We start from the raw sequence: 144,179 nt of genomic DNA on the forward strand, positions 1-144,179 counted from the left end.
ACTTGAAGGTCAAGAAGAAGACGAGTCCCGCCGGCAGAAGCAACGCTCCGAAGGTGTTTGTAGTTCATGCGCCTGTCCCCAAGCCACTGGGTGGTAACTTGAGCCAACTGCTCGGCAGCATCGCGAATCCTGGGGTCTCGTACTCGCAAGCCGTGCAGGGCCAACCCGAGTCGTCAAACTTATTTACCGTTGAAGAGTTCATGAGCCTAGCCAGTGAACTCTTCACTAGGCTTTCGAATTGCCAGACGAAAGCCATGCAATTCCTCGCCCTCAGCGAGCTCATCATCAAATTTGTTTATAATGGCTAACCTTAGCTCGAAACTTCGACCCGGGCAATCGAGTCCGTTGGGTCACGATCAATGTGGATCCCGCACCAGTGAACATCGTTGCTGTTTACTACCCTGGCTCGACCCGCAGGGCAACGCTTTGTCAGTTCCGACGTGAAATACGGCAGCTCAGCAGCATCGATGGGTCAATCGTCCTGGTGGGTGATTTGAACGCGCGGCATAGGATGTGGAACTGCACCAGGGCCAACAAGGCAGGACAAATACTGCACCAAGTACGTACCAAGTACCAGAGTACGAGTCCAAGGACATCTACATACACGCTCCGGATACTCCCACCCGCTGCCCCGCTGGACGAGGGAGGCCTTCCACGTTGGATCAGGTCATCTCAAACAACCTGGAGCAGATGTCGAAGCCAATAACGCACGTCGAACTGTCGTCGGACCATCTGCCGGTCACCTATACGATCGACGCTGACGTTCCAGTCGCCCCGGCTGGAAGACTCATCCGATGCTTCGACAGAGCGAATTGGAGCACATTTGCTCGCTCGATCGAGCGGGAGGTCGACCTTAACGCAAGCTGGATCAACGATCTGGATCGCTCGGAGAAAATCGACGACGCCATCGACAAGTTCACCGCCATCCTCAAAGCAGCTGAGGAAGCCGCTGTCCCTTCGCGTAGGATCCTACCTCAGAAGAAGGACATTCCCGACGAGCTGAAGCTGCTAATCCGGCTGAGGAACGTGCGGCGTAGACAGTTCATCCGAAGACGGGACCCGCTCATCGGAGCGGTGGTGACCCACCTGAACAACGTCATCAGCACCAAAAGCGCCGAACACCGCTCCAAAAATTCGGCTCCTTGCTAAGGACGCTGGACAATGGCAGCAACAAGTTCTGGAAGCTTACCCGCAACCTCCGGAACACGGTCAAGTACAGCCCCCCGCTGAACGTCAACGGAGACCTCGTAGCGAGCCCTTCAGCGAAAGCCGAAGCGCTCGCGAGTGCATTCGCCGCTGCCCACAACAACGAGCAACCAGGTGATCCCGAAACATCGGCCGCTGTGGAGAACGCGCTTGGCCACATCCGAGCGACAACTCCTCCCGAGCCTCCGGCCGCCCTTGTCAAGCCGAAAGAGGTCAAGGCGATCATCCGCACGCTCAAAAACCGGAAGTCTCCTGGGCAAGACGGAATCCGGAATACGTGCCTCAAGCAGCTGCCAAGAAAAGGGTTGGTCGTCCTGGCCAAAATCTTCAACGCTTGCCTGGCCTTGGGCTACTTTCCGGCCGGCTGGAAACACGCGAACGTGATCGCCATCCCAAAGGTGAACAAGGACATAACCAATCCAGGTAACTACCGCCCGATCAGCCTTTTGAGCAGCCTGAGCAAACTCCTGGAACGGGTGATCCTCGCCCGGATAAACCATCACCTGGAGATGGAGAAACTCATCCCACACGAGCAGTTCGGCTTCAAGCCGGGGCACTCAACGGTGCACCAACTCGCCCGTATCTCGGAGATGGTGAAGCGCGGTTTCCTGACGGGGAAGTCGACTGGCATGATCCTTCTCGACGTCGAAAAGGCCTACGACTCCGTGTGGCAGGACGCCGTGGTCTACAAGCTCTTCCGCTCGAACCTCCAGCCGTTCCTGGTCTAGATCGTCGAGTCGTTCCTGACAAAGCGGTCTTTTACGGTGACGGTGAATGGCGAGCGTTCCTCCGTCCACAACATCCCCTTCGGCGTGCCCCAAGGATTAGTGCTGAGCCCGACTCTCTACAACATCCTTACCTCCGACGTGCCGATGATCGATGGAGTGTCGTACGCATTCTTTGCGGATGACACTGCATACTTGGCATCGGATAAGGACCCAAAGATCGTCGTCACCCACCTACAAGCGGCACAGAACAACCTCGAGGAGTTTCAGCGGAAGTGGCGCATCAAGCTGAATGCTGGGAAAACCCAGTCCATCTTCTTCACCAGGAGGCGTGCTGCTCGGCACCTTCCCCGCAGATCGAACAGCGTCAACGGCCAGCCTGCAACTTGGGACGACGAAGTCACGTACCTGGGAGTGGTGCATGACAAGAAGCTAAAGTACGACAAGCACGTGAACTATATCATCGGGAAGGTGGATCGGTCCACTAAAGCGCTCTACTCCCTGCTGAATCGGCGGTCGAAGCTGATAATCAAGAACAAGTCGCTCGTGATCAAGTGCATCATCCGTCCAATGCTGACCTACGCTGCTGCGGTCTGGGGCAACTGCGCCAAATCGCACCGTAAGCGGCTCCAGGTAAAGCAGAATAAGCTGCTCAAGATGGTGCACAACCTGGACCCGTGGTACCCGACCGACGATCTACACAAGCTGGCCGGCGTCGACACCATCGACGCAAGCATCGAAAGGGCAACGAGAACCTTCAGGCACAGAGAACAGATACACATCTTGGTTCTAACTAGTGTGTAAACCGTGTAAACTAAAAAAATGCGTTGCATACAATCTTGTATCAAAGAAATTAGAGTGTGCAGGATACGCTTGGCGGCGCCACCGTCGCGGCTGAGAATACTTGACTTAACAATTAAAAAGGCTCAATAATTTCGAAAGAAAATAAATGTTAATCTCGTTTAAATATAAAATTCACTTCTGTATAATTCCAGTTGACTAAAAATAATGCAAAAATGCAATAACATTAACGAAAACATAGCAGAAAATTCATTCAAAAATGATTTTTCTAGCGACAACTTAAAATAGTCCCTTTACACATGTTATGTCCGATTTAGTTTTGTTTACCTTCTTGGGCGCGTAAAATTACAACCCTCTGATGAAGGGCAGTCAGACATTGGTCTGATGTCGTTCGTACGGAATGTTTTATGCAGTGATTAGGTGGTCCAACGTTCTGCTACTGTAGGCCATCATGATTTTGGAAGTGGCGCTATCTAGGCGGATGGTGCACACCTAGCTCTTTTCAACGTATTTTGGTTTGAATTTTTACACACGTTTTTCAATGCTGTTTGTTCAATGATATACATTTGTTCTCTGTGCTTTAGGACTTCGTGTGGGATGTCAACGAATCCGCTCATCGAAGCCCTCCTCCGTCAACAACTGTGATATAAGTTTTAAGCCAAACATAGATCTAAGGTTTTTTCTCAAAATTTATTTTCCCTACAATTGAATTTGAATAGAGAATTTGCAGCAAAGCTAAAAGACACGTGTCGCCACCTATAAACAAATAGCGTAAACCTATGATTTTTTGAAAAAATGTGTTTTTTCCTTCATAATCAACATTTTTATACAACTTATGCCGGATTCGGATGAGAAAAATTATTTCCAACAATTTGGTGTATAACTTTCCAATATTTGTTTGATTTTTCTATGAGAAAACTGGAAATTTAGAAAAAGATAGTAATTTGGACTATTTGGCTAGAAAGTCTGTCAAAAATCAATAAAAAATGTTGAACATACGTTAACACATCTGTTATCAACTATACAACTGTTTATTTCCTTGATATATACAGGGAAACTCATTTTTTCGTGTTCCAAAACATGTTTTTTTAAAAAAAAGGTCACACATTTTTGCGCGCTCAAAAGTTGATGTTCATTATTTTAAAGCAAAAAAATTTTCTCGTCTTTTGCAACCAGTTTCATTAAGATTGATGCAGGGAATCATGAGAAATAAGCGATTTTGTTCTTCAATCCAGCAGAAAGGAATACGATTTTTGGCAAGTAACCTCATTTTGGCGCCACCTACATTTGAAACACAGTCGCGCTGCAAAACCTCAATATATAACCTCAAAGGGCAAAAATTACGCCATTTGTTTTGCTGGCTGGTACAAAATTTAACCTCAATATTTTTCGTGTACGTACACGCAATGCATGCGCACGTAGATTACTCTATTGCGATGTGTAAAAACCACACATCGATTTCGAAACAACCCGGTTCACACATTCAATGTGTCGAATCGACACTTTTTGGGCGTGATTTTTATCTTCAGTTCAGTGCACACTTTTTTGAGTTCGTTTGAGCGAACTGTGAAAAGTGCGATTTCTGAACTCCCAAAAGTGCGATTTTCAGTAACCGTGTGGATTGCATTTTTAGTTGAACGGGGAGGTTAGCTTGTAGGTTATTATTAATTTTTACGAAATGATTAAAATACTGATTAGCTTTAGTTTGCTAGTTTGTTTGTCAAATGCACTTAAGAAAGGAGACTGCGAAGGTACAGTTATTTAATGTACTGCCGCTCTAATCGAGTCCGTCCCATATGTAAAAACAGTAAGCCTAGAAAAACGTATGTCAATGTTGTCCCGCCCATAAGACTACGTGTTAAAATTGCACAAAAATGGATTTCCTACGGTTTTCCAGAACAAAGTACTAAATTTTGTCGGTTTTTCGGATAGTTCACATGATTTTGAACCAAACTGCATCATTAGCTCAAAATTGACGAAATTAATATGAGACGGACTAGCTTCGAGCGGCAGTGTAGACATTTGTTACCGTTCAGCGGTTTGACCATCTAGTTTTTTTTAGTTTGCATTAAAACAATTCAAAATTTTGCATCCCAGCTAAGTGAAACGTCCAAGAAAAGTACGACAGAAATCGAGAATGATTTCAAAACTTTCTGTAAACGAGTTGCAATCGGAAAAGAGCAAAGATTTTGCTATTACATGGGCGGTGATGAGTCTTCAGCGACAGGAATACTGTCTGAATTATCGAAACCTCTAAGTTGGTCCATGCCTGTAGAGAAAATTTGTGAAAAATTGAAAAAGAAGGATTCTCAAATTTGTGATCTTCGATACGGTAAGAAAACTTATCGTGCATTTATGTTCAATTCCTTTATTTTATGTGATTGATCAATCAACTGTTGAGTTTACGTTCACGTTAATAAAACAATAGAAGTTCAAATTTGTCAAAATCGGCAAAACCTGTGTGCGTGTCAGAGTTGCCTTATTTTCGACGTATCAACGTGGTACTTAATAGGCAATGGCGTCATAACTCGGTGACGTGTACACAACAATCTATTGAAAAAGCGAGAAGTAGGAAATCATTTTCTTCAACAAAACGGTTGCGCCGCGTGGTCCCTGGGCCTTGTAAAGTCAAGGGGCATGATTTGATCCTAGTGCATTTGTTAAAATTTGGGTATACATTATTTTTTATAAGCACTATGGATACCACTTCATGCTACGAGAACTCGCTTTGTCGCAGACCCAGGGCTTAAGCGTTGACCGGTTAGCTGTTATCGTGAACTAGGTAGTTCTCCGATAGTGAAAATCGACCATTGTTGCGAATCGAGGATCTACTGGACTGGAGGTTTGACGATCAAATGGAGCCTAAAATTTCAAAGGGACACATGGGTTTTTTTTTAAACAGAAGTGTATCTCTTCCACTAGAATAACAGTTTACATAAGGTATGATAGGGATACGCTCCTATTTGCAAAGCTTGTGTGTCACAATAAAATGGAAGGCACGAAATAGTCGTCACGACGAGTGTTCAACTTGTAAAATATGAACAGTTAATTTAAGGTTATTGGTTTTGAGGCGACAAGACAGGTTTAAAAACTAGGTATAGGAATGTTTGGCTTTTTTTGAGATTCAAGTTACTTTTAGGCAGTTTGTTGATCCAAGTTAGCAGGTTGTTGATTCAAGTTAGTTAGTTTTCCATAAATTAATAATTCTCGGGTTAGTTTTCAAAAGGTCGTAAGCGCCAGTTGTCCAAAATTGAGTTTTTGGCACGGTTGCACTCTTCAAACGCTTTACTAACGATCTAGCAGAATTTCTAAAATTAATAATTTTAAACAAAAATATAGCCCTCATATAAAAGGTCGAATGTGCATTTCATACGGAGGAGTCACATACGTCCTTGATGATGCAAGGTCGTAAGTACTGATAATTTGAAAAATGCACTTACGCTCATAGAAAAAGGACGTAAGTTCAGTTATAATTGCTTTTTTATTATGCACACATGAGTTTTAACGCAAAATGATGAAAATTTTTTACCCAGTAAAATCACAGCGCTGGTTAAATGACTTAAAAGATGCACAATGAATATTTTCCTATTGCCCAGCCAACAAAACGAAGTTTCAGCCATTCATTCCGGCAGAAACGGCTAGCTTCCCCAAAAATCATCATATTGTGTGGCAGCCTGAATCAACACAAAATCAAGAGGAACAGGAACGAGCGATAATGACCGCATCCATCTTATCACGCATAAACGCCCTCTGAAAACTCCAGGAACACCGAGTTCTTCAAGGTCCTATGGACCACTGAAAAAAAGATAAACAAATCAGTGGTAATTCCACAGAGAACAGATGTATATCATTGAACAAACAGCATTGAAAAACGTGTGTAAAAATTCAAACCAAAATACGTTGAAAAGAGCTAGGGTGTGCACCATCCGCCTAGATAGCGCCACTTCCAAAATCATGATGGCCTACAGTAGCAGAACGTTCGACCATCTAATCACTGCATAAAACATTCCGTACGAACGACATCAGACCAATGTCTGACTGCCCTTCATCAGAGGGTTGCAATTTTACGCGCCAAAGAAGGTAAACAAAACGAAATCGGACATAACTTGTGTAAAGGGACTATTTTAAGTTGTCGCTTGAAAAATCATTTTTGAATGATTTTTTTGTTATGTTTTTGTTAATGTTATTGCATTTTTGCATTATTTTTAGTCAACTGGAATTATACAGAAGTGAATTTTATATTTAAACAAGGTTAACATTTATTTTCTTTCGAAATTATTGAGCCTTTTTCATTGTTAGGTCAAGTATTCTCAGCCGCGACGGTGGCGCCGCCAAGCGTATCCTGCACACTCTAATTTCTTTGATGCAAGATTGTATGCAACGCATTTTTTTAGTTTACACGGTTTACACACAAGTTAGAACCAAGATGTACATCTGTTCTCTGTGGTAATTCGTCCTTTTGTTCGTGCTTTCAGCTAGCGTATGAGCCAACGCGAGAGAGAGAGAGAGAGAGAGAGAGAGAGAGAGAGAGAGAGAGAGAGAATAAAATCTGTCCTTTATCCTCTGCGATGTTTTCTCCCAATCTCCTCCAAAAACACAAAACATCGACTGCTAAATTTTTGGGGGGTGTTGAAACGATGTTCAAAATAAAAATGTTTGATTCAAATGTGTTTTAGTAGCAAAAAGAAAATTACTAATGGTCGTATTGTCATTCTTACTAAAAAAAAGTCCCAAGTACAGGGACGTAAGGAACAATTTGCTCATGTAAAAGGTCGAATCAACCTTGTGTGATAAAACAAGGCTAAAACACACGTTGAATGTTAACAAATTTAATTCACTTGATATGGCTTCTATAGCTTATAGTCAAAGCAATGATTTTGACTAAAAATATGCCCTTGAAACCGAGGGGCATGACACTCCCGAGATGAACTCGCGATTCAACTGCGATAACCTTCGATGAACGCGATCTGCCACGATTGCCAAGAATGAGCGCGATCTGGCACGATTTCATCGCGATCCCCGGTTTTCCATGCTATTCCTTCTTTCTTTCCAGGTTATGGTGTTCGCATAAGCTTCCATGTCCCAGACCAGTACCAGCGGCCAACAATATGGTTCCTACGTCATCACATCGGTGCCGGCGAAAGTCATCAAGACTACGAACAACCTAATCAGTTAGCTGGACGCACAATCGCTCGATCTGGCCGGTTGAATCGGTGGTTTTGCATCCACACCGGCGACCACGGCAATCAGTACGGCCACGAGCAGGGTGCCAGAGCAGAAGTTTTCCGATGAAAGTAGCAGCTTGGCCAGAAGCAGCTCGAGCTCGATTGACGGAAGTGGCAGCAATACCACGACAACGACCAGTAGCAGCAACAGAACTGATCTGGCTGTACCGCTTGGAGCAGCTGTAACAGTGGCCACGGCTGATAGAAAAAACAGCAGCATCAGTTCTGACCACGAGAACCTGCTCAACCAGCTGGCCCTGAACATTCTTTGCAACCAAAATGACCTGCAGCGGATCGCGCAAAGGTCCATGGGAACCCCAGGTCTACGGCGGATACGCCACCGCTCAGCTGCTCGGCCACCAGTCCGGACCGTCGTTAACATCACTCAGTGGTTAAGGACTGCCCAACATTGAGGACTCACGCGTGCCCTGTCGCTGCGAGCCCGGTGCCACTTGGCTGTCGTAATTAAAATTCTCGCTCTTCTTCTTGTTTGCACACTTTTCAGACGCCGAACTGATCAATGTGTCGCGAATCTTTTGAGAGGTCATGCACGACTTCCTGTCGGATATACTGCCCACGCCCACGCGAGTTTGTCTAGGTGCACCAGCACGTGTCCAATATCATTCAGCACAAGACTGGAGCGCACGACACGAAGGACGACTCGGAGAACGAAACCTTGTTGGAGTGCTTCGACGAAATCTAACCTATCTGAACAGATTTGAACTAGTCGCTCGAGACGTTCAACCCCGAGGGCAGTTTGGTGGATGCGGCGGACGGCTCGCGGGTAACCATCTACAACTCCGAGTAGATCGATTGCATCAACGCTCTCAACGGCTGCACCGACATCCCGAGTGTAAGCAAGTCGACACTGTAATAATCTTACTAAATCCCAAAACGAATCTTAAAAAATCACCAGGAATTGACGCGTAATCAAAATTAATCGGCGTGAACTCGTTTCGCAAGACGCGAAGGGCCGGCAACCAGAACCAGCTGGTGATGTCAGGGACGTTGTTGCCGATCGGAGACGGACTGGCCGACGCTAATTTTCAGCAAGCAGCGGCCGCCGCTGGCCATCTGGTTACATTCGACTCGAACCGTCAGATCTCGGACATGCTTCACCTGCGACCTGCAAAGTCACTCGAGAGGATGGTTCAGCGGAGGCGGTGGACGGCTCACGGAAACCATCTACAACTACGAGAGGATTGAGTGAGTCGTTGAGGTAATCCACGCGAGCTTGCACAAGTGATCGGCAAAGATTTGCCGATGCCGAGCCAGTGGAATCGGATACACTGCTGATACAATCAGAAACGCCATGTTACCAGCTCAGAAAGACACCAGCTCGGAGCAGCAGCCGCGCATTCAGTGATAACTTGAAGCAGCATTTGAAAGTGTAATTGTAGTCGTGTTCAGGTTCAGGCTTCGCTTAAAATTACCAAATCTAAAATAAAATTTATTTAATTAAATAAGTGTTTTATACATTTTAGAAACAGTTAAGCGGTGCTAAACCCAAAACTACTTCCAGCAGTACGCCGGAGAAAACCGCGAAACGTTCGCCGTTGACCAACTTGAAGATTTGGACAACAAATTCCTGATGGTCACGTAGAGTGTCAACACCGTGTACACGGAACCGCCTTTCAGAGCTTCTCCTGCGACCTTCTCTACTACCTCAAAGACATCCGCGTTGTGCTGGTCCGCCCTTTCCAAATCCACCTTCGTAAAACTACTCGCGCAAGCGTTGCTCGACATCGCGTTGGTTCGGACCTGCAATGGGCACTTCCGGTATCGCGACGAGCAGAGCAGCAACACCGGCTGCGTCCTGGAAGGCACTGGTGCTGTAAGTGGTTTGTGATAAGTGCGGTACGGACCGACGGTCTTGCGCCATCGGACACTTTGTGCTTGCGAGGACGAATACTAAAGGCAACTAAGCTAAGGGTGGTACACTCGTGCCTGGGTCGTAAACGGCCTGCTGTTGATCCGCTCGGTACACGCGTCGTAGCAAATTTTGTTGTTCCCGGCCATCAACTCAATCGCGATGAACGCGTTCGGACAGGACTGGATTGAATACCTCGTTGTCTGCACTGGTATCCGTTGACGCCGTGCCTTGCTTTGGTTTTCGCTTCCTGCAGCTCGATGCTCATCTTTCCATCATGTTGGCCACACTCTCGGCACTCAGACACAACTCGCACACCACATTCGACTCGCCTCCTTTGTTCACATTCTCCGGCACATATTCACGCTTATCCGGACCGCCCTCGTTTGGTCAACGATCTTTTTCGTCTGCAAATCGTCGTTCAAACTGTCCTCGACGTCCGCGTCTGACATGCCGACGTCGTCCTTGTCCGATTCGTTGGTGCCTTTGACGTCACCTTCCAGTTTGCCACCTGCTGCGGCAAAAGTTGATTTGTTGGATTTTTTTTCTGCTTTCCTTGGTTTCCACATTTCCGCATTCGCATTCTTGATGCGGCGTCATTTACGGCTGCTTAGTGGTTTTGGGGTGGATCCGCCGGAAGTTGACATGGTCGTAGTCCGGTTAGGGGCTGCATTTTCTTCGGATCGGGGGTGACAAATTCAAGAGTCGATCTGGAGTGACAAATTCATGAAGGACTCGTAGTCTGCGATCAGCAGAGAAGCGAGTCAGACGTGCGTCCCTTACAAACCAAAAAGTGCTTAAAAGTGCAAAAATGCCTCACGGCAAGAAAAGAGGCGGTCCTCACCTGCAGGATCGGCAGATTTGAAGAAGCTGAAGAATGCCGAAGCGCTACCTGCAAAGCCAGGCAGTTTGAGCAAGGACGCTCAAAATTCGTCTGGAAACCAGTTCGCTACCCTCCCTGTGGACGTGAGCGAGAAGGAAGAATTTGAACGACGGGAAAAGTTGCCACCCATTTTTGTGAAAACATCGTCATCGGATTCGGTGCGAAAGTGGCTGACCGGGTTTATCAAATCTGGTGCTTTACGAGCTTCCATTCGCTTGTGTGCTGATGGACTCAAAATTCTGCTACCTACCAGAAAGGATTACAACTACGTTCGGGATTTCCTGAACAACACCAAGATTGAATACTACAGCCATGACGATCCAGGTAAACGGCCCATGAAACAGGTCCTCCGAGGCCTGTACGACATGGATGTGAGTGTGCTGAAAGAAGAGCTCAAAACTCTTAAGTTGAACGTGATTGAAGTCTTCAAGATGACGAGACACAACAAGGACATCAAGTATCGTGATCAACTGTACCTGGTTCATCTCGAGAAAGGATCGACAACGCCGTCTGAGCTGAAAGCAGTTCGGGCAATTTTCAACATCATCGTGACTTGGGAACGTTATCGTCCAGTGCACCGTGACGTGACGCAATGTTCGAACTGCTTGCAGTTTGGACATGGTGGAAGGAACTGTTTCATCAAGAGTCGTTGTGCAACCTGCGGAGGTGAGCACAAAACTCAAGCTTGCGAAACAATCAACGAGAACATCGAAGCGAAATGCTTCAATTGCGGCGGCGACCATTCTACCAAGAATCGGAGCTGCCCAAAACGAGCTGAGTTTGTAAAAATTCGGCAGCAAGCGACGACGAGGCACCAACCAAATCGTCGCAAAACACCACCAGCATACACGGACGTGGATTTTCCTGCTTTGGCGTCACCTGGAGCGGGATCTGTTCGAGTGGTTCCAAATCTGCAGCCATTGCCGTTGAATCAGCGGCAAAAAGTTGCAGAGAATACAACACCTCCTGGCTTCAGTCAGCAACCGAGGGAAAACCAACCAGCATCAACGGATGAAGGCAGTAGTGACCTGTTTTCACCACAAGAACTTCTAAACATTTTCATCGAGATGACAACAACACTGCGTGGTTGCAAAACTCGTGCGGAACAAGTAAGAACGCTTGGAGGATTTATCTTAAAATACAGTTCGTAGTTTACTCGTTCTAATGATTTTGAATATTTCAATGAATTTACTTTTTTAGTTTTAAGTTAGGATTAGTTGTTAAAGCGATTTTTTTCTTTTTTACCCAAATGTATTCGATTCAATGCAAAAATGTAAAACAATTTGAAGTAAATAAATGAATGTGAACAGTTAATAAGAAAACGAAAAATATAAAAAAGATGAAGAGCATGTAGCCATACCACTTAGAATGTAAATGAAATGTAATTATTATAAGAAAGTTCAATAAAGACATATTTAATTTCAAAAAAAATGAAGGACTCGTGCCATGTTAGTTATACCTCGCAGCCACAGCAAACTGTCTATGATGGACTAGCTGCTCGTCGCAATGGCCGGCAACTTCCGTCCGGTTCCGCCTCCAACCTAATTTCACGCTAAATCGGCGCCGCGGCCGTCGATGTACCATCTACGTCCCCACCATCGCACTATGGGGTTTCAGGCGGCCATAAATCGAAAAACCGACATACTCTAATTATTTTTTTGGTATTTTTTTTCGAAAATAAACATTCTAACTAAGAAAAATCCGGAGTTTGAAAGTTGTAGGTTCAAAATTCACTGAATTGCAGACCTTCAAAGGCGAAAATGGTTAGAAAAAACATGTTTTTTGACTAAAAAATGATTATTTTTCATAGTTGTACTGTGTAGCTATTTATGTATTTTTCCTGCATCATTATATATATATATTCAGAAAGGTAATTGATTCAACTTTTCAATAACATTTTACAAAACACACTTTTACAGGCTAAAAAAAATAATAAAAATCAAAAAATATGAATTTTTATTCAAAATTTAGTTTTTTTCAACTTTGTTAATGGAGTACTTTTTTTGTGTGCATTTGTGCGATCTGAATTTTTCAGCTTAAAATTTGAACCATGTCCTAACTTGTCTCCAAATTTCAAAGTGCACTTTTGTGCACTTTTTGAGTTATGCCATTTTGAACATTTTGATTCATGCAAGAAAATTAAAGATTTCGCGTATACGTTTGGTTAAAATCACATTATTTACCTGCGGAGGCAGAAATGACGTACCTGCTATGTATGTTTTGAAATTGATTTGATATTCATGACTTTGTTGGTAGAAATTCCTATTCAAAAAGAGGTGGATTTTAACTCAAGAAAAAGGGGAGGGAGGCTGAACGTAAATCAGAAACTTTAACATAGCATAAACCGCCATTCCATCACACAAAAAAATATTACGGTAATGACAAAAGTAACTTACTTTCGAATTAAAAAGTTGTTAAAATTTGCTACATTAAAAGTTTTTTTCTTGTTTTGAAAATGAAAACTTTTACTGCTACAGTTTTTGAAAATCTCATTGCTCACTGATTTAAAAGTTTTTCCTTTTAATTCGACTGTAAAATTTTGCGTTGAAGAAGATAAACATCCGGGTTTTGGACAAGTACGAGACAGGTGATTTTCACGGTGAGGAGAAGGAGCCGACGAAAAGGAGGACGACGAGAAGCGGGATAATCGGAGGTGGCCAGAGCGGATGTTGCACTCGGTGCCGGCGGTTTACAACACCGGTGAGTAATGATAATGTGTGCAGTGGATTGCCAACTTCACTAACTTCCATCTCTTTTAGCAAATAACCGTTCACAAATGCTCATCTCGCGACGGCGCAGCTCCAGCCGAATGAACCTGGACAGCGTGCCGAAAAAATCTGTGTCATTCTCGAAGGAGGATGAAGTGCTCGAAATCGAATTCCGTTCCGAGGGCCTCATCAACCCAATTCCGGATGCGCTTCCAGAATCTGGAACTCCTCGTTCAGGCACTTCACTTTTCAGCCGGGAAACGTCGATCACCCTTGCCGAATCTACAGTCAACTTCTCCAACCCTGTCCTGATGAAGGCCGGCAACGTGACCATCCTGTTCTCTACTTTGCTGTCGCGCGTCGAAACGTCCATCCGGAACTGTCCAGCTTGGGGTCTTCAAAAGTGACCGGTGGCGTACCATAAGAATCGGTACAGCTTGGACTCGGATTTTGGCCAGAAGCGTTAAATACAATAACAAAATGTTTTTTTTTTAACATACTGTTTAAAACATTAAAAAATAAACATAAAATCAAGCCTAGAATCAAGCCCATTTTTCTGAAACTATCACTGTAGTATTAAATGTTGTTTATTCTTGCTATAAAAGGTTTCTTTTCAAATTAAAAGCAAAACACTTTTAGCGATACAACGATTTTGTTCCATAAATGCATTGTAGTATCAAAAACTTTCCAACTTTTAAATTGAAAAGTTTGAACTTTCTACGAATATTCACCAACGCGAACTTTTAATCCAACGAACGATCTTTTTAAATTTAGAGTATTTTTTCTTTGTGTGATGCATCAAATAGACAGAGCAAGAATATTAAAATTCACCACTTTAATGCATGTGGCCTCAAATATATGAAATAATCGAAAATTAAACTTTTTTTTTGGAAAAATATGAAAATTCATTTGTTTTCATTATACTAAGTACAAACAACACAAAAAAGTCACAAAAAAGCAAAAAAATATTTTTGGCCGCTCGCTTATATGGAAATACCCCATAGTGCATCGCCCCCTGCTGAAGTACGTCTCGCCAAACTAAAGGAAACAGAGCAATTCTCTACCAAAACCGGAAATGGATTTTATTTGTATTTTTATTTGGCTCAAACTTTGTAGGGCCTTCCTATGACCAAAGAAGCCATTTTGCATCATTAGTTTGTCCATATAAATTTCCATACAAATTTGGCAGCTGTTCATACAAAAATGGTACGTAAATATTCGAAAATCTGTAACTTTTGAAGGAATTTTTCGATCAATTTGGTGTCTTCGGCAAAGTTGTAGGTATTGTTAAGGACTATTTAGAAAAAAATAGGTACGCGGAAAAAAATTTCCCGATTTTTTATTAACTTTTTCACAAAACTCAAATTCCCAAAATACGTATTTTTGATTTTCGAGATTTTTGATATGTTTTAGGGACAAAATCCGCAACTTTTGAGGTATAGAGAAACATGGTCAAAAAATCTGCCGCCGAGTTATGATTTTTTGAAAAACTGGTGATTTTTGGAAAAATTCGAAATTTCATACATAAAATTTTTTTGACCTCATTTTTTTATGTAAAATTGAATTTGCAATCGAAAATTACTTTACAGATTTTTTTATAAAGGGCCCCGTTTTCAAGATATAGCCACCGAAAGTTTGATTTCAGCGAAATATTTGCAGTTTTTCGATTTTTTAAAATAGTGACCATGAGTGACCATTTCTAAAAATATTTTTTTTGAAAAGTTCAGAAAATTTGCTATAAAATTGTCTAAGAGACATAAAACCAAGACTAACATTTCAAATGGGCGTAATATTGAATGTTTGGCCCGTTTGAAATATTAGTCTTGGTTTTAAATTTTTGAAAATATTTTTTTCGAAAAGATCGGAAAATTTCACGAATGTTTCATGTATTAACATTGAAAATTGAACCATTAGTTGCTGAGATATCGTCATTAGAAAATCGTGGGCTGTTTGGGTGAGACTTAGAAAACTTCAATTTTCGTGTTTCTTTTTCTTTAAGCCGCTGTATCTCAACAACCAGAGGTCCAATCTTCGGTGTCTCTTAGACAATTTTATAGCAAATTTTCTGAACTTTAAAAAAAAAAAATTTTTAGAAATGGTCACTCATGGTCACTATTTTAAAAAATCGAAAAACTGCAAATATTTCGCTGAAATCAAACTTTCGGTGGCTATATCTTGAAAACGGGGCCCTTTATCAAAAAATCTGTAAAGTAATTTTCGATTGCAAATTCAATTTTGCATAAAAAAATGAGGTCAAAAAAATTTTATGTATGAAATTTCGATTTTTTCCAAAAATCACCAGTTTTTCAAAAAATCATAACTCGGCGGCAGATTTTTTGACCATGTTTCTCTATAGCTCAAAAGTTGCGGATTTTTGTCCCCTAAAACATATCAAAAAATCTCGAAAATCAAAAAATACGTATTTTGGGAATTTGAGTTTTTGTGAAAAAAAAGTTAATAAAAAAATCGGGAAATTTTTTTTCCGTGTACCTATTTTTTTCTAAATAGTCCTTAATAATACCTACAACTTTGCCGAAGACACCAAATTGATTAAAAAATTCCTTCAAAAGTTACAGATTTTCGAATATTTACGTACCATTTTTGTATGAACAGCTGCCAAATTTGTATGGAAATTTATATGGACAAACTAATGATGCAAAATGGCTTCTTTGGTCATAGGGAAGGCCCCTACAAAGTTTGAGCCAAATCAAAAAATACAAAAAATAAAAATGGTCGAAATCGGCCGGTTTTGTAGAGAATTGCTCAACAATTAAAAAATCAATAAAAATCGAAGCATTTCCTGCGTTACCCTGGGCAGGCGAAATAGTTCCGGCCTGGTTCCGGCGCTTTTACGATTCCGTTCCACGCAACTGCCGCAATCCGTCCTGAAAAAACTAGAAATTCAGTTTATTTACATCAGGCTGCTCGAATCAACAAAAGTAAACATTGAAGCAGTGCGCCCAATTTCATGGGAAACTGCTAGAACAAATATTTTCTGGCAACTCTGACTGCATGAACGAAAATTTTCATTCGAGCACGATCTGAGCACGATCCGGCGCGATTTGGCACGATGAGCCAAAAACGACCGCGATGAAGGTACGATGAGCAAAGATGAAGGAATTTGGTGCGATTTGACACGATTTGAATGAAATCGCGGAGTGTCATCCCCCTCGCTTGAAACCCACTTACATGTTAAAACGAATTAAAATAAAGGTCGAAAACTTGTTCATCGTTTTTCTCCGCTTGAGGGTTTGGTTCTTAGGACATTTTGGAAACTAACCCGGGAATTGGATCTAAATGATGATCTCGTCATGTCAGCCTTGTGAGCGTGGACGAACCTTGCTTTCGGAGAGCAGTTAGACGGGAAAGTGAACAAGAAGTGAGAAGTGAGATCGGCAAAACGTAAACATTGGCAGTGAAAGAAGATGCAGTTCGGTCGTCGCTGCATTAGTTCGGTCGGTTCGTGAAGGAGGAACAATTTTTCGTGAAACTGCAACCGTGCAGTTCGATACGACCGTCAGGAAACGTTTCGGCCCGTGTGTGGTGCTTGGCTGAAGAAAGCCACAGGGAAAGTGTTTTGAGGTGCGATCCGCACCATCCGTCGATTGTGGAGCGACCAGTTTGAAGAACGGTGCATTTGGTGCGTTGCGCGGTCGCAAAGATCCTGTCCAGAAGAATGTTCTGTCCGTACCGAGTTTAAAGAGGGCCGTACGAAGTGCAGTGTCCGCGAAAACGGCCAGAAGGAAGCTGGTCGCATAGAAGTCCATGTGTGATCATCAGTGCACACACAATCACACGCACACCCAGCTGCAGTTTTGCGAGCAGCAGAAAGTGCCAGTGGCGTCGTAGGGGCTCTTTCCGTGTGCGCATTCGTTGCGAACGAATGCAGTTCGGATGCAGCTGAAGATTGGTGGCGTGTTGCAGTGTGTTGTGGACAGAACCAGTGCGCGGAGTGCCCCCACTTTCCGTACGTCGCTGGCTCACAAGTGGCTGCCAGTCTGCCACCATGTGACGCAGGACAGCGCGTCAATATTTATTCTAGCTGTCAAGATTATTGTTTGTGCCCTTCACTCTATTTCCGGATCTTAACAAGAATACACGCGTTTTACATTTTATTATATTTACCGTGTTTTATTTGCGTATCGTGCGCTGATTCCGTGGCATTCCGTAGGCTCCCACGCGACATCACGTCCCGCGCACCGGATACGACAGTGGCGACGAGTATTTGTCGAATTCGTCGGAGTTGTCGCGGTTTTTCTAAGATGGGCGCCACCTAACCTGCAATTCCGGCACCCACGTGCAATCAAAGGAGGAGCCCCCAGCGGCATGAGCGATTCGCTTGCCCGGCTCCTTTACCTGGGGCAGCTTCATCTACGTCAGGAGCAGTTCCAGCAAGAATCACTCCGCCAAGGCCCACTCTCTCATCAGCAGCTACTGCCGAATCCTGACCTGATGATCCAGATGCTGGCGATGTTCGAGCAGTTGGTCGGCACGGTGCAGCAGACTGCCCAGCAGCAAATGGAGTTCATGGAGCGGTTATCAACAGACGCAGCCCAGCCGCCTCCAAACCCGGCGCAGAACGTCGACACGCTCCCCGGGAACACGAAGGCTTTCCAGACGGACTCGGTCCGCAGCCTCGCGGTGGTGATCAACGAGCACTCGGTGCAGCAATGGCGGAGATGGGCGTTGCTCGATTTCGGTGGGACGCCGCATCCGGCGGCCCAAAGTTATCATCACCCTCTGTTCGCGTAAACACGGCTTCTGGAACGGAATTGTCACTCGACGACGAGTTCCGATGTGACATCTCCATCGCCGGAAGCACCCGCAACGAGCCGACTATCGTTACCGAGCTCCATGTATCCAGCTTCCCCGACCCGTCGCCGGCGCTCGAGTCAGTCCTCCACAAGGTGTTCAACGAGGAACTCGGCAAAGAGGTGAAGTTTGAGCTGAAAGAAAACCACCGACCGACCGTCTGCTCGAACCGTTCGGTGGCCTACGCGGTGGTTAAGAACGTCGACCGCGATCTGGACAAGCAGCAGCAGTTCAACATCATCACTCCGATCGACAACTCGGAGTTGACCACCCCGATCGTCGGGGTGCGGAAAGCCATCGAATCCATCAGCATCTGCACCCACAATGCTGCTCTTCAGCTGCACCAGTATCCGCTTCTGGTCGAAAATGTACCCGGTGCATACCAGCAGAGCATCGCCCCAATGTTAACCCGACAGCCCGGAGTGTCCCCTCATCTCGAAGACGCCGTCGTCAGCGGCTCAACCCAGGAGGAATACGACCGCAACCTGGAAGCCGTTCTGCAGCATTTTCAAGACTACGGCCACACGACGCGTCCCGACCACGCGCCGCTGCTACACATCGTCGGTTTCAAGGCAGACAGGAAACGCATCGCACTGTACCTGCTCCTCTACGACTTCGCCTCCCAGTACGTCTCCACCGACAAGTTTGGCCACATCGACGTGCCACAACCTATCGACCTATCGACCAGCACGTACGACCAGAGGAGGACTTCGTTATCGCCAGAATTCGCCAAGAGGACATCAGCACCCAGCCCAGTCCACTACTCCGCAAGATTTGCCGGTACGTATTCGAGGGTTGGCCAACGAAAGCTGCTGATCCGAAGATCCAGCCATATCAGACCCGTGCCGACTTCGATGACGGAGAAGCTTATCAGTCGTGCGCCTCCGTAGCGCGGTCCCTATCGCACTCACTTCATGTGCCATGGTCGAAAGCTGCTGGCCCGTGGCAACACAGCTGCATGGATTTTGCGGAACCACTCAACGATGACTACGTAGTTCGCACGCATCGCATCTCTGCCCTCGCAACCATCGCCATCCTCCGCCAAATGTTTCCTCAACTCGGTAAGCCTAACCTAATTGTGAATGACAACCGAACGCAGTTCACGAGTGTCGAATTTTCTTCGAACGGTATTTACCACACCGCGACTGCCCCGTACCAGCCGCACGGACGAGCAAAACGAGTCGTGGACATTCTCGACCGTCAAGAAAATTTCGGAGTGGAAAGGCACTATTGCAGGAACTTTGAACATCATTCTGTCGGCATAACGCTGCGCACCTGCAGTGCTTGACCCCGAACCGCACCAGAAGGAATACCATCGACAAAGCATCGTCGTGCGAGATGGCAACCAACGTGACACACGCTCGCACATCAACCAACTGCGAAGTCGCTTCAAGGCCGGACCTGTTGTTTCACCATCGGCCAACCCGAAGCGCTCCCATTGGATGTTCTGCTCTGTGCTCGGCTTGCGTCGGTTCCCGAGCTGCCACCATTGAGCCCGATGCAGTTGACGCCGCGTCCGCCCTCTTCTCTACCTGCGATTCCAGCTGAACCAAACACGCACGCAACCTGCACCCGATCTGGATCGCTGCTTCTACAAGAACCCGGTGCAACACCATCTCCATTCCCTGCGTCGTCGTCTTCAACTAGTTCGTCGCAGCTGGCACTCTTTTCCGGCGCACCGACAGCGCTTGGAAAAGCCGACCAGCTGTTTTAAGAGGGGAGATGTTGAGGACAGAACCAGTACGCGGAGTGCCCCCACTTTCCACACGTCGCTGGCTCTAAAGTGGCTGCCAGTCTGCCACCATGTGACGCAGGACAGCGCGTATTTATGCTAGCTGTCAAGATTATTTGTTGTGCCCTTTCACTCTATTTCCGGATCTTAACAAGAATACACGCGTTTTACATTTTATCATATTCACCGTGTTTTATTTGCGTATCGTGCGCTGATTCCGTGGCCCTGCCGTAGGTTCCTACGCGACATCACGTCCACCACCAACCTGAGTTAAGTATTCTTTTCAATTATTCAGTTGACCAGTTGCTTAGTGCACTTAAACTCTCAGGTTCGGTATTGCTGGATTTTTCGTCTGCTCAGCGTAGGAGTGCAACGAGTGTTCTTCGGGTTGTCCTGTACCACCGTCATCTGAAGACATAACGGCTGACCCACCGTCCCGGTCAGCACAGCGTTCGAGACCAAGTGTTCGAGGTTCCAGCACTTGGCCTTAGGCGCAGCGCCGCAAGACAGGACGGGTCTTAGCTGCTGCCCCACCGCCATCCTAAGTTGAGTAGATCTTTGTTTTGAAATCAACCAGTCGCTTAGCGCTTTCTACTAAGGTTTGGCGTGGCTGGAACCAACGATTGTGGGCGAACTCTTTCGCCATCGATTCCGTCGTTTACGGGCGGTAACATGGACTGCCATCTGAGACCTCGCAGTCGGACGGACTGCTGGATGTGATTTCCTGTCTCGCGAGTCGGACGGACTCGTGGAACGTTGCTTTTGATCTGCGCTGCCTGCGCAGAAGTGCCAACGAACTCCAACAGTCGGACGGACTGACGGAGTCACCTGTCATCGTGTTGTTGGACGCGACGAGCGTCACCAGAGATTTGGTTCGGTGTTGGGCATCGAACACAACCAGTATCGAGTACGCCGCAGGCCAGTGGGCCTCCCGTACGGCTGACAGACGACGTCGGCCTCCTTGTACCTGTCGTAAGCTTCCTGTTTAGAATCTCCTCCAGGGAAGGAGATGGATTCGTGATTCCGTAGACTTGTCCACCTTGGACAAGATCCCGTTGGACCACCTTCGTGGAGGTAATGCTGTCGTTTTGGTTCGTCGTTCAGTGGAATTCCCTGTCCGTTTTGGTCCACCATCCAGTGGAATCCCGTTTGATCCACTGTCCGATGAAATTTCCGTTTGGTCCACATCTGTGGAAATCCTGTTTGGTCCACCAGCCGGTGGAAATCCTGCCATTCCTGCATGGCTTGCAGGACGGTTTCTTCCTGGGCGTTCACAAGAGAAACTGCTTAGCGGTTGCTCAACTGGAGCAACAACCTTCACAATCGTGTGAAACCGTTCTGATTAGCCTCTGTCCACCCGGACAAAGTTACCGGCCCCGTTCTTTAGCATCAGAACATCCGTCGAACGCATTTGGAACCCATGAACCCCCACCAAGCTTAAGGCTAGTATGCAGATCGGAAGGAAAGGGGTCAAGAAACAGCTTTACGAACGGAAGAACAAAGGAGAGGGAGCGATTTCTTGGGGCTTTTCTTCACCCTCTCTGACTTGCTTGCGCTGCCGCTGATGCCCATTTGTTTTTTTTCTTGACCGGTTCCTTCCGAAGTGCGTATACCGCTTTAAACAATCGTTTTGGAAACCAGATTGATCTCTCCCACATTCGTGATCGACCACCAACGGTCGGTCCCATGACGTCACCAACCTGTTTGCTCCGCAGGAGTAGACACTTCCGTCAAACCATGCTGCGTGCGTGCGCCAGGCTGTGATCAGCCACCTTCCTCTCTGGGCTCGCGTCGAGGAGTCTGCCCGCGCAAGGGACTACACTCCACGGACGGTGGAGTGCCGTACGAGCAACAACGACGTCATGGCAAACGGGACACCAGGTCCCACATTCGGTCTACGGTCGGCATGCTGCGTGGACATCTAGTTGAACCGGATAATCTGTTTGGTAACCACCTGTCAGTAGAAGAAGCAGAACAACTCTGGATAAGAAGCAGTACGAGAAGGAGAAGTCAACCAGTCGATCGGTGGTAACCAGAGACGCATCGAGCTCTACAGGCTCAATAAAAACTCCTTACCTCTGTATGGTAGAACACAACCTGTATGCAGCGAACAGAGCCAGCTCTGTATGGGGAAAAATAATATTGATTTGCATATATCTCAAAAACGATAAGTTTTAGAAAGTTGACATGTTCTAGAAAGTTGCTGGTACCAAAAGGTTCTATATTATTGTCTCAGACGTCATTACAATTTGATTGATTTTAGTTGTGCAAAACAAGTAAAAACTATTTATTTTCTTAGATACAAGATATAGAATATTTTTGTTTTCGACAAAGTTGCTAAACTACCAAAAATGAACAACTCTCTCGAAGAAACCAAAGCTCTATCTTCAATAGATACCGAAATAAAAAATAAAAACTATTTTTATAATAAATACTGCTTGCGACAAACACAAAGCGACCGCGTCGTAGGCACAGGTAATATGAGGCATGTTTGGTTGAAATCGTCTGAAGTAAAAACTAGTATAGCAGAGTGTTCATAGAGAGTTTTTATGTTAAATGCTCTCGTCTGGATGGTTGAAAGAAATTTCAGATAAAATTATACAAATTTATAAAATTATATTCTTTTTATTGTACTGTTAAGTAATTATGATAATAAAAATTATGATTATAAAAAGAAAATCAGTTAACATATGTTTAACCTTATAAAGATTTCAGGAAACTTTGCCATTTTATTTAATTCAACAGAAAATAAACTATAATATTCAAGCAAGATAACCATTAGAAAGTTTCAAGCTCTAAATAATCTCCATGATATTTTTTTAATTTTGTCACCTTTTTTAAACAAAATTGAAATTAAATGGCAAAAACCATTTTTTCTTTATTTCTCAAGCAAGGAAATCAGTGAAGAGTTTCAAGCTCTAAATGCTTTCTATGGAAATTTACCATTTTAGTACCTGTATTCTAAATATTTTTTTTTATTTTTCAAACAGTGAACGCAGCGAAGAGTTTTTAGCTCTAAATGCTCTCTATGGAAATTTGCCATTTTATTACCTGTATTCTAAATATTTTTTTTATTTTTCAAACAAAGGAAATAAGTGAAGAGCTTTTAGCTCTAAATGCTCTCTATGGAAATTTACCACTTTATTACCTGTATTCTAAATATTCAGCAATTCCCACAAAAACAGCATGATTCGAAAAAAGTTCTCCGATCGGGCTCAAATTTTTTCTGGGGGATCCTTGGCCGAAATAATTAGATCCGTATTTTTTTTTATTGGCCATTAGCGTGACCTACGCCGTGTTAGGGTGGTTCGAAATATGGCAATTTTCGTCGATTTTCGCAAAAACCACTTTTTTCAAAAAAACATATCTTCGCGCCATTTCATCCGATTTTAGCTGTCCTAGACGCAAAAGAAAGGTGATTAGTTTGGCTATTTGGGAAAAATAGTAAGAAATTGCAAAAATCTAGCTTAACATTTGAAAAGGTAGAATGAAAACATAAAATGCTGTTTTGAAGGTCTCGGGACCAAAAAGCCTATGTATGAAAATATTTTTTACGGATTCCTCGGAAAATTTCACATAACATATCAAAAAATGGTGAAGTTATGTTTTCGATACTCTGAGATACGATTTTTTGAAAATAAAAACTGGGTTTTTCGACGCACCACGCGCAAAAATGGGAAAATGACGAAAACAGGAAAAAAACCGAAATTCGAAATTTTTTTCACTAAAACTCTTCACTGCGTTCCTTTGTTTGAAGAATTAAAAAAAAATTGCAATTCCGTCGTGAAACTACTTACTTTTCCTGTCATTCTTGAACGACGAAATAGCCTACTTTTCTGTACCAGAAATAACAGAATCGAATAGCAACACTTTTCAGCACTTGTTTCGAAAAGTAACACTTTTCAAAAAAAAAAATGATTTAAACGATTTATTGACAAAATACATGAAAATTTGACTTAAAATTTCACTCAATGGGTGTTTTTCGGAATTGCAAAACATTTTGTATGGAACTCGTTGCAAAACTTGATTTTTTCAGCACTCGACGTATTCATCCAACTCGGTGAACCTCGTTGGATAAATGTACGACTCGTGCTGAAAAAATCCTATTTATGCAACTTGTTGCATAAAGTACTATTAGAATACAGGTAATAAAATGGCAAATTTCCATAGAGAGCATTTAGAGCTAAAAACTCTTCACTGCGTTCAGTTTGAAAAATAAAAAAATATTTAGAATACAGGTAATAAAATGGTAAATTTCCATAGAGAGCATTTAGAGCTTAAAACTCTTCACTGATTTCCTTGCTTGAGAAATAAAGAAAAAAATGGTTTTTGTTATTTGATTTCAATTTCTTATTTCATTTTAAAAAGGTGACGAAATGTAAAAAATATCATAGAGATTAGTTAGAGCTTGAAACTTTCTAATGGTTATCTTGCTTGAAAAGTTAGGAAAATATATTTTATTTTCTGTTGAATTAAATAAAATGGCAAAGCTTCCTGAAATCTGTATAAGGTTAAACATATGTAACTGATTTTATTTTTATAAAATTATAATAATTGTTAGAAGATTTAGTTTTAATTTTTTAACTTGCGTATTTGAAGTTGTTTTTATCTTAATTTGTTGTACGAAACTAGTAATTTTGTTAAACATTTGCTTTGTCAAGACAAACATAAAAATAGCTGCAAAATAATTTTATTGTTTCTAATCATAATTACTTACCAGTACAATAAAAGAATATAATTTTATAAATTTGTATAATTTTATCTGAAATTTCTTTCAACCATCCAGACGAGAGCATTTAACATAAAAACTCTCTATGAACACTCTGCTATACTAGTTTTCACTTCAGACGATTTCTACCAAACGTGCCTCATATTACCTGTGCCTACGACGCGGTCGCTTTGTGTTTGTCGCAAGCAGTATCTATATATATAAAAAATTTCGACGGTTTTGTTCGAACGCGAATCAATTCAACACGGAACGTCGGATCGAGGTGCTCTTTCTTGCGTTGGGTTCGTATAAGTCCAAGGAAGGTTCTTACGCCAAAAAATTACATCTTTGGCCACTCCAGAACCGATTCCGGAAAATCTGCAGATTGTATGGGAAAAGTTGCGTTAAATCAAATTTAGATCACAGGAGGCTAAAAAGGCAAAAAAAGTAAAAAACGTCATCAAACGAAAAAAGGAAAAGACAAAGTTTTCCGGGTAAGGCTTGTTTATTATAAAAATAGTTTTTATTTTTTATTTCGGTATCTATTGAAGATAGAGCTTTGGTGTCTTCGAGAGAGTTGTTCGTTTTTGGTAGCTGAGCAACTTTGTCGAAAACAAAAATATTCTATACCTGAGCAATTCTCTGACATTTCGGTCATTCGAGTTTTTTTTTTTTTGTCACTAAAACTTGATTTGCAAAAAAACACTATTTTTATTTTTATTTTTTTTATTTTTTTATATGTTTAAGAGGACATAAAATGCCAACTTTTCAAACATTTCCAGAATGGGCAAAAAATCTTTAACCGAGTTATGAATTTTTGAATCAATATAGATTTTTTCAAAAAATCGAAATATTGGTCGCAAAAATTTTTCAACTTCATTTTTCGATGTAAAATCGAATTTGCAATCAAAAACTACTTTAGTGAATTTTTGATAAAGTGCACCGTTTTCAAGTTATAACCATTTTTCGGTAACTTTTTTGAAAATAGTCGCAGTTTTTCATTTTTTTAAAATAGTGCCCATGTTTGCCCACCTTTGCAAAAAATATTTTTGAAAAGCTGAGAAAATTCTCTATATTTTGCTTTTTCGGACTTTGTTGATACGACCCTTAGTTGCTGAGATATTGCCATGCAAAGGTTAAAAAAACAGGAAAATTGATGTTTTCTAAGTCTCACCTAAACAACCCACCATTTTCTAATGTCGATATTTCAACAACTATAGGTCCGATTTACAATGTTAAAACATGAAACATTCGTGAAATTTTCCGATCTTTTCGAAAACAATATTTTCAAAAATTGAAAATCAAGACTAACATTTCCAACAGGCCAAACATTCAATATTACGCCCTTTCTCAGCTTTTCAAAAATATTTTTTTTAATAGTGGACAAACATGGGCACTATTTTTAAAAAATGAAAAACTGCGACTATTTTCAAAAAAGTTACCTAAAAATGGTTATAACTTGAAAACGGTGCACTTTATCAAAAATTCACTAAAGTACTTTTTGATTGCAAATTCGATTTTACATCGAAAAATGAAGTTGAAAAATTTTTGCGACCAATATTTCGATTTTTTGAAAAAATCTGTATGGATTCAAAAATCATAACTCGGTCAAAGATTTTTTGCCCATTCTGGATATTTCTGAAAAGTTTGCATTTTATGTCCTCTAAAACATATCAAAAAAAAAAAAATTAAAAATAGTGTTTTTTTGCAAATCAAGTTTTAGTGACAAAAAGTTAAATGAAAAAATCACCAAATTGGTTTTACCGTGTATCATTTTTTCAGTGCAGTCCATATCCATACCTACAACTTTGCCGAAGACATCAAATCGATCAAAAAATTCCTTCAAAAGATTTTTGAATTTTCACTTATAATTTTTGTATGGACAGCTGCCAAATTTGTATGGAAAATTATATGGTCAAACTAATGATGCAAAATGGCTCCTTTGGGCATACCGAAGGCACCAAAAAAGTTTCAGCCGGATTAAAAAAATACAAAAATTAAAATTAAAGAAAAAAGACCGATTCCGTAGAGAACTGCTCACCTTGTATCTATAAGCTCTGTATGCAGCGAACAGAGCCAGCTCTGTATGGGAAAAAATAATATTGATTTGCATATATCTCAAAAACGATAAGTTTTAGAAAGTTGACATGTTCTAGAAAGTTGCTGGTACCAAAAGGTTCTATATTATTGTCTCAGACGTCATTACAATTTGATTGATTTTAGTTGTGCAAAACAAGAAAAAACTATTTATTTTCTAAGATATAAGGTATAGAATGTTTTTGTTTTCGACAAAGTTGCTCGACTACCAAAAATGAACAACTCTCTCGAAGAAACCAAAGCTCTATCTTCAATAGATACCGAAATAAAAAATAAAAACTATTTTTATAAAAAATACTGCTTGCGACAAACACAAAGCGACCGCGTCGTAGGCACAGGTAATATGAGGCATGTTTGGTAGAGATCGTCTGAAGTGAAAACTAGTATAGCATAGTGTTAATAGAGAGTTTTTATGTTAAATGCTCTCGTCTGGATGGTTGAAAGAAATTTCAGATAAAATTATCAAATTTTAGAAAATTCTATATTCTTTTACTGTACTGGTAAGTAATTAATATAAGAAACAATATAATTATTTTACAGCTATTATTATGTTTGTTTTGACAAAACAAATGTTCAACAAAATTCTAAGTTTCGTGACAATTTGAAATATGTAAGTTAACAAAAATAAAAACTAAAGCTTCTAACAATTTTTTTAATTATATACAGAAAAATTAGTTAACAGTTTTTTATAGTTATTAAGATTTTTTTCGAGAATCTTTGCCATACAATTTTTCTTAATTTCTCAAGCAGGGAAATCAATGAAATGTTTTTAGCTTTAAACGCAAGAAAATCAGTGAAGAGCTTAAGCTCTTAAAAATTCCATTTATTACCTGTATTCTATTTTTTTATTTTTCAAGCAAAGAAATCAGTGAAGTGTTCAAGCTCTAAATGCTCTCCAGGGTTGCGAATGAGCGAGCGCTCACGGAAAGCGTGCTCGCTCCAGCTGGAGCGTGAGTTTTTATCAGGTAGCTCGTGCTCGCTCACGCTCACCGGAGCGTTTTGCGCTCACGTGAGCTGGTGAGCCAAAGTAGATAGTTGTTTTTCCTTGTTGAAGCATCTGCCTGTTTAAACGAAGTTTCTAGAACTATCTCAGCACAGGCAGCAAAAACAAACAAGAAAGTGGTCAAACAAACAAAAGTAAGCAATAAAATGAATTTAGTCGGCGAACCGAAATGTACGTTCTATTTAAATTCAGAATTAGCCAAGGGGCAGAATGATTCACTCTTGAGTGTGCTAACAAAGAGCTAACTCATTCTAAATGTAAAAAAAATCATTGACGTGAAGAGATGCACTGATATGTACAAAAAATTGATTTAATTGACAAATGTTTATTTTAAGTTTTTAGAATCCGGAGTTTTTACTCAAGGCGGTTTTAAAAACATAAAAAAAAAATGTTTTATTGGACCTTTAAAAAACAGCAGTGAGCTTTATTAAAGTTATAATCATCCCTCATATTCTGAACATTTTAGAGAATGTCCATATTCAAAAAAATCATTTATTGAATCTGTAATTGAATATTTTCAGAGGCTTGGTAGCGGAAGTGTTAGATATAATTTACTTGACGGAAGAGGGGCCACCCTTTATGTGCTAAAACATAACAATGCCATTTTTTATTATTTAATTCAAATGGGTTATTTCAAACACTAGCAATTTGGAGGCTTTTTGTAAAAGAGAACTGTTTCAACAATTTTACCCAGTTTTATATTTTAATCAACCAAGCATATAACATTGAATCGAACTTACCCCAACATAAATCTTCTTGAATTATTTCATTGTTTTGTAAGTTTTTCTAAGGATTACAGTCCTTTTTGTTCACGCGCTCATACCCTTCCCTTGTTTCCACTGACATGCTGCGTCTTAAGTACAAAATCAAACTAGGATTGAAAAACAAAAAACTGTCTCAAAAAGTAAAACGATTCGCGATACTTCCATAGTGAGCGCTCCGTGAGCGAAAAATGAGCGCGAGCGCGAGCGTGGGGCAAACGCGAGCTGAAAAAATCGGAGCAAACGTGAGCTAGCTCGCGCAGCGCTCCTCCTCACGAATGAGCGAAAAGTGAGCGCTCACGAGCGTGTGAGCGCGTGAGGAACGCAACACTGATGCTCTCTATGTAAATTGGCTATTTTATTACCTGTATTCTAAATATTTTTTGTTCGTTTTTCAAGCAAAGGAAATCAGTGAAGAGTTTTTAGCTCTAAATGCTCTCTATGGAATATTGCCATTTTATTACCTTTTTTTAAGAAAAGCATTCGAAATTAAATAAAAAAAAAACATTTCTTTTAAATTATTTTATTTATTTATTTCATCTTCGGCACTCGCCGCACAGACTACAACTTATGTCCTATTTTTAATCCTAGTTTTAAATACACATTTTGACATTCCAAACACAAACACATCTGCTACATCATTAAACACTCGACAGCAAGCACTAAGGGGACTATTTCAATTAAATTTTTATTTTTCGAGATAGCATGTTACAATTTTGTTTCATTTGTGCTTGTATAGAGATTTGGGTTTTCCTTGCAACTATGACTGTTTCAGATACTGACTTGGTAGCATAGAAATTGTTTTTTTCAAATCTTCAAATCTAGGAAAAGGGTGGTAAAAAACCTAGCGAAATCCATAACTGTAAAAGGGGACTATAATAACCGTAGTTCGTACGATGGCCAGGAACTTCAAGAAACGGAGCAGGGTTGCGCAGATTACGAGCTGGGATGTGTAGGGTGATTTTATCGCGAAGACTAGGGCAGTCAATATTGCACGACAACAATTCGAATACATAAATACGCTGTAGTAGAACTCGTCGTGATGCCAGCGTAGGGAGTTTAAGCCGCTCACAGTTGTCATCGTACGAGGAGAGTCCTTGAGGCCACACTCATGGCAGGCGTCGCACAGCAAATCTAGTGAAAGCTCGCTGAATCCGCTCGATCCTTTCTGCTTGCACGGCGTAGTAAGGTGCCCATACTTGGACGGCGTACTCCAGTTGACTCCGAACTAGAGAACAATAGATTGTTTTAAGCGCGAACAGATCCACAAAGTTGGAACGCGGCCATGAAGAAAAGTGTGTGGGAGAAACCGGACGGGTTCCAACCCAAAACGCAGGCGGCGACGGGCATGGAGGTGGAAGACTCCGAAAGAGGAGGAGAGGACGGGGGCGAATTTCGTCCCGTGATCAAGGTTCGGCGCAGGAAGGCTAACGAGGAGATCAACGTCGGCGATGGCCAGGAAGTGGAGAAACTGCTCAGCAACAACAAGTTCAGCCCGCTAGCGGAGAAGAGCAACAACAACAACAATGCGAACCCAGCAGCAGAAAAAACCACCCCCGTGGTACCAGCACCCGGCAAGTCGGCCGGGGAGAAGAAGCAGCCGCCGCTGGTGGTGAAAGAAACGAGTTTCGCCCGCCTTGCGAAGGTGATGTCGACATGTGATGTCCAGCCGGAACACAAACTGACGCGGTACGGCACCAAAATTACGTGCTTCTCGAGCGACGACTTCGACACGGTGCAAGCCCACCTGAAGAAGAACAAGGTGCAGTTCTACACGCACGGAAAGCGCAGTGCGAGACCGCACCGGGTAGTAATGCGAGGTCTCCCGAACGCGGAACCAGATTACGTCAAGGAGCTGCTCAAGACGGAACATCAGCTGGACGTTTTGGCAGTACACGCCATCAGGCGGAAGCAGCAGCTTCCCGCCATCGATGAGACGCCTTTCATCGTGCTCTTCCCCAAGGGGCACACCAGTTTGAAGGAGTTGAGTAGCAAGGTAAAGAAAGTGGGACCAGTCGTCGTCCGGTGGGTGGCCTACCGGAGCAAAGAACCGCACGTGACCCAGTGCAAGAACTGCTTGCAGTTCGGTCACGGAACCAGTAACTGCCATCTCAAGCCAAGGTGCAGCAGCTGTGGGGGTGCCCACAGCACGGAAAAGTGCAAAGCAGAAGAAACGGAAGCCAAGAAGTGTGTCAACTGCTCTGGATCTCACGAGGGTCTGGACCGCAGCTGTCCCAAACGTGCGCAGTTTATCCAGTCGAGGCAGCAGGCGTCCACGCCGAAGCCGCCAGCATGGAAGAAGGACAAACAGACTCCGGCAGGAGCCGCGTTTACCGCGGCGGATTTTCCTCCGCTACCTGGAGCGGTGCCGTCCGTTGAACCGGAAAATAAACATCCTCGTCCCGCAGGAAGAAGTCGAGAAGATACTGGCGCCGGCGCCGGTGCAACTCGAAGGAGCAACAAGGCGAACGGAAGCTGTACAGCGAGTCGGAGCTGTGGGCCATTTACCGAGAATACCGAGTACGCTTGAGACAGTGCAAGACACCCGAGGAACAGATTGATGTGATCGCACACTTGCTGACACATGGCACGAGCAAATGATCATCTAATACAGTTACGGTTTTTTCTTCTTTTCTTTTATTATTTATTGTACTATTGATCCTCGGTCCTAACCTGGTCACAGCACCTAAAAGGACCTAATAAAAATAAGTTATGAACAAAAAAAAAAAAAAGATCCACAAAGTCAGCTGCATTTCAACGAAGAAATCCGAGGGTGGCAAAAGCTTTCGATGTTGTCAGCGCAATATGTTCGTTGAAGCACGCTTTGCTGTCGATCGTCACACCCAGGTCCTTGATAGTGTTCACCCGTTCAAGTTCGTTTTGGCCTATCCTGTAGCTACTCAAGAGAGGTGTTCGTTTGCGCGTGAAGCTTATGATTTTGCATTTTTGTACGTTGACCTCCATTCCGTTGGCAGTGCACCAGCATAACAGGCGATCGATGTCTTGCTGGAGTGCACAGCTGTCGAGAGGCGATCGGAACACTTTCAGGTCGTCTGCGTACATCAGCTTGTCCGACTCGAGGACACTGCACAGGTCGTTTACGAACAAAATGAAAAGTAAGGGTCCAATCACGCTGCCTTGCGGGACTCCGGAAGGAATTGCGAGGAGATGAGAGGAAGTGCATCTTACTTTGACGAAGGCTTTGCGATCGGCAAGGTATGACTGAATCCATCGGACGATCCATTCTGGAAGGCCATAGCGTCTCAGTTTCTCCAGTAAGAGAGCATGCGGTACCTTATCGAAGGCTTTAGATAGATCCACGTAAACAGCGTCAATTTGTTGGCCTTTTTCAATGTTCGCCAAGAGTGTTGAAGTGAAGACCGCGAGGCACTAAATAGCGGCATTAAATCAGCATTATATTGGCATTTAATACCAGCAAATAATGCTTCTAAACATTAAATTAGCACTTTTCCTTTGAGAAATATTTCAAGTGGCGCACAGTGATGCCGATTTAATGCCTCACCGAAAGCTCGAACAAAAAAAGGTGCAGGTGGTTATGTTATACATGACCAATATGACAAAGAACTTTGTACAAAACTCTAAAAATCATGCTATTTTTATTTATATTTTTTAAATCTTTGCCTATTTATTTAATCCTGAATAATTAATTCTAATTAAATTTATTAAATCAATGGCACCGGTAGAACCTTCCCTCAGGGCCATGGCCACTCCGAGTGTGGCCAATCCTGTCAAAATGGCAATTTTAATCACCAGTATCAAAAACCATGAATTTTGATACCCATATTGCCCCAAGTCGTATGGTTCAATAAATGTCCCCCCGGTAAAACCTTCCCTCAGGGCCATGGCCACTCCGGGTGTGGCCAATCCTGTCAAAATGGCCATTTTCATCACCAGTATCAAAAACCATGAATTTTGATACCCATATTGCCCCAAGTCGTATGGTTCGATAAATGTATCCCCGGTAAAACCTTCCCCAAGGCACTGGCCACTCCGGGTGTGACCAATCCTGTCAAAATGGCCATTTTCATCACCAGTATCAAAAACCATGAATTTTGACACCATTGCCCCAAGTCGTATGGTTCGATAAATGTCCCCACGGTAAAACCTTCCCTCAGGGCCATGGCCACTCCGGGTGTGGCCAATCCTGTCAAAATGGCAATTTTCATCACCAGTATCAAAAACCATGAATTTTGACACCCATATTGCCCCTAGTCGTATGGTTCGATAAATGTCCCCCCGGTAGAACCTTCCCTCAGGGCCATGGCCACTCCGGGTGTGGCCAATCCTGTCAAAATGGCCATTTTCATCACCAGTATCAAAAACCATGAATTTTGATACCCATATTGCCCAAGTCGTATGGTTTGATAAATGTCCCCCGGTAGAACCTTCCCTCAGGGCCATGGCCACTCCGGGTGTGGCCAATCCTGTCAAAATGGCCATTTTCATCACCAGTATCAAAAACCACGAATTTTGATACCCATATTGCCCCAAGTCGAATGGTTCAATAAACGTCCCCCCGGTAGAACCTTCCCTCAGGGCCATGGCCACTCCGGGTGTGGCCAATCCTGTCAAAATGGCCATTTTCATCACCAGTATCAAAAACCATGAATTTTGATACCCATATTGCCCCAAGTCGAATGGTTCAATAAACGTCCCCCCGGTAGAACCTTCCCTCAGGGCCATGGCCACTCCGGGTGTGACCAATCCTGTCAAAATGGCCATTTTCATCACCAGTATCAAAAACCATGAATTTTGATACCCATATTGCCCCAAGTCGTATGGTTCGATAAATGTCCCCCCGGTAAAACCTTCCCTCAGGGCCATGGCCACTCCGGGTGTGGCCAATCCTGTCAAAATGGCAATTTTCATCACCAGTATCAAAAACCATGAATTTTGACACCCATATTGCCCCTAGTCGTATGGTTCGATAAATGTCCCCCCGGTAGAACCTTCCCTCAGGGCCATGGCCACTCCGGGTGTGGCCAATCCTGTCAAAATGGCCATTTTCATCACCAGTATCAAAAACCATGAATTTTGATACCCATATTGCCCCAAGTCGTATGGTTCGATAAATGTCCCCCCGGTAGAACCTCCCTCAGGGCCATGGCCACTCCGGGTGTGGCCAATATCCTACCAGTTTGGTCCCAAGCCACGTAGCCTAGTGGTAACGCTTCCGCCTCGTAAGCGGTAGATCGGGGTTCAAATCCCGGCTCGGACCAACACAACTGGTGATCTTTTCCCTTCTGGATTCGATTGCTTAGTAAAGGGAAGGTAGTGTATCGTCACAAACTGGACCTTATCACGACACCTTAGGGAGGCGACCTATGGAATGTTAACATTAACCTAAACATGTTAACATTAGTTGAGTGAAAAACTGCCACTGAATCCGCTTTGTAAATGCCGGCCCCGATACTCTTCACGGGTGTTCCCCTCAGGAACTGGGAAAGATTTACTTTTTTTTGGTCCCAACCCCATTGCCTTGAATCATTCTGGTTTCCGAGTGACCGTTTTAACAATGTTCTTTAGAACAGAATTCCTCCCAAGGTGGTGCTCAACCTGTGTCTTTCAATGTGTGTATGTGTGTGTGAGCAATAAAATTACCACCGTCGATCCGTCTCTGACGGATTTTCGGTCAAAACTAACTATTCAGAGGCTATCTGTTAGCTTATATAGTCCGCATGAAATGTGGCAACATGGTGCAAATTTTGCCTCGTCTCCTGCTTTCTTGGAACTGTCACGCGAGAATGTTGCACCATTGTTGCCACACTTCATTCGTTGCTGACCCCTTCCGCAGTACCAAGCATGCAACATTTTCGTAACGCGCGACATTTTTCGTTTTTCTGGATTGACACCTCACCAGAATAAAGCCCTTAGGACAAAGTTCTTTGTCAAAAACTGCTTTATCGACGTCAAGGCTGGGGGAAAAAAAGGACAGCTAGCTGCTCCACACACTTGGAGGTGGGCCTCCTTTGTTTTTTTTTTCTCCTGTTACGTTTCATGTGTGAGTTGATGTTATTCTTGCATTTTTCTCGTCGATCTCCAGGATGCGCGCCAGCCAACTGATGTATCTTGAAAGGAGTGTTTGTTTTGAAACTTTTAATCGATGTGGTTGATGCATCGAACATTAATGAAGACTTTCTTTCTGCTGTTAAGGGATTCTGGTTCAAAAACCCGTTGTCATTTCGTTGAACGGAAATTATTTACGAGTCACTCAGCAAATTGCGGCCAGCCAGTAAGTGCAGTGCAATCAATTACGGAAAGCTTGAGGTTATTAGGGACATGTACTGGCTGACGGCTAACGGGAACTGTTTTTCCGAGGAGTGCTTGGTCCACGGTTGGCAAAATTTCACAAAGTGTATTCGCGATCAAAAGCTCAAAAATTCCGACAGATGGCGCAAAGCATCGAAGAATGGCGATTCAGATTTTCGCTGTTCGGTTACATAGGAATGCAAACTTAAAATTGAATTTACAGCTCATAGAACAACTTTTGAGAAAAAATTCAAGTAGTACGATTGTTAACTCTTTGCCCTCTATAAATTAACGCAATAAAAAATTTGAAAAAAAATAATATTGAAAAAATAATATTGTTTAAAATGATAGAGCATCAAAAGTTAACAAAGTATCAGCTCGAATTTTTGCTCAAAAGTTGTTTTGAACGCTGGAATTTAACAAAACAGAATTCGCATACATAACCTCAAAGGGCGGAAATTTCAATCGACATTCTTCGTTCTGTTCTGCTACTCAACACTAGGTGTCGCATGTCGTTTGGCTCTTGAACGGCAATCAGACTTCCGGAAAGCAGCTTTTTGCTTGCGACAAAAGTCATTCAATTTACCAGAGAACTTTTGATAATGTCCTTTGTGCTATGGGCATATATTTTGAAAAATTTGGCTTAATTACAGGCTGCAGTTTTCCACAAAAAAAAATAAACAAAAAAAACACTTCAGTCAGCGGGAATTGAACCCAGTTCACGCAAAAATAAAACAGTTGCACACTGGGGGAAATGCACCTTAGCCCGCACGCTTATTGGAACGGTATAACGGGAGAAGGATTAAAGTCAATAAGAGCGTGCCTGGCTGAAATGTTTCCCGTATGGATGGGTTACTTTGTTGATAAACATCAAATGCTTTGAAGTACATTTTCAAGGTCGTAAATGGTGATTTAATGCCAGTTGTAATGCTGCAAAGTCTTGGTACTTTGAGGCATTCGCAAAGCTTATTTACTACTTCTAAGCATTCGAGTGCTGATTTAGTACTGAATAAATACTTCAATTTAGTGCTTGTGGTTACTTGGGGAGGAGAAGGTTGGACGTGGTTGAGCGTCGCTTAACAAACCCGTGTTGTTCTTTGGCGATGATCGGCTTCAATACTGGATAAAGTGCTCCATGCACCAGGTGTTCAAACAGTTTAACAAAACCACTCAAAATTGAAATACCTCGGTAGTTCTCGATTTTGTGAACGTTGCCGGCTTTATGTACTGGCGTAATACTAGCCAATTTCTAAGCAGTGGGAATTGTGGATTCTGCAAGCGAGCGGTTGAAAATGATAGTTGTAGGAAGAGCGAGAGAAGCCGCACAATTTTTCAAGAAAGATGGATGGATACTGTTCGGGCCGGGACCTTTAGTAACATCAACATCATCAAGGGCTCTTAATACATCTTCTATCGAGAAATGTACAACTGGCAGATGCAAATCATGAGTTGGTATGTGATCTACAACTTCATTGCACGCTGCAGGGAGAGAGGTAGAGTAAACCCCGCTGAAAAAGTCAGCAAATAAGCTGGCTTCCTCTTCCACAGAGTTCGCCTCTACGCATCCGTTCGAGATTTCAGTTGGAATCCCACTACCTTTTTTCTACTCTTCAGGAATGTCCAGAAAGAGCGAGGGTTTTGCTTAACGTCTGTTTCGATGCGATGAATGTACTCACTAAAAGCTGCATTTTGTTGGGATTCGTAGAGCTCTTCCAATTCCCGCACTTCTGCTATATTTGGTTGACAGCGTCGCTTGTGGAGTCGGGTCCTTGCTTACCTGAGTCGGTTTCGTAGATTTCGAAGTGTAGCGTTCCACCAAGGCTTACGGTTCGATAGAGGATGTAGTCGTCTCAGCGGCGTGTGGAGTTGGATAACGTCGAATAGTGCATCGTAAAAACGGGAAACTGCTTCATCCAGTGAGCAGTGAGCAAGTATGCCAGTCCAGTTAATTTGTGAAAGTGCGATGTTAACCGCTTCAAAGTCATAACGAGTGAAGTCGTATGTTAAGCTTTCGGTAGATTCTGGTACAGGTGTCACAGCAGGTCCAGAAGTCTTCGGTTGCAGTTCGGCAGGTTGAAGATTTGCTGTATCCCAGTTGCAAGCATAGACTCTACGAAAGCAATTTCTTGCTCAGCAGATGCGTTTGTTGGCAGGTATCCGTTGATGTCCGAATCGAAAGACCAGTTGAGGTGAGGCAGATTGTAATCGCCTACAACTACGATGGTATCCGAACTACTCACCATATCACAGATTTTCTGGACGGAAGCCGAGTGCTTTCGATATACGTCAGGCGAAGATCCTGGCCGAATGTAGGTGCAGCAAATGTAGATTGAGTGAGTGGTAGGGTAACTCGTACAACGACTTGTTCCAGGGTTTCACAGTCGAGTATAACAACAGGTTTGCAGTGTATGAGGTCCGAGTTTTTTATGGCAATCAGCACGCCGCCCCCACGTTGCAAGTCGCTCGTGTTTTGGTTACGGTCTTTACGGTAGAAACTGTAGTCAAGAGATAGCTCAGAGTCTAAAATGTCGTCACAAAGCCAGGTTTCTGTGAAGGCGATCACATCGTAATCGCATGAGCTAAGCGCTTTCTGGAGGGTGTTTGTCTTAGTTCGCAGCCCACGTACATTCTGGTAGTACAGCGTGAAAGGACCAACATCTGGGAGAGGGGTGGTTGTGGCGTCTGGTAACGGTACGTTCGGTTCAGGATCTTCGGTGATCATCGTGGATTCCCCATCGACTGCACAGACATGGGCTGCGTCAAGTCGCGGGAGGCGATGTGACGGGAATCTTCAGTTGAGAATCGCCGGGCGGAGCCGCTGGGTTCAGCTGAGGTTCTTCGGAGAGAGCCGGATTGATGAGTTGGGGAGGAGACGGGTTGACAGGGGCATTCTGAGTTTCCTGCGACTATTGGATAGCGGGGTCAAACCCCTGTTGCGACCTGTCTTCAAACTCCCGACACTTAACCACACGTGGCCAAGTATCACTACAAAGCGCTCTGTCCTTGAGAGCAATCGGCATGCCTACCCTGAAAGAGACAAAACTCAGCTCCCTGATGTCCCTTCTCCTGGGTACTAACTTCCGGACTTTGACGGCGTCGGTTTCGAGCTTTTGCTGGACCCACTGCGAGACTGTCTCTTCGGTGACGTCTGGGCGGAATCCCCTCATGTACAGCCAAAACAGCGGTTCTGTTGATTCCATGGTGGACGACGATGAGAACATTGCAGCTTCATTCTCATTGCACTCTGTTGCACCCTGCGTGTAAGGAACTACGCGCTTCGCAGAGATTTCGCTGCTTTGATCGTTTTCATCTCGTTGCCGTTTTCCTGGCGCAAGGCCCAAAAACTGTTTCTGTCCTGCGTTCGGTGCTGCGGTTAATTTTTTGAAATTCTCCTGAAATTCTGTACGAATACCGTCTTTGATCTCCGTCTTAAGAGACTCAACGATGGCGTTGTTGGCTCTGTCTGCGGAGACCATTGCGTTGGAGAAACGGGCCTTTGCGAGTATGTTTTTGCAGGCCGTGCAAATCCAAATGCAGTGTGCATTGGCCTGCATCGATGTCAGCATGGCAGCGCTCATTCCAGAGCACCGCAGACATACCTCGCACGAGCAAAATCCTTCACAGCGAACCGATTCCCCTTTGATCGCGTTAGCACATTTCACACACAGGTTAGACATTGTGGAAAAGTAGCTGTACGCACGAGGGTTAATTGGGCTGCTCTTGGTCCGAGAGTACAGATGGAGCTGTTCCCGGAGAAAGCGATCGTGTGCCGCTTACTAGGTCTATTCCCGTACTGCAGAATTCTGCAATTCTGCACAAAAACGGTAGCAGAGCGTTCCCGTACTTTTCTGCAACAAAAGTAACTTTTCTCTCAGGTAGAACTTCTACAGTGAGAGAGGTAGAAGTTGCAGCAAAACCGTTCCCGTACTTTTCTGCAAGCTCTCTCTTCTCTTTCTTGTCAAAAAGTTACTGCAATTTGGTGTGATGGATGTTGAGTACACGCTTACATAAAGTTTACAAGTTGGGTGAAATCATGCATTTTATTACTAGTTGCAATCAAGGGGTAGGACAGAGAGAAACTGAGTGACTCAATTTCTCAAAATTACTCAATGTGGCTCAAAGTTACTCAATGCTCCTCTTGATTTTCTTTTCTCGCTGAGTTACGGAATTTTTGAATATGCTTTGACAGATTAACGTGTTTACAAACAAATAAGATTTTTTTTCACGCTACGATGCTGGGAAAGTTCCCACATTTGGCCATATTCCATCAGAAAAAGGAAGAGACCATTCCTACTGTTCCGGATTTTGTTACGGAAGGTGCTGCAAGAGAGAAAACCTCAGTTATTGTACGTGTTTACTACGACAACGTGGCGGTTCTAGATTTGGTGTCCCGGCTTCATGCTCGTTGAAGCTGTTGACCTCATTTCACCGCTTTACTCGGATATTTATCTGCACATCTCCGGAATGGCTTCGTTGAAACAGTTGGAGGAAGGGACAACTGATTATCCAAGGCCGGTTTCCGCATTGAAAGTATCTAGAATTTGCTAAACTGTCTTGCGCTGTTCCGTAAAATGAATCGGCAATCCGCCGGAACACGTCATCACTCCGAAGCAGTCACCAGACTTAATTTCTCGAATTTCATTTATCTAAAACAACTGCTTTAAACAGTTTAAAAGTGCATACCATGTTCGCTCAGGTTTTTTTAAGTTAATTTTTTTTTATTTAATTGTTGAAACAAAACGCGGTCGTTTTTAAATTGATTGATACTGATCGAACCACGTTCCGGTTGATCAAACCAGGCGGGCAAAGACAACTGCTCTTGGTCCGTTCCGTTCCGTTGGTCCGTTCTGTCGGCAGGAAAATTGGCTTGCGCGGACACTCCTACAAGGCGCTGATGTCCTCTGAGTTCACCTTGCTTAAATTAGGCACAATCCTGTTGTCACAGGCCGACTTCTTCCAGTGAGAGGCCACCTTGCCCTGCGCTACAACGAGTTGATTATTTCCGTTTCTCCCAGTAGCTTGCGCTTGGTTTTGATGCATTCCTCGATCGGGGGCTTGATGTAATCTGTTCTGGTTTCACCTCGGGTGCAGTTCCGGCTCTTTATTGAACCGTCGTACTTCTCAACGTTAACTTCGCTAGGGGCCGCTTGGGCCGCCAACTTCGGCAGGGAATGGGAACGTACATCGTGAAACTTAGGCTCGACGGTTTCTTGGGAAGGGCAAAACTAACCACATTTCATTTGATGGCCGCGTTTTGACGGGGTTTTGCTCAATACTTTTGTTATGGAGTAGCTCCAGTTGTGTTTGAACATGCGTTTTCCTCTTACGGTTGGTTGTCATCCGCCCCGCCTCCAGATTCGGATCGATACAGACTGATTCCGTCGCCCTCCGCCGACAACAGGTTTATGTCTGTCTGCAGGATCTGCAAAATTTGACTCAAGCAGTTCATCCTCTTCCGGATCGTATCCTGTAGCTGCTCGGCATTGATGTAAGCGGAGGCGGTCTGTTGTCTGATCGAATCTGTCCATCTGGTTTTGTAAGTCGTGGTGTTGATCCAGCTCGTTGGACCTCGCAAACCCTTTCCGCGGTTAAGACGAAGTGGACGAGTTCTAGTCGACTCACCAGGACCTCCGAGATCACTGCCTCCAAAGCCCACGCCGCTACTTTCACCCGGCAGGCCACCACTACCACCGGTTCTGTTGCGCTCCAGACACGGTCGTTCACCCCTTCCCACGAGGTGGCTTCAGCACCGCTAGAAACGTTTTGTGGTGATAACGTCAATTTCGTCGACGAAGATGATGGCCGGAGAGTTGTCCAGACGGACGACGGACAACGTCGGCCAATATTTTTACATAAATTCCGAACCGGAAAACATGAAATATAACCTGCTCTGCTGATCTTTTAATTTCATGCAAAAGTGCTGCCTCACGTTGTTTTTTTTGTTTTGAGTGATTTGTCATTTTCTCAAATGTCACTGTCAAAATTCGTTACGTCGGTTGTGAAGATTCAGAAATTCTGAGTGGCTCAATGTTACTCAATTCTACTCAAAATTTCTCAAAATTACTCACTGTCTTACCCCTTGGTTGCAATACATTTTATGTTTTATTATTACTAAATTGAAGTAGTCTTTTTGAAGGGACGTTTGTAAATTTTGAATTCATGGATTTTTGGCGTAGTTTTTTTTAATGTCTGTTTTTATTGAGAAAGATTTCAGGCTTAGTTCATTAATGTAAATGATATAGCGATTTTTTTAGTGTTAATATTTTAACCTGACAAAAAAAAATAACTAAAGTCAGTATTACAGCACGGCTAATACCTCAACCAAAAAATTGTATTATAAAAACAAATTGTTTTAAAAACTTTTAAAAGACACATTTCTTTTGTGTTTTATAATTTCAAATAAATATTTGTTTAGGAATAATTTTTGATCTTCAATTGTTTATGTGTGTTAAAATAATAGGTCAATTTAATTGGCAAATAATAAATTGTACTTTTAACGGTTCTACCAATTCGTAAAAAATTGATGTATTTTTGTCGAATTCTTCTATTTTAAGAAATTTAAATTCTTAAATGCCGCCATCTTGAATCATAAAAGTACTTTTTTTGAGTCATATTTTAGGTTAGAAGCTCAGATTAGAGGTTGGAAATTTTGATAAGTTCTTCGGAAAATAGAGTACTAACTGTTTATATTTTAAAAAAAATTGAATTTTAAAATTTTTGATTCACAGAATTTTAAAACTTTACTTATTTTTGACAGTTTTTAGTATCTTTAAATATTTTTAACTGTAGCTTTTGAATTTTTGGTGTTCTGAACTCAGAAATATTCAAACTTTTGTTTTTTTATTAGAATTTTAAAATATAAGATTTTTTATGTTCAGGAACTTTTAAGTTGAAACCCATTATTTTTTTTATTTTGAATTTTTAAAATTATGATTTTTTTATATTTTAAACATTTTTATATATTTAAGGCCTCCCCCCTTCAAAATTGGTCTGAAAAAACAAGGGGCAAAAAAAATATTTTTCCAAAAATCCTCAAAATTTCCATGAAAATAGAATGCTAATCAACTGAAAACAAACTAAAATGCATTTTCTGCATTGATAATCATATTTAGCATGTTTGGGCTTGTTCAAAATGTTTTGAATTATTATGAAATTCCAATGTACAGCACCGCAAAAAAAAATCGCAAAAACGTACGTACATGCAACTTTTACTAATATTTTTTTTACCTAATGTAAAAGTTTTGAATAATTTCCAATGTATAATTTCTACCTAAGCATAAATAATTTCTTGTAACCTAATAAATGGTACATGCTTGATCTTTTAAATAAAATGTTGAGTTGAATAAAAAATAATGCCCCCGTTCTAGAGGTAAACTCCTTTCAATTACTATTTTTCTCAATCCCTTTATTTTATTGTTTTGAAATAATTAAAAAACTTTAATACCCAATTTGAGTAAATCCACTCAACTGTGTACAATATTGCAGAAAAGTACTGCACGCAAAATCCAAATAACACAGATCTGTGTAAAATTTGACACAGATCGCCCAAAACCTGGAATACACAGAATCTGTGTTGAAGCCTTGTACACAGATCTGTGTACAATCGTTGTCTGTCAAATCTGTGTAATTTTGAAACAGCAATCTGTGTAAAATTTTACACAGATCTGGGTAATATATTACACAGAATCTGGGTAAAAAATTGCAATATATTTTTAATTCAGTTGTTGATTTAAAATGTCCAGGCCAATATAAATTAAAAAATGCAAGATTTATTAATCAATAAATTGAGCTTCATGCATAAATCAATATTCAATAAATATCGAAAAAGCTGGAACACTTGGACGCGACGCAGTGTTAACTCGTGCTGTCTCTGGAAGATCCAGCCTGGAACCGGAACCGGGAAATTGTAAGCGCGGGCTGATGCTCTGCTGGTGTTCAACTATGGATTGTGGATCGAGGTTCCGACCAAGCCAATCCTTTCCGTGAGAATATATGTGGGACACCTTGAGTAAAAATTAAATTAGGTTAGAATTGCGTAGCAAATATTGCTGAAATATATTACCAAACAAACTCATGAATCCATCTGCTCCCTGTGGGTGTACGGTCCAATTGATGATCAGCATGTTAAAAATCTAAAAAATAAAAGTATTTTAATAATATTACAATAAATAATCACGAGAAAAAAACTTACCAAAGTTCTGCATGAAAGACGCCATCTTAGCTTTTTTACATTTTTTACCCAGGTTTGATAGGGAAGCTGAACTGAAATCTGTGTAATTTTTTACACAGATCTGTGTTATAAATCTACACAGTTTTGACAGCTAGAACATGTTCAACAAACTGTGTAATTTTTTTACACAGATCTGTGTTATCGGGATTTTCGGTGTGGAACGCGCTACCCAGGCAAATTTTTTGCTGCTTCCCAGTCAAATCAATCCGAATTCTGAAACGGAATCTAATTAGAATCGTATACAAATTCCGTTTCAAACGCAACAACCGGTTCGAACACGGAATCGGTTTTTGCGTTTGAAACGGAATTTGTATACGATTCTAATTAGATTCCGTTTCAGAATTCGGATTGATTTTACTGGGTTCTCTCCTTGCAGAACTTCTCCAAAAGAGAGAGATGACCCAGTCAAATCAACCCGAATTCTGAAACGGAATCTAATTAGAATCGTATACAAATTCCGTTTCAAACGCAACAACCGGTTCGAACACGGAACCGGTTGTTGCGTTTGAAACGGAATTTGTATACGATTCTAATTAGATTCCGTTTCAGAATTCGGATTGAGTTAACTGGGGAAGAGAGCGAGCTGAAAAGTACGGGAACGTGCTGCAAAAAGTGACTTATGCTGGCTGCAGAATTCTGCAGAAGCTGCAGAAATTCTGCAGTTCTGCAAGTACGGGAATAGACCTACTGTGTGGTAGTTTGACAAAACGGTCACAGCAAAAACAATCGTCGGTCGTACTCACACAGTTGCTGCAACGAATGGCGCTATCTCTGTTCAGCTACTGGTTTCCTCTCCTGTCCGTACGGCGATAATGGAGATCGATATCGATGCAATGGTGCAAAATGGCAGAGCGAGATGGGAGATGATTCGGATGTCCGTCGAAATAAAAACACCAGCAGCAGAAAGTTGGTTTATTGGGTCGTCAGTTGGATTACAGTTGGGTTTACAGGTGGTTTTTGTTTGATGTTTGATGATCTATGATGCAAATCTGTTGAAGTGGCGGAGCGTTTTTGGTAGAGTGGCGGAAATTTGTGTGGTAAGGGTACTGTAGTACAGACTCAAACCATCTAGCGGAAAGGGGGTGGCGAGGTGGGTAGCGCAGGTGGGCGGCCTGGGACCTTCCACGCTCAAGCCGTAGCCGGGAGTTTCAACGGCGAATTACGTCCCTACCTTTCCGATTGATGCTGACTAACAGGTGCTATGGGTGCGATGTGCGGTAATGATTGATGTAGTGCGGTGTTTTGGCGGCTTATATGGTGATTACAGCAAATAATTGAGATAATATCACAGAGCTTTAAAATCACAAATGTAAACAAAGTTACAGTAGTTATCAAGCAAGGAAATCAAAAAAGAGCAATAAAAAGGCAAAATTCCATTGAGAGCATTCAGAACTAATTTTCTTACTTGAAAAATATTTCGAATACAGGTAATAAAATGGCAAAATTCCATAGAGAGCATTTAGAGCTTGAACACTTTACTGATTTCTTTGCTTGAAAAATAAAAAAATAGAATACAAGTAATAAAATGGAATTTTTAAAAGCTTAAACCCTTCACTGATTTTCTTGCTTAAACAAATATTTATAATACAGGTAATTAAATGGCAAATGTCCAAAGAGACATTTAGAGCTAAAAACTCTTCACTGATTTCCTTGCTTGAGAAATTAAGAAAAAAATGTTTGTGCTATTTACATTCAATTTCTTATTTCATTTAAAAAAAAGGTAACATAATGTAAAAAATCATAGAGAGCATTTAACCCTTTCAAGCCTGATGGGTCATATATGACCCAAAAATGAAAATTTTCAAAACTAGCCTATAATTTTCGTATGGTCTTAAAAATCATTTTCCCATCATTAGATTAAAACATATTTTTTCGAAAATTCAGGCTCTAAAGGGTTAAAGCTTGAAACTTTCCAATGGTTAATGTCCCTCCGCATGGCTGGGACCCCGAACCCATCGAAAAGTGGAATGGTCGGAGGGCTTGAGACTGCCCTTTACCAATTCGGAAAGGGCAAATACGAGCGCCAGCTCAGGATACTGTACATTGATCTTGGCTAATTTGTGTGTGAATGTATTAATGTTTCTTTTTTAGTTATGAATACACACTCAGATTTTTATGCCGAACTTCGGCAGAATTCTGCCGAAAACAGAACAACTGAGCGCTCGGCAGATAGCTCGGCAGAAAATTGTTCTGCCGAAGTCTCGGCAAATCGAATTTTGACAGTGGCCGTTTTTCTGCCGAAGATTTCGGCATATCTAAAAATAATTTATCTGAAAATCTCGGCAGTTTTAGAACAAAACCAACCGAGCTTTTCGGTATTTACGTTTTTTAAATAAATAAAGATGCAATAACGGATAAGTTGATATTTTTATTTTTCGTCATTGTTATCACAATCAATACAAGTGGTTATTTACGTAAGCTGAAGAAGGATTTTGTTAGCTGTTGTGCTCGGCCGCAGAGGAGCATTTCAGCAATAGAGTTTAACTTTTGCTAATTTCGCCAAGCAAGCAAGACAGGATTCTCCTTCCTTAAATTCCTTCGCTACAATAAATAGCTGCGGAATATCAGATGCAGTTATCTCCCCATTGCACTGTAAAGAAATATTGAAGTTTTACTAAATTGAATTCAAAACTGAAAACAAAAAAACACCTATTTCATTTTCTAATTACTCACCGAGCTTATTATTGATCCTTACGTCCACTTCCTTCAGCGCGTGCCTGCTTACTGTTGGACTTGCCTTTCAAAAAGAAAATCCGGAATATTTCATGGAACCGGCACAAATTATCACAACACAAAATTGAAACAAATATGGCTACTCAAAAATCTAGCCGAACAGTTCGGCACTTCCACGCGTTTGACAGCTGGATTTTGCCGAGCTCGGCAGTTTTTGTTTAGACCGAGATGTTCGTTAAAATAATGTGACGAACTTCGGCATTTATTTTCTTTCTGCCGAAGTATCGGTTGAAATAGCTGACAAATCTGGCAATTTTTGAATTTCTACCGAGATTTCGGCAGCAAATCATTCTGACGAACACTTTCGGCAGAAATTTCTGCCGAAGTCAAGAATGGAATTTGAGTGTGTATAATATTTTCAGCACCTGGATTTGAAGAAAGGGTTATTCAAGTGATAAGAAAAAAAAATAAAATAAACATGAGATTATACGAACGATGGACATAAAAAGATAATCAAACCATAACTCGAACTACACACACTAATAAAAGAATTGGGCTACGGTCCCGGCTTGGTATGTGTGTCATATTACAACACGATAAATTGAAGAACTACAAATAAATCTGGAGTTTACTCAGTCGTAATGCTAAAGGGGTAAAGGGGCATCTTTTTGGGTTAACAAAATCTTTAGGTTTTCAGCAAAATTGATATGTGTCAAGAAGAATTTGTTAAACAAATATACAGATGATGGTGAAATAGTAGAAAGATGCATAAATCATTTATAATTAAAAATAAGTATTAAGACGACCACTTTTCAAGCATGTGTAAAAAAAAATAAAAAAAGGAAAAAATAGAGGGATTACTCCGAGTATGGAGGTGAGGTAGGTGCCCAAATAATACGATTGCGGTTTTCAGATTTTCAGGAAACAAGGAAGGAAAAATAATAAATGACTTGAAACGTTAAAAGAAAATTTAAAAGGTCATACAAAAAAATACATGGGTATTTAAAACCTTCTGGATGAAGTTTGAGTGAAATATTGAAGTTGGTCATTATTTTCGGTGCTTGTCTGGTAAGATTTTTGTTGCTTGGTGTTCGATATATAAATGGCGTTTTCTCCCCGCATGCGGGAGATTCGGCCGATGTCATTTGTATGGGGAGGGTAAACATTTTGGGGAGGGCGAAAGCTGATGGGATACAACATCCTCACCAAAGTGTTCTAGAAGGAAACTAGAAGGAAAAATTTGACATAAAACGTAAAAATTTACAGTCGCTCCATACATCAATCGAAAGATCGCAAGAAAAGTTTTCACATGAAGGTAAAAGCAAATCATTATGTTTAATTATCGATTTTCCTTGATTTTTTGAACATTGACCGATCTGTAAACTGTTCCGAATATGAGGGACGACTGTACCTGTGCCTACAACGCGGTCGCATTGTGTTTTTTGCAAGCAGTATTTATTATAAAAATAGTTTTTATTTCGGTATCTGTTGAAGACAGCGCTCAGCGATAGGTTTCTTCGAGAGAGTTGTTCAATTTTGTTAGTTGAGCAACTTTGTCAAAAACAAAAATATTCTATACCTTGTATCTTTGAAAATAAATAGTTTTTTTCTTGTTTCTTATCGTTGAGATTTTCTTATCGTTTTTGAGATATATGCAATTCAATATTATTTTTTTCCATACAGAGCTGGCTGTGTTCGCTGCAAACAGAGCTTAGCTCTGTTCTACCATACAGAGCAGGTAGAGAGTTTTTATTGAGCCTGTAGAGCTCGATGCGTCTCTGAAGGACAGTGATTCTATCTGAAGGTTAACTTATTATCGTTTGCTACCACGGTCAACAGAACTTTTTTGAACAAAGTTCTAATACCGTCAGTGGGGGTGACTATGGGTCAAAAAACGAAACACCTCTCGAAATTTCTTAATAACAAAAACAATTTAAATAACATCGAAAATCTTTCAACGTAGATTTGTTCTTAGATAGTTTACTAACATTTTCCCAAAATATGGTGGATTTTGATGAACACTACCTTAAATGCCAATAGTTTTAAAATTGACCCAAACTCACTCCTTAGAGGGGGTGACATTGGGTCAAATGAAACTAAAATGATGCTGAAATACAACGATATGGTAAAAACAAGTCATCCAACAGCGTTTCTTGTTCGAGGGAATCGTATTGACTCGCTTTAATGTTTGAAGTGGAGATTTTCAAACATTTGGGTAGTTTTCGAGCAATTCTAACAAAAATATAAGAAAAATGATTTTTCGAGAGGTCATTTTTAGCCAAAAACGTACCCCAACTTTAGACAGCTGCCAAAATAACAGGATTTGTTCTAGGAACGAGATTTTTTCAGCAAAGTCATCTTAAGATGTCCCCTACACAACCCTTTTAACAGAATCCAGTTTCATTGATAATAACCTGAGAAATGGTAAAATCCGTAAAAAATCACTTTGACCCAATCTCACCCCCCAGACCCAATGTCACCCCCACTGACGGTACTGTTTCATTGTTCTGAGGGGCGCCACCATGGCGCCGGGAGGAGGCCCTCCGTGGCCAGGTAGAAACGTTCGAGGGTTGTACCTGGAGCTCGCGTTCCATCTTGGATAGACCAAACGGGTTCTTTCGGCAGCCTGACTATCATGCAACTCAAATGCAACGGGGAAGGTACATCTTTACCCAATGATCCTTTCCCTATTCGCCGATGCTTTGAGACGTATTGTGACTACAGACAAAAATCAAATTTCGAGCGCATCTGCCAAGGCCACCACCTAACACTCGCGAAACAATTTAATGGGATCCCTTTTTGAGTGTAGTATTTACGTGTTGTCATCTGTCACCAAAAAAAAAAACAACCGCAACAAAAACAAACGTGATATTTGAAACAACATTTGGAACCCTTTTTTCTACAATGGGTACGTTTTACAAGTATTTTTAAAAATTCGGTAGTATCAGTATTTGTTGATTTCCAGAATAGACAGTGCCGAGGAACAATTGGAGATGGATTACGATGATTGTGAGGAGGCGGAATCTGCGGGCTCCAGTTGACATAGATTATGATCCGTTTGTAGTCGAACGCGTCGACACCGAATCGACCGAGGCCCACTCCGGCAAAGACGGAAACGGAAGCGAGGATGACCAAGGAGAGGAAGTTCATGAAGAAGGGGAAGGGGAAATCACCAGACCAGGCGGCAAGGACCTATTTTCATTTGAACGCGTTTTTTGCCAGCATAATTCAAGAACCAGCGATGGTAACAGCAGTTCAGTTGCAAGAGAACGAGTTAATTCAGCACCTGGCATCCCACATTACGGACAGACGTGATTCTGACCACGAATGAATGCTTCATTGTGATTTTATCACTATTATTCTCGAAATAAACTCTGTTTAATCGTATGTTTTATTTTTCGCATCAATTATGGTAAAACTATCAAGCCGAACTTCTGCTGGTTCTGTCCCATGCCTTTTTCCGGCAAGAAGGTTCCTCCAGCATAGTTCCCACAGTGCTCGAACAGTTTTAAGCATGGATAAATCCGGAACCGATCAATCGCGTTAATAATTTCGTGCATGACAGGTTCGTTGTGTCCATGGTTTCGATGTAAATCCCGTGTTATCAACCCGAACACTATCTGTACCGGGTTGAAGAACGGACATAAGGCCGGGAGGAATATTGGAATCATGTCAATCGTCCTAAGGTTCTTCACTATATGTCGATCACAGAAATTTTTGGCCCGGTCCAAGATCCAGACGGAATGAAATCCTCATTGCTCCTGGTCCCGTTTCTTGCGATTAACACCGCCGCTTGAGTGGCCTAGTTTTTAGCCAGCCAAGATGAAAATGGCCATACAACGCATGATAAATAGTGTTCGTGCTTGCATGCTGCTGATGCACATTCTGCATTGTCTCAATCCTATTGCATAAAATGATTATTTTTAGATTTGAACTAATTTAGAGTAAAAAACTTATTTAGGTACCGAAAATCCAAAAGTCGAACAACCAAAACATTGCCGAGAAAAGTCAAATCAGATCGGCTACACGCTAACAGGGAAATACTCAAATTGAGTTTGACATTTCGACAGAGAAATTGCGCAACAGATTTTTTGCGGAACAGATCTGTTGCGCACTTCGGTTTGGTGGTTCGTCTTGCGAACCTTCGAGGTGAACGGACACTAGAGCTGCGGTATTTTTTACTACCTAAGCTCAGAGTTATTTCAAAAAAAATTCACAGTCTTTTTAAAGACTACCTGAGTTATTTTCCCAAATTCTAAACAGTCTTTTCAAGACTAACCCCACCTGAAATTTTGTTGTATTTTACAAACGAAGCCATCTTTTTAAGAGAACTTTGCTTGCAAAATGCGTCAAAACAAAGGTAAACGCAAATCTTCTGAAGATTTGGTCGTTACGTCGGTGAAGCGTTTGAACGCTAAACCGGCTAACGGAAACAGAAAAAGAAAACAGCCTCATCCGAGGTCTGATTCTGATTCTGAAAGTGAGGTCAATCCTCCAATTCCTTTGGCAAACAGTTTCGGTGTTTTATCCGAAACTGTTGACAAGGATCCTTCTCCTCGTACTGAGCCTTCTGCCGTCGAGAAACGAGTAAAGGCTCCGCCAATTGTAGTGACTTCCGTTTCCGATTTGGCCAGCTTTCGAACGCAACTGAAGAATTGCAAGGAAACTTGCAATTTGAAGGTTTCGTTCCAGCTTGGTCGAAGAGGAGAATGTCGCTTGTTGACGGAATCTTTACAAGATCACCAAACTTTTGTTGGTTATTTGAAAACCACAAACACAATTTCTACACGTATGAGACCAAGAATGCTCGTCCATTCAAGGCGGTCCTGAAAGGTCTCTCCAACGACTTGTCGGTGGATGAGATCAAAAACGAACTTAAGGTGTTGCTTGGCTTTGCCCCATCCCAAGTAATACCAATGAAGAAAAATCAAACGGGAATATTTCTCGCTTTGGTTTGACTTCACAATTTTATCTGATTCATTTCAACAGAAATGAAATCAACAATTTGAAACTTTTGGACAAAGTACAGTTCTTGTTCCATGTACGGGTAAAGTGGGAGCATTTTAAGAAACATGGCGGTAATGGCCAGAATCTGACCCAGTGCCGGCGTTGCCAGGCATTCGGTCACGGTACTGATCATTGCGCCATGGTTCCAAAATGCATGGTTTGCGGGGATTCTTCTCACGACAAGGACAATTGTCCCGTGAAAGAAATCACCCAATTTAAATGTGCAAATTGTGGTGGAAATCACAAATCAAATTTCTGGGATTGCCCCATCAGAAAAAAGGTTTTGGATTCTCGTGCTAAGCATCAGCCGAAATCCAAAACGAAATTTTCTCAAAGTCAGGTTGTACCTGCATCTTTAAATCAAACGTTCGTGCTGTCTCACTCGAACAATACCCCTACCATGGAAAAGTTAGGTAACAGCAATGGTATTTCTTATGCCAACGTCGTTTCGGGTTCGGGTTCATCCACGAATTTTAAATCCTCTACCAATTTTCAAATTGGGCAGGTACCTCAAATTTCATTTGAAAATTTTTCTGCTGGCAACGCTTTGGGATCTTCTGATCTCGGCGATGTTACGTTTGAAAAAATGACTTTTTTGCAAAACTCACTGTTTGGTTTGATTCAAACAATGAGTAATGCTACATCCATGATGGAAGCTATCCAGATTGGATTAAAATTTGCGAATGATGTTGTTCTTACCCTGAAGTTTAATCATGGATCTAAGTAATTCCATCAATATTATGAATTTTAATGCTCGCTCTTTAAAAGCGAAAGAAAATGATTTTTCAACTTTTACGAGTTCATAACGTGCATGTTGCTGTTATAACCGAAACATTTTTAAAAACTGGCACTTATTTGAAAAGTGATCCAGATTATAAAGTTATAACCAATAACAGAATGAATCGAAATGGCGGTGGAGTTGCAATAGTTATCCACCGTAGTATGACTTATAGCACGTTACGTGACTTTAAGTTAAAAGTTATTGAAAGTTTGGGAATTGAACTTGAAACTTCTTTTGGGAAAATTATGATTGCAGCTGCATATTTGCCATTCCAATGCACTGGGGAAAATAAAAATTATTTCAAAGGGGATTTGAATAAACTTACTCGGCATAGATCTCGATTTTTGATCATCGGTGATTTTAATGCCAAACACCAATCTTGGAATAATTCAAAAGTAAATTCCAATGGTAAAATTCTATTCAGAGATTGCACTTCTGGTCTTTATTCGGTTTTATATCCGAATGGGCCAACTTGCTTTTCTTCTGTTAGAAATCCATCAACAATTGATTTGGTTTTGACAAATCAAAGTCAGTATTGTGGTCCTTTAGTGACTCATGCTGATTTTGATTCTGATCACCTTCCAGTAACTTTTTCACTTTCTCATGAAGCAGTTACCAGACCCAATAGTTCTGTGTTTAATTACCACAAAGCTAATTGGGACAGGTATCAGCATCATATTGAGAATAATTTAAATCATGATTTTGTTTTAGAAACCAAAGCTGATATTGATTCAGCCTTGGAATCTTTAACTAATGCAATTTTGGATGCTAGGAATATTGCTATTCCTAAAGTCCAAGTCAAATTTGATTCTCCCATTATTGATGACGATCTTCAGCTTCTGATTCGTCTGAAAATGTTCGCCGAAGACAGTATCAACGTTCTCGTGATCCTGCACTGAAGCGAATTCAAAAGATTTGCAAAAGGTTATTGACCACAGATTCACTCTCCTGCGAAATGAAAAGTTCGCAAGAGATGTCGAACAAATTAAACCTTATTCCAAACCTTTTGGAAACTTTCAAAGGTTCTTAAGAAACCTCAGAAACCAATCCCTTCTTTAAAAGATGGTGATAATATTTATTAACTAATGGAGAGAAAGCTCAAAACTTGCTCAGCAGTTTGAGAGTGCTCATAATTTCAACTTGAATGTTTTGAGTCCTATTGAAAATCAAATTTCAATAGAATTTCAGAATATTGTTGAACAAGAATTTTCATCAGATGAAGTTTTTAATACGGATCTGAATGAAATAAAATCTATTATCAAAAAGTTTAAAAATATGAAAGCCCCTGGTGAGGATGGCATTTTTTACATTTTAATTAAAAAATTACCTGAAGCAACTTTAAGTAGCTTGGTCAAAATTTGCAACAAATGTTTTGATTTGGCATATTTTCCCAGTAGTTGGAAAAATGCCAAAGTAGTTCCGATTTTGAAACCGGATAAAAATCCTGCTGAAGCCTCAAGCTATCGGCCCATTAGTTTGCTTTCATCTATTAGTAAATTATTCGAAAGAATAATTCTTAATAGAATGATGACGCACATTAATGAAAATTCAATTTTCGCTGATGAGCAGTTTGGATTTCGCCTTGGGCATTCAACTACTCATCAGTTGTTGAGAGTTTCAAATTTAATTCGAAGCAACAAATCTGAGGGCTATTCTACTGGCGCTGCTCTTCTAGATATAGAAAAAGCATTTGACAGTGTTTGGCATAAAGGTTTGATTGCGAAATTGAAAAGGTTTAATTTTCCGATTTATATCGTGAAAATTATTCAAAATTATTTGACGGATCGTACTCTGCAGGTATGTTATCAGAATAGCAAATCTGATCAACTACCTGTACGTGCTGGCGTCCCTCAAGGAAGCATTTTGGGTCCAATTTTATACAATATTTTTACTTCTGACTTGCCTGATTTGCCCCCAGGATGTCAGAAATCACTTTTTGCTGATGATACAAGCATCTCCGCCAAAGGTAGAAGCCTTCGTGTCATCACAAGAAGATTACAAAAAAGCTTGGATATTTTCAATTCTTATTTGAAAGAATGGAAAATTACTCCAAATGCTGCAAAACTCAACTTATTATTTTCCCTCACAAACCAAGGGCTGATTTTCTTAAACCAAAAGTCATCACATTATAAAGATGAATGAGGTAAATTTAAAGTGGGAGGATCAAGTGAAATATCTTGGACTTGCTTTTGACAAAACCTTACTTACAAGGATCACATTGAAAGTATCCAGGTTAAATGTAACAAATATATTAAATGTTTGTATCCACTTATAAACAGGAATTCTAGACTTTGTCTCAAGAATAAACTGTTAATTTATAAACAAATTTTCAGACCTGCCATGCTTTATGCTGTGCCGATCTGGACAAGCTGTTGTTAACCAGGAAGAAAAACTTCAGAGGATTCAGAACAAAATTCTGAAAATGATTCTGAAACTTCCTCCCTGGTTCAGCACCAGTGAACTTCATCAATTAGCCGAAGTTGACACTTTGGATGTTATGTCCAATAAGATAATTGATGCATTTCGACAAAAATCATTGCAGTCTTCAGCTGCATTGATCCGCTCTTTATATAGTTTATAAGTTAGTTTTAAGGTATCCCTTTTCCCTTTTGTACATGTAGGACCTCCTACATTTGAAATCACTGAATAGCGAAAGCTACAATATTTCATGAATAAATGAAAGTTGCTAGTATTTAAAATTGAGGTGAAAAGTCATCGATTGTGATTGGACACTCAATAATATTTTAACTGAATGAATGTACATGGAAGAGAAAATCAAAATAAATATAAATTAAAAAAAAAAAAAAAAAAAAAAAACTTCGGTTTGGTAGAATAAATACAATACCATTACAGTAAAATTGAGGGTGGTTTCCCTGAACAGGGAGGCGTTACCTATGGTCTGAAAGTTAGAAATACTGATCATGTTGCGAAGCTGAAGAACATGACGTTACTCTCCGACGAAAACTCAGGTGGCCTCCGGGTCAACATTTCCATTGATGAACACCCTACACTGAACTTCACCAAATGCACGGTGTTTTGCACCGATGTGAATCACTACGATGACGAGCGATTCTTGGCTGAATTGGAGGAAACACGTGACTGCTATTCACCACGCACCACGCATCAAAACGGGTCTGATGTTGCTCACGATACTAGGCTGTATTATTCCCGAAATCGTCAGCTTTGGCTTTATCAGAGCGAGGACAAAGATTTACTACCCATCGCCGATGATGTGTTTCGCTAGATACCATCACAAGTCTGCAAAAGACTCTTGATAAGCAGAATCAAATGATTCATTAAATGGCGGCTGTAGGCTGCAAGCAAAGTACATCGCAGTCGCGATGTCGACATCTCCAAATACCTACCTAGCTGGACAAATCCAAACGCTCGTGGACCTAAGAGGATCCTAATTTCTCACCAAAACGCAGCTTCAAAAGCTGCAAAAACGCCTGCAACAACAACTACAACATCGCATACATGCTGCAGCACTCCAGGATACCAACCAACAACAGGAGCAAACGGAACTCGAAATAACTCCGATGGAACAACGACCTTTAATAGAGGACAAAAACAAAAAGACGAACCGTTCTGACTAGCCAGACGACGTCGACAACCAAGACGAAAAGACTATTTATTATAAACAATCAACTATTGAAGAACATGAAAAGTCATGAAAATCGACCTGTAACATTTCAATGCCATACAATCGCCCAAATTTGTATGAAAAAACATTTAAAAAGCAAAAAAAAAATTGGCCTGCAAACAGGCGGCCAATGGGGATGGCCCATAGTGTAATGTCAAGCCCATATATCCGTTCATCCTTTCAGCTTTTCATCGGTCTCATGGCCGAGTGGGCTAAGGCGCCAGTCCTTACTGTTGGTGCTGGGTCCTTCCCTGTAGATTCCAAATTGTGTTGTTGTTTAAACATTCATGCTCATTCCAACGAATCATCTTTGCAATTAACTTTACGTGGCCTGGCCGCTGTAACGTTTGTTGTGTTTCAATGCAATCAAATGCAATGGGCAATGTTGGGATGGGATTCAAACCCAGCACCAACAGTAAGGACTGGCGTTTGAATCCCCATCAGACCGATGAAAAGCTGTAAGGATGAACGGATATATGAGCTTGACATTACAGTCAAGTAGGTTTCCCATACTGACGGGCTACATGTTTCAAGGTATAATTACATAATATTGCATAAAATAATAAAATATTCATTTTACACCCAGGCCTTTTACACGCAGCTGGATTACTACTTTTTTTAGCTGTGTAGGGTTAGATTAGATTAGAAGCTCCGGGCGTAAGTTGTAAACTATTTCTGAGATTTTCGAAAAAATGACAAACTTTGAAGGTCTGTACCGAGCTCTAGGGTGCTCCAAATTTCAATACTATATATACCAAAAGGTATATTATATATATGCGCAAGGATCTGGCCTACACGCCAATGATGTTGAAAATAAACGCTTCAGTGGCCAAAATGCTTCAAAAAGTGACATTTTTGAGAATTTTTTTTTACGGGTTTAATCCCATTTAAAATTCAAAATGCAAAGTCCTGTTAGTCCAATCAAGCTCATATTTTGAATTTGGGCTTAGTATGCCCGCCAAAAAGTCATTTTTGTTACGCTTAGATGGTTTACATGACTCTGCAGGCCAAGGATTGATACCTAAGAGCATGCAATGGCACTGACCTTGTTGCGTGCTCTTCGGTTGACGTCCACGTAAGGAACATCCTGGAAGGAGCGCAACTAACTACATCCGTAGATCTGTTAGATCATTCGAATTATCTTGATCAGAACAGTATAGCTCTGGTTCCTTGCGAGTGTCTTATTTTCTTACCTCCACGTTGGCTTGGTTTTCATGATGACCTAGCTGGTGGCCTGTGGAAACGGATCGTAAACCTTTGACCACCGCGGATCAGAGTCGAGACGGCTAAAAGAAAGGGGCGCGACAATGTGGGAAAGGGAAGTAATTTGTGATTGTAGACGGTATTGTTTTGATTCGCTGTATGTTGAGTCAACTGCTGTGGATGCACCTGAAACATCGCACAACGGGGTTTCTCTTCTCTTCATTCTCAGCTACCACCTATCTCCTATTTTTATTTTGCTCTACTGATTCTCACTTCTTCACTGATTTTTCTATTTAATATCCATCATTTGATTTTGATTTTACTAACTGATGCGAGAAGGTACAGCTAGGGCAAGGGGAATAAGGGTTCAAAGGGATTACAAACTTATCACCTAACTCGCTTCAACACTAACTTTTGATTACTGCTGTAACAAACTTTGATTTTATTGTGAATTTATATATTTGAATAATTCTTTATCGGTCCTATAAATTAGGTATCATTACTATTATCTAAGCTTGTTTTGCATCTCTATTTATTAACTATTGTCTAATTTTACATCTAATACGTCTAGCTTCTCATTTTTATTCTTTAAAATACGCTCATCATTCTCTTACTATTGATTATTTGTTTTCTATTGTTTTCAATCTTCACCCTTTTTTCAAACAAGTGAGGTTCGAGCCCTTACTCAATTTATGGAATGATTAAAGGATTAAAACAAATATTACTATTGTACTTTTGAAAACTTTTCTAAAATGCTTAGGACAAAAATATTGTAACAAAACACCGCGACAAAAGAAATAGCAACAGATAAACACGACTCAACATTAGGCAAGATTTCAGGAGAAAACAATACACAGTAAAATAACAACTAGTTTTTGAATTCAAACTAAAAATAAAACAGTTTTTGCTTTAATGAAAGTTGATAGACACACTATAAATGGTTAGGCGCTTATACTTACATCAAACCCTACGTAATGTACCACCCCCGGCCGAGTTAAAATGCGTAACCGGAAAAGAAGGTGTGCATGCCTGGCACGAACGGTCAAGGCCCGTTCTTACACTGAAAATTGCGAATTGCGAATTGCTTAGATGGTTTACATGACTCTAACTTTTGTTGTTTCAATTCTGAACATTTCTTTCCTTTTCCATAATCAATTCAACGCCGCCCTCTCCCTTTTTAAAACGATATTAAGTAACCCCGATCAACCGCCCACCAGGCGGAAGCACTACCACCGCGTCAATACTCTTACCATCGGGAGGGGTTTTAAGATATCTATACAGCAATTCCATTTGAAAAGAGCCTAAATCGAAAAAAAAGTTCTCCGATCGGGCTTAAAATTTTTCTGGGGGTTCCTTGGCCAAAATAATTAGACCCGTATTTTTTGTTTGGGTTCGATCCCAGACGGTCCTGGTGCACTATGGGGTATTTCCATACCCAAGTAACCGTGGGACTGTATATGGCAGCTTTAAATCCTCTATTTCAACATATAAAGTATGCATACAGAGTCTCAAAACTTTATATTCACTTTATACGCATGGAGGTAAAATTGAGTGGCGACGGGTAGAGTTGATATAGAGTTATACCGCGGCAAAACGTCAAAATACTACCTTACCGACAGTATTTGAAATAGAAAAAAAAAAGCTTTGCGCGCAGCTCTCTCTCTCTCTTGGGAGAGTGCTTTTCACGCTGGGATGACGGTTTTTGAAAGCTTGTTTACGTTTTTTGCTGTGTTGTGCTTCATTCGCGATTCTAAACTGCGTGTTGATTTGATGTTCAGAGATGTTTCACCTAGATGTCCTGCGCCAACCGTCTCGCCCGTCCTGAAATATGTTTACACGTATGATTTCTTCCTTTAGTTAGTTGCATGAAAAAAGAAAACACTAGCCAGGTTGAAACAAAGTACATATTTATTAATCAATACACTTCAAACCTTTACAAGATATTGATAATCTTCACAATATTCATCGACGAACGGGCTAGGGCACGGAGCACCGATTGCGCACCCGGTCCCGGGGTCTTGGTGCAAGTTCCGCCGGCTGCACGCAGCTTCATGTGCAGCGAGGTGATTCCGAGGGACTTGCACTTTCCGCCTACGTACAAAGCGGCCACATAGCAGCGTAGGGCGAGCCTCGTCACGATCAGCCTTGACCTGCATGCCTCCGGTGCTCCGCCAGATAGTTACTTGCCCAAAAGATCCGTAACGTGGACGAACGTATCGTTGAAGCTGGCGTAGACGTATGCCACTCCGAACACGATCTCGTCCGAGCAAAACCTGGATCTCCTCCAAACGATTTTTCCTGCATCAACAAAAATACCACCGAATACTGCCAAACTTTCTTTGCTCTCACTAATGTTGAGTTAGTGTTTTGAAACATTTAAAGAAATGTCAAAGTGTGATGTAACTTTAAAAGCTTACTTTACATTGATATATAAAGCTTACCATTAATGCTTTGAAACATTATTGAGCTAAATGCTTTGAAACTTTAATTTGCTGTTCTATAGGGGCAGGGGGGGCAGAATGGACCGCCTAAGGGAAATGCACCAAAAACCATAGAAAAACATAAAAATTCATGAATCCAGTATAGTAGGCTTATGCTTTGGAATGTTCCCTTCAATGTTGTTTACTTGGTTGATGATTTTATTTTACTTAAAACTATTTTTGAGCCACTTTAAAAAAAAAGTTTTTTCGCCTAACTTTCCAGGGTGCGGGGCAGAATGGACCACCCTGCGGGGCAGAATGGGCCACCTTAGAAAACAAGCCATTTCTTCTAATACAACGTTGGAGGGTGATAAGAAATAACTTGAGGGACCTTTCCATTATAGTTTCCATGAAATTTGATCACTTTTATAAAAATAGTAACTTACCAAAACGAAGATTTTTGAAAATAGTGTAAATATGTCGAAAAAGGACACTATTTTTACAACTAAGCGTCAAAACAACTAAAAAATCAACTTTTGTTGCATTAAACGTGATTTGTGAAGCTACCAGGAGTGAAATAATCCATTTAGCTCAAATTCCGTAACTTTTGATTGTTTTTATAAGGCAGAAAAAGGGTGGTCCATTCTGCCCCAAGTGGATTTTAATTTAACACTTCCATTACCAAGCCTCTAAATGATTTGAAGGTTCCGTTGTTGTGTGTATACCTTGGTAGTAACATCTACTAACGTTATAAGCATTGACCAAACTTTTTCAAACAATCCAACTTTTCAGAAAGCTTATTTAAGAACCTCGAAATAAACAACATTTGCGTGGTTTTTCAATAAATTTACATTTTTGCCCATAATTTGAAAAATACAACGAATTCAGACGTCGTTTTCGGAATGGTGATGCTATTTAACGTCCTTTATAAGACCCTTGCCTTATAGTTGGTCTAAATCCATTCTAAAGCCCAAAACCAAGGGTGGCCCGTTCTGCCCCCATGGTCCATTCTGCCCCCCCTGCCCCTATGTCATTATACAGTAGATAATAATGTTTCAAGCTACAAATGTTTCGAAACATTGGGAAAGACTATTTAAAGTGTCATAGCATCGTGAAAGTTTATTTAGAGTGGATTTAGAGTTTTGATTTAGTGCTTCTGGTTACTTGGGTATAAGCGAGCGGCCAAAAATATTTTTTTGCTTTTTTGTGACTTGTTTGTGTTGTTTGTACTTAGTATAATGAAAACAAATGAATTTTGATATTTTTCCAAAAAAAAAGTTTAATTTTCGATTTTTTCATATATTTGAGGCCACATTCATTAAAGTGGTGAATTTTAATATTCTTGCTCTGTCTATTTGATGCATGGAATGGCGGTTTATGCTATGTTAAAGTTTCTGATTTACGTTCAATCTCCCTCCTCTTTTTCTTGAGTTTAAATCCACCTCTCTTTGAAGACCACCCCCCCCCATCCCCCTCCAATTAAAATATGATTTTTGCGGTGTTTTAGAATTTTAGACGGTTTATTTTATGGAACATTGTATGGATTCTCGTCCACGTTTTTGGTTGATCCACTTGCAAAATTCACGTTTTCCACGATAAATTCTTCTAAATCAAAATCACTATGTAACCGATTGTCGTTAGATTACTTAAAATATGAACTTCTTCTATAGGCTTTTGTATACCTCGTTTTGAAGCTACAGAACAGCATGCGTAGTTTTTCCTCTGTGGGTTTTTCCTGAGTTGATCATGTGATGGTTCTGCAATGTTGTAATTCTTACAAATATACTCGAAAGCAGTTCTCACGTTTTCAGAATAGTGCTTCGTTATATCGTACAGGGACACTACGGTATTATTATCCATACTTTCAAAAGAACACAACAACGAACTGATATGAATATTCGACGAATCGTTTCTGTAAAATACTTAGAATAGGAATTTCTAATTTTATTAAACGTAACTAAGTACCAACAAAGTCATGAATATCAAATCAATTTCAAAACATACATAGCAGGTACGTCATTTCTGCCTCCGCAGGTAAATAATGTGATTTTAACCAAGCGTATACGCGGAATCATTAATTTTCTTGCATGAATCAAAATGTTCAAAATGGCATAACTCAAAAAGTGCACATAAGTGCACTTTTTTGGAGACAAGTTAGGACATGGTTCAAATTTTAAGCTGCAAAATTTTCAGATCGCACAAATGCACACAAAAAAAGTACTCCATTAACAAAGTTGAAAAAAACTAAATTTTGAATAAAAATCCATCTTTTTTGATTTTTATTATTTTTTTTAGCCTGTAAAAGTGTGTTTTGTAAAATGTTATTGAAAAGTTGAATCAATTACCTTTCTGAATATATATAATGATGCAGGAAAAAATACATAAACAGCTACACAGTACAACTATGAAAAATAATCATTTTTTTTTTGTCAAAAAACATGTTTTTTCTTACCATTTTCGCCTTTGAAGGTATGCAATTCAGTGAATTTTGAACCTACAACTTTCAAACTCCGGATTTTTCTTAGTTAGAATGTTTATTTTCGAAAAAAAAAATACCAAAAAAATAATTAGAGTATGTCGGTTTTTCGATTTATGGTCGCCTGAAACCCCATAGTGCGGTGGCATTTTTCGAGACGAGATTTGTCTGATCACGCCTTCCGTCGGTCGGGAAGTACATTTTGGCCCGGACTAACCTAAAAGGGTTAGGTCGTTAGCACAATCCAGGTGTAGGAGTCGTCTCCCTGGGTCCTGTCTCAGTGGAGTCGCTGGTAAGCAGTTGGACTAACAATCCAAAGGTCGCCAGTTCGAATCCCGGGGTGTATGGAAGCTAAGGTGTAAAAATAGGTTTACAATTGCCTCAACAATCAAGCCTTCGAACACCTAGTTTCGAGTAGGAATCTCGCAATTGAGACCGCCAAGGCAATGCTGTAGAGCGAATAATTAGATTTTAGATTTTGATTTTTTTGTTTGGCCATTAGGGTGACCTACATCGTGGTAGGGTGGTTCGAAAAATGGCAATTTTCGTCATTTTTTTCGCAAAAATCACTTTTATCAAAAAATCATATCTCCGCGTCATTTCATCCGATTTTAACTGTCTTAGATGCAGAAGAAAGGTAATTAGTTTGACTATTTGAGAAAAATAGTAAGAATTTCAAAAATCTAGCCTAACATTTGAAAAAGTCGTATGAAAACTTAAAATGGCGTTTTGACCGTGTCTGGACCAAAGAGCCTATGTCTGAAATTTTTTTATCGGATTTCTCGGAAAATTTTACATAACATTTCAAAAAAATGGCGATGACGAACCGTACGTTTCCGTGATATGATTTTTTGAAAATAAAAACTGAGTTTTTCGACGCGCCGCGCGCAAAAAAAAGGAAAATGACGAAATCGGCAAAAAATCAACTTTTTTCACTAAAAACTGCGATGACTTAAAAATTTTAGCGATGACCTGTACAAGTTTGGATACCAAAATTTTCGTAATTAAAACACGCAACTTTTGGTACCCTAGCATGTATAGGTCATCGCTGAAATTTTTATGTTATCGCAGTTTTAGTGAAAAAAGTTGATTTTTTGCCGATTTCGTCATTTTCTTGTTTTGCGCGTGGCGCGTCGAAAAACTCAGTTTTTATTTTCAAAAAATCATATCTCGGAAAAGTATGATTCGACATCGTCAATTTTTTGATATGTTATGTGAAATTTTCCGAGGCATCCGATAAAAATATTTTCAGGCTCTTTAGTCCAGACACGGTCAAAATGCCATTTAAAGTTTTCATACGGCTTTTTCAAATGTTAAGCTAGATTTTTGAAATTTTTACTATTTTTCTCAAATAGTCAAACTAATAACCTTTCTTTTGCGTCTAAGACAGCTAAAATCGGATGAAATGACGCGGAGATATGATTTTTTACAAAAAGTGGTTTTTGCGAAAAATGACGAAAATTGCCATTTTTCGAACCACCCTAGCACGATGTAGGTCACCCTAATGGCAAAAAAAAATACGGGTCTAATTATTTTGGCCAAGGAACTCCCAGAAAAAATTTGAACCCGATCGGACAACTTTTTTTTCGGTTTAGGCTCTTTTCAAATGGAATTGCTGTATATTTATGTGGTAGCTTATTACAGACAATTACAGCTTATTGTTAGGCCGTCCAGGTGTAGGAGTCGTCTCCATGCCATAAGTACAAACAACACACCAAACCAAGCCTACTCCGGTGGAATCGCTGGCGGCGGTTGGTTGGACTCGCAATCCAAAGGTCGTCAGTTCAAACACTGGGGTGGAAGGTTCCTTGGAGTAGAAAGAGGTTGGGGTGCTCTCCCCATTCAAGCCTTCGGACTTCTAGGTTCGAGCAGAAACTTGCAATAGAGACCACAAAAGACCCGGGGGTCGTTAATGTTTTTTTCTTTTTTTACTCTCACACATTGCATGCAATTTCTGGATTTCTTGAACAACACATAGATTGAATACTACAGCCATGACTATTTAGATAAACTCTCCATGAAACAGGTCCTCCGATGCCTGTACGACACAGTACATACATTTCGACATGTCTAAAACGGAACTACGAAAAATCTGTACAATAGAAATAATATCTAGTATGTAAGAAAATTGTAAGTAGTCTACATAAGCTTGACGAATAAACAATAAACTAATTAAAATCAGTTGTACGACATGGATGTGAGTTTGCTGAAGGTAGAGCTAAAAACTCTTAAGTTTAACGTGATCGAAGTTTTCAAGATGACGAGACACAACAAGGACATCAAGTAGCGTGATCAACTGTACCTGGTTCATTTCGAGAAAAGATCGACAACGCCGTCTGAGCTGAAAGCAGTTTGGGCAATTTTCAACATCATCGTGACTTCGTATCGTCCAGTGCACCGTGACTTGTCGCAATGTTCGAACTGCTTCAGCACAGAACTCAAGCTTGCAACACAATCAACGAGCTCAAAACGAGCTGAGTTTGTAAAAAAAAACGCCAACAAGCGACGACCACCGGCACCAACCAAATCGTCGCAAAACACCACCAGTGTTCACGAACGTAGATTTTCCTGCTTTGGCTGGTCTCTATTGCAAGTTTCTGCTCGAACCTAGGAGTCCGAAGGCTTGAATTCCCCAACCTCTTTCTACTCCAAGGAACCTTCCACCCCAGTGTTTGAACTGACGACCTTTGGATTGCGAGTCCAACCAACCGCCGCCAGCGATTCCACCGGAGTCCCCTTGATTGGGATCTGTTCTAGTGGTTCCAAATCTGCAGCTATTGCCGTTAAATCAGCGGCAAAAAATTGCAGAGAATACAACAACTCCAGGCTTCAGTCAGAAACCGAAGGAAAACCAACCAGCATCAACGGGTGAAGGCAGTAGTGACCTGTTTTCACCACCAGAACTTTTGAACATTTTCATCGAGATGACAACAACACTACTTGGGGGTTTTTGATTAGTGTTTTGGCTTGATCGGTTCGGATTCTCACGGGGAGCCGGGAGATCTATCGGTTCAGGGTGGCCTTCAACGTGTTGCCGTAAAAATCCGGGTTTTTCGGTTCCGTTGGGGCAGTTTGAGCGGCGTCGTGCAATAGTGTTGGTGTTGGCAAGCAAAGAGCCGCAGTTTTCAGTGTGTGTGAACGCGGTTGGAAGATGCTTGGCGGCAAAAGCAAAACTCGGTTGTCTGAATGTGTGCGCGCGGAGGGCTGGAGAGCGAGAGAGTGAGCGACGACTTTGCGCTTCTGTGTGTTGTCCCTCAGATCGGGGCTTTGGTCGCGGATGACCTGTGTACGTGTGCGTGCCCGTGTGGCCACGTGGCCGAAGTTTTCGTGTGAAGCCATTTTGATTTTTAAAGGCAGGGGCGCAAAAATTCGACGAAGAGTGGCAGAAAGTGAGAGTTTGCTGGGTGAAAGTAGTGTTTTATGCCGGTTTTTTGTGTGTGGTTTGCGCGAGATTGGTCGCAAGATGACACCGGGGAATCGACGAATCTGAGTGTGTGTGCTAACGAAGATGAAGGAGCTTTCGCTCTCTAGAGTCTCTAACGAGAGAATGAATGCTGCTGCTGGGTGCTTCGTCGTCATCATCATCACCATCATCATCGCCATCTGCACAAACAGCGCGTGTAGGCTGTCGGTGTGTTGGCGCTGCTTGCTGTTGTAGTGCGCGGTGAGTTCGCTCCATGTTGAGCACACAGTAAAAAGAGAGAAGAGTATCCCAGTCACGAAATATTCTAGCAGATCTGGTTTTACCAGAATCCTGCTAGACTGGTGGAACATTTCTGCTAGAATGCTGTAAGAATATCCAGCTCTGTGAGAACCCTACTAAATCCTACTAGAGCGTCGTGACTGGGATGCTGCTGAGAAAATTTTCGTGTTTACGGGTTTTTTTATTTTTATTTTTATTTTCAGTTTGGTATCAAATTTCAGATAAGCTTGCAAATTTTTTAATTGATATGAAACCAACCAAAATAATTTTCAACCGTGATCCAGTTTTTCCACAGCCGGCTGTCTAAGACTGAATCGATTCTAAATCAACAATATTTTAATACCTAGACAGACATTTTCTCAACTGTTGCATCTTACGCTAGCCGGTTCTCACAGATGCCAAGGCTGAATACATGGTGAGGACTTTCCATTGTTATTGTGATAATTTAGAAATATTAAATATGCTGATTAATCCCATTACACAAACAATTTGAATTATTAACTAATTATGCTTTTTTTAATCGGTCGTTTTAATTCAAATTATATGTCCTACACTTAAATGAAACAAATAAATAATTAATGTTTACTCAGTATCGCTGTAAGAGTTTAAAATAAATATTCCAATTATGCGTTAAATCATTTATAACACCGAATTTCGCTTAAACACATAATAACTAAAGAAAAAATATAAATTTCTCTGTACTCTTACAGTCGGTAGCTTGAGTTTAACAGCATACATGTTAAAACTGTGTTTAATCAGCATTGCTTTTACATGAGAAAATGGTTGGTTAAGTAACACGGAAGTAAATTTAATCAAACACGGCTTCGTCGCGTTGTATCTGCCGTGGCTTTAAATAGGATATAGATATAAATCATGCATCGTTCATACTGTACAATCATTTGTATATGTTTAATAATACAAAAAAACTAACTTTACTTGATTCGCCCGCAACGCCTTTCGGGGTGTATCCTAGGGTTTTACCTCTCTTACTAACATTGAGTCCAAAACCACCCTACAAACATCTATACCACTAAGGTGACGCAGGGATCCTTGCGCACTTTAGATAGGTGTTTACTAACATTCCTTCCGTTCCCCAAAGGATAGCTTAGACCCGGCAAGGACCCCCTTATGTCCTGGGCTGTATTACACACTCATCAAAAGATGAAGACATGGTATCCCCCGTGTTGGATTATTATTCCGGATGAGGGTCTAACCCAACCAGACCAAAGTGGGATAAGCGTTGTGGAGCCATCCGTGGATAGGGCGTCCTGAAATGCTAATGCTAATGCTAATGCTAATGCTAATGCTAATGACAACAACACTACTTGGGTGCAAAACTCGCCAGGAACAATTAAGAACCCTTGGAGGATTTATTTTAAAATACGGCTCGTAGTTTACTCGTTCTAATGATATTGAATATTTCAATGAATTTGTTTTTTTTTTATTCTAGTTTTAAGTTACGATTAGTTGTTAAAGTGTATTTTTTTCTTTTCTTTTTTGCCTAAATGTATTCTATTCAATTCAAAAATGTAAAAAATAAATAAATAAACAAATGTGATCAGTTAATGATAAAACGAAAAGTTCAACAAAGATGAAGAGCATTAGGCCATACCACTTGGAATGTTTAAGAAGAGTATCAAGAAATTAAAATGCGATGTAAGCCGGTAACATGGAGTGAAACTAGCAATTGTCATGGAAAGTTCCACAGCAGCTTGACAGAAAGTTTAACTCCATGTTGCACTTTTAATTTCTCGATAAGTAATAAATAAATATAAATATATAATAAATTTAAGAATGTCATCAAAGATATATTTAATTTAAAATAAAATATTATGCTTCCCGTCGAGTTGAGCCTGCACAGTAATTTTTGTTCTTTTTTTGTAGGTCTTTTATACATACACGAAGAAAAATGTTTTGTAGAATCAGCCTGTACGAGGTTTGAATCAACAAAAGTTTTGTTGAATATAATCAACAAAAAAAATTGCGTTGAAACAAACCTTGATTTACTCAATTCTTTCTGCGTGTACAGCCATTCCACGTCCAACAGGAAGTTTCCAAATCAAAAGTGCTCCGATTTGGTTCAAATTTGAAGTGACCCAAATATTTTTTTGTTTGGCGATTAGGGTGTGGGTAGGTACAAAAGGTTGCGTCTTTCTTTTATTAAAAAAAAAAATGGTACCCACACATGTATGGGTCATTGCTAAAATTTTCATGTTATCGCAGTTACGCAATTCGCAATTTCCAGTGTAAGAACGGGCCTTGACCGATCTTATGCACCAGGTTCCCGAAGAACACGCACTGCCCTTACACCTACATCTCACCCTTGCTCTGAGCCAGTACGATCAACACGCTAGAACACGCTGTGAGTGTTCGTGCCAGGCATTTACCAAACAAAACACGGGTCTAATTATTTGGGTCTAAGAACCCCCACTCCAAATTTGAGACACATCGGAGCACTTTTGATTTCGAGACTTCCTGTTTGACTTGGAATGGCTGCATACATTTCGTACATTTCGTGGAGAAATGATATGCTGTATCCAATGATTTAATATTTATGTATATTTTTTAATGTTTCAGATAAGCAAATCGATGTCAACACAGTTGAATTAAAAAATCTTAAAGTGAAAGATTTAAAAAAAATTCTGTCGGAATGGGATGAATACTGCGAAGGCTGTTTAGAAAAATCGGATTATATCAAAAGAATAGAAGATCTTAAACATAAACATGTTAGGAGTGATCTATAAACCAAGACAATCTCTTGGGACATCGAGTTACGCTATTTCTAAACACATCGACGCTATAAGTCACCATCCACCAATAACGATGCTTTTGAGGGAGTGGGATGCGTAACGATCCATAGAAAACGATGTTTGTAGATCAGTAAATAATGTCAGTGGATAATATAAAATGATACTTTGTTATTTCCTACTTGCATCCGAAAAATCCCAAATTATGGTTCCGTAACGGTGAAAAATGTTTGTGTTGATTTGTCTTCATTTCAATAATGCACACAAAAAAGGTGCAGGTGGTTATGTTTGTTGGGGCCAAATCCCCCAACTGGATTCTGCGGGTGGACTGTATTACGGTTCTGGAGTGATAAAAACACTAGGACTTGTTTTTTCACCTTTACTTAAAAACTCTTAAATTTCCGATTTTTATTTACACGGCGCGACGTGTCTCGTTCGCGTTTGGAAACGGAGTGAAAAATCTGTCTCCTCCCTCTCCGCTCGTTCGTTTTCGCGCTCTTCTGCTTCGCGCCGTTTTCGTCGTTGTGTCGTTTCACGCTGTCACGTTGGCAGCGCCGTCGCTGACTCGCGCACACTGGGTGACAGTTGCCCAAAACATTCGGCGTCGTGCCGAACATTCTCCCCCCGGGTTGAGGCGTCACGGCATCAGGTTCACCAACACGCTAGATCGGTGTCGGTCGTTCTTACTGGGAGACTCCGTCGATCGCTGGCGGTTCCAGGTCCATAGCGTCCAGACGAGCAAGCAACTCCTTTGCACTTGCTGGCATGGTGGTGGTCGTCTACGGTTGTGTGGAGCGATGCGCTGCGTTCAACTCCACGCCTGGGTCCCAGACCAATCGGGGTCTCTGGCTGGTGCTGCTGAAGATTGCAGTATCGCGCAACTTCTCCACAGCCCTTCCGGATTCGTCTGCACAGTCGGCTCCTGCTGACTGTGCGATGCTGTCACCGCAGCATCTGTCGTACAACTCGGTCCGTTGGCTGTACAGGTACGTCGCACTCTCGTGGCTCGTACACGTTCGCTTGTCGCCGTAGATGTCGGGGTTCTTGTTGGTCTTCATCTCGTTTTGTTTCGTGGTCCAAACCACTTGGACGCTGGATCTTGCTGGTTCGGTGCATCTGGGATGTGCACCTTTCTTGTTGTCCGCTACGTCAGGCTCGGTTGGCAGCAATGCACCTCCCTTCACTGCTTGACACGTGTCAACGTCTGGCACAACGTCGATGTGCTCAGCTGGCTCCAGCTTGCGGACAGCTTCTGGGTCGCCCGACACGGCACTACCTCGTTCTGCTGTCGAGGACTCATGCGGAACCACTGCCGGTTCCTCGGACGACTCTTCTTGTCGATTCTCGGGCTCGCGAGAATCTCCTGGCAACCACTGGGGGCTGCACAGGCCGGGTTTTGTCTCGGCACTACCTCGGTCATCTGACGAGGACTCGTGCGGAACCACTGCAGGTTCCTCGAGTGGCAGCATCTCGTGCGCTGCGGGGTGTGTCTCAGTCTCGTGAGACTCTCTGGGCAACCTCTTCCGGCTGCTCAGATCGGGGTTCGACCTTTCAAGAGTTTGACACTGCTCGACCGGATCTCTACGGACCGGGAAGCAGTCGGTGTCCGAGCGGCAACCGTTGCACAGCGTGCACAACGGCTCGCTACGCTCGCAGTCCGAAACGGACGGACTGAAACAAGGCTCAAATTGGGCACCTACCTTGGTGTCAGGTGCACCTGCGTCTCGATGATCGGTCTTGCTTCTCTCGGCGTTCACAGCTTCCGGAACACCGCTGGCTACGGAACAATCGCTTCGCCACGAGCCTCGGTCGTGGGAAGCGTAGTTTGGTTGGCCTCTTCCTTCGAGACCGGTTGTTGCAGTTGCTCGGGAACAGCGGCTTGCACGGGCTGAGACAGCAGTGCGTTGTTCAGGGCCACAATCCGCAGGTTGGCTTCCTGAACCAGACTCACCACGCTGGCCCACTCGATGTCGTGGTTGAAGCGTTCACCAGCATCGGCGTCACTCACCTTGAACTCGTCGCAAACTTCGTTGAACTCGCCGTAGTACTTCTCGACGTTCCACACGAAGACCTGGTTCTGGGCAAACGAAGGCAGCTGGTGGTTCTCCTCGAACGCCGTCAGCCTGCCCACGACCCGCGAAATCTTCCCCTTGATGAAGTTTCGCTTGATGGCCAAGGAACGCGCTGATTTCAGCTCCATCTTGTCGGGATCTGCTCTGGATTCGCGCAGGAATCTGTTGCTCCGCTGTTGCCGTGCTCTGGATGACACGTCAGCGGCAGCGTTTTGCCGCCCTGGCTCTTTTTATTTTTTCCAGCTGGGCAAACTGGATCACTTTTCTTCCGAGCTGCCGGCTCACCAGCACTCTTCTTCTCCGTCTTGCAGTCTGCGCCACACTTTCTGCTGCGTCTTGCAGCAGTTCACTGTTGTCACTTTCTGTTCGGGTTTTCTGCGCCTCGCGCTCACTTTTCTTCGGGTACGGTGTGGCCGATGGGACCGCTACCGCCGGTTTCTTCAGCACGCTGCTCTGTTGGCTCACCACACAGACGCAGGGCTTCTTCGTGGCCAATGGGACCACTTCCCGTTCCTTCTCACGGCGTGGATATCGGATCCACCCGTCGGAACTTCCTGCCCGACGTGGTGTTGCGTTTAAGATAAATTTATGCCTAAAATGTAGTTTTTGCCCATAGTCGCCGTAAGATGTTAAGTTCAGGTTACACTAGTTTAGCTACGTAATAGTGAGAAGCCCAAGACTCGCTTGAGAATGCGCGAAGAGCCTGAGATTTCCCTGCAGTCGGCTGCACGCTTGCCAATATTTCCGACAACTCAACAAAAGGAAATCCAACCAGCACGACCGTGCCACGTCGTACGATCGAACAGTCGCCTGCATACACCCATCGAGAGCGGAGCCTCGCTCGATCGCGTCTCGCCAGCCGACATCAGCAGCTCGCCGAGCCGGATAAATCAGCGCTCGGAAACGGTAATTTACGTAAGGGGCACGAGGCCGGACAGGACGGCACGATACGCCGCAAAGCCCGAACGAAACTACCGGTAAGTCGTGGTCGAGGCGGACAATAGGCACACCATTTAGTTGACGCATTTCCCAGATTGGCAAGCCGTCCAGCGAGCGTCCCAAAAGTGTCTGGTTCACCTCACCAAGCTCGTGACGCCAAGTGTAATAGTCTGAACACCACTGCATTCCCAACATACCCATTCACACTTAATTTCCATTTTTATTACCATGCCCGGACCTCGCACAACAAGACCAGGTTTTGTCTTTCAAAACACAAACCCTGCCTGGCTGTAGAGCCCACACACAGTTAGAACCACTTGGCGCAAGCATAATTGCTGATGCTTGTGTATAGCCTTTTTCGAACCATATTTCGGTTCATCGACAATTGGCCGGGACGCTGACTCCTGCTGAGCCAGCGCAAGGATTCAACCCAGTACAAGCCAACTCCAGAAGTCTATACTGTAGCACGTAAGTGTCACCACTCAAATTACATGTGATGCAACAAATTTGACTAGTATAAATACCCGAGTTCAAATAAACAAAAATGAGTCTTTTCGGCTGGAACATCAAGGCGACTTGTCTACTTTATTTCGAGCTCCGAGCTGGTTACTGCTCCTCGCAGTCTACCACACCTTGGATAGCTCTTAATGCAAAGAAAGTCCCTGCAGGTTTCCCCGCGGTTCTTACGCCTCGTAGTGCCGAACGTTTGAGATATTATATGGCGACCGTGACAGCGGCTTCGCGTCAAAGTTTTGACAGCACGCCGTAGTGACCCGAAATGCCACCACACTGGAAAATATTTCGTGCCGCGTTAGTGCACCGAACAGTGACCGAGCTAAGTGACCAAGTTAGCACAGTTTGATTTGTGAAAGTGTGAAAAAAAATAACATTTTAAGTTAACGATGGGTACTGAACAAAGTACACCAAAGCCGCCCTTATTGCATGAGGAGACAATACGCATCATAAACGCGAATGTGCTGCAAACAGCTCACTTGGAAAAAGTGCGAGCGCGACAACGGTGTTAGCATATGCAGCTGTAGCAGTAATTTTTATTACGCTCGCATATGTGCTATATCGTGCCATAATTAAGTTCGAACAGATGAGAACAGAGGACAGACTACGAAGAGTAGTATCGCTCTCAAGCATCGTAACGCAAAAGTGAAGTGGTGATTAAGAAAGAACAATAAGTTTCGATCAAAAAAAAAAACATCAAAAAGTGCTCAGAACTCCGGTGACCCCCAGTGAAAAGTGTTATAGAAAGTGCGCGCAGAAAATGACGAAAAACAATCTAACAAACGATTTACGGAAACTTCAATCAACGCTAAAATCAAAGAAACCAATACAGTTGGACAACAACCAACAAGTTGTTTAATAGCGGAAAAACTAGCAAAAAATGCTGCCAACGGTGAAATAATAATAAATAGTGAAGTACAAAAAATAGTGATGGTGAAGCCAACGCCTATAAAAAAAATTAAAATTGTGGATTTCCTGAAAAGTAGCAGAATTCTCCCAACCATTACCGGGCATGTACTCATGTCAACAACGAGAGGACTGATGACCCACCATCAGGCCATCCAGGACCAAACCGGTGGAATCATCTTGGCGATCATCTACTAAGACGCGATCGCAACGAGCAACGAGTTGGAATCGAATGAGGTCACCAACAACAGCAGCAGTAGCAGCACCCAGATGCAGCCAGATCAAAAAAAAAAACAAACAACCGTAAAGGGAGCGCGCTTTAGCGGACGCATATCCTTACGCGGTGTTTCTACACGGACTCAACATCGGTAATCATCCGGACGGGGAGCGTCGGTTGTGAGAACGTCCTTGATCCCAGTTCTATCGCGTGCAGCTCCTAGCCGCTGAACTGTCTATCATCATCGCCGCGATACAGGAGTCCGACAGTCAGGAACTCGTTTATGACTGCAGTATTCAGGCCGTTGACCTGCCGACGAAATGGTCCATCGACCCGGCGAATGTTGGCACCGATCCTTCCAGGTTGTGATGCCACTGATTCCACGAAGCGAGGGGCGCGACAATAGTAAAAAATTAAATTAATTAATTAATTAACTGCCGAAATTAACAAATTAACGAAAAATTAATGATTGTTTACGATCAAAACATCGCCACCTCTTTTAACACCACATTGATTTGACAGTTCGACATTGCGCACGATTGTTGTTTTTGGAGTATTTTTTTTGTCGTCGAATAGTCGGTCTACGATTATGGCGGAGATCACTCCGGTGGACATTCCGGCGGCGGAGATTACTTCAATAGTTGAAGCGGCGACCGGTAGCCGGTTCATCGATCGCAAGAATAAACAAGGTGGTGGCTACAACAATCACGGAGCAGTGCGTGGCCGAATGGTTACGCTGTCCGCTTTGTAAGCGGATGATTCTGGGTTCGATTCCCATCTGCTCCAACCTTCCATCGGATGAGGAAGTAAAACGTCGGTCCCGGCCTTAGTTGTTGTTAGGCCGTTAAGTCATTCCAGGTGTAGGAGTCGTCTCCATGCCATAAGTACAAACAACACACCAAACCAAGCCTGCTCCGGTGGAATCGCTGGCGGCGGTTGGACTCGCAATCCGAAGGTCGTCAGTTCAAACACTGGGGTGGAAGGTTCCTTGGAGTAGAAAGAGGTTTGGGTGCTCTCCCCATTCAAGCCTTCGGACTCCTAGGTTCGAGCAGTAACTTGCAATAGAGACCACAAAAGACCCGGGGGTCGTTAATGTGGATGGTTTGATTTTTTTTTTGACAACAATCACGACGGCGATGGCGGTGGTGGACACTCAGATCAGCACTGAAGCAGGAGCTATCTTCCCAGGTGAGCGTTTGGTTGCAACAGGTGATTGTGTCACCAACTTCTGACTAACCAACTGAAACATAGCACAATCCGGCAGGTTAACCTCCTTTTTTGTGTACAAAATTGAAACTCGTTTCAGGATCAATTGCCACCCCATAAGTTTCCGGGAAATGGTGGTGGCACCCTTGCCGTTGGCGAACCTGGTGATCAGTTTAACGATGATGTTCCGCAGCAGCACCACCACCAGTAACTGGATCAATGACCCTCGAGAGATTTTCGTGATAACCGTCAGTCGGAGAACGACCGTTGGCAGGAGCCTCCGGCCAACGGAGGTGGAGGTGATGGGTGACTGTTCCTACACGGTTAAACCGACTAGATGGCATGCGCCCGGACAGTTCCGGAAATACGGTCGCGTTCCTGGTTCCGATCCCAAATAAAATGTACAAGCATTACATCACTCCGCTGTCCCAGAATCTTCCCTTCAACAGATAAACAGTCGATAGTATGCTGGAGTGCTAATAATAAAATTGTGAAATTGTGCTTTGAAATATAAACTAAAGTCTAAATTACTTGTATTTGTTAAATAATGACAAATTGCAAAATAAATTCAATTTTCAACTGCAGTTTTTTTTTCGCAAAAAAAGAAATCGTTGTTTGTAGTAAGCTGTAAATCCCCAGCAGCCATCGTTGTCCCGCTGTCCCGTCGTACTCCCCGGAGCGATTCACTTGCTATGATGGTGTTGGCAATTTGCGGTTTTTTGCTGCTGCGGATTTCGATTCTGACCCTGCTGCCGATAATGATAACAGTGGATGATTTTGCTGATCCTCCTGTGCTGCTGGTTAGAATTCGAGTAGCTCTCCCATCCCTAGATGAAGAAATTGGGAAACTGTTGGGAACTTCCGGCGGCGGGGCATCGAATGCTGCGCCGTCTGTTTGTTCGTATTCAGATCGAACCATCTAAAACAAAGATAAAATTAATCAAAAATCTCCCATCGTTCAAAAATTCCCTTCTTACTTGTCCCCCCGCCTATCCTCTGATGGTGCTGTTGCTGCTGCTGTTGCATCGTCGCCATCAACGAACTCTGCGAATGAAGCTGCTGCATCGCCGGACGTGGCACCAGATGCTGCAGCCTCGGCTTTCTCGGCATGCTTGGCATCATCCACACGCTCAGATCCAGCTGCAACCTCGCCTTCCTCTGCTCAAACCGGACCAAATCCCCCGAGTCGTTCAAAGCGTCGTACTCCAAATCATCCGGCGTACCGCCGATGTATCCGTTTCCCCAATCCTCCACTGGAAGATGCGTGTCGAAGCCAAAGAATTGTGGCCGCGACATCGAAAATGCGTCGCTGACATTTTTCCCCTGAAACTTAATCAAAACACAAACGGACTTGATTATAAATTTACGTTTGAAAACTTCTAAAACAAAAAGACTATTGTTTAAAACAATAGTCAAAATAATTATAATCTTAAGAAAATACAAAAGAAACACTTTTCAAAAAATCGAAGACTTTATTACTATGACTTCTGCATTGGATATGATAAAATTGGTCTCCTCCCTTGTCGCTCCTTACGACGGGTAGTCGAGCAAACTTGAGTGCACATTAGATGCACTCAAGACCATTAAACCTCTGGTAACGGAGGCAAATAAAGCAGCTACCCTGCAATCTATTGTGTCCAGACTTTCTGGTAGAGCGCGTCAGTTCGTGCCAGAAATTGACAATGCAACAACTATAGATACAATTATGGCAGCACTGAGTGGGTGCAAAATAAAAACCAGCCCAGAAGCTGCCCTGGTAACGTTAAACGCCACTAAACAAACTGGCGATATAAAAACATTCACTCGGGGAAATCGAGAAACACACGTTGGCTCTCGAGCAAGCGTATCGTGATGACGATATGCCCGGTGATACTGCAAATAAATATGCCAGCTAAAGCTGGCATAAAGGCACTGGCGAATGGTTTAAAAAATAAAGCGAAAACCATTATAAAAGCCAGTGCCGGAGCTGGAAAAATATTGAAGCTTTCTGATGCAATTAACATTGCATTGGAAGAATCAATTGATACTCCTGCCGAAATACTATTATTCCAACAATCTAAATCAAATAAAAATTACCGCAACAATAATGGTAACAATAATAACACAAACGGTAATAATTACCGTAATCGTAATGGTAACAACCGTTATCATGGCAATTATAACAATAATTATAATAATAATTATAACAATAATAATCGTAACCATAACAATAATAATCGCAATCGTAACAATAACAGAAACAACAATCGAAATAATAACAATAATTATAACAATAACAATAATTATAATAATAACAATATAATAATAGAAATAACAATAATCAGTCAAATAGAGGTAATGGTCATGGGAATAACAGAAACCCTCACCAAATTTTTCAACTAAATACTGATCCCAACAATCAACAAAACGTTCAAACTCAGAACGTTAATAACAACCAAACCGGGTTAAACAGAGAAAACCAACATTTTTTAGACTAGACGCAAAGTTCATTTTTTCCGTAAACAATGCCTCAGCGAATTTTGTATTTATCACTGCAGGCATGGCCAACTCAAAATGCAGTTTTATAATTGACACAGGTGCTGATATTTCAATATTTAAAGCCGGTAAATTGAAACCCGAGCAAAAAGTAAATACCGCAAAGCAGTACAATTTAACAGGAGTTACAGATGGATCAATACGTACATTGGCCGAAACTGAAACTCAATTGAAATTTGATAATGGATTGATCGTCAGTCATATGTTCCAAGTCGTCCCTAGCGATTTTCCCATAATAACAGATGGACTCCTAGGACGCGATTTCTTTATTAAATACAAATGTTCAATTAACTATGAAAATTGGTTATTGACATTTAATTTTCAAGAGAACACCGTTGAGGTACCAATTGAGGATAATTTAAATAACTCAATAGTAGTACCGCCCAGGTGCGAAATAATTAGAAGAATTCCACAACTTAGTGTCGATGAGGATTCTGTTGTGTTTTCTGAGGAAATCCAACGAGGATTATTCTGCGGAAACACAATAATATCCCTAACACAAGTTGTGTGAAATTAATAAATACAACGAATTCACCAATTTTACTGAAGAAATTTAAACCGAAAATTGAACCATTAAGGAATTTTGAATTATTGATCCTAAACAACCAAAACAGAGTTGAAGACATAATTGAAAAAATAAATTTTGATGAAATTCCAAACTATACACACGACCCTTTAAAACAATTAATCACAAAATTTTCGGATATTTTCTGCTTACCCGACGAAAAACTAACCACAAATAATTTCTATGAACAAAAAATTAACCTCACTGACCCTAGTCCAGTATATATCCCTAATTATAAAACTATACATTCACAAAAACCCGTAATTGAGGAACAAGTTAAAAAAATGATAAATGACAAAATTATTGAACCATCTGTATCGAATTATAATTCACCAATTTTATTGGTGCCCAAAAAATCAAGTGATGGTTCTAAGAAATGGAGATTAGTCGTTGATTTCCGTCAGTTAAGGTGCAAGTAAATGTGGGGGATTTTCGAACATGGTAAGGTTTTTTCTCAAATCTTATTACATGCAAAATTCAAGTACTCTTTGCTGAACATTTTGCACTAAAAAAGTTTTTAAATTTTTTTTGTAATGCCGGGAAACTCTCTTTGACAACTTTGACTCAAAATATCTCCTAATAGTTGTTAGAAAAGGTACCTTTTTTTCGACATACGAAATTCGAGCAACTCATCCTCTACATTTTGTTCTTTGGGACCAAATCTCTAGGATGAATAGGTTTTGAGAAACTCTCTTAGACAAATGCAAACTTTTGAAAATTTGCATCATTTTTGGTGTTTGTTTGTTTGTGTGTGCGCGCATCTCATGGCCTGCCTCCAACGCGCGTTCACAGCCGCCCGCCGGCAGCGCACCTCGCTGGTCAGCAGGAGTGTTGTTGTTCAAGCCATGCGTGACTTTACTGATGTTGCGCGGTGAGAGAAGTTTGGTGATAAATTAATATTTTTTTTTTCGTTTTTGTTTCTTTTGATAGATTATGATGTAGTATATTGTATAGTATATTTTTTTTTAAATGTTTTGCGCATGTGGTGTGGCCAGCCAAACAAATGGTTATGATTTCTAAGCGCTTTGGATGAAAAAGCATGGGAGTAAGCTTGTAATTATTTTCAAAAGGTTGGTCATCCATGAACCCCAAAACCTTTTTTGGACCGATCTGGCCACTTTGGAACCTGTTCCCGGAACTCCGGTGAAACCAAGAATATGGCAAATTATGTGATTATTATGGACCCAGCCATTTGGGAGTCAAAGTTCATCATTTTCAAAAGATAGGACATCCATGAACCCCAAAACCTCTTTTGGACCGATCTGACCACTTTGGAACCGGTTCCTAGTACTCCGGTGAAACCCGGAATATGGCAAATTATGTGATTATTATGGATTCAGCCATTTGGGAGTCAAAGTTTATCATTTTCATAATATAGGACATCCATGAACCCCAAAACCTCTTTTGGACCGATCTGACCACTTTGGAACCTGTTCCCGGAACTCCGGTGAAACCAGGAACATGGCAAATTATGTGATTATTATGGACCCAGCCATTTGGGAGTCAAAGTTCATCATTTTCAAAAGATAGGACATCCATGAACCCCAAAACCTCTTTTGGACCGATCTGACCACTTTGGAACCGGTTCCTAGTACTCCGGTGAAACCCGGAATATGGCAAATTATGTGATTATTATGGACCCAGCCATTTGGGGGTCAAAGTTCATCATTTTCAAAATGTAGGACATCCATGAACCCCAAAACCTCTTTTGGACCGATCTGACCACTTTGGAACCTGTTCCCGGCACTCCGGTGAAACCCAGAATATGGCAAATTATGTGATTATTATGGACCCAGCCATTTGGGGGCCAAAGTTCATCATTTTCAAATGATAGGACATCCATGAACCCCAAAACCTCTTTTTGGCACAATCTGGCCACTCTGGAACCGGAGCAGTGAGCAAGTATGCCAGTCCAGTTAATTTGTGAAAGTGCGATGTTAACCGCTTCAAAGTCATAACGAGTGAAGTCGTATGTTAAGCTTTCGGTAGATTCTGGTACAGGTGTCACAGCAGGTCCAGAAGTCTTCGGTTGCAGTTCGGCAGGTTGAAGATTTGCTGTATCCCAGTTGCAAGCATAGACTCTACGAAAGCAATTTCTTGCTCAGCAGATGCGTTTGTTGGCAGGTATCCGTTGATGTCCGAATCGAAAGACCAGTTGAGGTGAGGCAGATTGTAATCGCCTACAACTACGATGGTATCCGAACTACTCACCATATCACAGATTTTCTGGACGGAAGCCGAGTGCTTTCGATATACGTCAGGCGAAGATCCTGGCCGAATGTAGGTGCAGCAAATGTAGATTGAGTGAGTGGTAGGGTAACTCGTACAACGACTTGTTCCAGGGTTTCACAGTCGAGTATAACAACAGGTTTGCAGTGTATGAGGTCCGAGTTTTTATGGCAATCAGCACGCCGCCCCACGTTGCAAGTCGCTCGTGTTTTGGTTACGGTCTTTACGGTAGAAACTGTAGTCAAGAGATAGCTCAGAGTCTAAAATGTCGTCACAAAGCCAGGTTTCTGTGAAGGCGATCACATCGTAATCGCATGAGCTAAGCGCTTTCTGGAGGGTGTTTGTCTTAGTTCGCAGCCCACGTACATTCTGGTAGTACAGCGTGAAAGGACCAACATCTGGGAGAGGGGTGGTTGTGGCGTCTGGTAACGGTACGTTCGGTTCAGGATCTTCGGTGATCATCGTGGATTCCCCATCGACTGCACAGACATGGGCTGCGTCAAGTCGCGGGGAGGCGATGTGACGGGAATCTTCAGTTGAGAATCGCCGGGCGGAGCCGCTGGGTTCAGCTGAGGTTCTTCGGAGAGAGCCGGATTGATGAGTTGGGGAGGAGACGGGTTGACAGGGGCATTCTGAGTTTCCTGCGACTATTGGATAGCGGGGTCAAACCCCTGTTGCGACCTGTCTTCAAACTCCCGACACTTAACCACACGTGGCCAAGTATCACTACAAAGCGCTCTGTCCTTGAGAGCAATCGGCATGCCTACCCTGAAAGAGACAAAACTCAGCTCCCTGATGTCCCTTCTCCTGGGTACTAACTTCCGGACTTTGACGGCGTCGGTTTCGAGCTTTTGCTGGACCCACTGCGAGACTGTCTCTTCGGTGACGTCTGGGCGGAATCCCCTCATGTACAGCCAAAACAGCGGTTCTGTTGATTCCATGGTGGACGACGATGAGAACATTGCAGCTTCATTCTCATTGAACTCTGTTGCACCCTGCGTGTAAGGAACTACGCGCTTCGCAGAGATTTCGCTGCTTTGATCGTTTTCATCTCGTTGCCGTTTTCCTGGCGCAAGGCCCAAAAACTGTTTCTGTCCTGCGTTCGGTGCTGCGGTTAATTTTTTGAAATTCTCCTGAAATTCTGTACGAATACCGTCTTTGATCTCCGTCTTAAGAGACTCAACGATGGCGTTGTTGGCTCTGTCTGCGGAGACCATTGCGTTGGAGAAACGGGCCTTTGCGAGTATGTTTTGCAGGCCGTGCAAATCCAAATGCAGTGTGCATTGGCCTGCATCGATGTCAGCATGGCAGCGCTCATTCCAGAGCACCGCAGACATACCTCGCACGAGCAAAATCCTTCACAGCGAACCGATTCCCCTTTGATCGCGTTAGCACATTTCACACACAGGTTAGACATTGTGGAAAAGTAGCTGTACGCACGAGGGTTAATTGGGCTGCTCTTGGTCCGAGAGTACAGATGGCGCTGTTCCCGGAGAAAGCGATCGTGTGCCGCTTACTAGGTCTATTCCCGTACTGCAGAATTCTGCAATTCTGCACAAAAACGGTAGCAGAGCGTTCCCGTACTTTTCTGCAACAAAAGTAACTTTTCTCTCAGGTAGAACTTCTACAGTGAGAGAGGTAGAAGTGCAGCAAAACCGTTCCCGTACTTTTCTGCAAGCTCTCTCTTCTCTTTCTTGTCAAAAAGTTACTGCAATTTGGTGTGATGGATGTTGAGCACACGCTTACATAAAGTTTACAAGTTGGGTGAAATCATGCATTTTATTACTAGTTGCAATCTTGGTTGCAATACATTTTATGTTTTATTATTACTAAATTGAAGTAGTCTTTTTGAAGGGACGTTTGTAAATTTTGAATTCATGGATTTTTGGCGTAGTTTTTTTTAATGTCTGTTTTTATTGAGAAAGATTTCAGGCTTAGTTCATTAATGTAAATGATATAGCGATTTTTTTAGTGTTAATATTTTAACCTGACAAAAAAAAAATAACTAAAGTCAGTATTACAGCACGGCTAATACCTCAACCAAAAAATTGTATTATAAAAACAAATTGTTTTAAAAACTTTTAAAAGACACATTTCTTTTGTGTTTTATAATTTCAAATAAATATTTGTTTAGGAATAATTTTTGATCTTCAATTGTTTATGTGTGTTAAAATAATAGGTCAATTTAATTGGCAAATAATAAATTGTACTTTTAACGGTTCTACCAATTCGTAAAAAATTGATGTATTTTTGTCGAATTCTTCTATTTTAAGAAATTTAAATTCTTAAATGCCGCCATCTTGAATCATAAAAAGTACTTTTTTTTGAGTCATATTTTAGGTTAGAAGCTCAGATTAGAGGTTGGAAATTTTGATAAGTTCTTCGGAAAATAGAGTACTAACTGTTTATATTTAAAAAAAAATTGAATTTTAAAATTTTTGATTCACAGAATTTTAAAACTTTACTTATTTTTGACAGTTTTTAGTATCTTTAAATATTTTTAACTGTAGCTTTTGAATTTTTGGTGTTCTGAACTCAGAAATATTCAAACTTTTGTTTTTTATTAGAATTTTAAAATATAAGATTTTTATGTTCAGGAACTTTTAAGTTGAAACCCATTATTTTTTTATTTTGAATTTTTAAAATTATGATTTTTTATATTTTAAACATTTTTATATATTTAAGGCCTCCCCCCTTCAAAATTGGTCTGAAAAAACAAGGGGCAAAAAAAATATTTTTCCAAAAATCCTCAAAATTTCCATGAAAATAGAATGCTAATCAACTGAAAACAAACTAAAATGCATTTTCTGCATTGATAATCATATTTAGCATGTTTGGGCTTGTTCAAAAATGTTTTGAATTATTATGAAATTCCAATGTACAGCACCGCAAAAAAAAAAATCGCAAAAAACGTACGTACATGCAACTTTTACTAATATTTTTTTTACCTAATGTAAAAGTTTTGAATAATTTCCAATGTATAATTTCTACCTAAGCATAAATAATTTCTTGTAACCTAATAAATGGTACATGCTTGATCTTTTAAATAAAATGTTGAGTTGAATAAAAATAATGCCCCCGTTCTAGAGGTAAACTCCTTTCAATTACTATTTTTCTCAATCCCTTTATTTTATTGTTTTGAAATAATTAAAAACTTTAATACCCAATTTGAGTAAATCCACTCAACTGTGTACAATATTGCAGAAAAGTACTGCACGCAAAATCCAAATAACACAGATCTGTGTAAAATTTGACACAGATCGCCCAAAACCTGGAATACACAGAATCTGTGTTGAAGCCTTGTACACAGATCTGTGTACAATCGTTGTCTGTCAAATCTGTGTAATTTTGAAACAGCAATCTGTGTAAAATTTTACACAGATCTGGGTAATATATTACACAGAATCTGGGTAAAAAATTGCAATATATTTTTAATTCAGTTGTTGATTTAAAATGTCCAGGCCAATATAAATTAAAAAATGCAAGATTTATTAATCAATAAATTGAGCTTCATGCATAAATCAATATTCAATAAATATCGAAAAAGCTGGAACACTTGGACGCGACGCAGTGTTAACTCGTGCTGTCTCTGGAAGATCCAGCCTGGAACCGGAACCGGGAAATTGTAAGCGCGGGCTGATGCTCTGCTGGTGTTCAACTATGGATTGTGGATCGAGGTTCCGACCAAGCCAATCCTTTCCGTGAGAATATATGTGGGACACCTTGAGTAAAAATTAAATTAGGTTAGAATTGCGTAGCAAATATTGCTGAAATATATTACCAAACAAACTCATGAATCCATCTGCTCCCTGTGGGTGTACGGTCCAATTGATGATCAGCATGTTAAAAATCTAAAAAATAAAAGTATTTTAATAATATTACAATAAATAATCACGAGAAAAAAACTTACCAAAGTTCTGCATGAAAGACGCCATCTTAGCTTTTTACATTTTTACCCAGGTTTGATAGGGAAGCTGAACTGAAATCTGTGTAATTTTTTACACAGATCTGTGTTATAAATCTACACAGTTTTGACAGCTAGAACATGTTCAACAAACTGTGTAATTTTTTACACAGATCTGTGTTATCGGGATTTTCGGTGTGGAACGCGCTACCCAGGCAAATTTTTTGCTGCTTCCCAGTGAAATCAATCCGAATTCTGAAACGGAATCTAATTAGAATCGTATACAAATTCCGTTTCAAACGCAACAACCGGTTCGAACACGGAATCGGTTTTTGCGTTTGAAACGGAATTTGTATACGATTCTAATTAGATTCCGTTTCAGAATTCGGATTGATTTTACTGGGTTCTCTCCTTGCAGAACTTCTCCAAAAGAGAGAGATGACCCAGTCAAATCAACCCGAATTCTGAAACGGAATCTAATTAGAATCGTATACAAATTCCGTTTCAAACGCAACAACCGGTTCGAACACGGAACCGGTTGTTGCGTTTGAAACGGAATTTGTATACGATTCTAATTAGATTCCGTTTCAGAATTCGGATTGAGTTAACTGGGGAAGAGAGCGAGCTGAAAAGTACGGGAACGTGCTGCAAAAAAGTGACTTATGCTGGCTGCAGAATTCTGCAGAAGCTGCAGAAATTCTGCAGTTCTGCAAGTACGGGAATAGACCTACTGTGTGGTAGTTTGACAAAACGGTCACAGCAAAAACAATCGTCGGTCGTACTCACACAGTTGCTGCAACGAATGGCGCTATCTCTGTTCAGCTACTGGTTTCCTCTCCTGTCCGTACGGTGATAATGGAGATCGATCAGCCCTCTGTCACTGCCGCCATGTTTATGAAACCAAAATATACGATGACGAACACCAAGAAAACAAAGAAGAAAACGAAGGTGTCCACTGTCAGATTTTGAAAAATAAACAAAGTGGGGGTGAACAAGTGTTTATCCTCGGTCCCCGATTTTCCCGGTCGATTCGGATTTTCCTTTAACACTCCTCCGTCCAAGCCTCCGAAACCGTTGCTTCGCTAATTTCAACTCGCTCGCATTTGGCCCCATTTCAACCAATCTTGATCGTTCTTGCAGCATTCGAACCGGTAGGATTTCAAGATTCATCTGAAATAAGAACGAACTTGATCCGACTAACCTGCTAGTCACACCGACTAAATTCGTCGAAGCAACTCTTTTTAGGCGCTCGTTTTAGGGAACACGTCATGGCCAAATCAACAAGAAAGCATTAAAATTTGAATTCAACCATCCAAATTTAACTAATTTGGGGTCGCTGAACACGAATATGACACTTAGAATATTCCAAAGTATTCAGAAATCCAGAAATCCAAGATGGCGGCCAATATGGCGCCTGTAGTATATTGGGAACATATATTTGAGGGTGTAATAGTGATTCAACCACTCAAATCTAACTAATTTGAGGTCGCTGAACAAGAATATGACATTTAGAAAATCCCAAAGTATTCAGAAATCCAGAAATCCAAGATGGCGGCCAATATGGCGTCTGTAGTATATTGGGAATATTTTGTTGAGGTTGTAATAGTGATTCAACCACTCAAATGTAACTAATTTGGGGTCGCTGAACACGAATATGGAACTTAGAATATTCCAAAGTATTCAGAAATCCATAAATCCAAGATGGCGACCAATATGGCGCCTGTAGTATATTGGGAACATATATTTGAAGGTGTAATAGTGATTCAACCACTCAAATCTAACTAATTTGAGGTCGCTGAACACGAATATGACACTAAGAATATCCCAAAGTATTCCGATGTCAAGAATTTCAATATGGCGGCCAATATGGCGCCTGTAAAATATTGGGAATATTTTGTTGAGGTTGTAATAGTGATTCAACCACTCAAATGTAACTAATTTGGGGTCGCTGAACAAGAATATGACACTTACTGGCCCGTAGCCAGGGGGGGGGCTTCCGGGCTGCAGCCCCCGAAATTTTTTCCATTTTTTTTAAATTGAACTACCTTAAAAAAATCTTAAATCAATGATTGTGTGTTCTCTTCCCAGAAATAATTTGTAAGATAGAGAATCAAGAATTGATTGATCAAACTAAGTAATTTGCCTGTCCATTGCCGGGCTCAGTTTTTGTAGATTATGGATCCAAAATTTGGATATTTAAAAATTGAGCTGCAGATTTGAACATTGTTCCATTCAGTAACATCTCATTTATCTTGTAGTTTTAGCATTACATTGGTTAGGATGGTCCAAATCTGGGCTTACTTGGGGCTATCCCCTGAAATCAAAGATTTACGCATCACTAGCCTAAGTTCCAAAATTTGAGCTTTTTCTGACCACTGACCACCAAGTTTGGGCAAAATCGTCAAATTGTATGGAGAAAAGCAACTGTTTCAGTTTTTGACCAATGGAAGGCGCAATAACTATCCAGTTCTTATAAATTTTCAGAACTAATATCTTCTTTAAATTTGGAAAAACTTTCCCAAAGACACCTTATTTTTTTGGGTTTTTTGGGCAATTTCCGAGCGGACTGCTCTAAGGGGCTACATAGAAATAATTACCGTCATCTGGGGCGAATCGGGACTACAGTCTGAATAGGGACAGCAAAAATCCTTAGATCTTGTTGTCTTATTTTTGATTGTAGAACTTAAGTATGACCCCTGAAGAACCATAAAATAATTTAGAATTTTTGGATTCAATGTGGCGATCAAAATGGAGGTCAAGAAATATTTCTGGCGTTTTTTTTAAAGGTCTGATAAACCAAATTTCCAGTTTTTGCTTTTTGGGTGCTTTTGAAACCGTCAGGGGTATTAAAAAACACCCAAAAAGCTAAAATTTGGTGTATTGGACCATTAAAAAAACAGATGCCGAATTTGATGTTAAAAATAAGCAAATAAAACATGCCGATTTCATTTGTTCCTGATTCGGTTATCCGAAGTCCTTCGAACTTCGGATAATCGAAACTTTGGATAATCGAGGCTTCGGCTAGTCGAATTTGGATTGTAAAATTAATAGCCCTCCTTTATTTGCATTAAAACCTTTAAACTGTTAATACATGTTTTTTCTCTACATTTTTCAAAATTTATCATAATTTCTCAAAAATATTTAGATTTTGTTTTCAAAAACGAAAGCATTTAATATGAAAAACATTTGAGTGAATTTTGACTATTATCAGAAATACAATTCTAATTTTATCGTTTTGCTTTTAAGAATATGGTTAGTTACATATCTAAGACCTTAGAGAAAAATGCTTGAGAAATATCTGTGTGTATTTTTTTATTACTTTTTCGTAAACCTTTTTTCCGAAACCACTCGTCCAAAATGCTTTCTTTTGGTCACATTTTTTAGTTTCCACCGTGGACAATCTCCAATTTTTATTTAATATATCAAAAATCGGAAGATCAACTAAGTGAATACTTATTATCAACTAATTTTCACTTTGTGCATGAGCTTGCGATTTTTAAAGGAAGAAATAAAATGATAAAAATATTCAAAACGTTAAAAAAATTTAAGCTTGGATTCAGAAACTCTGAAATTAAATTAATTAAACATCACTTTCAAATTATATAATATCTGATCAATAATTCATTTTTAAAATATTTAATTTCTATGTTTTGGATTTTACAGATTAGAATTTGCATTTTGAAAATTTTAAAATTTCTTTATTATTTTTTTATAATTTCTTATTTCTGAATATCAATTGTAAATATTTTCCAAAGTTTATGTTGCCACCTTTTCAAAATGGACCAAAAAACAGAGAGCAAATACAATATTTAAAAAAAAATAGCTTCACAATTTTAATGGAAATAACTTATTTCGATTAAGTCTTTTTAGGACCAGCGACCAGGTCGGTCCGGAAAACAAATTTGAAATGTTTTTCCTGCTTTGATAATCATATACGACATGTTTGGGCTCGTTTAAAAATATTTAGAATTTTTGTAACATGTCGCGGAACCGCGGAAAGTTTTTTCTCACGAAAAAAGGATTTCGCCATCAGCTAGATATTTTGAAAACTAATGATGCAAAACAACTGTACTGATTTAAAGTGTGTTTTGAACACTTTTAAAATAATAAAACCATAGCTTGTAGTTTTGATTTGTAACCCTCTCAACTTTGGTCAGAGTTTAGTGACATAAACTTCAGAATAATATTCGCAACGGCTAATTGAAGATTTAAAAATTTTACACTTTCAAATGTCTAAATTTTCATAATTTTTGATTTAAATTTTTTTGGTATAAGACAAAGAAATGCCAGAAATCAAAAATAAAAATAATAAAAACATAAAAAATTTAAGATAACAATTCAACCGAATAATATCAAAAAATCTGAAATTCCAAAAATTAAAAAATCTAAAACTGAAAAATTAATAAAATCCTAAACTAAAAAAAATATCATTTTAAAATTAAGTTATTCAAAATCCAATAAATTATGTTTTTTCAATCTTAATTTTTGGATGCTTTAAATATTTTTATGTTTGAATTCTAGTATTCCTAAATTAATTTATATTTACCAGAAAATTAAGTGATTTTTGTAATGGCTTTTCCTTATTTCAGCATTTTAAGATTCAGCGTTTTGATAGTCAGCTTCATGAGGCAATTCTTCAATATTATTTAAGCGAATACATTATTTTCAAACGTTATTTTCAGTCGCATCCAAATAAACAAATCAAAATCTCATCAACACATATTGCTCCCGAAGAAATATCAAACGACGCTTTTGTTTCTGTTCCTTTTCAGCTGCGTACCGCTTAAGAGAAGTCTTTTCGTAAACCTTTTCTTGACCGTTCCTTGAGATTTTTTTGTATGGAGTTTTAAGAGTCTCCGTACTACAGGACATTTTTAAAATTTTCGTTTGAAAGTAAAATATAGTTCTTGTAGCAAAATTCAGACTAAGATTTGATTTACAGGAAAAATGTAATTGATTTAAGAATTCTTACATAAAGTATTCTTTACTTTTAAAACAAAAAATTAAGATAATAATTACACATGATAATTCCAAAAAAATCAGAAATTCCAAAAATGAAAAAAATCAAATACAAAAAAAAAATAAAATAATTACAACTAAAAAAATCCTTAAATTATAAAAAAAAACTTTTTTTTTCATTTTTAAATAAAGATATTCAAAAAATAATTTTCAATCATTTCAATAAATTATGTTTTAATAATCTTATTTTTTTGATGCTTCGAACATTGGTATGTTTGAATTCAAGTGCAGACTAAGATTAGATTTACAGGATAAAACTAATCAATTTATGAATTCTTACATAAAGTTTTCTTTATTTTTAATTTAGCAAGGTTTCGTAAATATAAAATTTCTAAACCATAAAATGTGCAGGATTTTGTTCCTAGAGTCAAGATATTGCTTGAACAAACATCGATTTTAATAAATGATTACAATCCTAAATTATTAAACATGTATATAGATTAAAATTTTATTAAAAAATTATCTTTAGAATTGAGATCTGATTAAATTTTTTTGTCATGTTTTAAAATTTTATTTTTGCTCAAATTCTGGACCAATTTTCAGAATACAATGAGTAATGAATTTGAAAATGGCGTTTAGTCGGAATATTAAAGTTAAACATGATTCGTTTTAATGTTTGATGCAATCGAGGAAAATTTTAACGGTTACATATGCATTTAAAAATGGTTACATATGCATTATTAACAACTCTTCCAGTGAATATTTTGGCGTTAAAAATTAATTTAATACATTTTATCTAAATTTTTTAACACATTAAAATTAAACACAGGCACTGATTTTTTTACATTATAGGCCTACACAGAAAAAAAATGTGAATTTACTCGACACGGAAAAAATGAATCACCTGTAAACTCAGTTGATGTAAACTTGAGATTCGACGTAATTTTTTTGTTGCTATGGAGACACTTCAGAAGCTGAAATTTTAACGATTATATTTTTTTGTATTTCATTAAAATTATTTATTTTTGAGAGCACCAGGAGCTTCGCAAAATATGAAATGGCTTCAATAGCTTAGAACAATTAAAATAAAACATTGTTTAAGTTTGTTTATAAAATTTTAAGAAAAACAAATATTCCAGTTATGAGTTTTATGTTGTGCTAGAAAAAATGAAAAATGTTAGATGAACCATCACAATTATCACACAGCTGAAAATGTAAATCCAAACGGTTTAAAATTTCTCTCAGTATAAAATACAGAAAACATAATACTTATGGTTAGATAAATCGATATTTCTTTAAAAAAAAATTATGCTTTCAAAAATTTGATTCAAGTTAAGTATATTTTAAATTTAGCGACGTTTATCACGAAATTGGATTACAATTAAACAATTCAAGAAAATGTTAAAAAAAAACACTTTCTCTACTCCTTTAATACAAACTAGCTGTTAAAATAAAGAAAAAAATGACGAACGAGTTTCTTCAATAAATACATTGATAACTTAATATGAAAATCTTCGAAAACTTTTTTGCCTACATTACATTAAAATTTTACAATTCATCTCAATAATTATACCACAAACCAAGTGATGGTATAAATGATTTGCTGATTTTTATACTCCTTGAATATTTGCACCCAAGCCCCCCCCGAACAAAAATCCTGGCTACGGCCCTGGACACTTAGAATATTCTAAAGTATTCAGAAATCCAGAAATCAAAGATGGCGACCAATATGGCGCCTGTAGTATATTGGGAACATATATTTGAAGGTGTAATAGTGATTCAACCACTCAAATGTAACTAATTTGAGGTCGCTGAACACGAATATGACACTAAGAATATCCCAAAGTATTCCGATGTCAAGAATTTCAATATGGCGGCCAATATGGCGCCTGTAAAATATTGGGAATATTTTGTTGAGGTTGTAATAGTGATTCAACCACTCAAATGTAACTAATTTGGGGTCGCTGAACACGAATATGACGCTTAGAATATTCTAAAGTATTCAGAAATCCAGAAATCCAAGATGGCGACCAATATGGCGCCTGTAGTATATTGGGAACATATATTTGAAGGTGTAATAGTGATTCAACCACTCAAATATAACTAATTTGAGGTCGCTGAACACGAATATGACACTAAGGATATCCCAAAGTATTCCGATGTCAAGAATTTCAATATGGCGGCCAATATGGCGCCTGTAAAATATTGGGAATATTTATTTGAGGGAGTAATAGCCATTCAACCACTCAAATCCAACTAATTTGGGGTCGCTGAACACGAATATGTCACTTTGTAAATTTCAAAGTATTCTGCAATTCAGAAATCAAAGATGGCGGCCAATATGGGACCCTGTAGTATATTGGGAATATTTATATGAGGGTGTAACAGCCATTCAACCCCTCAAATCTAACTAATTTGGGGTCGCTGAACACGAATATGACACTTGGTATATTCCAAAGTATTATGAAATTCAGAAATCCAAGATTGCGGCCAATATGGCGCCTGTAGTATATTGGGAATATTTTTTTGAGGTTGTAATAGTGATTCAACCACTCAAATGTAACTAATTTGAGGTCGCTGAACACGAATATGACGCTAAGAATATCCCAAAGTATTCCGATGTCAAGAATTTCAATATGGCGGCCAATATGGCGCCTGTAAAATATTGGGAATATTTATTTGAGGGTGTAATAGCCATTCAACCACTCAAATCCAACTAATTTGGGGTCGCTGAACACGAATATGACACTTTGTAAATTCCAAAGTATTCTGAAATTCAGAAATCCAAGATGGCGGCCAATATGGAGCCTGTAGTATATTGGGAATATTTATATGAGGGTGTAATAGCCATTCAACCCCTCAAATCTAACTAATTTGGGGTCGCTGAACACGAATATGTCACTTTGTAAATTCCAAAGTATTCTGCAATTCAGAAATCCAAGATGGCGGCCAATATGGAGCCTGTAGTATATTGGGAATATTTATATGAGGGTGTAGCAGCCATTCAACCCCTCAAATCTAACTAATTTGGGATCGCTGAACATGAATATGACACTTGGTATGTTCCAAAGTATTCAGAAATTCAGAAATTCAAGATGGCGGCCAATATGGCACCTGTAGTATATTGGGAATATTTATTTGAGGTTGTAATAGTGATTCAACCACTCAAATGTAACTAATTTGGTGTCGCTGAACACGAATATGACACTAAGAATATCCCAAAGTATTCAGAAATCCAGAAAAAAAATAAAAATTATTCCCAACATACTACAGGCGCCATTTTGGCAGCCATCTTAGATTTCTGGATTTCTGAATACTTTGGGATATTCTTAGTGTCATATTCGTGTTCAGTGACTTCAAAATATTTAGATTTAAGATGTTGAATTACTATTACAACCTCAAATCAATATTCCCAATATACTACAGGTGCCATATTGGCCGCCATCTTGGATTTCTGAATTTCAGAATACTTTGGAATATACCAAGTGTCATATTCATGTTCAGCGACCCCAAATAAGTAAGATTTGAGTGGTTGAATGGCTTTACAACCTCAAATAAATTTTCCCAATATTCTACAGGTGCCATATTGGTCGCCATATTGAAATTCTTGATATCGGAATACTTTGGGATATTCTAAGTGTCATATTCGTGTTCAGCGACCTCAAATCAGTTAGATTTGAGTGGTTGAATCACTATTACAACCTCAAATAAATATTCCCAATATACTACAGGCGCCATATTGGCCGCCACCATGGATTTCTGGATTTCGGAATACTTTGGAATAGTCTTAGTGTCATATTCGTGTTCAGCGACCTCAAATTAGATAGATTTGAGTGGTTGAATCACTATTACACCCTAAAATATATGTTCCCAATATTCTACAGGCGTCATGGATTTCTGGATTTCTGAATACTTTGGAATGTTAGAATATTCCTCATATTCATACCGAGTTGCTTTGGAGGATTTGAACAGTGCGCGTCGCGGTTATCACGCAGGATTTTCGCTGCCGTTTCCGTCTTTGTTTTCCCCCCGATTGTGTGTGTATTTCGACCGGGTGATTTCGCGATTGTTTGACAGTTGCTTTGGAGGATTTGAACAGTGCACGTCGCGGTTATCACGCAGGATTTTCGCTGCCGTTTCCGTCTTTGTTTTCCCCCCGATTGTGTGTGTATTTCGACCGGGTGATTTCGCGATTGTTTGACAGTTGCTTTGGAGGATTTGAACGGTGCGCGTCGCGGTCATCACGCAGGATTTTCGTTGCCGTTTCCGTCTTTGTGTTCCCCCCGATTGTGTGTGTATTTTGACCCGGGTGATTTCTCGATTGTTTGACAGTTGCTTTGGAGGATTTGAACGGTGCGCGTCGCGGTTATCACGCAGGATTTTCGTTGCCGTTTCCGTCTTTGTTTTCCCCCCGATTGTGTGTGTATTTCGACCCGGGTGATTTCGCGATTGTTTGACAGTTGCTTTGGAGGATTTGAACGGTGCGCGTCGCGGTCATCACGCAGGATTTTCGTTGCCGTTTTCGATTGTGTGTGTTTTTCGGTCCGGGCGGTTTCGCGTTTTCGCATTTTATTTGGTTTTATCTTTCCACAGCCGGCTGTCTAAGATTGAATCATTTAGGCTAAACTCAACACCAAATAACCGGGAATAATCTCATCCGCCAACTCCGACTGTTTGCCTTGAGAATGCATAATACATCACACTATTAAACAAAATTTATTGATTATTGGGTCGCATCATCATCCTCTATGTTGAATCCTGGCCATTACCCTTACCCACTAACAAAATCCCAAGTAGAAGTAGTTTTCCGGCACACGTGGGGTGTGGATATCGTATAGAACCCACCCTTGGTAGCAACCTGTGCTAACTAACATTCCCGTCCCAATCCCCGAGATCTACAAACTGACATGGCGGGCGCCGTTGGTGGCCAATGACTGTTACCTTTTTGATTCAGATCTAGTTTTAATGATCTTGATGTTTTATCTTTTCAACGCATTCATACATGCTGTTGATAAGGAAACACCATTAGATCGTTCAAGCGTATGGTCGGTTGTATTGATAGGATATTATGGTCCTGTTCAGCAACGGAGAAGGACAACCATGGGTGGTCTCTCATGCTCATGCTCATGCTCTGGCCACTCTGGAACCGGTTCCTGGTACTCCGGTGAAACCCGGAATATGGCAAATTACGGGGTTATTTCAGAACAATTTTGGATCCAGCAATGTGGGTGTCAAAGTTCATCATTTGCAAAATCTAGCTCATCCATGAACCCTAAAACCACTTTGTACGGATCTGGCCACTTTAGGACCGATTCCGTTAATCCAAACCTGGAATATGAAAAATTACGGAATTATTTCAGAACAATTTTTGCACCCAGCAATTTGGGTGTCAAAGTTCATCATTTTCAAAATGGCATCCAAAAACTCCAAAATTACTTTTGGATCGATCTGGTCACTTGGTGATTGGTTTCAGTAACTCCGGTGCAATCCGAAATATGAAAAATTACGGGATTATTTCAGAACATTTTGGGACAAGGCAATATGGATATCAATGATCATCATTTTAAAGATCAAGCTTATTTATGATCCCCACAAATATTTTTTACCGATCTGGTCACTTAGGGGCCGATTCTGAAAACTACGGTGAAACTTGGAATATTGAAAATATGGGATTATTCCAGAACGATTTTTGACTAGGCATAGGCAAGATGGTTGTCAAAGTTCATAATTTTCAGGAACAGGCTCATCCATGATCACAATAACTTGTTTTGAACAGATCTGGCAACTATTGAATCGGTTCCGGGGCTCTTTCAGAAAAAAGTAACTAGCCAATGTAGATGTGAAATTATATATTATGAATTTTTACACCCAAATTGCCTGATCAAAAATTGCTTTGAAAAAGGGACCAGATTGGTAAAAAATGATTGTGGGGATCATCAATGAGCTTGATTTTAAAAATAATGAACTTAGGCACCTATATCGCCTTGTCGAAAATTAATATAAAATAAACGCGTCATTAGTTATATTTCGAATTGCATAAAAGTTTCAAGAACCGGTCCCAAAGTGGCCAGATCGGTCAAAAATGATTTTGGGGTTCCTGGATGAGCTAGATTTTGAAAATTATGAACTTTGACACCCAAATTGCTGGGTCCAGAATTGTTCTGAAATAATCCCGTTATTTGCTATATCCCTGGTTTCACCGGAGAACCAGGAACCGGTCCCAAAGTAGCCAGATCGTAAAGTGGGGTTCATGGATGACCTACCATTCGAAAATGATGAACTTTGACACCCCAATGACTGGGTCCATAATATGCTCATAATTTGCCATATTTCGGGTTTCACCGGAGTACCGGGAACCGGTCCCAAAGTGGCCAGATCGGTCCAAAAGTGGTCCTAGGGTTCATGGATGACCGGTTTCCCCGGGGTTGGAGACCTACCCGCCCAATCCGGAAGATCTCCGGTGGTCTAGAATGCATGGCCAGCACTGTCTGGTAGAACAACGATCATAACTTGAAAAATTGTATTTTTTTTGCTGTTTAAAATTTTTGCGGGACCCCAAAATCGCCATTTTTTACCCAGTTGACCCACCAGAAAACTTTTGGGTTTTCCGGTATATTTTCGAAAAAAAAAATTCTAACGAGTCCAATTAAAAAAAGAAGTATGCAAATTGGATGAGTTATGGCCATTTCAATGATTTCAGTTTCACCCAGGCCTATACGGGTTAACCAACAAAAAAATAAAATAAAATATAATAATCCAGTAAAAAACTGTCCAACAAAATAAAATATCAAATATTCAAAATAAATTATTAATTAAAAAATCCCTCTGGGATGGGAGTCTGATTCAAATCCAGTTCAAGTTAGTAATATGAATTTGTTATTCTATATACAAGAAGTATAAATTTATAATTCGGCATTAGGCCATGTCAAATATCTTATTATCAAAATTTCTAGAAACTCAGTTCTTTCTTAAATAAATAATTAAATAAAATAAAATCTTTTAAAGAGGCTGTTGAAAAAATAATGAAATAATTTAAAAACCCTTCTGGGATGGAAGACTAATTCTGTTCCTGCTTATCAGAATTTTTAGTTCTATAGCCCTGAAATATACCTTTACAACTTGACATAAGGGAGAAATTGAAAAAAAAATTGAAAATTTATATACAATTATCTAAATAATTATTAATTATTTAAAATAAATTATATAATAATTCTGAAATCCTTCTTGGATACAAGCCAGATTCAGTTCCTGCACATGAAAGCGAGCGGAGCAGTGCGTGGTCGAATGGTTACGCTGTCCGCTTTGTAAGCGGATGATTCTGGGTTCGATTCCCATCTGCTCCAACCTTCCATCGGATGAGGAAGTAAAATGTCGGTCCCGGCCTTGGTTGTTAGGCCGTTAAGTCATTCGAGGTGTAGGAGTCGTCTCCATGCCATAAGTACAAACAACACACCAAACCAAGCCTACTCCGGTGGAATCGCTGGCGGCGGTTGGACTCGCAATCCAAAGGTCGTCAGTTCAAACACTGGGGTGGAAGGTTCCTTGGAGTAGAAAGAGGTTTGGGTGCTCTCCCCATTCAAGCCTTCGGACTCCTAGGTTCGAGCAGAAACTTGCAATAGAGACCACAAAAGACCCGGGGGTCGTTAATGTGGATGGTTTGATTTTGACATGAAAGCGATAAGATTTGTAGTTCTATATCTCTAGAATATAAATTCACAATTTGGCGTAAGGCAACGTGAAATAAAAAAAATAGAGTAAAATTAAATATATGAAATAATTTATAAAAATATTCTTAAATCCTTCTGAGAAACGAATCTGGTCAGTTCCTGCACATGAAAGCCATGATTACTTTTTCAAAACAACCAATGCGCTATGGGTTTCAAATGTACATACCTTTTGAAAAAGTAAGCAAGAAATATCCTAGAAACATTTACATTTATTTCCCTGTCCGACAAAAGGCGAGTCGTGGGACCTTCTGGGATCGAACCCTGGCAGACTTTGTGAGAGACAACCATGCTTATCCCTTCACCACGGGTACCGCAATTAAAAAAAAAACCTTCTGGGATGGGAGTCTGATTCAGTTCAAGGTTCCTGGTCCTGTTAGTGGTCAGAACTTGTTGTTTTATATTCCAAAAATATGTATTAAACGAATAAAGTCATGTTGATTTTTTAAATTCTATAAATCAAGTAAAATTAATTTATTGAAATATATTATTTATTGCAATATATTATTGTAAAAATACCTTCTGGGATGAAAGTCTGAATCAGTTCCTTTTCATGTTAGTAATCAGAATTTGTTGTTTTATTACCCAGAGGAAAACATTTCTAAATCCTTAGAAACTCAGTATGTTTGAAACAGGGGCGCTCAAAGTTTTTGGAGGCCGGGCGAAATTTGAAGCTCAAATGAGCTTGCGGGCCAAATTATCAAAAAAAGGTTATTGAAAAAAAATAGATTACATTATTTTAATTTAAAAGATTTAATTTGTCAATTCAAAATAATAGAAACCACAAACTAACGGTTTTCTATCGGTATAGTTGATTATATTGTTTCAGGTATTTGAAAAAAAGTTTTTAGCTGAATGTACTTGTGTTTTCAAAAAAAAACAAGCTTTTGTTTTTATATTTGGAAAATGGTGACATTACATGTTGAATAATTCATCTAAAGGCGTAATTTTATGTATAAATGAAGTGTGGTTAATGAAAAATCGTTGAGGGCCATAATTTCAACAATTCAATGAAAAAAATGTTAGAGAATGTTTTAAGCTTCCGTATAGTCAAACTGCAATCATTATAATCAAAACAAAAAAAAAGATTCGACAAAAAAAAAAACATTTTAGCGAAAAAACATTTATTTATTTCATCGAAAATTCACTAAAATTCATTTTTTTAATAAACCCAAACATGCTCAAATGATTCTAAATGCAAAGGAATGCATATTTAATAAATTTCAGCTGATTGCATTTAAATTTTTTTTTTGATGTTTTGAAGTTTTTTGAAAATATATTTTTGCTCCTGGTTTTTGAGCCATTTTTTTTATAATTGTGGAGGGGTGGGTTGATCGACGAAAGCTTTGTAAAATATTTGCAACAAACTTGATCCTCCGATTTCCACATTTTGTCTGCCTAAATCAGTTGGTAGTCAATCAGATTCGTTATCTAACTGTAATGAGTTCGAATCCCGAAGGAAGTGCAAAGTATGTTTGAGGGTCAGTTCATAAAAGTGTCATTATGACTTGCAAATTAATAAAGAAAACTTGCATTTTTGCAACTATTACAGAATCCTGCCTAAGTCAAATTTGAACGTTTTATTAGTATTTCTATAAAAATTGATGAAAATTTTGACGATATTTACTAGTTTCACTCACATTGAAACGTGTGAAATTGTTTTTTAATTATAAATTATTTTGAAAAAAAAATTTGTATCCTAAAGTGGGGATCAAAATATTGATAAATCATAAGTTTTTTTATTAACAAAAAATAAAAAAAGATTAGTATACAAAAGTTTAAAATAAACCATAATTTTGAAAAAGTATAAACTCACTTTACAAGTGGTCAACGGACCATTTTACATGATCATTCAAAATGGGTCCGCGGGCCACAAAATATCACCTCGCGGGCCAAACTTTGGTCACCCCTGGTTTAAAATTAAAATTTAATTAAAAAATCCTTCTGAGATGGAAGACTGATTCAGCTCCTGGTTGATGTTACTAATCAAAAATTGTCTATTGTGTGCTATCTTGTGACAACGACCAAGTAAAAAGGAACTACGTGTCACAAGTGTGCACAGATTTCCCAAACAAACTAAAATAAGCTTAAATCAAGAGTTTAACCGACTTTATCAGTATATTTTTAATAACAAACGATTGCATTGCATTTAAAAATGTGTTAAAAGTAAATTTGTGAAAAACAAGAAATAATTTCTACATTTTTCAACAATTTGTATGACAAGATAGCAAGACGATTTTTGATGAGAAATCGGTCTATGGCATGTGTCAGGTGTGATCCGAGAAACGGAAGCGAATATCCTAAATCGGGTTATAGCATCTTATAGAGTTTGTTAATTATAACAAAACGTTATCAATAACTAATTTTTGACCAAAATGGTCTATGTCACAAGGTAGCACACATCAGTTATTATCATATTGTCTCAGAAGTATAAATTTATAAATTGGTAAGACCGGGATGGGAGATTGATACAGTTACTGGTTATGTTAGTAATCAGTATTTGCATTTCTACATCCCAGAAGTAAAAATTAACATATCGGCATACGGCCATGTCAAATTTATTAAAATCTAAGATCTTAGAAACTCTTTTATTTATAATTCATAATTGAATGATTTAAACAAACGTCTGGCATGAGATTCTGATTCAGTTTTTGTCATGTTGGTGATCAGAATTTCAAGATTTTTTTTATTTGGTCCTATAAACATATGAAACACAATAGCTTATAGGACCTTTTCAAAAAAACTCTTGATTTGTAGTTTTATATCCCAGGAGATATTCAGAAATTGGCATAAGTTCATGTCAAATTTAAAAAATATTTAAAATTTTGGAAACATGTTTTCGAAAATATTCAGACAGAACTGATTAGATTTTCTCTAAAGTTTGTATGGAGAATTTGGGTGTTCGTCGGTGTTGCATAATACAAAAATTTCATGATTGAATTGGAATTGACAACTTTCGAAGAGGAATTTGTAAAATGGTTTTCTTAGTCGGGAGGCCAAATTTTTGTGTGTTTTTTACCATTTTTTCTGAAACTTTGGGAAACCTTTGACTAATTTTGACACGGTAGTAAATTTTTCATCAAAATGACAATTCAAAATTAATGTTTTATAGGAGTAGGAAAATTTTGAATTTGTTTTTTTTTAAGACAGACCACCCGACCTGTTCGGCTCAATTTTCACATTAATGATCGTTAGAATAACAGTTCTACATTTTTTCATGGTTTATATGGTGGAATCAGTTTTCAGATGACCAGTGAACATAACTTTGGCAAAAGATCGAACAAATATTTTTTCGTGTCATTTTTGTGTAAGTTTTAAGTAAAAAAGTGATCCAGATGCAGATAACATGACTTGTTAAAATATTTTTCGTAAAACCGATTCCACCGGATAAACCATGAAAAATGGGCAATTGTTACAGTCATCCCACATATTCGGAACAGTTTACAGATCTGCCAATGATCAACAAATCATAGAAAATCGATAATTGAACATAATGATTTGCTTTTACCTTCTTGTGAAAGCTTTTCTTGCGATCTTTCGATTGATGTATAGACCGGCTGTACAATTTTACGTTTCATATCAAGTTTTTAAAGAAAAACATTGTCCCATCAAATCCACAAATTCGGAACACTTTTTTCTTACGATGTAAACAAACTTTTTTTTCTCTCCAGGAGTACATATTTTTTACAAAATAATGACTTCACACTCTGAAACCAATAAAACTCATGCTTAGTAATGTTTTATGAATGGTCTGATAACTTTTTTTGTGAAAATATCAGTTAAATTCAGGTGTTCCACAATTGTGGGAGGCACAATAACATCCCACAATCATGGAACAGGCAATTTGGAGGCAGTTTTTGCTGCTCTGGATAAAATAGTCTTGAAATGAAGTTTTTTGTTCAAAAAGTACTTTTTTTACTAGTGAAATAGCAAGAGAATGTCCAAATAAAGGTCCTAAAAATAGTAGGGTCGACAGAAAAGATGCATTTTGCATCCTATTGACAAATTACCAGAAAAGTGTTCCGAATTTGTGGGTGTTCCGAATATGTGGGATGACTGTACTTTGACGATGGAAAATGTGAAAATTGAGCCAAAAAGATTGGGCAAGCCTGCTCTTAGGATATTGGAGAAAGCTTTTTTTTTCGGGAATGTTTTTTTTTCGGGATACCAAACGTAATAATTTTTGTAGCTCTTAATTTTATGTTTTATTAAATTTATAAACAAAACATTCAAAATAACTTTTTTTTCTAATGGTACGTACTTAGATTGACGAATCATTTGATAGTTTTGATGAAACTCTTGGTTGACTTTTACGAAGTTTCGTTTTAATATATTTTTTCAATCTTTGTTATTTCATATCCTTGGCACAGAAAGAACTTCAAACATATGCCGTTCATCAAAGTATTGAAGTGGTGAAGAAAATCACTGTTCACAAAAACACCAAATGTTGTTATTCTTGTGCAAATAACAGCGACCGAAATGTTCCGCTGGTTGCCCAGTAATAGATGATAAAATACAAACAACATGGTCAAAACAAACCAAAATCATGTATGTGGAAGCCCACACAATAGGGAATGTGGGGCAAGTGTAACAAGCTAAGGAAATTCTGTTTTTCAATGTTAAAAAACGATTTTAAAATTTTTGATTTTCCGTACGTTCTACTCAACTAGTGGGGCAAGACGAACAACCCTTTGGGGCAAGAGGAACAATGCATGAAACAACATGTAATGCATTCGGCAAAAACGCTCAACCAAACCACAAAACGTAGTACTAGGTTTCTGTCAAACTTTAAATTGTTTGCATGTTTCATTACAAAATCTGCATAGTGACCAAGGGATGTAAATACTTTTTTTACATACTGTATATTATACTCTATCTTAAAAAAATATATATGAAACAACCAATTCTGATCACTAATATGACTAGGTACTTAATCAGACACCCATCCTAGAAGGGGTTTTAAATTATTCATATTTTTTCTTTTTTTTAATTTAAAAAAAATCATAAAATTTTAAATTCAACGGACAATGAATTCTGATCAATAACAAGACTAGAAACTGACTCAGACTGTTATCCCAAAAGTTTTTTTTAATTAATAAATATTTTTTTCAAACAACTATTTGTTGTTTTTTGATTTGGTATGGTATTATACCAATTTGTGAATTTATACTAAAAGGTTTAAAAAAAATCTGATCACTTACATTTTCAGGAACTGAATTAAACTCCCATCCCAGAAGGATATTAAAATAGTGGTTGAATCACTATTACAACCTCAAATAAATATTCCCAATATACTACAGGCGCCATATTGGCCGCCACCATGGATTTCTGGATTTCGGAATACTTTGGAATAGTCTTAGTGTCATATTCGTGTTCAGCGACCTCAAATTAGATAGATTTGAGTGGTTGAATCACTATTACACCCTAAAATATATGTTCCCAATATTCTACAGGCGTCATGGATTTCTGGATTTCTGAATACTTTGGAATGTTAGAATATTCCTCATATTCATACCGAGTTGCTTTGGAGGATTTGAACAGTGCGCGTCGCGGTTATCACGCAGGATTTTCGCTGCCGTTTCCGTCTTTGTTTTCCCCCCGATTGTGTGTGTATTTCGACCGGGTGATTTCGCGATTGTTTGACAGTTGCTTTGGAGGATTTGAACAGTGCACGTCGCGGTTATCACGCAGGATTTTCGCTGCCGTTTCCGTCTTTGTTTTCCCCCCGATTGTGTGTGTATTTCGACCGGGTGATTTCGCGATTGTTTGACAGTTGCTTTGGAGGATTTGAACGGTGCGCGTCGCGGTCATCACGCAGGATTTTCGTTGCCGTTTCCGTCTTTGTGTTCCCCCCGATTGTGTGTGTATTTTGACCCGGGTGATTTCTCGATTGTTTGACAGTTGCTTTGGAGGATTTGAACGGTGCGCGTCGCGGTTATCACGCAGGATTTTCGTTGCCGTTTCCGTCTTTGTTTTCCCCCCGATTGTGTGTGTATTTCGACCCGGGTGATTTCGCGATTGTTTGACAGTTGCTTTGGAGGATTTGAACGGTGCGCGTCGCGGTCATCACGCAGGATTTTCGTTGCCGTTTTCGATTGTGTGTGTTTTTCGGTCCGGGCGGTTTCGCGTTTTCGCATTTTATTTGGTTTTATCTTTCCACAGCCGGCTGTCTAAGATTGAATCATTTAGGCTAAACTCAACACCAAATAACCGGGAATAATCTCATCCGCCAACTCCGACTGTTTGCCTTGAGAATGCATAATACATCACACTATTAAACAAAATTTATTGATTATTGGGTCGCATCATCATCCTCTATGTTGAATCCTGGCCATTACCCTTACCCACTAACAAAATCCCAAGTAGAAGTAGTTTTCCGGCACACGTGGGGGTGTGGATATCGTATAGAACCCACCCTTGGTAGCAACCTGTGCTAACTAACATTCCCGTCCCAATCCCCCGAGATCTACAAACTGACATGGCGGGCGCCGTTGGTGGCCAATGACTGTTACCTTTTTGATTCAGATCTAGTTTTAATGATCTTGATGTTTTATCTTTTCAACGCATTCATACATGCTGTTGATAAGGGAAACACCATTAGATCGTTCAAGCGTATGGTCGGTTGTATTGATAGGATATTACGGTCCTGTTCAGCAACGGAGAAGGACAACCATGGGTGGTCTCTCATGCTCATGCTCATGCTCATCCCAGAAGGATATTAAAATAAGATTTATAATTTATTTAAATTTACTAGTTTTACCAGATTTATAGATTTTTGAAATTCAATATGGCCTTATGCTAAGTTGTGATTTTATACTCCAGGGACAACCAGATTTTATAACTAACCTGACTTGAATCTGATTTGGATTCTAATCTCAGAATTTTTTTATATTAAAAAAACTAAATTCAAACAACTGAGTTTCCAAGCTTTTTGCTACTATTGTAATTTGACACTGCAAGAATATAAAAAATCTAATTATATTTCCAAGAACTGACTCCCAGACTCCCTTCCAAAATGGTTTTTTTTTTACAAATGTCAGACGTTCCAAGATTTTTTGATAATTTTAAATTTCACATCCGTTATATTATTATACTTCAGGGATCTAAAACAATAGAATCTGATCACTAGTTTGACCAGGAACAAACTCAGACTTCCATCGCAGAGATTTTTTAAAATTATTGATAATTTACTAGAAATGACTGACCTTCTAAGATTTTTTTATCAAGATTAAATTTCACTATGTAATTAAGCAAAATTTTAATTTATACTTTATAGATATAAAACAATAAATTCTCATCACTGGTTTTACCAGGAACTGACTCAGACGGCCAACGCAGAAAGTTTTTGAAATTATTTAATAATTTACTAGAAATATCTGACCTTCCAAGATTTTTTATCAATTTTAAATTTCACTATGTAATTTAGCAAAATTTGAATTTATACTTTAGAGATATAAAACAATAAATTCTGATCACTAGTTACAAAAAACTGACTCAGACTGCCATCGCAGAGAGTTTTTAAAATTATATTGGCAAAATTTTAATTAATATTTCAGAGATATAAAACAATAAATTTTGAATACTAGTTTGACCAGGAGCTGGCTCAGACTGCCAACGCAGAGAGTTTTTGAAATTATTTCATAATTTACTAGAAATGACTGACCTTCTAAGATTTTTTTTATCAATTTTAAATTTCACTATGTAATTTAGCAAAATTTGAATTTATACTTTAGAGATATAAAAGATTAAATTCTGATCACTAGTTTTACCAGGAACAGACTCAGACTGCCATCGCAGAGAGTTTTAAAATTGTTTAATAATTAGAAATGACTAACATTCTAAGATTTTTTTTATCAATTTTAAATTTAACTAGGTAGTTTGTCAAAATTTGAATTTATACTTCAGAGATATAAAACAATAAATTTTGATCACTAGTTTGACCAGGAACTTACCCAAACTGCCACCACTAAAATTTGTTTAAATTATTTAAAAATTTATTGGAAATAACTAACGTTCCTAGATTTTTTTAACAATTTTAAATTTCGCTTGGTAATTTGGCAAAATTTTAATTAATATTTCAGAGATATAAAACAATAAATTTTGAATACTAGTTTGACCAGGAGCTGACTAAGACTGCCAACGCAGAGAGTTTTGAAATTATTTAATAATTTACTAGAAATGACTAACCTTCTAAGATTGTTTTTATCAATTTTAAATTTCACTAGGTAATTTAGCAAAATTTGAATTTATACTTTATAGATATAAAACAATAAATTCTGATCACTAGTTATAACAGGAACTGACTCAGACTGCCATCGCAGAGAGTTTTTAAAATTATTGAATAATTTACTAGAAATGACTAATCTTTCAAGATTTTTTTTATCAATTTTAAATTTCACTAGGTAATTTAGCAAAATTTGAATTTATAATTTATAGATATAAAACAATACATTCTGATGACCAGGAACTTACCCAAACTGCCATCACCGAAAGTTTTTTAAATTATTTGATAATTATAGGAAGAACTGACGTTCCAAGATTTTTAAACATTTTTAAATTTTGGCAAAATTTGAATTTATATTTCAGAGATATAAAACACTCAATTCTGATCACTAGTTTTATCAGGAGCTTACCCAAACTGCCATCGCAGAGAGTTTTTTTTATCAATTTCAAATTTTACTTGATATTTCTAATTTATACTTCAGGGATACCCAAGTAACCGCGGGACTCTAAAACTTAACATTAAATCCACTCTATATCAAAAAATAAAGTAAGCTATTTACAGTCACATAACTCTATATTCCCTTGTAAAGTGAGTTTAAAGCCAAAAGTGGCGACTGCAACAGTGGATATAGAGTTTACGTGCATTGGAAAAGCACCTTAAAAATGTCAAAAGAAGAAAAAGCTTTTGCAACGCGCCATCTGTTGTATATTTGATTGGTGAACTTTTTCAAGTTCAGATGGCGCGCTACCAAAGCTTATGTGTTTTTTGTGATTTCTTCCAATTTGCTGCTCCGGGTCCGGGTCGGTCGGTGATGATGTTGTGATGAACTCCAAGATTATGATGCCGTGCACTAACTAACTGCTCTGTAAAGTAAAACGCTTTTCAACGAAGAAAATTGTCGATGTTGTCTTCCCCAGAGATCGTTCCAAAAGTGCACCTGAGTAATCAATTTAGAAACTCCTTTCTCCGATCGCTATTTATTTATTATTTTAAACATTTTCAATACACAATCACTTTTAACTTGAACACAAATCACCATTTATTGGATTTTAAGCAGCAGCTGGTTTTGACAAAGAACTTTTTTCTTGCCTGAGATGGTTCTCGTCCCGTCACACGTAGACTAGTCTTGTAGTCTTGTACTTTCAACTAGGATAAGTCGATGGGAAAGCCCGGAATTCTGGGAGTATGCTGAAAATTTTCAATAATGTTTTAGTAACAAGTAATTTCCACTGCAGTTATCACCAGCTTACCCATCATTATCACAGTTTAGGCGAAAAATTCAACACCAAAATCAACACTTTGAATATTTCAATGTCGCTTTTGTTTACAATTTAATGAAGCACTCGAACAGTTGATATAAAGTTATTTTAGAGTAACATGAATTGTCAAAGTTTTGAAACTTTAACCAAAGCTTATATAGAGTTAGAACTCTAAAGTAACATTATAATTTGCATTTTAGGGGCTCAAAACATGGAAATAATGATTTAGTGTTGATTTACAGTTCCGATTTAGTGCTTGTGGTTACTTGGGTATGAAACAATAAATTCTGATGACCAGTTTAACCCTTTCGAGCCTGAATTTTCAAAAAAATATTTTTTAATCTAATGATGGGAAAATGATTCTTAAGACCATACGAAAATTATAGGCTAGTTTTGAAAATTTTCATTTTTGGGTCATATATGACCCATCAGGCTTGAAAGGGTTAATCAGGAACTGACTCAAAATGCCTTTAGCGATATTACGCTCCTTACCGTTTACGTTGCGTTCGTTTAGATGAATGCAATATTTTGCTTGCAATAATTTTTGTAACCCATATTTTTGTTAAAGGAAAAAGGAAATTATTTAATTTTTTTCATAAACCAGATTACGAATTCAATTAAATTATTTTACTATGAAAAAGGAGGAATAAATAATGAAACCCGCCATTTCAAATTATTTGAAAGTTATCTTAACATTAGCAATTTATTTCTTTAAATTTAGTTGACTTTGTCGATCCTTTGTCGCTCCCACGATTCAGTTTCTTTTCATAATAAATTTCTAGCAATTAGAAGAACTAACATTGATTTTGTAATACAAATAGAATAAATTGATGTTATTCATTTCATTTGCCATTTGAAAATAAATGGGTTTCCTGTTTTTATCAGAACATTTTTCTTGTCTTTGAAGTTGTTATTGCCTCAACGGGCGTCTAATAAAAAAATATAGAAAATTATGTTTGCTTATTCCAAACAACAAAATTGACTTCGAAATTTATTTAATTCATCATTTTGATGATATTGAAAGCGTACAATGTATTTTCTTAGAGATAATAGAAAAATGTGTATGTCAGGGATTGATGTTTTTGTATAACATTCCTCAAATTGTTTGATTATTTGACTCGTCTTCATCACTCGGTAAGGCACTGTTCAAAATATATTTTTATGTTTACAGATACACAATTTCAAATTACTACATTTGAATGAAAAAAGTGTTTTAAAATGTATTTTACACTACGTCAGTTGATTAGCAATCAGCCTTCGAAGTATTGACACGGTTCGTGAGGCTGAGTGTGTTTTTTTTAGTTACTGTAAATCGAAATAACGATATACAGTCATTTTACTTACATTCGAATCATGCTTATCAATGTTTTTGTAAATCAAACCTTACTAAAATATTTGCCAAAACAATATTTGTCACAAAAACTGTCAATCCAAAATGATTATTTTTTTCATATTTCGAAAAACCCGTTTACGCTTTACTAACACCAACCACACTGCTTGAAACTATTTAAAAAATATTTGTTTTGAAAAAATATTAATTTCTTTATTTTCATACTGATAACAATACTTTCCACTGCACGCAGTTCGTGCGAACAGTAACTGAGCCACGCCAGCATTCAAAACGAGAGCACGTGGCGCGCGCGCATCGCAGTAACCTATGAGATTTTTCGCGCCAACTAGCCGGCCCCGCGGCTTTGCCTTTCACCTTAAATAAAAAAATATTGGCAGATAAATTTCCATTGCCGAGAATAGATACGATTTTAGACCAGCTAGGAAGAGCTAAATATTTTAGCACCCTAGACTTGACATCTGGATTTCACCAGATTCCTTTAGAGGAGGAATGTAGAAAATTTACTGCATTCTCCACGGATACTGGGCACTTCCAATTTTTAAGATTACCGTTTGGTTTGAACATTAGCCCAAATAGTTTTCAAAGGATGATGACCATTGCAATGGCAGGTCTCACTCCCGAAGTAGCTTTTATTTATATTGACGATATTATTGTCATAGGATGCTCAATGAGACATCACATTAAAAATTTAACTACTGTTTTTGAAAGATTGCGACATTACAATTTGAAGCTTAATCCTTCAAAATGTAAATTTTAAATCTGAAGTAACTTATCTGGGGCACAAAGTCACAGATAAAGGAATACTCCCAGATGATTCTAAATATGAATCACTGGTTAAATATCCAGTGCCGCAGAATGCTGACGAAGTTCGAAGATTCGTCGCATTTTGTAACTACTATAGAAAATTCGTTGAAAATTTTTCAACAATTGCTCACCCTTTAAACCAGTTATGTAAAAAGAATTGCAAATTTGACTGGTCTGTTCAGTGTCAACTCGTCAACTCGACACACTGAAACACAAACTACTTTCACCAAAAAATTTTACAATACCCTGATTTTGCCAAAACTTTTATTCTCACAACGGATGCTTCTAACGTCGGTTGTGGAGCAATTTTATCCCAAATCACTAGTGAAGGCGATCGACCGATAGCCTACGCTAGCAGAACTTTTTACACCTGGTGAGAAAAATAAGTCTGTTATTCTCAAAGAACTAACAGCAATCCACTGGGCAATTAACTACTTCAAACCATATCTTTACGGAAATAGGTTTGTAATCAGAACTGATCACAGACCACTTGTACATTTATACGGAATGAAAGACCCAACATCCAAATTGACACAAATGCGTTTGGATTTAGGAGAATTCAATTTCGATGTAATATATATAGCTGGTAAGGAAAACGTGGGTGCGGACGCGCTCTCACGAATAGTTATAACAAGTGAACAACTACAAAATATGCAAATGCTCGTAGTAAACACGAGATCAATACAGAAAACGAAAAGCATGCAAAGCACGCAGGTTGATACTAGTATCACCTATCAAGCGGCTTATACAGTTGAAAACATTAATGAAACGAGAAAATTATGCGCTTTACGTGTTGTCAATAACACTTTACAGATCTATAAAAACAAAAAAATAATGATGAAAATCCCATTTCAGCCAGAAAATGAAAGTCCAACTTTAGAGATGACTCTTTCAAGGCTTGAAAAAGAATTAAAGAAAATGAGAATCGATCGAATATCTCTTTCAACGGAAGATGAAATTTTCAAAAAAGTAACAACTTCTACATTTAAAATTGTAGCTAATAAAACTTTTCAAAGTCTACAAATTTTAATATACAAACCACCAATGTATGTAGATAACAAAAATAAAATTCAAGAAATCTTACGAAATTTCCACAATACACCGACAGGAGGACACGTAGGACAAACTAGAATGTACCTAAAGATCCGAGACCTGTATCGGTGGAAAGCAATGAAACGTTCTATTACACTTTTCGTTCAGGCCTGCGAACTGTGTAAAAGAAATAAAATTGTACAACATACTAAAGAACCACAAATAATAACAACAACTCCGAGTAAACCTTTTGAAATCATTACAATAGATACAGTAGGACCCCTACCAAAAACCAACAACGGCAACAGATATGCAATAACAATTCAGTGCGAACTAACTAAATATATAGTTCTTGCACCAATACAAAACAAAGAAGCTAACACTATAGCAAGAGCCATAGTAGATAACTTCATCTTAATTTATGGAATTTTTTTGGAAATCAAAACCGACCAAGGTACCGAATATAATAACGAAGTTCTTAGTCAGATTTGCAAACAATTGAAAATAAAACAAACTTTTGCAACTGCCTATCACCCACAAACCATTGGTGCTCTTGAAAGAAATCATAGGTGTTTAAACGAATACCTACGATGTTTCGTTAACGAGCATCAATCGGATTGGGATGATTGGTTGAAATATTATCAATTTAATTACAACACAACTCCACATACTATTCATGGGTACACACCTTATGAATTAGTGTTCGGTGTTAAAGCAAACTTACCACATAGCAATAATCAAAGAAATCTAGATCCAGTCTACAATTTAGAAGCATACCACAATGAGTTGAAATTTAGATTACAAAAGAGCCAAAATTTAACAAAGTCAATATTAGAACAGCAAAAACAAGAAAAAACTCAAATTTGTAACAAAATAATTAATCCTATCCACATACAAATAGGCGATCTGGTTTATCTAAAAAATGAAAATAGGAGAAAACTAGATTCATTTTATCAAGGTCCATTTAGAATCACACAAATCAGAGATCCGAATTGCGAATTAGAAGAACCTATAACAAAAAAGAAAACAATAGTGCACAAAAATAGAATAATCAAATAAACCACCGAGCCTAGCATCAACAATGCAGGTAAATTTTTCCCAGCAATAGACTACGGAAGTGAAAAAATACACATACACAATGTAACAAAACACAATGTAACAAAGCAAACACACAACAACAAAAATTCATAAATATATCAAATAAATTGTAAATGGCTACTGGAGAATGGCAAAGAATAATTTTACTTCATAAAACTATTCTTTTAAAGGGGGAAGGTGTAATAGTCTGAACACCACTGCATTCCCAACATACCCATTCACACTTAATTTCCATTTTTATTACCATGCCCGGACCTCGCACAACAAGACCAGGTTTTGTCTTTCCAAACACAAACCCTGCCTGGCTGTAGAGCCCACACACAGTTAGAACCACTTGGCGCAAGCATAATTGCTGATGCTTGCGTATAGCCTTTTTCGAACCATATTTCGGTTCATCGACAACACAGCGTAACAAAATATTTTTTTTATTTTTTGGCAGCACGAAAAAAAATGCTCCTCTAGGGTTCGGCTTCCCGAACAAAATGCAACCTGGCGCATATTTTTATTGTTATCCTAACTCGAGATATTCAATGCAGAAGTTTTGCATATGAATCACCCCCCGTCGGAAAATATTTTTTATTTTGTTTTCTCTGTAACTTCTGATCAATTAGGTCTTTTTGGACGCTTCCGGTGTCATTCGACGGTAAATTGTTAGAAAAACTCAAGATTTGGTCCCATTGGCCGGTTCCCGTAACCGGTTCCGGAGGAAATCCGGAATATTGGCCAAAACTGTGCAAAAACTTCAAAATTTTGAAGTTTTTGCTCTTAATGCGAAGTGAACGCACTATAGCATAAAACAATCTATACAAACTAAAAAAATGTTGGTCCCAGCATGTTTGAAGGTGTTTAATTGAAAAGGTGGCCATTGAGAACCGGTTCCGGTCAATCCGGATCCGGAAACTCCGGAAAAAATAAGCAATATTTTCACAATTCCAATGTGTCAGACAGATATAAATAAAAGTGTTGTTGAAGCATTCTTTGCTACTTCATATTCATATGACCACAAAAACATGGCCAAGTGGCCAACGGGAACCTGCTCTGAATGTTCCGGATCAGGGAACCTGTGGAAATTATATTTTTTCATTAATTTTATGAAGCAGTTTTTATTAAGACATTTTCAATGTATCTGGAAAAATCTGAATTGATTCAAAATCAAAATCAGAAATGTGGCCAAGTGGCCAACGGTAACCCGTTCTGAATGTTCCGGATCATGGAACCAGTGGACACTTGACTTTTTTAAATTTTAAAGGCAGTTTTTATTAAGAAATTTTCAAGGTTTCTGGAAAAATATGAATTAATCCGAAATCAGAATCAGAAATGTGGCCAAGTGGCCAACGGGAACCCGTTCTGAATATTCCGGATCGGGGAACCAGTGGTCACTTGAAATGTGCATTAATTTAAAATAGCGTCTAGTTTTCTAGAAAAATCAGAATTAATTAAAATCAGAATCATAAATACGGCCAGGTAACCAACAGGAACCCGTTTTATATGTTCTGGATTAGGGAACCAGTGAACATTTGAAGTTTTTATCAAGTTTTCAAAAAACATATTTAGATTAATGAAATTTAAAAATTCCTGTAAAAATTAAGAACATATTCGATATCAGAATTAGAAATATTGCCAAGTGGCCTACGGGAACTCGTTCTGAATGTTTCGGATCATGTTACCAGAGAAAACTTGAATTTTTAATTAATTTTAAAAATGCATATTTTAATTAATGAAATTTTTAAATCCCTGGAAAAATCTGAATGTATTTAAAATAAGAAAAAAAAATGTTGCCAAGTGGACGACTGTTCCGGATCAGGGAACCAGTGGTCACTTGGCATATTTTAATAAGGAAATTTTCTAGATTTCTAGAAAAATCTGAATTTATTTGAAATCAGAATTCAAAATGTTGTCAAGTGGCCAACGAGAACCTGTTCTGACTTTTTTATTATTTTTTTATTATTTAAAAAATATATTTATCTTACTGATTTTTTTATTTTTTGAAAAATCACAATTTATTTGAAAACAGCATTAGAAATGTTTCCAAGTGGCCAATGGAAACCCATTTTGAAAGTTCCGGATCAGGGAACCAGTAGTCACTTGAAATGTTTATTAATTAAAAAAAGCATATTTTAATTAGGAAATTTTCTAGTTTTCTAGAAATAGCAGAATTAATTCAAAATCAGAATCAGAAATGTGGCCAGGTGACAAACAGGAACCCGTTTTAATTGATCCGGATTAGGGAACAAGTGAATATTTGAAATTTTTATCAAGTTTTCAAAAACATATTATGATTAATGAAATTTTAAAATTCCTGTAAAAATTCAGAATTTATTTAAAATCAGAATTAAATATGTTGCTAAGTGGTCAACTGGAACCCGTTCAGACTGATCCGGATCAGGGAACCAGAAGACACTTGATTTTTTTATTAATATTAATAAAGCATATTTCAATAAATGACATTCAATAATTCCACTTAAAATATTTAAAATTTTAAAATTCCTTTAAAAATTCAGAACATATTTGAAATCAGAATTAGGCAAGTAGCCGACGGAATCCGTTTTGAATGATTTGGATCAGGAACCAGAGGACACTTGAATTTTTTTATTAACTTTAAAAAGCATATTTTAATAAATGAAATTTTTAAATTCCTGAAAATTTTGAATATATTTAAAATTAGACATAAAAATGTTGCCAAGTGGCCAACTGTTCCGGATCAGGGAACCAGTGTTCACTTGACTTTTTTTTATTTTATAAAGCATATTCTAATTATGAAATTTTCTAGATTTCTAGAAAAATCTAAATTTATTTGAAATCAGAATTGAAAATGTTGTCAAGTGGCCAACGAGAACCTGTTCTGACTAGTCACAATTTTTATTATTGAAATAAATATATTTATTTTACTGATTTTTTTAAATTTTTGGAAAAAAACACAGTTAATTTGAAATCAGAATTAAAAATATTTCCAAGTGGCCAACGGGAACCCATTCTGAATGTTCCGGATTAGGGTACCAGTGGACATGCAGGGTTGTTACGGGAAAGTCGAAAGAAAATCCGCGCCAATTCCGCGCTGACCGAAACCTCAATCCGCGCGAAATTCACGCCATATAAAAAAATCGCGACAAACATTCAAGAAACATTATTTCCAAAGAAAAACTAATAAAGAAAGTATTTGATAACAAAATTTAACTCGTTTTATGTTTGAAGGAGTGATAGCAAAAAATCCTTTTAAAAAATACCTAAAGAGTCGTCAAGAAAAGTGTCACCAAAAAATTCTTTTTGCGAATCAGAGGGACACTACAATAATTTTGACCAATATAAACGAAATAGAAAATTATAAACCAATATAAACAAAATTTAAAAATCTATTAAATGAAATTTAACTTCAAAAATATGAGCTCAAAAAAACAAAATCTAAAATTTGAATATAATTGAATTTTAGATTTAGAAATTCTAAAACTTCAAAATCTATGAATTTTAATACAGATTATATTCCATATTCCACACTTAATTTCGAATAATTCCGAAACAAATTGCATTTCCAATATTTGAAATATTTTCTTCCAAAAATTAAAGATTTTAGAAATTTAAGAATTTAAGAATTTAAGAATTTAAGAATTTAAGAATTTAAGAATTTAAGAATTTAAGAATTTAAGAATTTAAGAATTTAAGAATTTAAGAATTTAAGAATTTAAGAATTTAAGAATTTAAGAATTTAAGAATTTAAGAATTTAAGAATTTAAGAATTTAAGAATTTAAGAATTTAAGAATTTAAGAATTTAAGAATTTAAGAATTTAAGAATTTAAGAATTTAAGAATTTAAGAATTTAAGAATTTAAGAATTTAAGAATTTAAGAATTTAAGAATTTAAGAATTTAAGAATTTAAGAATTTAAGAATTTAAGAATTTAAGAATTTAAGAATTTAAGAATTTAAGAATTTAAGAATTTAAGAATTTAAGAATTTAAGAATTTAAGAATTTAAGAATTTAAGAATTTAAGAATTTAAGAATTTAAGAATTTAAGAATTTAAGAATTTAAGAATTTAAGAATTTAAGAATTTAAGAATTTAAGAATTTAAGAATTTAAGAATTTAAGAATTTAAGAATTTAAGAATTTAAGAATTTAAGAATTTAAGAATTTAAGAATTTAAGAATTTAAGAATTTAAGAATTTAAGAATTTAAGAATTTAAGAATTTAAGAATTTAAGAATTTAAGAATTTAAGAATTTAAGAATTTAAGAATTTAAGAATTTAAGAATTTAAGAATTTAAGAATTTAAGAATTTAAGAATTTAAGAATTTAAGAATTTAAGAATTTAAGAATTTAAGAATTTAAGAATTTAAGAATTTAAGAATTTAAGATTTAAGAATTTAAGAATTTAAGAATTTAAGAATTTAAGAATTTAAGAATTTAAGAATTTAAGAATTTAAGAATTTAAGAATTTAAGAATTTAAGAATTTAAGAATTTAAGAATTTAAGAATTTAAGAATTTAAGAATTTAAGAATTTAAGAATTTAAGAATTTAAGAATTTAAGAATTTAAGAATTTAAGAATTTAAGAATTTAAGAATTTAAGAATTTAAGAATTTAAGAATTTAAGAATTTAAGAATTTAAGAATTTAAGAATTTAACAATTTAAGAATTTAAGAATTTAAGAATTTAAGAATTTAAGAATTTAAGAATTTAAGAATTTAAGAATTTAAGAATTTAAGAATTTAAGAATTTAAGAATTTAAGAATTTAAGAATTTAAGAATTTAAGAATTTAAGAATTTAAGAATTTAAGAATTTAAGAATTTAAGAATTTAAAATTTAAGAATTTAAGAATTTAAGAATTTAAGAATTTAAGAATTTAAGAATTTAAGAATTTAAGAATTTAAGAATTTAAGAATTTAAGAATTTAAGAATTTAAGAATTTAAGAATTTAAGAATTTAAGAATTTAAGAATTTAAGAATTTAAATTTAAGAATTTAAGAATTTAAGAATTTAAGAATTTAAGAATTTAAGAATTTAAGAATTTAAGAATTTAAGAATTTAAGAATTTAAGAATTTAAGAATTTAAGAATTTAAGAATTTAAGAATTTAAGAATTTAAGAATTTAAGAATTTAAGAATTTAAGAATTTAAGAATTTAAGAATTTAAGAATTTAAGAATTTAAGAATTTAAGAATTTAAGAATTTAAGAATTTAAGAATTTAAGAATTTAAGAATTTAAGAATTTAAGAATTTAAGAATTTAAGAATTTAAGAATTTAAGAATTTAAGAATTTAAGAATTTAAGAATTTAAGAATTTAAGAATTTAAGAATTTAAGAATTTAAGAATTTAAGAATTTAAGAATTTAAGAATTTAAGAATTTAAGAATTTAAGAATTTAAGAATTTAAGAATTTAAGAATTTAAGAATTTAAAATTTAAGAATTTAAGAATTTAAGAATTTAAGAATTTAAGAATTTAAGAATTTAAGAATTTAAGAATTTAAGAATTTAAGAATTTAAGAATTTAAGAATTTAAGAATTTAAGAATTTAAGAATTTAAGAATTTAAGAATTTAAGAATTTAAGAATTTAAGAATTTAAGAATTTAAGAATTTAAGAATTTAAGAATTTAAGAATTTAAGAATTTAAGAATTTAAGAATTTAAGAATTTAAGAATTTAAGAATTTAATAATTTAAGAATTTAAGAATTTAAGAATTTAAGAATTCAAGAATTTAAGAATTTAAGAATTTAACAATTTAACAATTTAAGAATTTAAGAATTTTAAAATCTAAGAATTTAAGAATTTAAGAATTTAAGAATTTAAGAATTTAAGAATTTAAGAATTTAAGAATTTAAGAATTTAAGAATTTAAGAATTTAAGAATTTAAGAATTTAAGAATTTAAGAATTTAACAATTTAACAATTTAAGAATTTAAGAATTTAAGAATTTTAAAATCTAAGAATTTATTTTTTTGCGATTTTGAGATTTTTGTTTTTTTTTTTGCAAAATTGTTTTAAATTTTATATTTTTAGTTTTCAAATAGTGATTTTTTTCAATTTTGATTTTTTTAATTTGAATTTTTCTATAAATTTTGAATTTTTGATTTTTAAGTTTTTTGGAGATTTTTAAAATTCTGTATTTAGATATAATCCAATTTTAATTACAATTTTAGAAATTCGAAAAAAAATACATCTGAATTTAAAAAAAAAATTGTTCAGAAAAACTATTAAAATATAAAAAAAAGTTTCGAATTGATGAAATTTGAATTTTGAATAATGGAGCATTAATTTTTGAATGTTCTGATCTTTTTATTTTTCGCCAAAAATGTTTAAATTTGAAAAAAACATTACTCAAAACTCAAAATAAATTACATATTCAGAGGCGGACATATTAAGAAATGAGTTAAGTGTAGCACTAATTTTATTTGATAATTTAAAAAATAATCTCTACATAATCTTCATCTTAATTTTTCGACGGTTCGTATTAAGAAAATACAAACATTTTCAGAAAAAGAAAAAAACTATTAATGAGAAATTTACATTGCAATCAATGGAAAAAAACAAATTCTCGTAATTCTTGATAATATTTTTCTTAATAACTTAAAAGTAATTCTATATATTAAATTAATAAACATTGGAACAGGATCTCGTTGGCTACTTGGCAACATTTTTAATTCTGATTTCGAATATGTTCTGAATTTTAACAGGAATTTTACAATTTCATTAATCAAAATATGTTTTTTGAAAACTTGATAGTAATTTCAGATGTTCACTGGTTCCCTAATCCAGAAGATTCAAAACGGGTTCCTGTTGGTCACCTGGCCACATTTCTGATTCTGATTTCAAATAAATTGTGATTTTTTTCCAAAATTAATAAAAAAATCAGTATTTTTTTTAAATTAATATAAATTGTGACCTGTCAGAACAGGTTCTCGTTGGCCACTTGACATTATTTATATTCCTAATTTTAAATAAATTCAGATTTTCCAGCAAATTAAAAAAATTAAAATATGCTTTATTAAAATTAATAAAAAAATCAAATGTTCTGGGACTGGTTCCTAATCCAGAACATTTCATACGGATTTTGTTGGTCACCTGGCCACATTTCTGATTCTTATTTTGAATTAATTCTGCTATTTCTAGAAAACTAGAAAATTTCCTAATTAAAATATGCTTTTTCTAAAATCAATAAACATTTCAAGTGACACTTGGAAAACATTTCTAATTCTGTTTTCAAATAAATTGTGATTTTTTCCAAAAAAATAAAAAAAACAGTAAAATAAATATATTTTTTTAAATAATAAAAAAAAAATAAATAATAAAAAAGTCAGAACAGGTTCTCGTTGGCCACTTGACAACATTTTGAATTCTGATTTCAAATAAATTCAGATTTTTCTAGAAATCTAGAAAATTTCTTAATTAAAATATGCCAAGTGACCACTGGCTCCCTGATCCGGAACAGTCGGCCACTTGGCAACATTTTTTCTTATTTTAAATACATTCAGATTTTTCCAGGGATTTAAAAATTTCATTAATTAAAATATGCATTTTTAAAATTAATTAAAAATTCAAGTTTCCTCTGGTAACATGATCCGAAACATTCAGAACGAGTTCCCGTAGGCCACTTTGCAATATTTCTAATTCTGATATCGAATATGTTCTTAATTTTTACAGGAATTTTTAAATTTCATTAATCTAAATATGTTTTTGAAAACTTGATAAAAACTTCAAATGTTCACTGGTTCCCTAATCCAGAACATATAAAACGGGTTCCTGTTGGTTACCTGGCCGTATTTATGATTCTGATTTTAATTAATTCTGATTTTTCTAGAAAACTAGACGCTATTTTAAATTAATGCACATTTCAAGTGACCACTGGTTCCCCGATCCGGAATATTCAGAACGGGTTCCCGTTGGCCACTTGGCCACATTTCTGATTCTGATTTCGGATTAATTCATATTTTTCCAGAAACCTTGAAAATTTCTTAATAAAAACTGCCTTTAAAATTTAAAAAAGTCAAGTGTCCACTGGTTCCATGATCCGGAACATTCAGAACGGGTTACCGTTGGCCACTTGGCCACATTTCTGATTTTGATTTTGAATCAATTCAGATTTTTCCAGATACATTGAAAATGTCTTAATAAAAACTGCTTCATAAAATTAATAAAAAAATATAATTTCCACAGGTTCCCTGATCCGGAACATTCAGAGCAGGTTCCCGTTGGCCACTTGGCCATGTTTTTGTGGTCATATGAATATGAAGTAGCAAAGAATGCTTCAACAACACTTTTATTTATATCTGTCTGACACATTGGAATTGTGAAAATATTGCTTATTTTTTCCGGAGTTTCCGGATCCGGATTGACCGGAACCGGTTCTCAATGGCCACCTTTTCAATTAAACACCTTCAAACATGCTGGGACCAACATTTTTTAGTTTGTATAGATTGTTTTATGCTATAGTGCGTTCACTTCGCATTAAGAGCAAAAAACTTCAAAATTTTGAAGTTTTTGCACAGTTTTGGCCAATATTCCGGATTTCCTCCGGAACCGGTTACGGAACCGGCCAATGGGACCAAATCTTGAGTTTTTCTAACAATTTACCGTCGAATGACACCGGAAGCGTCCAAAAAGACCTAATTGATCAGAAGTTACAGAGAAAACAAAATAAAAAATATTTTCCGACGGGGGGTGATTCATATGCAAAACTTCTGCATTGAATATCTCGAGTTAGGATAACAATAAAAATATGCGCCAGGTTGCATTTTGTTCGGGAAGCCGAACCCTAGAGGAGCATTTTTTTTCGTGCTGCCAAAAAATAAAAAAAATATTTTGTTACGCTGTGCAATTGGCCGGGACGCTGACTCCTGCTGAGCCAGCGCAAGGGTTCAACCCAGTACAAGCCAACTCCAGAAGTCTATACTGTAGCACGTAAGTGTCACCACTCAAATTACATGTGATGCAACAAATTTGACTAGTATAAATAAAAATGAGTCTTTTCGGCTGGAACATCAAGGCGACTTGTCTACTTTATTTCGAGCTCCGAGCTGGTTACTGCTCCTCGCAGTCTACCACACCTTGGATAGCTCTTAATGCAAATAAAGTCCCTGCAGGTTTCCCCGCGGTTCTTACGCCTCGTAGTGCCGAACGTTTGAGATATTATACAAGGTCGACGGCGAAACACCGCCAGCCGCGTTTGAGGCCCGACGTGAGTGCAGAAATCGAGGTCATGCGGACAGCCAATCATTAAATCTCTTTTCCTAGGCGCACACGGAGGCAGGCCAGCGCCGTGTCGAAGGACGAGCCCGATCTAAAGCGGACGCGCGAGGCAAAACTCGAGAGTGGAGGCGGCAGGAGAGACGCATCGCATGCCAAAAATCACAAGTAAGCGAGGCATTGACAATTGACGCTGTACTTCCACTAAGATCACCCTATTCACAGGAGATTGAGGGTCACCACACACACGCACGACTGAAGCGAGATTCAGTGTCAAGGTCACGCCGACGAGGAAGCAAGTCGTAAGTTAGCTCCAGGCAGGTGGTGCACCACCAATACTAACAAAGGGCTCTCTTTAAACAGTGAGAACGGTGCTCGAAGCACGCGGAACACCACTAGAGGACCTGAAGCTAAAAAGAACGCCCCCGAACCGTACGGGGTAAGATTGAGCCTGAATCAAGGAGTAAGCACATGGAGCTGACGACTTTTGTTTCCACAGGGCGTTTATACACCGTTTGCTTTGTGCTCGAGGGCCGACCGACTGCACAGGTCGTGCCGCGGCAGTTTTGTCAGCGAATACCATCGGCGGAGATCGAGTAGAGGCGTCGAGAAGAGGCCGTCGAAGTCGCGCGTGGCGCAAGGACACGGAGGGTGCCAACGTCGTACGCAAACGCCCAAACATCGCACACCGAGAAGCACGAGTTTGGCACGCGAGCGCACCAGCACGTGGCGCGCATACACACACGTACGCAGAGCGCGTCGCGAGGACGCGGAGCGCGTGGTGCGAACGCGACGCCGAGGCTGGAGCACGAGCTGATCGACGGGGGCCAGGACGTGCGGCTACGGCATGGCGGCAGAAAGCGCGCGAGGACGGGTAGGGATTAGATCGCCCATCTGTGAGTGAGTAGGAAGACATGTGTTGTCCATTAGCGTAAGAATGCAGGGAACAGAGTTTGGCAGGAGAAACATTATTATGTAAACTACTAGAATAAAACATGGCAACTTAGCTCACACGCACACAACTACTTTTAGTTATTTTGGCTTGCTAGTCGGGAGCGTCAGCGATTTCGCTCAGCTGAACGGTTCCTTAGCAACACTGGCGCCCAACTAAACGAACCTTTTGGCATTTTGGTTCGGAATTTGGAGATTTGCATAAATTGTGGTACGCAAATCGTTTTTCTTTTTGGCATTTTGGCGCAACATTACTTCAATTTTGGTTCATCATTTAAAATTTAAGATGGATCCGTCGTACCTTAGCGATGAGGAAATACAATATGAACTGGGAATAAGACATGTACTACATTTGTGCACGCTACCTCGCCGCGTTAGAGTAGCGCGTTTGTGGGCCATCATCCAACAAGATGAGGTTCGAGGAATCGTCCCTGAAACTGCGACACACTTTTTGTCCCCAGAAGACGATCTGAGGCAATGTCACAAAAACCTCACCGAACTCGTGACGTGGATAGAAAAGGCTATCGAATCGAAAAACGTAACCTATCTGGTCCAGGCTAGGGCGCGTCTTCTTCACTATCGCGATCGCTTAGCAATCTTGCTTACAACGGAGAGACTGGCAGAGGATCACGCAGTTTGCTCAATGGTCGTTCAATTCTGCATCGAGGACATTGATGACACGTTGGGTAAGGCGAAGAAACGTTCAGAGATCAACACTAGCGGAGAAGATAACTCGGGTGCAGCGGACGGACAGAACAACGGGACGGCTCACGTCAACCCGGATCAAACAGAAAGGCGAGACGAAGTGGGAACGGACGGTAACCCGCCGGGCCCAAGTAGCAACTTCCTATCATCGACGCAATCGTCGACCAACCAATCGGGAAACCGAGGCTTCAACATGGCGTGGAACAATCTGTTGAACCAAAACACCACACCCAGAAATCCAGAACCATCGCGGCAACCAGATAACCTGGGAAACGATAACGGAGATTTGCTAAACATTTCAGAACGCCTTCCGGGTTACAACGAACACCAGAATGGAGGACAAGGGACTGTAAACAACAATAGACATGGAACGGGAATAAGCACTGGTCAAAGCCATCTTGGAGGGCAGCCGAACCATGGTCTAGGACAGCCACTAAACAGCCACCAAACTGGACTGCAAAGCGGCCAAGGCGCCGGTTTTCTGGGAAATCTAGCTGATGGTTTGCTCGGAGGTCAAGGACCCGGATTTTCCGGAGGTCTTTCACTGGGACGGAACGGAGCTCAAGCGGGTTCATACGGTGGTCGCGCAACGGGATTCCATGCAGGTCTAGCAGCTGGTTTCTACGGAGGCCGGACAGCTGGACTCTCCAATGGTCAATCAACCGGTTCCTACGGAGGTCAAACAACTGGAACAGGCGGCGCAAACGGAAGCCAATCGACAGGGCTTTTTGGAAGACCAACGACGGGACAGGACGGAGGACAAGCAGATAGCTTTAGAGGAGGTGCTGGAGCAGGGCTTAACAACAATCAAGGCGGTGATCCGGGCGCTGGTCAAGCATCAAGTGCAAACGGAGATCAAGAAAGGGTGAACGAACGAAACTATCGCTGGAGGGACGAATTGTTGAACTGGATGAGAATGAACGAACAACAACGACAACAGCAAATGCAAAACGAACAGTACCAACAACAACAGTACCAGCAGCAACAGTTTCAACAACAACAGTACCAGCAGCAGCAGTATCAACAACAACAGCGTTGGCAGTTCGAAGAGAGAAGACCCTATAAAGCGATTCACAACTGGCCGTTTCGCTACAAAGGAGAAAAGTACGCGACGTCACTCAACACGTTTCTCCATCGGGTTGAAATATTTGCACTTTCAGAGGAAATACCAGAAGGCTTGCTTTTGAAAAACATCAAACATCTGCTGCAGGACGATGCGCTAACTTGGTATGGGAACGCATACTTAAGTGGTGATCTTTTCTCGTGGGAGGCATTCAAAATCTTGATCAGGCGAGAGTTCCTTCCGGCTAGTCACGCGTTTGCCATCAGGGTAGAAGCATACCATCGCTTACAAGGAGAGAGTGAGTCTTTCAGCAAGTTCTTCCAAGACATCTCAACGCTGTTCCAGAACTCCCAACCGCCGATGAGTGAAACAGAGATGATGTTCATCTTAAAGAAAAACATGAACGACATCTACGCGCCGATTGCAGCGGCCAATCGAATGGCAAGCATGGACATGCTGGTGCAAGCCTGCAAGGAGTTCGATGAGCTCAAGAAGATGCAGGATGGTCAAAGACGTGTAGTCTTACCTCGGAGTGCACTGCTAGAGCCAACGCTGAGCACGCCACAGTCGACACAGCGCGGTTCCCGATTCCACAATCAATCTCAGCGATTCGGTCGCGTAAATGTGGTAGAAACTGAAGAACGACAACAACCAGATCGAATGACAAGAGTCGATCCCAGCCAGCAAGACCAGCGGTGCCAAGAAGAGGACGTCGAAGAAGACGAACGAATCAAATTACTAACCGAGCAGGTCAACGCGCTAAGGATGCGATTCGACAAGAAGGAATTTCGAGCTTACCAAACAAACAACGGACAACATCAGCAACCACAAAAGCAGCAACATCAACAACAACAGCAGAACCCTCACTACCAAGATCAGCAGCAAGCGGCAAGGTCATCAACAGAGAACCGAGCGTCACAGGTAGCGATTTGCTGGAATTGTGATGCAGAAGGACACAGATTCATGGACTGCGACAAGCAGCAAGTCATGATGTTCTGTTATCGCTGTGGTAGGAAAGGGTACTCGCTGAGGAACTGTCCCGACTGTTTACAAGAGTCGGAAAACAGCCCAGCGGGGAACCAACAGCAGAGGGGAATGGATCTCCGCTAGCATGCAGCAACCCTTCCGACATTCCCAACATCAGCAACCTTAATTCGATCATAGTCAACTCAAAAGAGGACAACAGGCCGCATGCGATAATAAGTGTGCTCGGCAAGAAACTAAAGGCGCTACTAGACAGCGGGGCCAACTGCTCGCTCTTAGGCGGAAGCTCCGTCGATCTCGTCGAACATCTAGGTCTGCGTAAAGGAACAGTAGAAGGAGGAATTAAAACTGCTGACGGGACGCCACACACCATCAAGAACTACGTGAGATTACCGATTGTCTATAACAACAGAAACGATACACTGCCGATGCTTCTCGTGCCCAGTCTTCCAGATTGCGTCATTCTAGGGATGAACTTTTGGGAGAAGTTTGGTGTAAAAGCGGTGTGCTGCTCGTTGGAAGATTCGTTACAGTTTGAGGAACCGCAAGGGGCAACCAAACCGCTAACACGGGAGCAGCGATTGCAAGCTACCCAAAAGCAGAAAGAGGAAAACTGGGCAGAACACAACTATACGAGCACCGAATAGACGTGGGCAACGCACCAGCCAAGAAGCAGAGACATTACCCGATGTCCCACTACGTTCTACAGGAAGTTAACAAGGAGATTGATCGCATGCTCGAGCTAGATGTAATCGAAGATGCCAAATTTTCGCCCTGGAACAACCCGCTCGTAGCAGTCAAGAAGAAGACCGGCCAATATCGCGTCTGCTTGGACGCTCGACATCTGAACTCGATCATGGTCAACGAGGGCTTCCCGATTCCGCAGATTCCATCTATCATGAACAACCTCAGTGGGTGTGAGTTCATCTCGTCAATAGATCTAAAGGACGCCTTCTGGCAGCTGCCGCTTCAAGAGGAATCCAGGCCGCTGACGGCCTTCACCGTGCCATCGAGAGGTCATTTTCAATTCAAAGTGGTGCCTTTCGGGCTGTGTACAGCGAGTCAGGCGCTGGCGAGACTGATGACCCATCTGTTCGCAGACCTGGAACCGCACGTATTCCACTACCTTGATGACGTCGTTATCTGTTCAAGGACATTTGAGGAGCACATGGACCTGCTGGAGGAAGTTTCAAAGCGGTTACGCGAAGCCAACTTGACCATATCCGAGGAAAAGTCTCAGTTCTGTAGGAGGGAGATAAAGTACTTGGGATATGTGTTAAATGAGCAAGGATGGACGGTTGACGAAGAGAAGATCGACTGCATCGTGCAGTTTCCGGTGCCGACGTGCAGGAAGGATGTTCAACGGTTTCTGGGAGTTTGCAACTGGTACCAGCGCTTTATTGCGGACTTCTCGCGTCTGGCCGTTCCGCTCACGGAACTTACCAAAGCCAAAGTCAAATTCAAATGGACGCCACAAGCAGAAGAATCTTTCCTCAAGCTCAAAGCGGCGCTGGTATCCGCGCCAGTTCTTGCAATGCCAGACTACAGCAAGCCATTCTCGGTAGCCTGCGACGCGAGTGACGTAGCAATTGGAGCAGTTTTGACACAGGAGGTGAACGGTGAAGAGCACCCAATCTGTTATTTCTCACAAAAGCTGTCGTCATCGGAGCGGAAGTATTCGGTGACCGAGCGAGAGTGCTTGGCCGTCATCAGAGCGATCGAGAAGTTTCGCGGGTACATCGAGGAGTACGGTTCACTGTACACTGCGATCACTCAGCGCTCACCTACTTGAGATCCATGAAAACCCCACAGCCCTCATGAGTCGCTGGATTCTCCGATTAAATGCCTTTGACTGCGACATCCAGTACCGCAAGGGCAGCATAAACGTGGTACCAGACGCGCTGTCGCGGATTGTAGCAGCACTAGTCTTCGTGCTCAGCACGATACAAGATCCGTGGTATCTCAAGTTAGTGAAGAGCGTCAAGAAAGAACCGGACAAGTTCCCAGACTTTCGAATCATCAACGATGAGCTTTTCAAGAACTGTCTGATCAAGGAGGAGATAGGAGTCATGTCGCATCGCTGGAAGAAGGTAGTTCCGCTGGAAGAACGAACGGCGGTGATTCAGCGATTCCACGATTGTGCGTCAGCAGCACATTTGGGCTTTTGTAAGACCTGGCAGAAGATCCAGAGGAACTTCTACTGGCCGAAGATGATGGAAGACGTTGCGGTTTACGTGCGAAGCTGCACAACGTGCAAGGCAAGCAAAGCACCGAATACGACAATGATGCCGAACATGGGAGGAGCCAAACCAGCCAGATTGCCTTGGGAGCTAATTTCTATTGACTTCGTCGGGCCCTCACACGATCTCGCAGCGGAAACACCGTAATGCTGGTGATAGTAGATTGGGTGACCAAGTACGTGATCGCACACCCGATGCGATCGGCCGATTCGGTGAAGATGGTGGAGTTCCTGGAACAGAACGTCTTTCTCAAGTTTTCGCGGCCGAGGATCATCTTGTCGGACAACGGCAAGCAATTTGTCTCGTCGGTGTTCAAAGCGATGTTGGCGAGGCACAAGATCACCCACATGAAGACGGCCTTCTACTGCCCGATGGTGAACAACGCGGAACGGGTGAATCGCGTCCTGGTCACCGGGATTCGAGCATTATTGGATAAAGATCACCGTGCGTGGGATGAAAATCTCCAAGCAATCGTGGCGGCCATTAACAGCGCAAAGCATGACGTCACAGGGGTAAGCCCGCACATCGCAAACTTTGGCCGGGACCTGCTGTTACACACGGACCTCTACACACAGCAAGACCTCAACACGCCGGACGATCCGAAGGTGGCACAAGACTTGCGGCTGTCGGCGATCAAACGTATCCAGGACTTCATTGTAAAGCGCATCAAAAACAATCACGAGAAAACGAAGCAACGCTACAACATGCGGACCAGAGCGGTGTCTTTTAAGATAGGCGACCTCGTCTGGAGAAGATCCTTCAACCGTTCATCGAAAGTAGACCAAGTAAACCAAAAGCTTGACCCCAAATTCGTCCCAGCTGTCGTTCGCGAGATAAAGGGTGTGAACCTGTACACCCTAGAAGACGTGTCCAGCGGCAAACGCGGACAGTATCACGCGAAGGACATCAAAGCAGATTAACTTAAGCAAGCTATGCAGACAGCTAACACAGGGGCTGCCAACAACGAACCATTTGGGATTCATCGAAACACGCGAAGCGGAAACCAAATCCCAACGTCGCAGCAAGCTCTGCGGCAACAACCGAACGTAACACCACAAGCATGCGAAGCGGCGTGGTGGCGGACCAAGCAGTAAGCAGATGGACAACGGTACCGGGTACAAGCAGTTCGAGTTGGCCGAAAAGCAGAAAGACGAGCCTGATCAACTCGAAGCGGGTGACTCGACAGCGGCAAAACCGTAAACAGGACCAGACACTCTGCGGAACCCCCAAACGCAAGCACTGCATGCAAGACTAAGCCCCAGAAAGGGAACCACGCAAACCGTTCATCAAAACCGGGCGGGTCGGGAAATAACCATCGGGTACACTGAGCTATGAAAACAAACGACTTAAAAAAAAACCCACGAAGTGAAAGACCGTTTGCAGAACGGGACAAACTGCGGTTAGATGAACGGCATTGCAGCTCGCGAAGGACAACACCAACGCGAAACACTTCGCGGGCGCATCGCTGCCGAACGGCCACACCTCAACTATGACAAAGCAAGATATGAGCAACACCAGCTACTAGAGAAGCCAAACACACGAAGACCAACACGAGCAATCGGAACAAACGATCTTAGACTTGGACTGGTGTCTGACGCGATCGTGCAAGCGCTCGGTCAGGTCCAAAGTACGGAACGGGGTTGGGTGGGTACGACGTAGATATCCAAAATTTAAGCAATTGGGGATCGCTATGACAGCACCGACCGGAACCCAAAAGCAACGCGAACTGGGGGCGCGGCCTAAAACCCTCATCTGGACTCATAGCGATCTGAAGGAGGAAATGCCTTCTATCCCAGGAATGCTTACAATAAAATGCAAGCCATTTTTGTGTAAATATGTATTTGTACTGCATGTTTACCGTATGATCTATCTAGTAGTTAAGTACCTAGATAAGATCAGAGTTGATGTCACCACAAGATCGAACAGCAGAAGACAGAGCGAGAGAGAGCAAGCGCAGAGACCTTTACCACCCAGGGTGGTGCTCAGATCAACTTGTCTGGCAGAATTCGCTGCCGTGTTGTTTGTTTAGTTTGTTGCACGTGGAGATTTGATCTGGTGAGCTATAGGCTCACGGCAATCAGTTTGTTTGGTTTTGCAAAACTTGAGGTCTTCTCAACCCGCATCCAAGATCTGCTCAGTCTCTGCAGCTTCGCGAATGAAGAGAGTTTTGGAGTTTTTTGTGGGCTGTCTTTCGTGGCCCACAAAAAACTCTCATCTTGTGGTGGGGATGTGTTGCGTTTAAGATAAATTTATGCCTAAAATGTAGTTTTTGCCCATAGTCGCCGTAAGATGTTAAGTTCAGGTTACACTAGTTTAGCTACGTAATAGTGAGAAGCCCAAGACTCGCTTGAGAATGCGCGAAGAGCCTGAGATTTCCCTGCAGTCGGCTGCACGCTTGCCAATATTTCCGACAACTCAACAAAAGGAAATCCAACCAGCACGACCATGCCACGTCGTACGATCGAACAGTCGCCTGCATACACCCTCGCTCGATCGCGTCTCGCCAGCCGACATCAGCAGCTCGCCGAGCCGGATAAATCAGCGCTCGGAAACGGTAATTTACGTAAGGGGCACGAGGCCGGACAGGACGGCACGATACGCCGCAAAGCCCGAACGAAACTACCGGTAAGTCGTGGTCGAGGCGGACAATTGGCACACCATTTAGTTGTCGCATTTCCCAGATTGGCAAGCCGTCCAGCGAGCGTCCCAAAAGTGTCTGGTTCACCTCACCAAGCTCGTGACGCCAAGGTCGACGGCGAAACACCGCCAGCCGCGTTTGAGGCCCGACGTGAGTGCAGAAATCGAGGTCAAGCGGACAGCCAATCATTAAATCTCTTTTCCTAGGCGCACACGGAGGCAGGCCAGCGCCGTGTCGAAGGACGAGTCCGATCTAAAGCGGACGCGCGAGGCAAAACTCGAGAGTGGAGGCGGCAGGAGAGACGCATCGCATGCCAAAAACCACAAGTAAGCGAGGCATTGACAATTGACGCTGTACTTCCACTAAGATCACCCTATTCACAGGAGATTGAGGGTCACCACACACACGCGCACGACTGAAGCGAGATTCAGTGTCAAGGTCACGCCGACGAGGAAGCAAGTCGTAAGTTAGCTCCAGGCAGGTGGTGCACCACCAATACTAACAAAGGGCTCTCTTTAAACAGTGAGAACGGTGCTCGAAGCACGCGGAACACCACTAGAGGACCTGAAGCTAAAAGAACGCCCCGAACCGTACGGGGTAAGATTGAGCCTGAATCAAGGAGTAAGCACATGGAGCTGACGACTTTTGTTTCCACAGGGCGTTTATACACCGTTTGCTTTGTGCTCGAGGGCCGACCGACTGCACAGGTCGTGCCGCGGCAGTTTTGTCAGCGAATACCATCGGCGGAGATCGAGTAGAGGCGTCGAGAAGAGGCCGTCGAAGTCGCGCGTGGCGCAAGGACACGGAGGGTGCCAACGTCGTACGCAAACGCCCAAACATCGCACACCGAGAAGCACGAGTTTGGCACGCGAGCGCACCAGCACGTGGCGCGCAAGCACACACGTACGCAGAGCGCGTCGCGAGGACGCGGAGCGCGTGGTGCGAACGCGACGCCGAGGCTGGAGCACGAGCTGATCGACGGGGGCCAGGACGTGCGGCTACGGCATGGCGGCAGAAAGCGCGCGAGGACGGGTAGGGATTAGATGGGCCCATCTGTGAGTGAGTAGGAAGACATGTGTTGTCCATTAGCGTAAGAATGCAGGGAACAGAGTTTGGCAGGAGAAACATTATTATGTAAACTACTAGAATAAAACATGGCAACTTAGCTCACACGCACACAACTACTTTTAGTTATTTTGGCTTGCTAGTCGGGAGCGTCAGCGATTTCGCTCAGCTGAACGGTTCCTTATCAACAGTGGACAATGGGACCGTCCGTCGGGGCTTTTCGCACGTCACCCTGCTCACAGAGCAACGCACAACACTCCACCTTGTGGCCAATGGGACCACTCTTCTAGCTCCTTTTCACGGCGTGGACATCGGGACCACCCGTCGGAACATCTGCCTGACGTGGCCAATGGGTACTCCGTCAGGGCTTTTCTGCACGCCACTCTGCTCACAGAGCACCGCACTTCATTTTAACGGCCAGGTGCCGTTCACTTTTCACCAGTTTTCTGCTCGGGTGGCCAATGGGACCACCTTCCACGCACACTTCTGCTCGGGACGGCCAATAGGACCACATTCGCAGAGGCTTTCAGTTTTTCGCTCAGCAAGATGGCGGCGCTCGCCCATCTCTCCGACGAACACACACACTTTTGTTCTTCAACAAGATGGCGTCGCAAGCCCATCTCTCGCCGACGAACACTTCTGTTTTTTCTTGTGCGGCAAGATGGCGCGAACGTCCTTCTTCCGCCAACACAAGCACACTTTTTCACTGTTTTTGCTCAGATGGCCAATGGGACCACCTTCCTCGCAACGTTCACAACGTCTATTTTCTTCTGCCGGTGGCCAACAACCACATCCGGGTCACTACCGTGCTTCCGGCGGCCAATGGGACCGCTTTCGGTGCACTACGCGCCGCTGGTTCGACCACACGCGCGTTCCGGACCGTCGATCTGCTGGATCACCACACAGACTCACGGTTCTTTCCAACGCTGTTCCGGGCCGCGTGGAACGCCCTCCGGGAATCGACGTCTTCCGGATCACTGCTCGCGAACTTCTTCTTTCCCGAGCATTCTTCTTCCTCGAGACACTCGCGGCGATTCGACCTCCGGCGGTCTGTTCGATAGGCCAATGTCTATCCGGGTTGAAGGACCAAATGTTGGGGCCAAATCCCCTAACTGGATTCTGCGGGTGGACTGTATTACGGTTCTGGAGTGATAAAAACACTAGGACTTGTTTTTTCACCTTTTACTTAAAAAAAACTCTTAAATTTCCGATTTTTATTTACACTGCGCGACGTGTCTCGTTCGCGTCTCGAAACGGAGTGAAAAATCTGTCTCTCTCCCTCTCCGCTCGTTCGTTTGCGCGCTCTTCTGCTTCGCGCCGTTTTCGTCGTTGCGTCGTTTCACGCTGTCACGTTGGCAGCGCCGTCGCTGACAGCGACGCAGGGCTGGACTCGCGCACACTGGGTGACAGTTGCGCAAAACATTCGGTGTCGTGCCGAACAATGTTCTTCATGACCAATATGACAAAGAACTTTGTAAAAAACTTTAAAAATATATTCAATTTTTATTTATATTTTTAATTTTTTGCCAATTTATTTAATCCTGAATAAATAATTCGAATTTTATGTTTTCAATCATTGGCACCTCTGTGGAAATAAATTGCCAAAACACGAACAAGGATGGGTTCGGAAATGGCATACATGGCGAAATGTGTTCCCGGGAGAACCTTCCCCAGGGCACTGGCCACCCCGGGTGTGGCTAATCCGGTCAAAATTGCCATTTTCATTACCAGTATCACAAACCATGAATTTTGATACACATATTGCCCCAATTTGTATGGTTCGAAAAATGTCCTCCCGGGAGAACCTTCCCAGGGCACTGGCCACTCCGGGTGTGGCTTAAGAACTTAAGAACTTAACCCGGGCATGGTCTTCGAGTCAATATGACCCAAGAGCGTGATGAAAGTTATCGTAACTTTAGACCTTTGGCACTTACAGAGTTGAAATTTCATGACTTTGTGTATCTTACCAAGACACACATTTGAGCCAAAATGGACTGTGTGCTCCCCAGAAAAAGTCACACTTATGGTACTCTGGTCTATATGACCCAGAAAAGTTTTTGGCTGCCAAAATTCGGAATCTTGACCGATTTTGGATGTCTTGACCGCAAATGAAAGGTTAGAATGTCTACTTTGCGATGCCAGAATGGCAGAACCGGTTTTTGACACTAAACAGTGGTCCGAAACCGAAATTTAGCGTGACAAAATTGATAAGATTTAGAGCTTTGGTGTCTTCGGGACAAATGATCAGGGTCAATTGGGGCATCTTTTGGTATGGTGGACATTAGGGTGGTCCAAATTTTAGAGTGGTTCAGAATTTTTATTTTGGCGGGATGACGAGATAGCGCTTTGGTGTCTTCAGAAAAGTTGTAGGGAACACCATTCTGAGCAACTTTGCTGAAGACCACAAAGCTCTATCTTCAAACGGGAAGTTTCTAGAGCCATTTTTGTAATTTAGGTTGAAGTGTTTATTAAAAAATGAGTTTTTAGAATTTATCAACTCAAGCTTGTGTCGTAGCGAGTTGGTGTCTTCTAGACATTTGTAGAGCTTATCAAAACACATTTATCTCCCATGAGGACCTTTTAAACGAAAGTTATAGCCAAAATACGACGAAAAAGACGCCATTTTTAAATGTGAATAACTCGAAATGACGGTGGAATTCGACCTCGCTCTTAGATGCATCTGAAAGTACACATTCTAGAGTACATTTTGTTGGAAGTCAAGCCTAAGTGCGGCCCTTGAAGATTAGTTTAAGTTAGCTTTAGGCGCAGTAGGCCATGCCACGCGCAAACTCTATAAAACCCAACCCACTGTTAATTCCTCCTCTTTCCCCGAATAAACGCCAACTCGTCAGGTTGTGTGGCCCAGCACATCGCGTGTGGCGTTGCCATGGTAACCGCGATCGGAAGGAAATTTTTTTTTCCACGTGCGCAGAGTTCGGGAAGGTGACGCCATTTTTCGCGATTCGATTTGAGTTAAGTTTTTCGGGAAGTAAGACGCGGAAAGAAACGTGCTCGCGATGGAATACGAACAAAATCCGCGAGTGTACCTGTACAACGGGAAGAATTGGCCGAATTGGAGTCTTCGGATGGAGGCCTACCTCCGGGAACTGAAGATTTTTCACTGTGTTCAGCGGACGCTGGAGCAGGAACCGTTTTTCCCGGCGGTGAAGGCGGATGATGCGGCGGAACAGGCGCGGAAGGAAGCGCTTCGAAACGTCCGAAGGAAGAGGACGCGAAGTGTGTGTCGGTCCTGCTCCACAAGATTGCCGACTCGCAGCTGGAAAGAATCCGTGGAAAGCGGTCTCCGAAGGCCATTTGGGACACCCTCCAGAAGGCATTCGACAAGAAGGAGTTTCCGGCGTGTTTCTGCTGTTGAACCAGTTTACCACCTTGCGGTACGACGAAGAGCAGGACATGGAGGAGCACATTCTGGAGTTCGAGAGGGTGGTCCGGGAGCTGGAAGCGGCCAACATCAAGTTCGTCGAGCCGGTGCAAGTGTTTTTCCTGCTGCAATCGATGCCGAAGTCCTACGCCCAGCTGATTACCGTGCTGAAGACGTTGCCGGTCGAGCAATGCTCGATGGAATTCATCAAGTCACGGCTTTTGAACGAGGACGTGGAACGGCACCATCTTGCAGTGAAGGTTGAGCCCAAGGCGGAGCCAAGTTCAGCGTTTGCGGGAAAAGGTGGCAAATTTACGTTCAAGTGCCACGCCTGCGGCAAACCTGAACACAAAAAGGCGAACTGTCCGGAAAAGGAGAAAGCGGAACAGGCCGCCGGAAACTCGCATCGCCGGAAGAAGGGGAAGGCACACGCGGCGGAAACGAAGGACGGTGCCAACGATGACGTGTCGTTTGTGTCAGTAGCGCAAGAAGCCAACAGCGTGGAGACACACGGAAAGTTCCGGTGAGTGCTGGACAGTGGTGCGTCCGAGCACATGGTTGGCGAGAAGGGTCTACTGGTGAACATGCGACGGATGGAATCCCCCACGGTGATCAACGTGGCCAAGGCTGGAGTGACGCTCGAGGGTCGCTACGTTGGTGACGTCAAAATGAAGGCCGACATCGGAACGCGGACGTTGAACTGCACGGTTCGCGACGTCCTGTACGTGCCTGGATTGCTGACGAACCTGTTCTCCGTGAAGAAAGTTGCCGAGCGCGGCATGGAGGTGATTTTTGGCCAGGAAGGTGCGCGAATCACGAAGGACGGAGAGGTCAAGTGTACGGCGAAACAGAACGGGCGTTTGTACGAGCTGGATGTGAAAGTCGGGCGTGGATCGGCCATGGTTGGTGAGTCGGAGAGCAAGTTGTCGCTGTGGCATCGCCGGTACGGACACATCGGGAATACTGGTCTGATGAAGCTGATCCGGAACGAGATGGTCGAAGGACTGGATGTTGGAAAGAACGCGAAGCCAGAGAAGGAGATTTGCGAGTGCTGCATGAAGGGGAAGCAAGCGAGGTTGCCGTTTGAAGAAGCGAACAAGCCTCGTTCCTCGCGTCCCTTGGAGCTCATCCACTCCAACGTGTGTGGCCCGTTCAACCCGGCATCCTGGAACGGCAAGATGATGTTCGTGAGCTTCATCGACGACTACACTCACTTCGCTGCTGTTTACATCCTTGAGGCGAAGAGTGAGGTGTTGGATGCGTTCCGGAAGTACGCGGCGATGGCCACTGCTCACTTCGGAACCAAAATTGCCCGACTGAGAAGTGACAACGGCCGTGAGTACATCAACACCGAGTTCAAGAAGTACTGCGACGACGCTGGTATCGTCATGGAACCGACCGTACCGTACACTCCAGAACAGAACGGGAAATCGGAGCGGTTCAACCGGACGGTGATGGAGCGTGCACGTGCCATGATGGAGGACGCGGAAATCGACTGGAACATGTGGGTGGGTCTCGTGGCGCAGGGGTAGCGGCTTCGGCTGCCGATCCCGATGATGCTATGAGACGCGGGTTCGATTCCCGCCTTATCCACTGAGCTTCTATCGGATGGTGAAGTAAAACGTCGGTCCCGGTTTCTCCTGTCTCGTCAGAGGCGCTGGAGCAGAAATCCCACGTTAGAGGAAGGCCATGCCCCGGGGGGCGTAGTGCCAATAGTTTAGTTTTTTATGTGGAGTGAAGCGGTGCTGGCTGCGGTGCACGTGGTCAACAGAAGTCCCACGGCTGCACTTCGGGACGCAAAAACGCCATACGAGATGTGGTTCGGACGCAAGCCAAACTTGTCGAAACTGCGTGTCTTCGGCAGCAAGGCGTACACCCACATTCCGAAGGAGAAGCGGTCGAAGCTGAGCGCGAAGAGCCATGTGTGTGTCCTGGTCGGCTACGGGATGAATGGCTTTCGTCTGTGGGATTCTGTGAAGAAGCAAGTGATCGTCGCCAGAGACGTAAAAGTGGAAGAAAAAGTGATGCACAAGCAAGTTTACACGGACGATCATATGGTCTTAGATTCTATCGTGCGCCAACAAGAACACGAAGATCTGGACAGTGACGATGATCCTGATCCGGAGCAAGAAGAAGAAGAAGTTGTGGAAGTGCTAGTGGACTCCGAGGCCGAAGAGAACGCAGTACCGGAGCAGGAGGAAGCTGCGGCTGAAAGAAGAAGCGAACGTGCCAGGAAGCGTCCGGCCCGATTCTCCGACTACGAGTTGGAGCAAAAGCGGCCTGCAAGGCACGACCACGACGTCTGCGTCGCCTTTGCGTTGAACGCCGAGGCCTTACGTGGACGAAATTCCCGACACCATTGAAGCGCTGCAGAAACGCGACGACTGGCCGCTGTGGAAGCGTGCTATCGACGACGAGTTGCGGTCGCTAGAAAAGAACCGCACGTGGGACCTCGTCGAGGCTCCCGCTGGTCGCCGAGTTGTGTCCTGTAAGTGGGTGTTCAGAATCAAAAAGAAGGAAGACGGTACCGCTGCCAGGTACAAAGCACGGCTCGTCGCGAAGGGGTGCTCGCAACGTGCGGGGTACGACTACCAGGAAACGTACGCCCCTGTCGTCCGGATGAGCACCGTTCGCACGCTGCTGGCTGTAGCGGTTCAGCAGAATCTTCACCTGCACCAGATGGATGTCCGCACAGCATTTTTGAACGGCCACCTGAACGAAACCGTGTACATGCGACAGCCTCCAGGATTTGAGAGGGGGAGTAAGGTTTGCAAGCTGAACAAATCCCTGTACGGCTTGAAGCAGGCGCCAAGGAGCTGGAACGAGAGGTTCAACCAGTTCATCCTCAAGCTGGGGTTCAAGCGGTCGCCGTACGATTGCTGTCTGTACACGAAGGCACTAGCGTGCCCAGGTCCTCAAGGAAGGTGGGGCAAAAATATTAGAGTTTTGAAAATTTCGTCGTTTATGGACACCCCCTGCCCAATTTTAGAACAAATTTCCGAGGATGGTGGGGCAACTGCCCCATGTTGCCCCACCCTGGGCACGCTAGTGCACGAAGGTCACGAAGGACGTTAAACTGTACCTGGTGCTTTACGTGGACGACATTGTGCTGGCGTCCAACTCTCTGGAGGAGCTGAAGACCGTGAAGATGCAGCTGGCCAAAGAGTTCGAGATGGAAGACTTGGAGGAGCTTCGGAACTTCCTAGGGCTGAAGATCGAGCGCGACATCGAGAAAGGTACGTTGACCATCAACCAGTCTCAGTACGTTTCCGGGTTGCTAAAGCGATTTGGGATGGAGCAATGCAAGCCCCTCGGAACGCCGCTGGAAGCGAACGTGAAGCTGGCTCGCAAGAAGGACGAGGAAGCAGTCACGGAACATCCTTACCGTGAGCTAATCGGATGCCTCACGTATCTGATGCTGTCGTCGCGGCCCGACATCAGCATCGCGGTGAACTTCCTGAGCCGTTTCCAGAGCGCCGCCACTGACACGCATTGGATCCACTTGAAGCGTGTCCTGCGGTACCTGCAAGGAACGAAGGAGTTCAGCCTGGAGTACAAACGGTCCGAGACCGCCGACCCGCTGGTGGGATTTGCGGACGCGGACTTGGGAAGCGACATCGATGATCGTCGCTCAACATCTGGATTCGTGTTCAAGGTGTTCGGCAACACAGTCTCGTGGACAAGCAGGAAGCAAGCCACTGTGTCACTCTCGTCGACCGAAGCCGAATACGTGTCCCTCAGCCAAGCTGCCTGCGAATCGATTTGGCTGATGAACCTGCTGAGCGATTTCGGGATCGCGCTGGACGCGCTGGCTGTAATTCACGAGGACAACCAGTCGTGCATTCACATCGCGGAGGAGCCACGAGACCAGAAGCGGATGAAACACCTGGACATACGCTACAACTACATCCGTGAGTGTATCCAGGACGAGCTCATCAAGGTGCAGTACATCCCGACGAAGGACCAACTCGCAGATGTCTTCACCAAGGGCCTCCCAGCTCACAGTAAAAAAAAAAACATGGTAAAATTATATCTTAAAAGAGGTACATCTTTTATGTCAGAAAAAAGCTTCGATTTTACCTCTAATAACGTGTAAATTTATATCTGGCAGAAGCTAGGAAAAAATATCTGTAATCCTAAAAAAAATATCAAACCGGCGATAGTTATATCTGGCTTACTAAGTCCGCGCCCCAACCCGCACGGCCAACTCGCCGCTGTGAAAACTTGATGATCAAAGCCGATGTACCTCTATGTACCGTATATGCAGTAAATACAGTATACAATGTACGGAACCCAGAATCATCCGCTTACAAAGCGGACAGCGTAACCATTCGGCCACGCACTGCAATTTAAATTTATATGGGGAAATTTGGTTTTTCGCATATTTCTCAGAAACCATGCAACTGAGGTGGATCAAATTTCTCCTGGTTATAGATAAAAAATATCCTATCACTACGTCTACTTTTTTAAACCCAGTTTTGCTTCATATTCAAAATATTAATATTTTAATGATTTTCCCCATACATTTTTAAACTGGTTTACCACTCACGTGACAGCTGCCGCCATGCTCCTAATCTTCCATTTCTCTCACTCTCTCGCGATGTTTGACAGATACGGCAGTCAAACCCATATTTATGTTTTGCTTTTTTGCCCAAAACACGTGCCAAAGAGATTGTATCACGAAGTTTCGACCATTTTCGTGAAATTATAGCTGTTCCGTGGCATCAAAGGCGCATCCAAAGGCTACCCAAATTCCTCCATCCAAGTTCAAGCAGTATCCGCACGGAGAACAGATGTTTATCATTGAACATACAACATTGAAAAACGTGTGTAAAAAATCAAACCAAAATACGTTGAAATGAGCTATGGTGTGCACCATCCGCCTATATAGCGCCACTTCCAAAATCATGATGGCCTACAGCAGCAGAACGTTGGACCATCTAATCACTGCATAAAACATTCCGAACGAACGACATCAGACCAATGTCTGACTGTCCTTCATCAGAGGGTTGCAATTTTACGCGCCAAAGAAGGTAAATAAAACGAAATCGGACATAACATGTGTAAAGGGACTATTTTAAGTTGTCGCTTGAGAAATCATTTTTGAATGAATTTTCTGTTTGTTTTCGGTAATGTTAATGCATTTTTGCATTATTTTTAGTTATCTGGAATTATACAGAAGTGAATTTTATATTTAAATGAGGTTAACATTTATTTTCTTTCGAAATTATTGAGCCTTTTTCATTGTTCAGTCAAGCGCCGCCAAGCGTATCCTGCACACTCTAATTTCTTTGATGCAAGATTGTATGCAACGCATTTTTTAGTGCAACAGTGTTTACACCCAAGTTAGAGCCTAGATGTACATCTGTTCACTGTGGTATCCGGAAGCGCTGGCGGTCCACCTACCGCTCCGCCTCCACCGTACCGTCCCGGCAGGCCAACAGGCAGAAGCGCCGGCGGTCCACCTCCAACGTACCATCCCGCTCCACCACATTCGTTTGGCAGCGCGAATCCACGACGATCTTCGCTGTTGAACTGGCCAGGACTGGAGTGCGATAATCTGCTTCCGTTGTTCCGATAGTTGTCCCTCCGCCTCCTCCACCACCTCCCCACGGTTGAATCCTCCTCGATAGCCTCCTCCTTGGCCACCTTCAGATCCACCACGGCCGCCACCACCGCCACGGCCGAAATTAGTACTGTTCCGTGGCATCAAAGGCGCATCCAAAGGCTACCCAAATTCCTCCATCCAAGTCCAAGCTGAAGACAACGACAAGAAAAACGGCGGATGTTAGGTTCCGCTGACCACACTGAACCTATCGGTTCTTCAGGTCGAATCAGATTGCAAACATGACATTCGTCGGGTAAAAACAAGGACAGCAACAAAAAGTTGCAGGGTGTATTTGGGAGGCCAGCAGCCCGTTGATCAATCGGTGGGATCAGGGTCGTAGACAGTAGTTTAGAAACGCTCTTTGAGGGTAACCGGCATCTTCATCGGAGATTGCGGTTCCTAATGTGGGCCACGTCATCGACGCCGAAAACCGTGCATCCGCAGCTGATGAACCTTAACTGTTCCGTGGAATCAACGGAACGTCATGAACAGGTTAGATTTAACGACTTGTGTAACCAGTGTCTTGTGAACCTTCGTGGTGAACGGACACTAGAGCTGCGGTATTTTTACTTCCTAAGCTCAGAGTTATTTTGAACAAAATTCACAGTCTTTTTAAAGACTACCTGAGTTACTTTCAAAATTCTAAACAGTCTTTTCAAGACTAACCCCACCTGAAATTGTGTTGTATTTTACAAACGAAGCCATCTTTTTAAGAGAAATGCGTCAAAACAAAGGTAAACGCAAATCTTCTGAAGATTTGGTCGTTACGTCGGTGAAGCGTTTGAACGCTAAGCCGGCTAACGGAAACAGAAAAAGAAAACAGCCTCATCCGAGGTCTGATTCTGATTCTGAAAGTGAGGCCAATCCTCCAATTCCATTGGCAAACAGTTTCGGTGTTTTATCCGAAACTGTTGACAAGGATCCTTCTCCTCGTACTGAGCCTTCTGCCGTCGAGAAACGAGTAAAGGCTCCGCCAATTGTAGTGACTTCCGTCTCCGATTTGGCCAGCTTTCGAACGCAACTGAAGAATTGCAAGGAAACTTGCAATTTGAAGGTTTCGTTCCAGCTTGGTCGAAGAGGAGAATGTCGCTTGTTGACGGAATCTTTACAAGATCACCAAACTTTTGTTGGTTATTTGAAAAACCACAAACACAATTTCTACACGTATGAGACCAAGAATGCTCGTCCATTCAAGGCAGTCCTGAAAGGTCTCTCCAACGACTTGTCGGTGGATGAGATCAAAAACGAACTTAAGGTGTTGCTTGGCTTTGCCCCATCCCAAGTTATACCAATGAAGAAAAATCAAACGGGAATATTTCTCGCTTTGGTTTGACTTCACAATTTTATATGATTCATTTCAACAGAAATGAAATCAACAATTTGAAACTTTTGGACAAAGTTCAGTTTTTGTTCCATGTACGGGTAAAAAAACGAAGTTGACTTTATAGCTGTCGGCCACCATTGCTAGTACCAACCACTAGTGTCTTCCTTTTTATCTACAAGGACTTCGCCGCCCTGGGCTCCTAAGTGTATGAAAGTATGGCACGGAGCGACGGCGCCGAATACCCATATTTACACAAAGAATTTTAGAGCGCCCACCGCGGGATTCGAACCGGCGACCTCTGTATTGTGAGTCCAGTGCGCGGTCCGATTGATCCATACGGGCAAGACTGTACGGGTTAAGTGGGAGCATTTTAAGAAACATGGCGGTAATGGTCAGAACCTGAACCAGTGCCGGCGTTGCCAGGCATTCGGTCACGGTACTGATCATTGCGCTATGGTTCCAAAATGCATGGTTTGCGGAGATTCTTCTCACGACAAGGACAATTGTCCCGTGAAAGAAGTCACCCAATTTAAATGTGCAAATTGTGGTGGAAATCACAAATCAAATTTCTGGGATTGCCCCATCAGAAAAAAAGGTTTTGGATTCTCGTGCTAAGCATCAGTCGAAATCCAAACCGAAATTTTCTCAAAGTCAGGTTGTACCTGCATCTTTAAATCAAACGTTCGTGCTGTCTCACTCGAACAATGCTAGAAATACCCCTACCGTGGAAAAGTTAGGTAACACTAATGGTATTTCTTATGCCAACGTCGTTTCGGGTTCGGGTTCATCCACGAATTTTAAATCCTCTACCAATCTTCAAATTGGGCAGGTACCTCAAATTTCATTTGAAAATGTTTCTGCTGGCAACGCTTTGGGATCTTCTGATCTCGGCGATGTTACGTTTGAAAAAATGACTTTTTTGCAAAACTCACTGTTTGGTTTGATTCAAACAATGAGTAATGCTACATTAGGGTGGTCCAAATCCGAACTTTTTTGGGGCTACCCCCTGAAATCAAAGATTGTCCCATCACTAGGCTAAATTCCAAATTTGAGCTCATTCTGACCACGGGAACCCATCCCTCCAATTGCTTAAAGTTTGTATGGGAAAAAACGTCAAAATGTATGGAGAAAAGCAACTGTTTTACTTTTTGACCTGTGGAGGGCGCCATAATTATCCGATTCTTACCATTTCTCAAATGTAGAACCTTCATTAAATTTAGAACAAGTTTTCCGAAGACACCATATTTTTAGGATTTTTTCCCGCGAAGTTATTAGTGCCCAAAACTGACCATTTTTGCGCGGCCAGCTGTAAGGGGCTACCTAACAACGATGTTTATTTCCAATTCGTATACGCACGTGCTCTCTCTCAGGTTCAAACTCTCTCACGAGTTTGCTTGCCTGCCTGGCTGCCTGCCTGCCTGCTTACCAACAAGCGCGCGCTGTTTCTCTGCTTGGACTTTTGTCGTCGTCGTCGTTTTCGTTTGCTATCCACTGCGCTGCGTTCTTGGCATGTTTATTATCATTTTCAACTAAAATAGCAGGTTTGTTTTGAGATATATTTACCATATAAATTCTTAGATTATGTAAAAAATAAAAAAAAATAATTAATTAATTAATTATCTGCTTTTGTTACAAGAAACACCATGAAGTTTGTTGAGATAAGGGAATTTCTTCAGATTTTTTAAAACTGAATCCAAATGAGTGGGAAAACAACGAAGAGTATCTTAAAGGAAGGCAGCAACTGAAAGATTTGAAAGTCGTTAACGATTGTGCAGAAAGAGGTGTTTCCTTAATCGAAAAATTTACAGGTAAACTGACAAAAAATGAAGAACAGTTACAATATTTGTTGCATGTGGTCGAAATTTCCAGAAAGCACAAAAAAAAAATTAGAGGGTATGAATGAAAATTTGCAGCAATGATTTGTATTGATTGTTAATAAAGTATATTTTTGTTTAAAAAAAAACTACCTAAAGGAGCGAGGGGTGGAAAAGATGGCGGCGGTGTGGAAGTTGTGGATTTCCGTCGCGATTTATCTTGCCGATTTCGAAGTGTTTTTGTAGTGCTCCGGGAAAGTGCATCTATACAATAATTAAGTGGCAGGCTAACCGATTTTTGTGAAAATGACGCGTGTTTCTGTTTTGAAAGTGGTTTTTGGTCCATTTTAAGTTTTTGTTGTCGTGTATCTAAGGAAGAAAAAAGCAGCCAAACGTCATTTCTGGCAGAGAGTTCGCTCTCGGAGAGCGTCACAGGAAGGAGAGTGTGTGTTCGATGAAGTGTTTTGGTTTGCCGATGACGCGACTCGACGTTGCTGTGCGGCGGAGAACAGTTTCCGGTTGGCGGGGGAGTCGGAGTGGCCGTCGCTTACTCTCCAAGGGCAAGGGTTCAGGTTCCTGAGTCGGGAGCAGGTGGAGGGGGTGCATGGTGAGAGAAGAGCGGTGACAGCACAAGCTGGTTGCTTGTGTGTGTATTTGTGTGAAGTGCAGATGGATTCTGCTGTTGCTTCATTTTTCGCGAGGTTTTCTGACAGACGTCATTTGAACTTTGAAGTGTAATTTTTGAAAATGGCAAAATCTACACATGCAGACTTTTGATATAACCTGCAGACTTTTTACAAACATTGGGTGAGCTCGTTTTATGGCGAGCTTGGGTTTGTGCGTGGTGGGTAGGGGAAGGAGGGTGGGTGTTGTGAGCGTTAAAACTTGTGTAGTGGATTTGTTCGAGCCCCAGAGAAAAAATATTGTGAAACTGATTGAGGCAACATGTTAGAGGAGCAGCGGTCAGTAGGTCGGATGGTGAATACACGGAGCAGTAAGGCCGACGACAAACGGATTTGTGCGGTGCTGCAGTCGTCGGGCGGTGTGGTCGGGTTGCACCTGATTTCGATGCTGCGGCGGCGGAGCAGTCTACAGTCTTCAAGACCCCGGTGAGCTCGTTCCTTGATGACATTTCAAGTGTGTGTGTGTGTGTGTGTGTTTTTTTTTTTTTTTTTTTACAAGGTCGGAATCTGCTATCAGACACCTGAGAATTCATTTCTCAGGTAGTGTGGGGTTGGGAAAACAAAAAGAGTTTTCCCGACCCACTAAACCAGTCCTTGAACGCCGTGCCCTTTTCCCCCCGGGACCACCTTTCGGTATAACTTCGGGGGGAGGCGTTGCATTTTCTGCACTAGTCTACTTACAGGATCCATGCCAGGTGCTAGAACCATTTCCTGTTCTACATACATATGAGTCCATGCGAGGGTTTAACCGCGCCCAAGAATCGCGTTGCTTTTGATCGGTTAGTCATATGCAGCCCTCTCCTTGGACCATCGAGACGTGTACCGATTTGGTAGAGCCAACCGTCATAACGTGCTCTCCTTCACAGCCACACTCGTGGGTTCCTAACTCCTGTGACCATCGAGACGTGTACCGATTTGGTAGAGCCGACCATCATAACGTGCTCTCCTTCACAGCCACACTCGTGGGTTTTCGACTAGGCTTCTAGTCGTTCCTCCTCTGGTCGTCTCTCCATTTCCGCTGGAGAGCCGAAGTGATCTGCGTCACCGCTCCGACGACCGCATTCCACTTGTCGATGTCGCTGCACATTCTTCGCACCACATTATCCGGGCTGGTGTCTGCTCCGATAATGGCCAGCATTTCGCTTCGCGCTGCCTCGAAGCGAGGGCAGCTGAACACCACGTGCTCCGGTGTTTCCTCGCAATCGACGCAGTCCGGACAGAGAGGAGACTCTGCATGTCCGAACCTGTGCAGGTACTTCCTGAAGCAGCCATGGCCCGACAGGATGTGTGTGTGTGTGTGTGTGTGTGTGTGTGTGTGTGTGTGTGTGTGTGTGTGTGTGTGTGTGTGTGTGTGTGTGTGTGTGTGTGTGTGTGTGTGTGTGTGTGTGTGTGTGTGTGTGTGTGTGTGTGTGTGTGTGTGTGTGTGTGTGTGTGTGTGTGTGTGTGTGTGTGTGTTGAAGAATGAATCATGAGTGTGAGAGTAAAACTATTTGCGAGTGAGAATTTTTTTTTGCGAGTTGATTTTCTCCTTTGCTGGAAATTCTACCCAATTTTGGGTTCTTTGTTATTTCTTATTTTTGCAGTACAGGCTGTTTTCATTATATTGATGCCATTCAAAAATGATTTCAAGTCTAATTTAAAAATCTTTCTCACTATAATGTTGAAGTCTGAAAAAAGTGTAAATTAGTTTATGTGTGTAAGAGAGTGTGAATGAGTTTTTTTTGTTCTTTTTTCAGCCCAATAAATATTCAAAACCGCGTAAAATCTCCAGAATCGGTCGATAAATCCAAATCACATCTCATTGAAAATCATCGTTATAGGGTCATCATTCGTTTTTGAATTTTTTGATTCGATTGTAAGCAGCGGGACCTCGCGGTTACTCTGCAACGTGTTTGACGGAGCCTTTTATTTGATATTTTATTCTTCATAAGTTCTTCTTTTATCATCGTTGATTAGAAGGCACGCCGCCGGTTTAGTTCGTTTAAGTTATTGCTTAAATTTCATTACAATCGGTTACGTGATTACCTGTTTTTTTCGTTTATATTCGTTGATCGTAATAGTTTATCCCAGCTGACAGTTTTAGTATTAACTCATCAAACTGTCGATTTTATTAAGAGTAAAGCGTCTTTTATTTACTATTTTTGAAATTTGCTCGCGTTATCTAAATTGTACAAACAGTAAAATATACTGACAAGTCCAGCCCATAGCACTACTGCTCGGTTGGCACGCGTTCGATTAAAACACTTTTAAATAATCAATTATTTATCTTTCCGCAGTCGGTTGCCTAAGATTTAAAATTTTCAACCGATAAACAAAATGCTCACCACTGGTCGTGGCCGGCGCCGGTATTGATCAGCATGATAGGGGCCTTTGAGAAGTTGCGAAGCGAGGAAAGATAGCACCCACTCATCTTCCACGGCTCGTGGATGTAACTTCTGGAGGTCCTGGTCAATAACGGAGTAGCAACTGCGGGTGGGCACCTATGCTTATGCTTATGCTTTAAAAAAAACTACCTAAAGGAGCAAAATTTGCATTACCTGAAGATATAATTGAACCATTATCATGTTTCTTTAGCATAACAACTGCTTGTAATGCTTGGAAAAACTAATAAACCCTATTCACCTGACATTTGCTGTAATTTTTTAAGTGAGCCTAAGCTGTCTTTTCTTTTAATTATTTTTCTTCAGTGCACTTTTTTTTTAAATTTTGACATAATCTAAGAATTTATATGCTAAATATATCTCAAAACAAACCTGCTATTTTAGTTGAAAATGATAATAAACATGCCAAGAACGCAGCGCAGCTATCCGAAAACGACGACGACGACAAAACTCCAAGCAGAGAAACAGCGCGCGCTTGTTGGTAAGCAGGCAGGCAGGCAGCCAGGCAGGCAAGCAAACTCGTGAGAGAGTTTGAACCTGAGAGAGAGCACGTGCGTGTACGAATTGGAATTAAACATCGTTGTTAGGTAGCCCCTTACAGCTGGCCGCGCAAAAATGGTCAGTTTTGGGCGCTAATAACTTCGCGGGAATAAATCCTAAAAATATGGTGTCTTCGGAAAACTTGTTCTAAATTTAATGAAGGTTCTACATTTGAGAAATGGTAAGAATCCGTTAATTATGGCGCCCTCCACAGGTCAAAAAGTAAAACAGTTGCTTTTCTCCATACATTTTGACGTTTTTTCCCATACAAACTTTAAGCGATTGGAGGGAGGGGTTCCCGTGGTCAGAATGAGCTCAAATTTGGAATTTAGCCTAGTGATGGGACAATCTTTGATTTCAGTGGGTAGCCCCAAAAAAGTCCGGATTTGGACCACCCTATGCTACATCC

At 40.5% G+C, this 144,179-nt stretch overlaps 6 protein-coding genes and 2 long non-coding RNA genes across 8 annotated transcripts; 5 read left to right on the top strand and 3 right to left on the bottom strand.

Moving 5' to 3' along the window:
* The first annotated feature begins 4,320 nt into the window (after positions 1-4,320).
* Positions 4,321-67,845, top strand: LOC119770367 (mesencephalic astrocyte-derived neurotrophic factor homolog). The gene is made up of 3 exons (XM_038265106.1): positions 4,321-4,483; positions 4,795-5,064; positions 67,515-67,845. The coding sequence occupies exons 1-3, from the start codon at positions 4,411-4,413 to the stop codon at positions 67,679-67,681; spliced, it is 510 nt and encodes a 169-aa protein (XP_038121034.1). The 5' UTR covers positions 4,321-4,410; the 3' UTR covers positions 67,682-67,845.
* On the top strand, positions 13,191-13,967 carry LOC119770369. Its single transcript, XM_038265107.1, has 2 exons — positions 13,191-13,410; positions 13,470-13,967. The coding sequence occupies exons 1-2, from the start codon at positions 13,377-13,379 to the stop codon at positions 13,823-13,825; spliced, it is 390 nt and encodes a 129-aa protein (XP_038121035.1). The 5' UTR covers positions 13,191-13,376; the 3' UTR covers positions 13,826-13,967.
* On the bottom strand, positions 42,561-43,082 carry LOC119770376. The gene is made up of 3 exons (XR_005278794.1): positions 42,993-43,082; positions 42,864-42,933; positions 42,561-42,804 (listed from the first exon to the last, which is right to left on the bottom strand). It is a non-coding gene; the product is annotated as an uncharacterized LOC119770376 (long non-coding RNA).
* A 2,601-nt stretch (positions 67,846-70,446) lies between the features above and the next one.
* On the top strand, positions 70,447-118,645 carry LOC119769068. The gene is made up of 5 exons (XM_038260964.1): positions 70,447-70,733; positions 70,790-70,855; positions 118,344-118,384; positions 118,441-118,560; positions 118,618-118,645. Exons 1-4 carry the CDS (start codon positions 70,447-70,449, stop codon positions 118,488-118,490), a joined length of 444 nt encoding a protein of 147 aa, XP_038116892.1. The 3' UTR covers positions 118,491-118,560; positions 118,618-118,645.
* LOC119770372 lies at positions 74,381-74,897 on the bottom strand. Its single transcript, XM_038265111.1, has 2 exons — positions 74,515-74,897; positions 74,381-74,456 (listed from the first exon to the last, which is right to left on the bottom strand). Exons 1-2 carry the CDS (start codon positions 74,831-74,833, stop codon positions 74,443-74,445), a joined length of 333 nt encoding a protein of 110 aa, XP_038121039.1. The 5' UTR covers positions 74,834-74,897; the 3' UTR covers positions 74,381-74,442.
* LOC119770377 lies at positions 82,345-82,812 on the bottom strand. Its single transcript, XR_005278795.1, has 3 exons — positions 82,777-82,812; positions 82,648-82,717; positions 82,345-82,588 (listed from the first exon to the last, which is right to left on the bottom strand). It is a non-coding gene; the product is annotated as an uncharacterized LOC119770377 (long non-coding RNA).
* A 5,836-nt stretch (positions 118,646-124,481) lies between the features above and the next one.
* On the top strand, positions 124,482-125,255 carry LOC119769069. The gene has a single exon (XM_038260965.1). It carries the CDS (start codon positions 124,482-124,484, stop codon positions 125,253-125,255), a length of 774 nt encoding a protein of 257 aa, XP_038116893.1.
* A 1,229-nt stretch (positions 125,256-126,484) lies between these two features.
* On the top strand, positions 126,485-127,229 carry LOC119769070. Its single transcript, XM_038260966.1, has 3 exons — positions 126,485-126,960; positions 127,017-127,123; positions 127,180-127,229. The coding sequence occupies exons 1-3, from the start codon at positions 126,689-126,691 to the stop codon at positions 127,227-127,229; spliced, it is 429 nt and encodes a 142-aa protein (XP_038116894.1). The 5' UTR covers positions 126,485-126,688.
* Positions 127,230-144,179: the final 16,950 nt, after the last annotated feature.

Source organism: Culex quinquefasciatus, chromosome 3 (genome assembly GCF_015732765.1).
Source record: "Culex quinquefasciatus strain JHB chromosome 3, VPISU_Cqui_1.0_pri_paternal, whole genome shotgun sequence".
Lineage (NCBI taxonomy): Eukaryota > Metazoa > Arthropoda > Insecta > Diptera > Culicidae > Culex > Culex quinquefasciatus.

Bases quoted from the DNA above. Each gene is read 5' to 3' on its own strand.
- LOC119770367 (XM_038265106.1), top strand. From the start codon at position 4,411: ATGATTAAAATACTGATTAGCTTTAGTTTGCTAGTTTGTTTGTCAAAT. The intron at 4,484-4,794 runs GTACAGTTATTT...AGTTTTTTTTAG, and splicing joins TAAGAAAGGAGACTGCGAAG to TTTGCATTAAAACAATTCAA. The intron at 5,065-67,514 runs GTAAGAAAACTT...TTAATGTTTCAG, and splicing joins AATTTGTGATCTTCGATACG to ATAAGCAAATCGATGTCAAC.
- LOC119770369 (XM_038265107.1), top strand. From the start codon at position 13,377: ATGTTGCACTCGGTGCCGGCGGTTTACAACACCG. The intron at 13,411-13,469 runs GTGAGTAATGAT...CATCTCTTTTAG, and splicing joins GCCGGCGGTTTACAACACCG to CAAATAACCGTTCACAAATG.
- LOC119769068 (XM_038260964.1), top strand. From the start codon at position 70,447: ATGCGCGAAGAGCCTGAGATTTCCCTGCAGTCGGCTGCACGCTTGCCA. The intron at 70,734-70,789 runs GTAAGTCGTGGT...CGCATTTCCCAG, and splicing joins AAGCCCGAACGAAACTACCG to ATTGGCAAGCCGTCCAGCGA. The intron at 118,385-118,440 runs GTGAGTGCAGAA...CTCTTTTCCTAG, and splicing joins AGCCGCGTTTGAGGCCCGAC to GCGCACACGGAGGCAGGCCA.
- LOC119770372 (XM_038265111.1), bottom strand. From the start codon at position 74,833: ATGTCGCGGCCACAATTCTTTGGCTTCGACACGCATCTTCCAGTGGAG.
- LOC119769069 (XM_038260965.1), top strand. From the start codon at position 124,482: ATGCTGGTGATAGTAGATTGGGTGACCAAGTACGTGATCGCACACCCG.
- LOC119769070 (XM_038260966.1), top strand. From the start codon at position 126,689: ATGCGCGAAGAGCCTGAGATTTCCCTGCAGTCGGCTGCACGCTTGCCA. The intron at 126,961-127,016 runs GTAAGTCGTGGT...CGCATTTCCCAG, and splicing joins AAGCCCGAACGAAACTACCG to ATTGGCAAGCCGTCCAGCGA. The intron at 127,124-127,179 runs GTGAGTGCAGAA...CTCTTTTCCTAG, and splicing joins AGCCGCGTTTGAGGCCCGAC to GCGCACACGGAGGCAGGCCA.